Consider the following 139,051-nt stretch of genomic DNA (forward strand, 5'->3'; position numbering starts at 1 on the left):
GAGAGCGTCTTCTGAGAAAGAGAAGTGTGTCATTTTAGTGAAGACCACTTTGTCAGCCTTTCTCTTATGAAGAGCGTGTGTAGGGCTGTGGCAGGGTCTGCAGCCATCATTCTGAGTGTGAATCTGTGCTCTGTGGCTTTGGGGCCATGGAGGGGTCCCCTCAGCCCCAGGGGGATCCACTGCACTCGGGGTGAAATTCAGGGGACCTGGTCAGTCCCTGCCAGCTGGGCAGAAAGGCCCTTGAGTGACCCCAATGACAGGCAGTTGACCTATGGGGGTCCCAGCTGCCTGGGCCATGGTGACACCTGTGCGCCTTCAGCCAGCACAGACTGGATTTTTGGGGGGAGGCAGAAGCAGCCACAGGGAGCAGGTGGCCTGAGGGGAGGCCTGAGGCTACAGGGCCCAAAGCTGGGCACCGCCCCCAGCCCGCCCATCACAGGACAGCGCCGGTGGACCCCATTTGTCCATTGCCTGGAAGGAATCGGGCGTGTTCTTGTCTGCACCCTGACATGCAGCCCTCCAGAGCCACTGCGTGCCTGGGATGGGGCTGTGTGGGTGAGGAGCCTGGCACGGGGTGGCTGAAAGGGTGCTGGGGAGAGGAAGGTGGCTCAAAGTCCGTTGTTCCCGTGCTTCCTGAAACGTTGGCTGCCCGACGGTCAGGGCTGAACCTCACCGCCCAACCAGGACCACAGCACCATGGGCGGCGAGCCGGCCGCACACAGCTGGAGGGGGTCATGGTGCAGCCAAGGCAGCACCAGAGCTTTCCAAAGGGTGTGTGTAACCTCGGCGTCACCCGGGCAGGGATGTGTGCATGCCTGCGGCGTCCCCTGGGAGCTGGGGCCCTAGCGGGTGTCTGGGTGCTGCTGTGCGGGGTGGGGTCACGGGGTCCTCGCCTTTAACGAGTGCTGGCCCTGATGAGCAAGTCCGGAAAACTCACCCCAAAAGGGCTCTGGGAAAAAGCGGCGGTAACCGAGGCCGGGCTTTGCAGTCCAGGTTCCCAGCTGCATGTTTAGAAAACGCAGGGGAGGTTGTGCAGGTGCTTCTCTGATCCCACCAGAAAGCTGTAAAATGCAAAGCTGATGGCAGAACTCAGCCTTCCAGCTCTGCAAAAGCGACTCCGGCCCCTGCCTGTGTCGGCTCTCATCAGGAGGGCTTCGAGCTGCTGCAGACTGAGGGTGTGCACACCAGATGCGGGGCCACAAAACGAGGCAGGGCCCTCCTTTCGGGAGCAGTCGTCTGTGCCCCTCCCTCTCCCCCAGAACATTCCTCTGGGGAGGTCTGGCTCTGGGTGCTCAGTGTGGGTTGTGAGCCCCTCCCGCCGGGAGGCTGATGTCAGCGCCAGCTCTGCCTCTCCCCCCAGCCAGCCCAGAAGTTCAGCGAGACACCCCCACACCTCCCACAGCCTTGGAAGAAGCCACCAGAAACAACCTTGGTACCTGCAAGGCTGCGGGGCCAGCACATTTGATGTTATGAGCACAGCTGTTTACTGTTGTCTGGGTCCCCCACACTGTCTGATTTTTAATGGGTTCCATTAGAAATGGGTGAGACCAGGCTCTCTGAGGCCTATGTCAGGTCCAGGCTTTCTCCTTCCTCCTGGACTCATTCGAATTTCCTGGCAAGAGGCATCCCCCGGTCTAGAAAGGGGAAACTTCCCAAGACCTTTCACGCCCAAGGACGGCTTTGGCGGCCTTCGCATTTGGCCAACAGCTCATCTGTGTCTGGCGAGGGCGCGAGTCTGGGTCACACCTGTTTTTGGAGAATCCCTGGCGCTGCTGCCAGGAAGACTCTTCTGCCGGGTCTGGATGGCTGCCAGGCCTGCCCACGATGTTCTCAGATCGCACTGAAATGTTTCCCAGCGTGGGATCTTCTTATCTCTCTGTTCAAGGGGCTGAGGCCCACCGACTCCCCCTCATGTAACCGCCCAATGGGTTCACCTTGCCTGCTGCCCAGACAGAGCTGATGGATCAAGACAGGGGAATTACAGTGGAGAAAGAGTGACTCACGCAGAGCTGGCTGTGCAGGAGACCGGAGTTTTACTGTCACTCAAATCAGGGGAATCGCAATGGGGAAAGAGGGATTCACGCAGAGCTGGCTGTGCGGGAGACCGGAGTTTTACTGTCACTCAAATCAGGGGAATCACAATAGGGAAAGAGGGATTCACGCAGAGCTGGCTGTGCGGGAGACCGGAGTTTTATTATTACTGAAATCAGTCTCCCCACACATTTGGGATCAGTTCTTTTTTTCTTTTTTTGAGACAGAGTCTCACTCTATCCCCCAGGCTGGAGTGCAGTGGCGCGATCTCAGCTCACTGCAAGCTCCGCCTCCCGGGTTCACGCCGTTCTCCTGCCTCAGCCTCCCGAGTAGCTGGGACTTCAGGCACCTGCCACCATGCCCGGCTAATTTTTTTGTGTGTATTTTTAGTAGAGATGGGGTTTCACCGTGTTAGCCAGGATGGTCTCGATCTCCTGACCTCGTGATCCACCCGCCTCAGCCTTCCAAAGTGCTGGGATTATAGGCGTGAGCCACCCCGCCCGGCAGGGATCAGTTTTTAAGGACAGCTTAGTGGGTGAGGAAGCCAGTGAGCCAGGAGTGCTGATTGGTCAGGTCAGAGATGAACTCATAGGGAATTGAAGCTGTCCTTTTGTGCGGAGTCAGTTCCTGGTGGGGGTCCCAAGATCAGATGAGCCAGTCTATTGATCTGAGTGGTGCCAGCTGATCCATCTAGCGCAACAGAGGTCTGCAAAACATCTCAAGCATGGATTTTAGGAGCAGTTGAGGGAGGGTCAGAATCTTGTAGCCTCCAGCTGCATGACTCCTAAACCACAATTTCTTTAATCTTGTGGCTAATTTGTTAATCCTACAAAGGCAGTCTAGCCCTCAGGCAAGAAGGAGGTTTATTTTAACTATAAACTAAGTTCCTCCCAAAGTTAGTTCAGCCTACGCCCAGGAAGGAACAAGGACAGCTTGGAGGTCAGAACCAAGATGGAGTCAGGTCGGAACCCTTCCACCAACGGTGATAATTTTGCAAACTTGGCTTCACTAGTTGCTTCGTTGCTTCATCTCGGGCTGGTAGGAACCCCTTCCCTGGCTGCCTCCCCAGCGAAGGCTGCACCCCCACCCCCGCAGACCAGGCCCAGCTCACCCCAGCCTGCTCAGCAGCCCCTCGCAGTACGCCCCCCACCAGCCCCCCAGCCCATCCCCGCGGCTCTGGGGTTTAAGCAGGACCCTCCGCGGCTCTGAGACAGAGCCAGCAAATCCCTGATCTCATGATGTTGCCGGGGTCGGGGGCGGCATCCATGAGGGTTGGCCTCGTCTTCCAAACCCAGCTCTTTATGACGTCTGAGAGAGGATTGGCCACATCGTGTCCTGGGCTCTGCTTCCGTTTCTGAAGGGCTGCGTGTCTGCCAGGTTGGGAGGTTTTGAGCCCATCTGGACCCTGGCATGGCCTTTCCCCCTGAGCCGACAGCAAACATTTGCCCAAGGTTCACGGGAAAGAAGTCACCCGTGGAGCAGGAACGAGAGCAGGCTGGGGGTGGGTGGGCTTCTGGGCAGCTTGGACTTCAGAGGAGATATGAACCTTCCCTGTGTCCGCAACTCACGGGCGTCCGTGTGAGATTCTGAGTGACATTATGTGAGTTACACTTTGAGAGAAGGAAAGCCACACACGTGGTCTAAAAATCCTGGAGCCTCCTGAGTGAGGGGCAGAGTGTGTCGGCCTCATCCACGGAATCTTCCAGAGGGAACTTGAGCGAAGACTCAGTGTCCGTGAATTACAGGTCTGAGAGCTTTGTCGCTCAAGCTTGACCTTCTGTTGGCGTCACTTACAGTCTCAGACACAGACGGTCTCCGAGGAGTTCTGTGGGAGAGGAGGCCCCTTCTATTCCCAGATTCGGCTCCATGGGATGTACCCCTGCCCAGCAGGCACAGGACCCGGGGAAGGCTCAGAACCCCACATACCTGGCCACTGTGCAGACAGGCTCCCCAGCGCCAGGCCAGGCCCACCATCCACCAGGCCCAGGGGCCCCACCCTGGGCGAGCCAGGGATCAGTGGGGCAGGGGGGGAGTGCAGCTTGCGGTGCCTGCCTGGGAAGAGCCTGGCATTGTTTGCAGAACCCTTGGGACAGGGCTGCTTCTTCAGGGGAGATGCGGCCGTGGGCCTGGGGCTGTGGCTGGGGTCTTCTGTCATCCCTGCGTACCACAGCTCCCTTCGAGCCCCCACAGGTGGTGGTGGATGTGGGGCTTTAGGGCCACCCTGGCCATGGGCAGAATTCTCGGCCCTGGTGGGACTCCTGGGCAGGGAGAGTGCGGGTCCCACAGTGGCTGGAGCCTCTGTTTCCTCCACTGATGTCCACATACCCCACCCTGCCAGGAGAGGCTCACCACACTTAAAAAAAAAAGCTTGTTTTTTAAAAACAACTTTAGCCTTGGGTAACTGGGGCTTCCCTTCCCTCTCCTCCCTTCCCACCTCTTTTCTTTCCCTCCCCTCTCCTCCCTTCCCACCTCTTTTCTTTCCCTCCCCTCTTCCCCTGATTCTCCTTCCTCCCCTGTCTCTTCTGCTCTGCCCTACTCCCTCTCTCCCCCTACTCACCATGGGTGCCAGGCCAACAGGCAAGAACCTGGGTGGGTGCCCAGCCCTGCCAGGCAGAAGGCGGGTGGCTTTCTGGTGAGAAGGAGTATGGGGCCTCCAGGGCCGGCCTCCTCCAGGTGTCCCCTTCCCTGGACACGGAGCTCTCCACGGACACTCTGCCTGCCAGCCCCATCTGCATCCTTCAGCCCTGGAGGTGCGCCCTGCCTGATACCCGACAGCAGGTTCCCAGCCCAGAAGGATGCAGATGGCGCACCAGGAGATGAGCCCCCCACCCTAACAGGAAAGCAGAAGTGGACTGGGGGGACCCACGGACTTGGGGAGAAGCTCCGTGGGCAGAGGCACACAGACACCTGGAGGCAGCCTGCGTCTGGTGAGAGCCCTCCCAGGCCACAGCCCTGATTCCAAGCCGTGGGCACGAGCGTCCTCCTGGCTTGGAAGCTGGCATTGGGTGTCCGTCCTAATCAATTAGAAACTCCACCCCAGGGTGGCAGGCAGCAGGGACTGTTCCGAGAATCTACACACAGAATGTAACCACCATCGGCTACACTTTCGCACTAAATCCCAGGGTTCCCCTGGCTGTGCCCTGCACACGGCCGAGAGGCCATCGCAGATGACCAGGCTCACATCATAAGGATGCGAGATTGCATTTGAAGAGGCTCCCCTGGGCAAAGCTGGACACCGATGCTTGGAAAGGGCACTAATGGTGATCGACTGAGACCCACCAATGTGTTTCATCAGCGATGTACAAATATACTTGGGAGATTGTCGGGAACCAATTCACCGTTGTGAAAACCGACAAATGAGGGAGAGGCACCCTTGCCCTGCCTTTCCTGTGGGCACCATTATCCAGACTGCCAGATGGACAAGATGAGCCTCTCCCTCCAGTGAATTCATGACGAAGCCACCACGCACTGGAAAATCACCATTTTGCTCCATGAATCTGTCGATTCAGACATCAAGCACCAACGACTGCGGACGGAGGAGCTACCACCAGACAGTGCGTGGCTCCCTCTGCAAGCCCCCGGCCTTGCCAGGGGACTGGACCCGGATCCCAGCAGGCCCCTGGCTCCAGGTGCCCACTTCCAGGAGACGCAGAGGCCTGCACCGAAAGATGCAGCTCCAACCCAGGCCTCGGGTACCTCCACGTGTCCGAGGGCCACTTCCTACAACAGGTGCCGGGGACAGAAAAGGACAGAGGGATGGAGGTGGGTAGGAAGAGAGCACTGAAAGTCACACAACGCACATTTAACCCCAGGCTGCCGTGTGGGAGGATACACGTGGACATGGAAACCCACAGAGCGAAGGGAGGAGCCACCAGACCCCTAGGGATGGGCTACTGATGGGATGGGAGGGGCCTGCAGCAGCTTCTGGGCTCTGGCAAGGGTCTCTGTCTTGACCCGCAGGTGCTTACAGGGTGCTGATCCCTGTCGTGACTCACCTGATTAGAATGCAAAAGGCAGACCTCACTCCCCACCCGAGGTCTCCCATAAGTAAGATCTAAGATTTAAACAAGAGAAGCCACCTGCCTCCTGCCTGGCAGGGCTGGGCACCCACCCAGGTGCTTCAGCCATGGCCGCTGGTCCTAGTCAAGATTTTGTAATCACAGAGAAGACCACCCTGGGAGCTGCCACAGGACCCTAAACTCCTGGGCCTCAGTTTCCTCCTCTGTAAAATGAAGCTGATGAGTCCTGAGTCCAGGAGCTGGCCCTGGCCACAGACCCTCCAAACCAGCTCCTCTGAAGGTCCACAGCCAGCACGTGGCGGGCAGCCAGCCCTGGGGTCCTGGGGTGTGAAGCAGAGCTTGGATGTGCGACGGGAGCCCTGCACATCTGTTGCTCCTGCTGGCATCACTTGGGAAGGCCTCATGCCCACCCTGAGCTCTGTCCAACCCTCAGGAATAGTGCTGGGTGGCGACTAGGGTTGAATGTACAGAAGCCCCTGCTGGGGTGACTGAGGAGAGGGTTTACCCAGCACCCTAAGTGTGAACCCTATAATTGACCCCATTGGGCACTTCTGTGCCCACCCCCTGGATCTTTTCAGCAAAGCCAGCCCCCCTCATAAGGATGCCTGGGAACTATTTTATCTTCTGGGGAGGTGATGGTTTCCTACCTTCCAACCCACTGACCCAGGGAGGCAGCTGACCTAGCACCATCCACAGCCCTGAGCTCCCTTTGGTGGGAGGTGGGGTGAGAGTGTAGAGCAGGCACAGCTCCAGACACTCAGGCCAGAGGAATCCCCACCTCTGCAAGGGCTGGTGCTGGATGGGCGACGTTCCAGGAGGGTCCCAGGCCTACAGCTTCTGCCCAGAAGAGTTCATGGGGCAAAGGGGTAGAACCCTGGGCCACCCCAGGGCATGACTGGCTTTACTGGAAATGGCTGGAGAGGTTGGGCTTGCGTTCCTTGAACCCACAGAGCCCCGTGATCCCACAGCCCGGAGGCCATCACTCCCCTCCAGCTGCCTTTTAGGGTTAGACAGGCATGCTGCTAAAACATGGCCAGGCCATACCCATTTTCCACGTGACAAGAGGCTGTGGCCGTGTTTGCCCACACCACCTGTGTTTCTGCTTTGTTGTCGTACAGCAGTTGTGGGTGATTAGGAATAAAGGCTGACTCATTGCACCTGTGTGCCATAGCATTTTAGCCCAATTCCCCATTGACGGACATCTGATTGTTCCGTTTTTCATGAGTCATTTGTTGAGAAATGTGCCAGGTGCTGGCCGGTGGTATCCTGGTGTCTGCCTGGTGGGTTCTGGGACTCCACCTTCCCTGCATCACCCTGTGAGCTTCTGGAACATTTCCCAAGGAGGGAAGGGAGGGTTCCAGGGCAGGGGCCGCGGGGCACTCCTGGGGCAGGTGTGGAGGAGACTGGGGTCTTCGTGGGTGGTATTTGTCATGGGGGGGGACTCCCTCTACTGGGTTAGGTCCCTAAACTGGAGCTGGAGCAAGCTCCGGAGGACCCCACCCCCAGGCTATCCAAGGCTCCTTCCGCTGGAGTTGCCTTCGCAGCCAGGTTGGGCTAGCCAGGAGCCAGGCTAGGAGCCCAGGGTCTGAGCGGGTGTTGACAACCTGGGGTGGGTGGGCAAACTGTGTGGGAGGTGGGTGCTGGAGGATGGCAGGGGGGACAGGAGGGGGAAGCAGGAGGGGCAGGGGGCTGGAGCAGGAAAGCGGGGGTCAAACAGGAGGGGGTGCGGGAGGGGGCGCAGAAGGAGGAGGGGCCCAGCAGGAGGGGGTGCAGAAAGGGCAGGGGTTCCAGCAGGAGGGGGTTCATAGGGGCAGGGGGTGCAGGAGGGGTGGGGGGGTTCATAGGGGCAGGGGGTGCAGGAGGGGTGGGGGGGTTCAGGAGGGGTGAGGGGTTCCAGCAGAAGGGCGTGCAGGAGGGGCAGGGGGCTGGAGCAGGAGTGGGGGGTCGGGGAAGGGGACAAGAGGGGAGGCGGGGAGGGGGGCAAGCAGGAGGGGGGAGGGGAGGGCGGGGAGTTCCAGCAGGAGGGGCAGGGGGCTGGAGCAGGAGGGGGTGCAGGAGACTGAGCGGGGATTCGCGGGCTCTGCGATGGTCGGGGGCGCAGGCAGCGAAAGCCCCGCGTCCCGGGTCGGGGCGGTCAGACGGACGCAGCCTGGGTTGGGGTCCCTGCAGGAAGTCGCCTGGCCCAGCTCCGCCGCGGGCCAACTTTTCGTGGGGCCGCAGGGCAAGCAGGTGAAGTCACGTGGCCCGGGCGGGGCGGGGCGGTCGGGGCGGGTCGGTCGGACCCCGCCCCTGCCTCCAAGTCCCGTGGCGTCGGCGGGAGCGGCGCAGCGCGGGCCGGGCCGGGACAGGGACTGTGGGTTGCAGGCGGCCATGCCCACCAACTTCACCGTGGTGCCCGTGGAGGCTCACGCCGACGGCGGCGGGGACGAGACTGCCGAGCGGACGGAGGCTCCGGGCACCCCCGAGGGCCCCGAGCCCGAGCGCCCCAGCCCGGGTGAGCGCGGCCGCACCTGGCCGGACAAAGGCCGAGCGCCCCGAGCGCCGGTCTGGGCCCGGCATCCGGGAGCGGAGGCGGGCGGCGGGGCCGGGGGTACAGGAGGCGCCCCTTCCCGCGCCCCCACCGCCTGTTCTCGGTCCCCCACCCCACGTTAGTGGCAGCGCTAGGGGGCGAGGGGCCCTGCCCAGGCTCCCGGTACCGTCAGCTCGGGTGGGACCGGGGGCAGAGGTGTGGACGCCGCTGCTGGTAGCCATGGAAACGGGGACGGGCTGGAGCGCGCCTCCGGAGGGAGCCCGGGCCCCTGGGTGGTCCCTAGTGGGACAGGGGTGGCGGTGGAGACCCGGGCGGTTGGGGAGCCGGGGCGTCCTGCGTCCCCCGCGCTCTCTCCCTGCGCCGCGGCCGTCCGGTAACACTAGCCCGGGCCGGCCTGTCCTGCCCCCGCCTGACCCTGGAGGAGCCGCCCAGCCCCCAGCGGCGGAACAGGAAGGACTGCGCCCTGGCTGGGGAGGGGGCAGCCACCGGGGCCTTGCTCAGGCCGCGTCCTCCGTGTTCCCGTCCCCCGTTCCGGGAATCTGGAGGTTTCTAGCACTTTCACTTTCTCTAGGGGTGGGGATGGGGCTGGGGAGAGAATCCCCCAGCCCTGTTCCCTCCATCCTGGCTCCAAATCCCAGTTACTCCCCGGATTTCAGCCCCCTCTAGAAACCGGAGGCTCTTAGGCCCTTCCATCCGGAGTCTCTGAGAAGGTGTCCGGACTCAGTCCAGCCCCCACCCCGCGTGCTGGCAGTGCCCGCATGTGCCCGGGTCTTATGCAGTGGGTGGCAGCCTCCCTGCTCCCTGGCAGTGGAAGGAAGGTGAGGTCTGTCCAGGGACAAGTCCGGCGCCAGACCCCAGATCCTTCCTAACCCACCATCCCGGGCAGGAAAGGCCAGACATCCCCTCCAGGCAGTTTAGGAACCCGGGGACACGGGTGGGGACCCACCGTGAAGGCACTGGCCTGGTGGCCTGGGGTGTGTCATCAGGGTCCCCGTGGCGGGCGAAGAGTGGTCTCAGCTTCCTCTGCACAGAGGCCAGCCCAGATCTTGGAGGTGGTCAGGCGGGGCGCCAGGCTCAACACCAGGTGAAGTGCTAACTAAGCAGGGTCCATCAGTCCAAGCCCCTTCTCTCCGGTCACCACCGCGGAGGCAGGAAGCACCAAGGAGGGTGGGCCCTGGCGTGGTCTTTCTGTGTGAGCTTTGTAGCAACGCCCCCAGAACGCACTCAGAAGGAGCCTCTTTTTGCCTGGCCGGCCCCTTCTCAAGGCTGATCAGGTTCGCTTTTGTCTCTAGGCTGTAAGTGTCATTTGCTTTTAAGCCAGAGGGAATTTTGTGCTTGTTCGTTTTCTTGTCTCTTCTACTCTCAAGGCTGTTGAGCAGTGCCCTGGGCCTGTGTCTGCCCAGCAGGCAGTGGCCCTGGCCGAGCGCTGCCCATGTCGCTGCCCGCGCACTCAGGTCCTGCTACGGGCGTGTCAGGAGGCTTCCTGGGCTTCATGAAATTGAGAACGGGAGGGCATGGGCCAGGTGTGGGCTTCTGGACACTTTTGAGGGTGGCCCTGTGGTGTGAGCTGAACTTGGGAGATTTCTCCGAACTGGCAGAGAACTTGCACCTGGGGCTTTTGTGCTGGACCCGCTTCCTACTTCCACAGAAAGGGCCCAGTGCCCAGCCACTGCCAGGCTGTAACGGGCACGCAGCTGCCCTTCGGAATCCACTTGATCACATCCTGATCTTCAGCCCACAGAGGTGCGGCGAGGAGTCCCGTGATGGGCACGGAGCCTGGGGGAGGAGGCACAGGCTTTGCTTTTTGGTGGTGGTTGGGGGGCGGGGGTCCTGCAGAAGCCGGAGCCCCTCCCAAAGGCCTGCTGTGTGGGGTCCACACCACAAGGTCACAGGCCAGGTCCAAAACTGTCCGGCCACAGAGTTACCAGCACCCAAGCTCTTCCTGACTCCATTGCTGTTCCCCTGAACGGTCTGTGGAGGTACTGGAGCTTCTGGGCTGGCGCCTGGGTGACGGTGAAGCAAGTTTGGGGGGCCTGGTGGGCTGATCCTAGGCACTGCCAGGTGGGCGTGGAGAGGGCGTCCTGAGCCACCCCAACTTGAGGAGCAGGGGCCTTGGTGTCCCCAGCCTGGGTTGGGGGGTTCTGGGGAAAGAGGGGTAGATGCTGCTGCCCAGGCTGCCTGGCTCGACCCAGAGCCCAGCAAGGCCGCGTCTGCCCAGCCTGGCTCCAGGGGCCTTCTGTCCCCGACCCCTGCAGCTTCCCTGCTGCTTCTGGTAGAGCCTCTGCGGGAGGCGTCCTGTCCCGGGGATGGGCACTGTGCCCTCAGCACTTCTTGGGACCGAGCTTTTATTCTTGGTTTTATTTTTATGTGAAATACCTCGTCTTGAAATGAGAAGGACGTGTTAGCCCTCAGTTTCTCAGTGGGGTGGTTTTTTGAGAGTAGGAGGTGGGAGGACACTGCTGGGGGCCGGCTGCGTCTCGTCCGACTTCAGGGTAGAGTGGGTTTTGTAACTGACTTGGGGGAGCCCACCCTTCCTCCATGACCACGTCAGGGTAGACTCACTCCTTCCCAGGTTGTAGGGGTGCGTCCAGAGGCCTCGGAGACCTGGGAGGGGTGGGAAGGGAGGGCTGGCCAGTGCCCCGGCCTGTCTGGAAGGTGCAGCGTGCAGAGCCTCCATCAAGGTCCCACAGGCCCTGGCCACCCACTGTCTAGGAGGGACTTCCACTCGTCTGGGGCTCCCTGGGCTGGGAGAGGGTGGGTCCTGCCTTGTACCCCCAGGTCTCCCACCCTCAGCTGGGGCTCTCCCAGGTTTGCCGGGAGCTTCTTCCTGGCTTGGGCGCCACTTCCCTCTTTGGGTTCCATTTCTGAGATTTTCCACTGTGGCTGAGCTCGTGTCGGTTGTCCAGGGGCGGTCCTGCCTCCCTCTGCCCCTGGCCGCTGACAGAGGCCCGGTTGCGTGGTCAGCGGCCTGCCCGTCCCTCCTGCTCCAAATACCTCCCGTGTCCGTGTTGGGAGCCCCCTCCCAAAATCTGAGGACAGCTAGAGCTGCCGCTTTGTCCTGGGCCGTCCTCGCCTGTCGGGTGCTGGGTGCCATGCTCTGCACTGCCCTTGGGAATGGCGAGACGGTGCACACCGGTCGTGCTGATCTGGGGTCCCCTTTGGGGATGCAGGGACTTGGGGGATCACGCATTAGATAGGGGGACCACACACAGAGCGTCCAGGTTCTGTCCTGCCGAGTAGGGACAGAGAGCTCTCGTTGTGCCCAGATTTCAGGAGGGCGTTCCCGACACGGACATGGGAGGCAGTCGGAGCAGGAGGGACAGGCAGGCCGTCGACCCCGCGGCTGTGCCCGGGAGCCCCTGCAGCAGCTGGGCACCGCGTTGCGGGAACGGAAGGTCATGGGTATGTGGTGAGCAGGCAGGGAGGCTACAAGACATGCATTTTGTGTATCGAGTTCCCTTTTTAAAACCAAAGGAAACAAGATACACAGGAACGCCGTGGCTGCTGGGCATCCAGGCCGGGGCCTGTGCTTCCTCCTGCGCCAGACATACTCCTAGGCTGTCTCCCGGCAAGAGGCTCTCCTTAGCAGGCATGCGGTAAAGCATGGTGCTTTAGGTCAGCTGTCCAGGTCCATGTGTGCGGGCACCTATGTGCCTTGTGAGTGTGCAGGTGTATCCATGTGTGAGCCATGTGCTTGCACTGTCTATATGTGCACATATATGTACACGCGTGTGCATACATGTGTGTACTGTGCTCTTGCACGGCTGTGTGCTGTGGGCATGCTCACGTGTGTGTGTGTGTGTGTGTGTGTGTGTGTGTGTGTGTGTGTGTGTGTATATGCTGTGGCAGGTAGAGAGGGGCTGGGGCTTTCTCCGCAGCAGAGGGTCACGCAGTGTTGGGTGTTGGATATCCGTTCCCTCCCCCTGGTCTAGGCCCGTCAGTGAGTGGTCAGGGGCTCCCTCTCCTGGTGTGGCCTCGTGTTCAGGTCTGAACCTGCTCCTGGGCCTCTGATCATATGAGGAGACCTTTGCCTCGTGGACTCAGGTTCATGGTTTCCTCTTCTGCAAAGCTCCCCAGGCCTCTCTGAGTGGGCGAGGCCAAACGGATTCCACGGTGGTTTTCTGTCTAGCGTTGGACACCAGATCCCCTTCTTAAAGTACGTGGCTTTCTCAGTGCCTCTCCTGTGGTCTGGATGGCTGTCGGGAAGGTGGTGCCAAGGGGAGGGCCAGGTGCTCAGGCCTGGGTGCAGGGCGGCTGGTCGGGGCTGAAGCCACACAGGTTTGCTGGGGATCGGTGAATGTCGGAGACCTTGCCAGATGGTGGCTGAAGTCAAGCAGAGGCACCTGAGGGACCCTGAGGGTGAGTTGGGGGCTGTCCTTCCCTCATGCCTGGCAGTGAGTGGGCCGTGGAGTGAAGCCACCTCTGTCAGGGCCTCTGCCCTTTGGACGTGGGGCCACGTCCTACACAGCTCCCTGGACCTGACCCAGGGATTCCCAGATGGCCCAGGCTCCTGCATGGGGGATGGGTGGCCTTTGTAAATCACAGAAAGCGACCCAGGTGGGCCTCAATCACTTGAGAGGTTTATTTGCCGAGGTTAAGGATACGCCTAACACAGAACCACGGGAAACTCCTGTGGTCCGGCTTTTCTTCTCAAAGAAGGCTGAGAACTTGAATATTCAGAGAGTAAAGCGTGAGTATTAGGGGAAGAAAGAAAGAGAAAGAAGAGGGAGGGCAGATAAGAGGCAGGCAGCGTTTGACCAGCGTTCACTGAACTGGTGTGTTACACATGGGGGTAAAGGAAGAACCCCTCACGGCTCATGCTCAGTGACTCTGCACATTTACCTTCGACACAATCAATACGGGGTGGGCGAAGCAGCCAGGACACAGTCAATACGGGGTGGGCGAAGCAGTCAGGTGTGCGTTTGCCTCCGGCGAGCAGAGCAGCGACTCCTGGTTCTGTCCTTGGTCCCACACCCGTGAGGATGAGCTGTCGTTTCCACCGTCAGGGTGAGTTTCATCGCGACTGCTTTAGCGTAAGGATCCTGTAGGTCCTAAAATGTGAGGGAGGCCTGCAGCTTTCTACACAGGAAGACAACGGAAGGCAGCTTGCGTGACCCGGTTCCCAGCCTGACTCTTGCCTGTGGCTTAGTGTGTTTGGGTCCTGAGATCCTGTTTTCCTTTCATACCTTGGACCAGGGAGCCTTCCCAGGGCTGCCGTCCTTGGGCACTGCAGACACATCCCGACGTGGCACCGCTGGGCACAGCACTGGGAGTGGAGGTCAGCCCAGGGTGACGCCCCAGCTGTGAAGGGCACGAGTGGAGCCGACACCCCAGTGATGGATGTCCTCTGTGAGGCCAGCTGGCTGCCCGGAGGGCTCTCCTGTTACCATCCCTGTTGGAATATGAATTTTCTTTTTCTTTTTTTTTTTTTTGAGACAGAGTTCACTCTGTCACCCAGGCTGGAGTGCAGTGGCACAGACTCAGCTCACTGCAACCTCTGCCTCCCAGGTTCAAGCGATTCTCGTGCCTCAGCCTCCCGAGTAGCTGGGACCACAGGCACGCACCACCGCGCCTGGCTAAGTTTTATATTTTTAGTGCAGATGGGGTTTTGCCACGTTGGCCAAGCTGGTTTTGAACTCCTGGCCTCTAGTGGTCTGCCCACTTCGGCCTCCCGGAGTGCTGGGATTACAGGAGTGAGCCACCATATCTGGCCAGAATATGAATTTTCTAAGCTGTGCCTTAGACCAAGGTCTGGAGGGCAAAGTTTGATGTTTGATGTTAAGTATTAACCACAGTTCCTGGCTGGGTGCTTTTGATTTCAACCGGCTCCATCAGCTCAGTGTTTCTGAGGGTGGATCCCAGAGTCATTTTGTGACGGCCGTGTGGTGAGTGGGGCAGGAGTCCCTGGGTGCTGGGGAGTGTGAGGCCCACCAGGGGCCTTGAGGGGCAGACCTCCCCCTCCCCCTGTGGGGCATGGGAACCCCGTGGAGCCCAGTGGGGCTGGGCGTGGACGGCATTCAGGAGTGGACCAGCTGGTCTTCAGGGCAGTGGGCTGGGCTGGGGGCGTCTGGGGCCTGGTGAGCAGCTGGCTGGGGGCCCTCCTGGTAACTGACATGGGGGGCTGGTCTCCTTTGGCCTTCCTTCTCAGATGCTGGGGAAGTGCTGCCCAGGGACAAGGGCAGAACACAAAAGGTTAATACCTTTCCTTTATGAAGAAGGGGGAAACTCCCTTTTGGGGGCAGAGGCCTGTTCTGTGCAGATAAACCTCTGGCTTCAGCGCAGCAGCCTGAACGATGAGCTCCTGAACGATGAGCTGCCTGGCTGGCCATGCTGTCCAGGCCCTGCCTCTTCCCCTGTTTGTGGCCGCTGACTCCCCAAGGGTCCTGGAGCCTCTGGCCGGGAGTGCCGGGGGGCAGGCCCACGGCAGGGTCCCCTTTGGCTGGTGGGTGACTGCAGGACCTCATCCCTGCGGGGAGGGTCCTTTTGGCTGGTGGGCGACTGCAGGACCTCATCCCTGCGGGGAGGGTCCCCTTTGGCTGGTTGGGTGACTGCAGGACCTCACCCCTGCGGGGAGGGGCGTGTGCTGCCGTTGCAGGGGTCTCGGGGTCTGAGTGGTGCTTGGGGCCCTGGGCTGTGACGTGGGCCCCCATCCTGCCAGCCCGTGCCTGTTTCCGCTCTCCCCTTGGGCGGTGTCTTTTTGAGGAAACAGTTGTGGGGAGGAGAGTGCTGCTTCTGAATCACGTGTGGACCTGGGGTGGTTTGTTTCCTGCGTTCTGGGGTTTTCTTGGGCAGCACCCCACACGCACCGCCCTGGTGGGCCTCGGCTCTGTGGGGAGTGGTTCTGGGGTCTGGGATGAGAGTGGGCCCCGCCCAGGCCTGTGTTGACCCCTGGAGTCAGATTGCCATCCACTGTGCTGGTTACAGTGGCTCTGGGAAGTTAGGGGGCTGGGACCTGAGCCCAAGGCTGGCCATGGATAGCCGCACGCAGCATGCCCGTGTGCTTGGTTGGCGTGCCTGGTTTGTGTGTCTGCCATGGCCTGGAGCTGTCCTCATGGTGGGGTAGCCCCGCTGGCCCTCCCAGCGTTCGTGTCCATTTAAGTCCCGGGCACAGGGGATGTCCACCTTGCAGACGTGCAGCCGGGAGGAGGTTGTTAAAGTGATGCTTGAACATTCGCTCTGTGCCTCAGTTTCCCTTGGCAGGAGCCAGCCTGTCACGAGGGTGGCGGTGGCTGTGACCTCTCATCTCCTTGGCTCTGTCTGCAGACCTCTGGCGCCAGCGGGTCGGGCCTGGGCTTTCAGGGAGGCTCAGAGACGCCCTGGGCAGTCACTGGGGAGGGATTGAGTGGAGTGGAAATCGGAGGAGGGAAGTGCGCCAGGCCAGGCCCCTCCTGGGTCCCCTCCATGCCGCCAAGGGTCCCCGACCGCAGCCCAGAGGGAGCCTGTAACAGGAGCCGCCCTGGGAGGGCCTGGCAGGTGCGCTGGGGGCCCTGCCTCTCCCGCCTTCCTTCATCTCTGCTCCTGCAGGCTGCCTGGGCCCCGAGTCTCTGGAACTAGGGGACCCCACGGCCCCTCCATGGCTCAGACGTCACTCTGGCTGCTGAGGGAGGAGGCTGGACCAGGACCAGCAAACAGCCACGTGACAGAGGGTTTGGGAAGTGAGTTCACCCGAGGCCACCTTCCCGCGAGCAGGCGTGTCCTTTAGATGGAAGGGCTGTAGTCCCAGTGCATGCCTGTGTCCTGGGCACCCCGCCCCGTGGGTCGTGCAGTCTGGGGGCCGTAGCCCCTGGGACTTTGTGCAGATGTGTGTGCTGCAGGTATGTGTGTGTGTACACGTGTATGTGCGGGTGTTGGTGTGTGTATGTGACTGCGGGTATGGGTATGCACATGTGAGGACAGGTGGGTATGCAGGTTTGCGAGGTGAGTGTTGTGTGTATGAACGAGGGGGGAAGCGTGTGAGTATGGGTATGGAGAGTGTCTTCCGTGTGAGCAAGTTTGCGTGTGCACGTGGAAGTGCCTGTCTGTGCATGTGTACACATGCATGTCTCTGTGCATGTGAGTGTATGTTTTGTGTGGCGTGTGTTCATGTGTGTCTGGCCATAGCTTGCCAAGACCTTCCAGCCAGGCTTCCTTGCTTCCAGTGCCTCTGACGGTGAGCTGGGATCTCCCGGTGCTCTCCTGGTTTACAGGATACTGGCGGTGGTGTCTGCACAGACTGTTGGATGAGGTCCCTTCGGGAATGGGTGATGAAGGGCCTGTTTTTCCCTCAGAAGGCAGCGCTGCTTTAGCCAGAAACTTGTGCTGGAAGCCTGAGAGCTTGCCTGAAGCCCCCCGTGTCCCAGCCTGAACACTGGGCCATTCTCATCCTGTGCCCCTTGAGAGCCTCAGTTTCTAGATTTTAGGGGCCACACAGCACAAACTGTGAGGGGCAGAGGGAGGGCAAGGGCCAGGGGTCGTCAGCTGGCGTTCGGATCCTGGAACCTAAACACACTTTATTTCAGTGCCCGGCACCTTCACAGGGAGCCCAGCCTCCAGGCAGTGGGGTTGGGAGTGTTCCTGGGTCCGCGCCTTCACAGGGAACTCAGCCTCCAGGCAGTGGGGTTGGGTGGGGGGTGTTCCTGGGTCCATTCAGTCTCGGGCTGTCCCCAGAGGCCACGTGGGCTGATGCCACTGGGTCACCAGGTGGGACTCATTCTGCTGCAGGTGCCCCTGTGGCTCCAGGGGAGGGTGGCCCGCTGGACCCAGGGGACACACAGAGCCAGGCCTGAGAACCTCCTCAAGTGCAGGGAGCCGGGAAGCCTGGACTTGCTTGTCCCCTGCCCCAGGCCCAGCGCCTCTCTGTGTGCACAGGTCCGGTGCCACCCGCCACTGCTCTGCAGGGCTGGGTAGCTGGACGGACCACCCACGCTGGAGGGCAGGAAGGGGCGGAGGCTGTCGGACCTGGCTTCAGCTTCACGGCCCCTCCTGCCTGTCAGCTGCTTCCGGCTGAGGCTGAGTCTAAGAGGACGTTCCTAGAGCCCTTTGCGGAGAAGGCTGTAAAATCCCAAAACGCGGGAGGAAGAGGGGGAGGGATGAGCCACTGAGAAAGGGAGGAGGTTGTGCCTGGAGATAGGGAGGCTGATGGAGGCGTTGTGATCTCAGAGGGGATTAGGGCCGATTAGGGAGGTGAGCCAGCTTCTCCCTGCAGAAACTACCCATGAACGCACTTCCCAGGCCTGGATCGGGATGGGTCAGGGATCTGACACGCAGACTCTCATTGCCTCTCTGGCTGGAGGGGCTGCCCCTCCTCTGGCTGGGACACTCGTGTGTCTGGTCTTTGCCCTTCCACCTGCAGCCGCCTCCTTCCCTCTCGGGGTGGGGACACAGCCTGGTTGGACAAGCCCAGGAGGCTGCTCCCCAAGGGCCCAGCCCATCAGGATCTGCTTACTGACCACAGGGTCTGCATTCACTTTGTTGATAAGGTGTCGGGAAAACTAACCTGGAGTGAAAAACAGACCGGAGGTTGCCTCTGTGGCTGGGGGGCTTGGCAGGGAGGGAGCTGGGGAAGTGGTGGGAGGCTCTTGGTAGGTCCGGTGAGCAGGGGCAGGCCTTTGTTAATGCTCAGCAGATAGACGTTCTCTTGCCCAGGCGGCTGCAGCCAGAGAAAACTCAGCAAAGCGGCTCCGGAGGGCCACAAGGCTGCTCAGTGTCGGGGGTGGAGGGGGGTCGGGGCGGTGGTGGCCACTGTGTGCCATGACATGCATCAGACCAGGGCTGTGTGGGGCGGATCTGTGCATGGACAGCTGGCACCCGTAGGGCTGCACAGGGTGTCTGCCCACTTGCTTACCTGGGGTCGTTTTTATAATAAAATGAAGAGGTAGAAAAAATAAGACGAGAAAAAACTGACTTGTGGCCAGTTCTCCAGGCCAGGGCTTGACCTCGCCGCCTTCATGGCTGAGGAGGAGGGCAGCATTGGTCAGCCTGGTGTCGCTGGTTCTCCACCAGCGGCTGTCGGCCTTTGCTGGCTATTGGGAGGGCTCCTCCAAGGTCTCAGGGACCCACCAGAGGCTGTGGTTCTGGGGCCTGGACCCAGGTCGGGCCTGCTGGCCAGACGCTGTCAGTCCCGGGCACGTCTGCTTAGGGCAGGTCCTGTTGAGACCCTGGCCCCTGGGGATAGGTCAGCCTGGTGCATGGGGTTCATGAAGGCACCAGACAAGCTGTGAGCAGAGCTGCTGCTGGAACTGCTTTAAACCTGGAGGGATGGGCACCGGTGACAGTGACCGAGGCCCTGTCCCAGTGCAGGTGGGCAGGGCAGTCCACCCAGTGCCAGCTGCTTAGGGCCGCTCGGGGCAGGTGAGCGAGGAGGGGCCTCTGGGGAGAGGGCGCTGAAACAGGCTGTTCCCAGGTACGAGGCGGGCGGAGGCCGGGGCTGTTCCCAGAGCTGGGAAGATGTTGGGATGGACGGAGCAGGAGGGCAGCGCACACAGCTGTGGGGGAGCTGGCCACGGGTTGCGGGGCTCAGCTCGTCGAGGGCTCCTGGTGGGCGGTCACCATGCGGAGCCACATCCCTGCAGGCTCATGTTTCACCGCCTCTTCCCGGGTGTGCTTTTCTGTCCCAGGACACGTCCGGGATCCAACGTGACAGACACCAAGTTCCCACACCGCCTCGGGCTCCTCTTGGCTGTGACGGTTTCTCGGACTTTCTTTTTTTGACGACTGTGGCAGTTTTGGGGAGTCCTGGTCCGTTTTAGAGAACGCCCCTCAGTTGGGAGGTGTCTGGTGTTTTCTCTCGTGGTTAGCCTGCGGCTGAGTGTTTCAGGGAGGAAGACCCCAGAGGACAGGCGCCCTCCCTGCATGCGGCGTCTGGGCACACGCGTCAACAGCACTTGGTGCGGTCTCCCCGAGGGCGCCGTCTTCCTCCTCTGTTACCCACGAGCGCAGTTCACCTTCCTTTCCCGCCCCAGCCAGCTTCTGGACCCTCGTTTGGTTTTGGTTCCCACTGTCGGATCCGCAGATGGGCTTGCCTTTGGGGCCTGCTGTGCTGTGGAGTAACTTGGGGCACCTGGGGGCTGCTGTGAGACCATCGAGCGTTTGAAAGGCTGTGGAAAGATAGACGACAGGTGGCTGCAGGGTGGCCCAGGGGCCAGGCGGCCTTTACATGGGCTTCTTTCCCAGTGACTCTGGCCGGGTCCTGTGGATTTTTAATTCCGACGGCGTGTCTGCAGAATGAAGCACCGTACAAGCCTCGTCAGGCAGCGCAGAGGGTACCAGCCCCTGCTGTCCCGGTGCTGCCCGAGGGTGAGGGACATTCGTGGATGATTCATGGGCTTCGTGAGCTATTTGCAGACACCCGCCTGAGTCTCCTTTAAGGGGAAATTCCTGAGCGGCTGCCTCGCTCTTCTCTTCCGAGGCGTGTGGGAGCCCAGCCCGGCCAGGTAGGAGGAGAGGGTTGAAATGCCATGCCTTCTTCTTCTCGCCCTGGATGCTACCGGCTGAAGTAGCCTCCTTTTAAAGCCTTATTAGTCACTTTTTTTCAGTGATAACAGGAACTGGCATGTGCCGTCAGGTTGCGAAGTGGGGCGGGCCAGGCCTGGGGGACCCTGGAATTCCCCTCCGCACTCCTGCCCCCCACGCCCGCCAGAGGGGACCGTGGTGTTTGTGAAGGGGCCGTTCCTATCGCTGGTTTTAAGGTGTCCCGAGTTTTGCTGCACTTGGTTTTGGGGAGACCATGAGCTTGGCACAAACTGAGATTCCCGACTCAGCCTTTCTAAGCTGTGGTGGGCAGGCCACGGCTGTGATGTACAATGTGAAAGGAGTCGGCCTTTACAGGGCTTCTGTGAGGTGAGTTCAGCATTTCAGCCCTTAAATGTGGAGATAAGTCAGAAACGGGTTTGTCTTCGGGAGGAGGGAGGGGAGGCGAGTTTTGTGGAGGTCGGTACCATGGCTCATTCTGTGTCCTGGCCGGAACTGGGATCAATCCTCTGACCCACTGAGGATGCCTGCCTTCCCCCAGAGGAGGTGGACTGGGTCGGGCCCTGCCGTCCCCTGGAGGAGGTGGACTGGGTCGGGGCTGGGTTGATGTCCGTGCCCCAGAGGAGGTGGACTGGGTCGGGCCCTGTTGTCCCCTGGAGGAGGTGGACTGGGTCGGGGCTGGGTTGATGTCTGTGCCCCAGAGGAGGTGGACCGGGTCGGGCCCTGCTGTCCCCCGGAGGAGGTGGACTGGGTCGGGGCTGGGTTGATGTCTGTCCCCCAGAGGAGGTGGACCGGGTGGGGTTCTGCCTTCCCCCAGAGGAGGTGGACTGGGTCGGGCCCTGCTGTCCCCCGGAGGAGGTGGACTGGGTCGGGGCTGGGTTGATGTCTGTCCCCCAGAGGAGGTGGACCGGGTCGGGTTTTGCCGTCCCCCAGAGGAGGTGGACCGGGTCGGGGCTGGGTTGATGTCTGTGCCCCAGAGGAGGTGGACCGGGTCGGGTTCTGCCGTCCACCGGAGGAGGTGGACCGTGTCGGGGTTGGGTTGATGTCTGTACCCCGCTCCTGCCTCAGGGCATGTGGTATCTGGGTGCTGCTCTTTGGCCCATGGGGTGGGGTTTGGCTGGGGAGACCTGATCTGGGTTGTTGGGCCATCCCTTGTCCCCGCTTCACCCTGCTTGGCAGAGGCCACTGGTGCATGGCGCCTGGGCAGGGGCACCACCGGGACCTGCCCTGAGGGTTAGACACTGTGGGCCACCTGGCAAGGACCCTGCCCATCTCACCTTCCTGCACCGCACGCCCAGGCTTTCCCCTGTGTCCGTTTGTCCTCTCAGCCTTCCGGTCATCATGAATGTGCAGAATGACAAGGGAGGAGGTGCTATCCCAGGCGAGTGGCTCTATCCCCAAAACACAGGCAGGGCTCGGCCAGAGGAAAACTCACTGCCCTTCACAGCAGCCAGGACTGCCGACGTCCAAGTCCAGGCCAGGGAGCGCAAGGGACGCGGCTGGGTGTGCAGAGGGTTAGAAGGGGGCTGGGCGTGCAGAGGGTTAGAGGGGTGGCTGGGTGTGCAGAAGGTTAGAGAGGGCATTGGATTTTTAACGAAGGGTCTCTTGACTGGGATGGCATTGAGCCCATGACGTCCCCGGGACGCACTCTTGGTTCAGGTCTGACCTGGCTGTTTTAACCAGATAGAAACGTTTGTGCGTCTCCCAAGTGGGCACTTCCATCCTGCTGAGAGCACGCTTGCCGTGGCCTCCGTAGAGACCAAGCGACACTCTTCTCAAGAAAGTGAGGGGAGATGCATTCTCTTTAAAGGCTTGAGGGTTGTAATCATGCTCTGAGGCTGCTTTTGGTGACAACATGCTGGTGGCTGAGCACACGCTCACATGTTCAGTGCAGCCCCCACCTGGGAGGGCCAGCCACACCCCGCTGTTCTGTGTTCTGTCCCCCTTTTCTGTGCGTCCTCACGTTCTGGACTCATCGTCTCTGTTACTTTAATAAGCAGCAGAAGGACAGAGTCGTGCCTCGCTGGCCCCACGCGCAGGGCTTTGTCGTGAGGCCGCTGGCGCACAGCCCTGCACAGTCAGACGCAGGGATCTCGGGTGTGACCCTGTGGTGGTTACATCGTTATGTTTTCTAAGTTTAATGAATTTCTCGATATTAATCCAACTTGAGCAAGTTGTTTCTAGTGCTTTTTTCCAACTGCATAGGTTGCCTGTGGGGAGCTTGTGTGTGTGTTTTTCGGGGTGTCCTTGGGGCCTGATAGGTGCTGCCATCTTCCCAAGTGGGCTGCGCAGAGGAGACGCTGCGGTGAGCAGGGGTTGCTTCTGCTGGGAGTGTTGGAGGCGACGGGAAGGATGTTGGTCCCCTTGGTTTGAGCGAATGTGCTTGCTGTGTACACGTTTTTCCTACTTGCACAGTTCGTAGGAGTTCAGATAAACAGTGGTTGCTTGCTGAACGCAGACATAGTTACATGCTAAGACCCCAACCACCAGTAAACCTGTGCTTTCCAGAAGGGACGTAGGCCGGGCAGCGGAGCCCCAAGCTGCACTCCTGGTGGAGAAGGGCAGGCAGGGCTGAGCCTCCGGAGCCGCGCACCCTTCCTGTGGGGAAGAGAAACTTGAGCCCAAGCAGCTGTGACTTTGTCCAAGGTTGTCTGTGGGGTTGGCTGCGTGGGAGGGAGAACCTGAAACCCTCGTGTCTCTCCCTCCCTCCCTCCTTCCTTCCCTCCCTTCCTCCCTACCTCCTTTCTTCCTTCCCTTCCCCCCTCCCTCCTTTCCTCCCTTCCCCCCTCCCTCCTTTCTTCCTTCCCTCCTTCCCTCCCTCCCTCTAAGAATAGCTGCACCAGGCTCCTGGTCCTTCATCTTCCATTGACTCCAGAAAGAGTCGCCAGTCACCACTGATCTCTCTGTAAACAGTTGGCCGTTATGTCCAGAAAAAGGGCCTGAGCAGGAATCCACTGAAACCGTTGAAGAGGAGTGGGGAAGGGCCCTGGATGGGACTCATCTTGGAAAGACACCTATAATTGATGGGAAAGACATTTAGACATAATTTATTAGTTGAAAGTGTTTGTAATTTTTCTTTTAACCTGATTTCCATGTAACTTCAGATTTCAGAAAGGTTGCAAGACCAGTGTGGAGAACGCCCATCTGCCCTTGGCCTCCGTTGCCCAAATGCCCACCTCCTGCCGTGTTGGCTGTGTCCCTCCTGCCTCCTGCCCTGCCCCGGGTCTCCGTCTTTCACCCCCACGTTTGTTTCTGAACTGTTGGGAGTAAGCAGCTGATGTGGTGTCGCTCACAGGCGTATTTCCTAAAAGCAAGCACGTTTCTTTCAGAATCTCTGCAGTGCAGTCACCAGAATCAGGGAGTTAATGATCACACCCGAGAGATCTTTTTCAGATCTCACCAACCGGCCCAATCATGGTCTCTAGAAAAAGAAAGTCTGAGGTTGTGCGTACATTTGGCCGTCTCTGTCACCTGGAGCTTCCTCTGTGTTGTCTCCCTGACGTTTTTGAGGGGGTGGGGCCGCTGCTCCGTGGCACTGACCTCTCTGTGGTGTGCCCCATGATCTAGGCATCTGCAGTCACTCATGGTCGCACCGAGGACCTGCACACCCTGAGGGCTGTGCTTTCCGCCCCAGGCACCCTACTGGGAGCACGTGCTGCCCGCCTGCCCCCGGACGGCGATGCCCTCTTTGCTGGCATGGCTGGAACCCACCACTCCTGCGGCTGGTGCCTGTCAGCCAGCCAGGGTGGCTGCCAGTGGGCTCTGGCACATCTGAAATGTCCCATAGAGAATGCCCACCCTCCCAGCTGGGGTTGTTTGGCACAGTGATGAGGTCTTGGCTTGCCCTCCTCCGGCCACCTCGCATCCTGCCTTGACCGTTTCTTCTGCACCCTCAGGGTCCCGCACCATTCTGTGCAGGGCTAGGGTGGACTGGGAAGGATGGGCCGAGCACCCCTAGGAAGGGTCCTGGCTTGGTCGTTCCCAGTCTGGGGAGCTGGTGTGCAGCACATGGGGCAGAGGGCCCTGAGGGCCCTGGGGTGCACGGGTGGCTGTGGGTTTGATGCTTCAGCTCCTCACCGTGCCTGGCTGGGGCATGTGCATTTGCAGACCCTGTTCTCCTGGCCATGGGCTGCTCAGGGGTCCTGGGCAGGCTGTGGTCTCTGCAGTGGCCTGTGCCGAGTTCCTTGTGTTGCTGTGACAGTCCCCCAGGTCAGGCGATTCATGAAGACAGAAACTTCTCAGAGTTCTTGAGGCTGAAAGTCTTAGACCAAGGCCTGGGCAGGTTTGGGGTCTGGCGAGGGCCCTAGGTTCCCTGCTGTGTCCTCCCATGGAGGGTGGGAGGGCGAGAGCTCTGCTGCTGAGGCCTGGGTGTAGGGACTCTCATCCCCTTCCACACCTCACCACCTCCTACCGGCCCCACCTCCTACGGACCCCGCCTCCTACAGACCCCGCCTCCTACCGTCCCCGCCTCCTACCGTCCCCGCCTTCTACCGGCCCCGCCCCCTACGGACCCCACCCCCTACCGGCCCCACCTCCTACCGGCCCCACCTCCTACCGGCCCCACCTCCTACCGGCCCCACCTCCTACCGACCCCACCCCCTACGGGCCCCGCCTCCTACGGACCCCCGCCCCCTACGGACCCCCGCCTCCTACCGGCCCCACCCCCTACCGACTCCACCCCCTATGGACCCCACGTCCTACCGGCCCCACCCCCTACGGACCCCACCCCCTACGGACCCCACCCCCTACGGACCCCACCCCCTACGGACCCCCGCCTCCTACGGGCCCTATCTTCTAACACCGTCACATGGGCCATCGGGCCTCAACCCGCCAGGGAGCCTCAAGTCCTCCTCCCCACCAATTCCCTTGCTCATGCTCTCGGGCAGCTGCTAGGATTACCCCCTGGTTCCAAGCCCTGGGCTCAGCCCCATGGAGGGGTCGCCGGCCCAGCCTTCTTGAAAGACTCAGGAGGGGCTCATTTACCTAGAGAGCCTGTAGGCGGCGTCCTCAACAGGGAACAGTGGGAAGTCCTCTGTGTCCCTCCGAAATGGCGGATTAAGCAGCAAGGCTAGGAGGTGCCCCCCCCGACTTTTAAAAGTGAAAATTTTGCCCACATTTGGCTGAATGAGAGATTTTCAACACCAGAGGGAGGTACCCTTGCCCTGGGCTGAACAGCTCACTTGCCGAGGCTTTCGGGGGCTTTGTCTTCAATGATGATGTGTGTGGGGGTTATCGTGTGCCCTGGGGTTATCGTGTGCCCTGGGGCTAGCGTATGTCCTGGGGCTAGCGTGTGCCCTGGGGTTATCGTGTGCCCTGGGGCTAGCGTGTGCCCTGGGGCTAGCGTGTGCCCTGGGGCTAGCGTGTATCCTGGGGCTGGCGTGTGCCCTGGGGCTGGCGTGTGCCCTGGGGCTAGCGTGTGCCCTGGGGTTATCGTGTGCCCTGGGGCTAGCGTGTGCCCTGGGGCTAGCGTGTGCCCTGGGGCTAGCGTGTGCCCTGGGGCTAGCGTGTGTCCTGGGGCTAGCGTGTGTCCTGGGGCTAGCGTGTGCCCTGGGGTTATCGTGTGCCCTGGGGCTAGCGTGTGCCCTGGGGCTAGCGTGTGTTCTGGGGATAGCTTGTGTCCTGGGGATAGCTTGTGTTCTGGGGATAGCTTGCGCATCGGGGCTAGCATGTGTCCTGGGACTAGTGTGCACCCTGGGAAATGCCCCCTTTCTTTGGAACACAGATGTGTGGAAGGAAGGAGAGTGTGTGAGAAGTATCACCCTTAGCCATGGTTTAGAGGTGACAGCTGGTGGGGACCAGAGCTCTCCGTGCAAGATCTGTAGTTGGCCTTCTGTGCTTGCTTTTAGTTCCTTCTAAGCTGACTCTGAATTGTTTTCCCTCACTAGGAGATGGAAATCCAAGAGAAAACAGCCCATTCCTCAACAATGTCGAGGTGGAACAAGAGAGCTTCTTTGAAGGGAAGAACATGGCACTTTTCGAGGTAACTTTACTTTTTAGAAGAAGAAGGTGCCAGGGCCGTTGCTTTGATGTGGAAAAGTAAAGGAGCCCCTGGGGGCCCCCAGGCCGGGGCCTCCCACAGGACTGGACACCACGTGGAAGGAACTGGGGCCTCCCTGTCCTGAAGGCTGTGGCGGGGGCCCAGTCCCACACTTGAGCTGGGATGTGCTCCTCGGCTGGTGCCTTCTGGGCTCCTTCCTGGATCTAGGGTGCTCCGGCCCCACGGGAACCCCTCCGAGCTGCTGAGTGCTGGACATCCTGGGGTCCCTGCCATGGGTGGGTGGTCCCACTCAGTGAGGCCTGGAGCCCTGGCCTCGGACTCAGACCTGCCACACAGGTGTCCAGGCCTCTCTGGCTTGCTTCAGACCCAGGGGCTGAGGACCCGGTGAGGGCCTGAGCTCCACACCCTGAATACGGGGAGGGAGCTCGGGGGGCCCACGGCGAGGTGCGGGCCGCCTGTGACCATGTCCACACCGTGCAGGAGGAGATGGACAGCAACCCCATGGTGTCCTCGCTGCTTAATAAGCTGGCCAACTACACCAACCTGAGCCAGGGCGTGGTGGAGCACGAGGAGGACGAGGAGAGCCGGCGGCGCGAGGCCAAGGTACTGCCGCCCTGCCCCCGCCCTGCCCCCGCCCAGTCCCCGCCCGCCCAGTACCCGCCCCGTGTGTCCCGGCGGGGTTAGATCGCGCCGGCAAGGCAGTTGCTTGTCAGAAGAGCTGCCCTGAGCTCTGGTATCATGGCCACGTCCAGCCCTTTCTTCCTGGGAGGGCTCGATGGTGCCTGCCCTGCAGCTCCTGTCCAGCCCTCTTCCCTCTCCACCGTCCGGGGAAGCGTGACACCCCCATGCATCTGGGCGGCCGGGTTCCCTGTCGAGAAATGAACTTGGGGTGTTTTGTTCGTTGGGCGGGAGCGGCCCCATCCCCTGCTGTGGAGAGGAGTCTGAATGGTGCCGAGAGGCCAGGACGTGGCCCCTTCCAGAGGGTGCTGTGGCCTCGGTGCTCCCAGGGGCCGCCCTCCTTTTCATATCCTGTCCAGGACACTTAGCCTGGTAGCATTTTCCCTGCAGTTTTATTCCTTGAGGGTTTGTTTCCAGGAATCCGTCCTAGGAAACGAGGGGGGTGCAGTGGGGAAAGGTTTCCCTTGAGTGGTTTCTGTGGGTGATGAGGTGTGGAAACCCCTTGAGCATCCTCGGGAGGGTTCTGCCGTCCTGCACAGACGGGTTGCCTGAGAGCCACCCTGAGGCCTGAGGCCCTGAGGCGAGAAAGACCCTGGACCCGCGTTGGGGGAGATCTTACGTCCTCGCTGTGGGGGTGTGGCGGGTGGCTCAGTTTCTTCTTGACTCCCTCTGCTTTTTAAATCTTCTTTCAAATATGTGTGTGTTGCTTTAGAATAAGATACAAAAAACAACAAAAAAATAATCCACCGGAAGAAACCAAGCAGCGCAGGCCCTGCTCTGAAGCCGGGCGACGGCCTCCCCCAGTCTTGACACAAAATTGTCATTTCCCGAGTCAGCCCCGAGCCTGTGCCCCCCTCTTTCGGCAGACAGCTAAGGGCATACGTTGGCTTTTTAGGGTGATTTTTAAATTCCCCTTTCATTTTCCTTTCTAACTCTAAAAATACCATCAGGAGATCTCTATCTTCTCAGAAGGGAGGGTTTTGTAGTGCCAGGTAGAGGCCAGTGAGCAGGAAGGAAGGAGGTGCTGAGCCAGGCGCCCCCAGGTCCAGGGAGGGTGGGCCCCCCTGCTGCGTGTGACCTCCCCCAAGTGGGGCGTCCCTCGGCCGGCCCCTTGCCCTCCCCTGCATCCGCCCAGCCTGGGCTCTGCGCTTTGCGTCGACGCCACCTGAGTGCCTCCTGCCAGCGTCCAGTGTTCTGCTGACCTGGGTCCCACACAGCAGTCGGGAAGTCAGGCCGCTGAAGATGTCTCTTTCCTTCCTTTTACTGTAAACACAGCGGAATTAATACTGCATTTCCAGAATACTTGAAGACATTTGGTTTTGTTTTTGAGAAGCCTCAATCTGGGGTTGAAATAACCGGAGACGAGGGACGTGACCGTGCGGCCACCTTGGGGTGGGGCCTGGCCTGATGAGGGCCCTCAGCCCTGGCTGTTGTCCCAGGACAGGGTAGTGGCCTCTTCAGAAGCTGCATCTCTGGACCTCTTTCTGGTTCCCCTGCTGGGTCCTTCCCGGCTCGGGGAGCCTGTGGCCGCCCCGCCTGTCTGTAGCTCGGCCAGCCCTTGGGGTGGGACCATCACTGCTGCACGTGGACGCTGCGGAATTGGGTGTTGCCAGGCTCAGCACTCAGCACCTTTCTGCACGTGGATGGTGTGGAACTGGGCATTGCCGGGCTCAGCACTCAGCACCTTTCTGCACGTGGACGCTGCGGAACTGGGTATTGCCGTGCCGCACGTGGATGCCGCGGAATTGGGTGGTGGTGTGCCGGGCTCAGCACTCAGTACCTTTCCGCACGTGGACGCTGTGGAACTGGGTATTGCCGGGCTCAGCACTCAGCACCTTTCTGGGGTTTCACGCATGCTGGGCACTACCTTGAGGCCTCATGGGCTCAGGCTGGTACTCTGGCACCAAAACTCAGGAGCCACAGGCCTTCCCTGTCTGTCCGCCTGTGTGCTGGAGTTTGTGTCCTAGGGAGATGTTGGCTTTCTCCAGGGAGCAGGTGTCTTGCCACGGGCCTGGTCCGAGCGCTCCGGGAACAGGCTTCAGCTCCAGCTCGGCTGGGCTCAGGCACCACTGGCCTGGCCATCCAGCTCCAACCCCTCTGCCTGGTGGAGCCCAGCCTGCCATGAGGTGCCCATAGAGAGCACACCCCAGCTTCTCTCACCCTACTTGGTACTGGGACATGACTGAAACGTCCAGGCAGGTGCGTTTGTTCACGGCACACTGTGGACCAGGGCCCAGGAGGTTCCCACCTGGAAGGCTCTCCCTGGCCCTCCCTGGCAACCCTACCCACAGGCTGGTGGCTCTCAGGCCTCTGTCCCTCAGGGACAACATGCAGGTGCCCCAGGCTGATGCTGCCTGTGTTTCAGTCATGGAGGGACCAGGGCCCGTGACCCCAGCAGGCCTGTTGTTTGACGGTGGCGGGTTTCAGTTGGCAGTGACTCCTTCGGCTCCCTTAGGGGACCGTGGCTCGGCCCCTGGGGTGGAGGGGCAGGGGCTGCCCCTTGTCCTCTTTGCCAGGCTCAGAGGCTCATCCCCAGCAGACCTGCTCCCACTGAGGAGCCTTTTCAAGGGCCCAGGCATCTCCAGCCTCCCGCGCCTGAAATTGGGTCAGGTTGAGCCTTAAAAGTTGCCTTTTAGGCGCGAACCAAGAGGCCAAGGCCGGCCATGCCCTTCCGTGAGGAGTCAGGATCCCCCGCCTTTGGCCGAGAACCAGCTTCTGACTCGCCTGTCACGGGGCTGTGGGATCTGAGGCTGAGCCTGGAGGGCAGGGGCCCCTGTGTGGACCGTGTCTCTGCCTGGAGCTCTGCATGTCGGCTCCTGCATTAGCTGAAGCCTCACTGGGAAGTCACAGCAACAATTGTCCCTGGAGCCTTGCTGTCACCTCTGCCCTGGGCTCTCGGTTTTATCCAATGAGAATGTCCCAAAGCCGGTTCTCCACCATCCGCCACCGCTTCTCTCGTTTGCACCAAGAACAAAGCATACGCAGATTTGGAGGGCCCAGCAGCGGCCCCCAGCCCCGTCACCCTCTCCTCTCCAGGGCCCCCGACAGAAGCAAGTCGCTCCCCTGTTGCTTCCCACCTAGGGCTCAGGGAACCAAGTGAATCCCCCAGGCTCTCAGATCCAGGGCTTCCCACGCTCCGAGCTGCTCTCTTACATTATTTTTCCCAGGGTCCTGAAGTTGGTGGAGCCCTAGAGCCCTGCCCTGGCCCCAGCCTCGGCCTGTCTGTGGGAGGCGTCCTGGCACGGTGACCCCGGAAGCCACCCTGTTTGCTTTTGTGGTGTGGTGTTCAGCGTGTTCTCCCTGGGAGCTGCCCCTCACCTGGTCCCCTGTTCCCATCCTCCCCAGGCCTGGGCTGTGTGAACCCCAGGATCGAAGCCCCGCACGGGGCCTGTTCTGATCCACATTATGGCCGTTGTTCACAGGAAGTGTCTTCAAATAAAACCTTCCCCCTTTTCCGTATTGACCTTGAGACGTTTTCCTGTTAAAACGTCACCTTGTGCTGACACCAGCTGTCCTCCAGGTCTGAGCCACGTGCCTCTGCTCATGGCGGGAGTGGGGCTGAGCAGGCAGGGGGGATGGAGCTGAAACTTCTATCCCAGCCTGGCCCGTCCGAGCGGAGCTGGGGAGCTGCCTGGCAGGCGCTGGCCTGCTCCTGGCTGTGCTGCTGACCCTTGCCCATGCGGGTTTCCTCAGGGCGCAGGGTGTGTCCCCCTCTCTGGCACAGGTGTTTGAAGCAGGCTGCCTGCTCCGTGCTGGGGCAGGCGGGGTGGCCCCCAGGGTGGATATCTGAACCTTTGCTGTTATCTGATGGTGACCTCCGTGCCCGGTTAAGATGTGTCAGTTTCTGCCCAGGGCCGATGCTGAGCTGTGGATTTTTTTTTTTTTTTTTTTAGCTTTATGGGCAGCAGCCGTCTCATCCCTCCGCTGGCTCTGCTTCCATTCCTGAAGTCTCAGGCTCTCCCGGGGTGTCAGATCTGAGGCCCTGAGCCATCCAGGGAACAGAGCCGGGGGCCCTCTCGTTCTCCCTCTTGTTTTTTCCGTAACTTTTCCAGTGTAACAGGTTTCCCTCCGTCGGGGAGGCACAGCGGAGCAGCTGCATCTTGGTTCTCTGCCAACCATGTGGTTCTGCTCCCCTCTCCTAAGCCCTCGTTCCGGGATGGTCAGGGGTCCTGTCCTGGGCCTCTCTCTGAACCTCCATCTGTTCTGGGAAGGACTCCTGCCCCCTCCTGCCCCCACGGCCGCTTTGCCTGCCCAGGGCCTGAGTGCAGCCTGGGGAGGGGGCTCCCTCTGGGTGTGGGGTCCGAGCCCCCGGGACACGCTGTGCTCTGTCGCAGGCTCCGCGCATGGGCACCTTCATCGGCGTCTACCTGCCGTGCCTGCAGAACATCCTGGGCGTCATCCTCTTCCTGCGCCTGACGTGGATCGTGGGGGTGGCCGGTGTCCTGGAGTCCTTCCTCATCGTGGCCATGTGCTGCACCTGTGTGAGTCTCCCCCGGCCAGGTGTGGCTGTGCCTTCGGGCGGTGGCAGCCGGACAGTAGGGCTCTCCCCAGATGCCGTCTCCCCTGGCCGCTGTGGTTGTGCCTTTGGGCGGTGGCAGCCGGACAGTAGGGCCCTCCCCAGACGCCCGTGTAGACGTCGTTCAGCGCCGTCTCCTCCACGAGAGCCGGGGCAGCTGCGGGGATGAGACGCCACACTGTCCGGGGTTAGCGCTGGCGTGTTGACTGGCGTGCTGGCACCTCATTTACCCGTGTCTGCGGACTGGCATCTCAGCCAGTGCTGGGTGTCATGGGGCGGCACCCGGGGGCTGAGGCTTCCAAGGGAAGGGACACCCTGTGTTTTGATGACATCACCTCCAGTTTGGAAGGACCTTGGGCACTTTCAGGGGTCGCTGTCATAGGGAAAGGGGTGGGAACCAGGACACTGCATGCCAGGTGCCCGGGAGCCTCCAGGTCCTGTTTCCTAGCCACTCCATTGAGATGGAGAGCCCTGGAGTTGGGGGCTGGCATTCGGCGGGAGCCAGGTCATAGACCCTGACTTGGGAGTGTTGCGATGCCGGCAGGCTGTTGGAAAACTCCTCAGATGGCCGCCTGTCTTTTTGCAGACAATGCTGACCGCCATTTCCATGAGTGCGATCGCTACCAACGGTGTGGTCCCAGGTAAGGGGTGCCCGCCAGCCGCGGCCCTGAGTCCTGTTAGAGGAGTCTGTGTTTTGCCGCACGGCAACCGCGAGGAGGCCGCTCGGCGAGGCCGGACCGGGGGCTGCCTGGGGGGTCTCAGCCGGGCCTTCTGCGTGTTCTCCACTGGCTCCTCTGGCTTTTGAGCCGTGAGGTCACGGCTGTTTGGTTTTCTTCCCCATTTTGCTGCGTGGTGACCGTCTCTTGCCAGGGTAGGCAGTGCCCACCAGGCAGCGGGCTGGGGAGGGGGAGGCACGGGCGATTCCAGTGGCACCTGTAGCCCAGCGTGTGCCATAGGCTGAGTTCTTGGAACCTGTATCTCACGAGGGAAGGTGAAGACAAAACACTGCCCTGACCTTGTTAATTAGTAATAAGTTAATTACAATACATAATAACTAGTGAACAGAGATGATGTTAATTAGTAATAAATGAATTACAATACGTAATAACTAGTGAACTGAGATTATACTGTTAATTAGTAATAAATGAATTACGATACAAAATAACTAGTGAACGGAGATGATGCCACGTCTGCCTCTGAGTGCACATGTGCTGCGCGTGTTAACGGCCGGGCTTGCTCAGCACCAGGTCCTCACACAGCTGGTCCCCATCCCCACGGGGGCATCGCTTGGTGCTCAGCGGACTTCCCCGGCCTCAGGAGAGCACGAGGGCCTTCACCAGGGGTCTCCCTCCGCAGCCAAGGGACCAGTCTCTGCTTCATGATGGCCACGTCCATTAGGACCCCTTCCACGTGCCACACGCACTGCTCAGAGCAGGGAGAGCAGCGTTCTCCAGGCAGCCCTGGGGTTGCGCCCGGCTTTCCCGCCGGTGATAGCGTGCGTGGTTCACAGTACACGAGACAACTCCTGAACATCCTAGTTTCTCTTTTGCCTTTTTCATAAGCAAAACTTCGTGGAAGTGGGGGCTGGGGCTGCCACTGATGTACGCGGGACTTTTTCTGGGACCTGCTGGGGCCTCCTGCTCCCCAGGGAGCCTTATCCCTGACCTCACCTGATCCTCATGTCCATGAGAGCACGTGCTCTCGGTGTGGAACGTGTGCTGAGCCTCAGGAGGGGAGAGTTCACCGTGGAAGCGTCTCCATGTGCTGCTTTGTGGGTGGAGGAGGGTCTACACGCTGCCTTCGCAGAGACAGGCCCTCCTTTGCCTGTGAACGGCAGCGCAGACCGCACCTCGGCTCCGAGTCCAAGTGCGCCCCTGACCCGCGGCTGCCGCCTTTGTCTCCGCAGCTGGCGGGTCCTACTACATGATATCGCGCTCGCTGGGACCCGAGTTTGGAGGCGCTGTCGGCCTCTGCTTCTACCTGGGCACGACGTTTGCAGGGGCCATGTATATTTTGGGGACCATCGAGATTTTTCTGGTAAGTGTGCTGCTTTGGAAGGGTTCCCACCCCACAGTCTGTGGCAGGATGCCAAGGGGCCCTGCCCGACCCACTCTGTGGCACACACAGCACACTGAGCCATCCTGACCCCACTGCCCTGGCTGCCCCTGGGCTCTCCTGGGCTCTGGCCATGGCGGAAGCCACTGGGCAGCGTCCACTCAGCAGCGACCTGTGTCCCCCTTGAGCACCATTGCTGCCCTCCGTGAGGCGTGCCTGGCGTGAGCTGGGTAGACATCTGGACTGTAGATCTGAGCCCCGTGTAGGTGCAGCCCTGCAGTTGGAGCTGTTTTAGGAGCAGGGCTGGAACTCGGCTTAGAAGAACCTCTTGCCAGGATCCCAGCCTCTTCCCTGCCTGATCTGGGCACTTGGCCGAGGGTCCCAGAGCCCAGCAATGTACAACCAGGTGATGTCATCACCTTCTCAAAACAGGCATGCTCAAAGCATGCCCCACATCACCTGAGCACAGCCAAGAGCTGTGGCCTGAGTTCCTTGGTCCTCGTGGGGACGGGAACCGCCCTTCTCTGGCCGACGGGTGCTGTCCTTCCTGCTGAGGTTCTGAAACCCGCTGTCCCTGCAGGGCTTCAGAGACGCTCACCTGAGCCCCTGTCCCCAGTCTTTCTGCCCCTCCCTCTGCTGCCAGACCTGGTTCCTGGCCTCCTGGGCTCCTGAAGAGAGCCACATGTCCAAGAAGGTTCTGAAACCTTTCAGTGGGGTCGTACCCACACCCGTCCCAACCTGAGTCCCCTGGCCATGTCCCTCCGTCTTTCCACCTGCCCCGGGTGCCGTGGCTGCCACACTCCCAGGATCCCCTTTGGTGGGGGTGGGTGCCATGCCCTCCATGCCTGCTGCACCCCAGTCCTGTCCTGGTCTTGAGGGAGCTGAGCAGCACCGTCTCACGTCTCCGTCCCTTCCCTTGAATCTGGGCAGAACAGAGGTTGCCCCCCGCCGGCATGGTCAGACCCTGTGTGTGTCCAGGACGTCCAGCCGGGGTGGGCCGAGCTCTCTGGGCAGCAGTCACATTCCTCTTAGCAGAAGGTGTTTCTTTTGAGTGCGGACATGCGGATGCCCCGGGTCCTGAAGTTGCTTTACTTTAAGGCTCCTGGGTGGCTCCTGGGAAACGTTCAGGCCCCTGGCCGTCCCTTGCCCGTGTGCTGACCCCTGCAGGCTCCGTCCATCGCCCGTGCACTGACCCCCGCGGGCTCCGTCCCTTGCCCGTGCGCTGACCCCCGCGGGCTCCGACCCTTGCCTGTGCGCTGACCCCCGCGGGCTCCGACCGTTGCCTGTGCGCTGACCCCCGCGGGCTCCGTCCCTTGCCTGTGCGCTGACCCCTGCGGGCTCCGTCCCTTGCCTGTGCGCTGACCCCCGCGGGCTCTGACCGTTGCCTGTGTGCTGACACATGCGGGCTCCGACTGTTGCCTGTGCGCTGACCCCCGCGGGCTCCGTCCCTTGCCTGTGCGCTGACCCCCGCGGGCTCCATCCCTTGCCTGTGCGCTGACCCCCGCGGGCTCCGTCCCTTGCCTGTGCGCTGACCCCCGCGGGCTCTGTCCCTTGCCTGTGCGCTGACCCCCGCGGGCTCCGACCATTGCCTGTGCGCTGACACCCGCAGGCTCCGTCCAGCACGGATGCGTCCCGATGGCCCCAGCACCTGTTGGGAGGAGGCCCCTGTGTGGCGCTGGGGGCTTGCGGGAGGGACGGGCGCTGGGGAGTTGTGTCCGGGGACGGCCTCCCCACCCGCCTTGTTCCCGCAGACGTACATCTCCCCGGGTGCGGCCATCTTCCAGGCGGAGGCTGCGGGTGGCGAGGCAGCCGCCATGCTGCACAACATGCGTGTTTACGGCACGTGCACGCTCGTGCTCATGGCCCTGGTGGTCTTTGTGGGCGTCAAGTATGTCAACAAGCTGGCGCTGGTCTTCCTGGCCTGCGTCGTGCTGTCCATCCTGGCTATCTATGCCGGCGTCATCAAGTCTGCCTTCGACCCCCCGGACATCCCGTGAGTCTCGGGGCCTCTGAGCCGTGGGTGGTGTGTGGGGCCGGGGCCAGGTCCCATGGGCTCTGCCCGCCTCTCATCCATCGTCCTTGACGCTGAGCTCCCTGCAAGGGGTGGGCTGGGTGTGACCGCAGCGGGAACCCCCGTGGGCTCATTCTGGGGATTACGGGAAACCCAACGGTGAGGTGGGCCGAGGTACCCTCGTGGCCGGGTCTGAGCATGAAGACCCTCCTTAGTGGCAGGAGGGTTGGTGAGGGGTCCGGCAGGTTTCAGGGGTGGCCGGCGGCCCTGAGCACGGTCAGGTGCACTGAGCGTTGTGGGTGTGGCCCTGGCTGCTGCTGGGGCCTGGGTCTCTTGTCCCTCCCAGAGGTGCTTGGAGGGGCTCTTTTCTTGTCCTTTTGGAGGAGCAGCTGGGAGGCGGCCCAGGGTCCTGGAACATGGGACTGGCCACCAGAGCCCGCAGGGAGCAGGTCCAGAAAGGGCCAGCAGCCAAGCCCCTTGAGGCTCCCGCGGTTTTGCCGTCTCCGCGTGGAGGGAGCCCCTGAAGGAACAGCCTCATAGAGGCCTCAAAACAGAGGGAGGCAGAACAGCTGCAACCCCACAAGCCCGTTTTAGGGAAGCACAGCTGCCCTTCCCCTTGGGGACCCGTCCTGAGACCCCCCAGCCGATGCCTGATGCCACGGCCCTGTGTAGACTGTTTTCCATGCACAGGCCTGGCTTATACGTCGGGGGCGGCACTCCTGTGCTCTTGGCCGTTGGCACGTGGCACGAGGGTGGCTTGAACTCAGACACTGAGATTGTGACAGCTGACCCGGCCAGGACGCCGCCGAGGGCCTCGGGGAGGGAGCGGCTGCAGCGTGGCTGTGCTGGCGCGGGGGGAGGTTGCTGGGTTCCACCTCACTACTCGGCACCGCGCGGTGGAAAACGTGTGAATTGTTTATGTCTAGAACGCTTCGTTTAGCACGTTTGGACCATGGGTGGCCGAACCATGGACGAGGGGACGGTACAGCGTTCCTGCTGCAGCCTGGCCTGGGCCCCGGTCCCCGGTCCCCAGTCCCCGGTCCCCAGTCCCCAGTCCCCAGTCCCCAGTCCCCAGTGTGATCCCTGGCCCTTGCGTTCCTGCTGCAGCCTGGCCTGGTCCCCGGTCCCCAGTCCCCAGTCCCCAGTCCCCGGTCCCCAGTCCCCGGTCCCCAGTGTGATCCCTGGCCCTTGCATTCCTGCTGCAGCCTGGCCCGGGCCTGGTCCCTGGCATGATCTGTGGCCTTCCTGTCTTGGGAGGTGCAGGGTGCCAGGAGCCACTCGCGGGCGACACCATGAGTGCCCGTTGGGGGAGCTGGGTGGGGCAGTAAAAGCCACTTCGGTGGCAGCACACGTGCCGTGCCTCCCTTTCCCGCCCAGGGTCTGCCTCCTGGGGAACCGCACGCTATCACGGCGCAGCTTCGATGCCTGCGTCAAGGCCTATGGCATCCACAACAACTCAGCCACCTCTGCGCTCTGGGGCCTCTTCTGCAACGGCTCCCAGCCCAGCGCCGCCTGTGACGAGTACTTCATCCAGAACAACGTCACCGAAATCCAGGGCATCCCGGGCGCGGCCAGTGGTGTCTTCCTGGGTGAGGCTCGCAGGGCTGCAGCTGGAGCTGGAGGGTGGCGGGGGCAGCAGGGGCTGGGGGGTGGCGGGGGCAGCGGGCGCTGGGGGGTGGCGGGGGCAGCAGGCGCTGGCCCTGGTGGCTGCTCTCGCCTTAGAGTCACTCTCAGGGCCCCAGTTCCTCCTGCCTGGCCGAGCCCTTTCCCAGCTGCTGCTGATGAGCCTGGGGGTCCCTGTACACACCCCTGGCAGAGCCATAGAAGCCAAACACGGTGTGGCAGGGAGACAGCCTCCGTCATGGTCAGCAAGCTGGTCTTAATGCCATGGATTTATTTTCATGACCTCCTGGCAGCATGTGTGGGGAACTTGCTGTGTTAAGAAAGGAGTGGTGGCTGGGCGGTAACTTCCCCCTCTGTGCATCCTTCTCTGATGAGAGGCTGCCTCGGACCTGCCCCAGGGGGTTGAGGGAAAAGGACCCCTGGCAGGGTACATGAGACCTGCTCCAGAACCCGAGACAGGAAGCCCGGACTTTCCAGAACCCGAGACGGGAAGCCCAGGTTTTCCAGAACCCGAGACGGGAAGCCCAGGCTTTCCAGAACCCGAGACGGGAAGCCCAGGCTTTCCAGAACCCGAGACGGGAAGCCCAGGCTTTCCAGAGCCCTAGAGAGGAAGCCCAGGCTTTCCAGAACCTGAGATGGGAAGCCCGGACTTTCCAGAACCCAAGACAGGAAGCCCAGGCTTTCCAGAGTGCTAGAGAGGAAGCCCAGGCTTTCCAGAACCCGAGACAGGAAGCCCAGGCTTTCCAGAACCCGAGACAGGAAGCCCAGGCTTTCCAGAACCCTAGAGAGGAAGCCCAGGCTTTCTAGAACCCTAGAGAGGAAGCCCGGACTTTCCAGAACCCGAGACGGGAAGCCCGGACTTTCCAGAACCCAAGACGGGAAGCCCGGACTTTCCAGAACCCTAGAGAGGAAGCCCAGGCTTTCCAGAACCCGAGACTGGAAGCCCAGGCTTTCCAGAACCCGAGACGGGAAGCCCGGACTTTCCAGAACCCGAGACGGGAAGCCCAGGCTTTCCAGAACCCGAGATGGGAAGCCCAGGCTTTCCAGAGCCCTAGAGAGGAAGCCCAGGCTTTCCAGAACCTGAGACGGGAAGTCCGGACTTTCCAGAACCCTAGAGAGGAAGCCCAGGCTTTCCAGAACCCGAGACGGGAAGCCCGGACTTTCCAGAACCCTAGAGAGGAAGCCCAGGCTTTCCAGAACCCGAGACGGGAAGCCCGGACTTTCCAGAACCCGAGACGGGAAGCCCAGGCTTTCCAGGAATATGTTGTTCCCACGTGAGGCTTCTCTTTAGTGCTGACCTTCCCTCCGTAGACGCAGACAGGCAGCTTTCCCAGAGGTACCATCTCAAAAGCTTGTTTGAATTGGAGCCTGCTTGCAGCGCGCAAGCTGTGACCCTTCCCCTCCGGCCACCAGTGGCACCTGCCGGGGAGTGGGCGGCCCCATGGCGGGGGCACTGCACAGAAGGTGCCAGAAACCCATGGGATCTTCCTTGCCCGGCAGAGAACCTGTGGAGTACGTACGCGCACGCGGGGGCGTTTGTGGAGAAGAAAGGTGTGCCCTCGGTGCCCGTGGCAGAGGAGAGCCGCGCCAGCGCACTGCCCTACGTGCTCACCGACATCGCGGCCTCCTTCACCCTGCTGGTTGGCATCTACTTCCCCTCCGTGACCGGTGAGCCCGCTGCTCCAGCCCTCTCCTTCTCGTTCTTTCTCTCCCTCTCTTTTTTGAGGCAAGGTCTTGCTCTGTCACCCAGGCTGGAGGGCAGTGGTGTGATCACGGCTCACTGCAGCCTCAACTCCTAGACACAAATATTCCTCCCACCTGAGTCTCCCAAGCAGCTGGGACCCCAGGCACGCAGTACCACGCCCGGCTAATATCTGTATTTTTTGTAGAGGGGGGCAGCCGGGACCCCAGGCACACGGTACCACGCCTGGTTAATGTCTGTATTTTTTGTAGACGGGGGTCTCCCCATGTTGCTCAGGCTGGTCTCAAACTCCTGAGCTCAAGCCATCCTCAGCCTCCCAAAGTGCTGGGATTACAGACGTCTTGAGCCACCGCGCCTGGCTTCTATCTTTCTCTTCCTTTGTCTTTGTCCATCTCTCTGTCTCTGTCATTCTCTCCTGCACTCTCTCTTTCTCTCTCCCCCTACCCCTTTCCCTCTCTGTCTGTCTGTCTCTCTCTCTCTCTCTGTCTCCCTCTTCTTCCCTCCCTCTTTCTCTGTCTCTCTGTCTGTCTGTCTGTCTCTCTCTGTCTCTCTCTCTCTCTCTCTCTCTCTCTCTGTAGTGTGTTCCTTCCTGCCCCTGCTTATCTTGCCTGTTTGGCTCAGGGGAAGTGGCTGAGGTCTCTGCCCTGCGTCCTGATGGATTTGTGAGAAGCCTGTCTGCTGCTTTCCCAGGCAGGCCTGTGTCAAGAGAAGCTGTTGTAGGGTTGCTGGGAACACCTGGCAGGCTGTTAGGAGACACCCAGGAGTGGCCTCAGTGTGAGCTCAGAGGCCAGGGACCTCGGCCCTCTGTGTCCTCCTCAAACAGTGGGCCTTGTTCCGGCGGTGGGTGGGGCCCTTGGTTGTTACCCAGGGGGTGGGGCCAGGCCCCGTGCTCTTCGAGTCGCACGCACACGCCCCCGGCTGTCTCCACTCGGCCTTCCTGTCGGGACGCCCCTGACAGGCGCTGGCTGCTTGTGCAGCCTGCAGCTGCCCTTCTGGTCCCTTCCGGTCCCTCCCACGTCTGCTCCCGGACTTCATCTCAGCGCATCCGAAGGCCCTGGAGCCCAGGGTCAGTCGCAGGGCCTGGCCACAGCGCTGGCTTCTCGTGTTTTCCTCGCCTCCCCTAAAGGTGGGCCCATCTTGCTATGGAGGGGGCGATCTGCCCGGGGTCCTCTCCCTGTACCTCCGCTCCAGCCTCCCCCGTCCGTCTGCGTGCGCTCAGCGCCGTGGGTGGAGGGCGTGGGGGCAGAGCCTCTGCGTGGCTCCGGGTGTCTCCGCGTCGTGGGTGGAGGGCGTGGGGGCAGAGCCTCTGCGTGGCTCCGGGTGTCTCTGCACCGTGGGTGGAGGGCGTGGGGGCAGAGCTTCTGCGTGGCTCCGGGTGTCTCCACGCCATGGGTGGAGGGCGTGGGGGCAGAGCCTCTGCGTGGCTCTGGGTGTCTCCGCGGCACTGGATTGTGGGCTCTGCCGCCTCCCAGGCCACCCCGAGCAACGGGTGCTTCAGGCTGCGCCTTGGATGGGACCGAGCCGGGCGTCAAGTGGCCCCCACCAACCCGGGCGTCAAGTGGCCCCCACCGACCCGGCTTCCCAGAGCTTTGTGGGAGCCGATTGTGTGGAAACGTCCCCGGCCGTGGCTCCCTAGAGCAAGGTGGTGCCACAGCGGGAGGGATCGCAGCGTCTGCTGGCCTGGCTGGCTGGGCTGAGTCGTTCTAGGATCTCATTCCCAAAGTCCTTAGGTTCTGGGGGCCTGTGAGCCATTGCTCAGCACCGTCCCTGGGCTGACCCTTGGCCATGGGATTAACACAGGCTCCAGAGAAGCCCTGGGTGTGGGGGGCGTGGGGGTCAGTGTCGGGGTCGGTTCTCATCCTCGGATCCAGGGGAGCGGTAGACGTGGCTGCTCATCCGCGTGCCTGGGCCCGCATCCCCCCAGCCACAGTATTGCAGTGTGGGCTGGCAGAGCTTGGACTGCAGCCTCGGCCACAGCTCACCCTCGGGGTCTCCCCAGAGACCGCCTTTCCAGCTCTCTGGGCAGGGGCTGCCATCACATGGCACTGACTCCTCCGATGGGTCTTTGCAGCATTTTCCATGTTCACAGGTATCATGGCGGGTTCAAACCGGTCCGGGGACCTCAAGGATGCGCAGAAGTCCATCCCCACGGGGACCATCCTGGCCATAGTGACGACGTCCTTCATCTGTATCCTTGGAGGGGTGCAGGCGTGGGTTCCAGCCTCTGCCTGGGGGGAGGCCCCCATGCCCTCCCCGGCTCAGCATCGTGCCCTCGGCCACCAGCGCGTGACTTCCCAGGTTAGGCTGTGCTCTCACCACATCATCCTCCCTGGGAGACGGGGCAGGGGCTGCTGTCAGGACCCCGGCTTCTTCACCACTGTGTGATGCGATCGTAGATAAAACAGAAGGAGTCACCCTGCGGCGTGTGGACAGTGACGTGCAGTAGTGTGTGGGGTGTGCTGCCGGCAGGCTGGGCCCGCGGGTCCTCTGGCTTCTCAATCCCAAGGCTGCCTCTTTCCAGCCGAGCATTGTCCCCTCAGCGTGGTCCCCTGCCAATCCCTGGCGGTCAAGCACCAGGCCAGGTGTGTGTCCACCACCCCAGGGCCCCGTTCTGTGGCGCTGGACAGAGCCCCAGGAGGGTGCGCTGAGGACACGGGGGACAGGACGTGCCCGGGATGGGATGGGATGCAGAACGGTCCCCGCCCACCTGGATCCTGGGCCCGCTGGCCAGTGCATCTCCCCACCCACCCCACCCCCCATACCTGAGGATCCTGCACCCACGGACCCGCCTTTCCTTGACGAGGGCTGTGGATCTCTCCTGCATTGTGCTGTTTGGGGCCTGCATTGAAGGCGTGGTCTTACGAGATAAGTACGTTTCCACCTGCAGTTTTCGTGCAAAGCCTGTAGTCTTCACGGGTTTTCCTGAGGACGAATTCGGCTTTGAAATTACATCGCCCTAGGACTTCACGTCCGCGTGCAGAGCTGAAGGCGTCCTGGTCCCAGGGTTGGGATCCCTTGGTCTGATGTGTCGTCTCTTCCGCTGGAGCCTAGGGCCTGGGGAACCGTTCAGAGCCAACTCCAAGCCCTGATGTGGCTGGGGGCGCAGGCCCTTCCTGGGGAGGCCACAGGGGTGTGGACGGGTGAGGCTTGGCCCTGGGAGATCCCTCAGCCCTGCTGCCAAGTGGAGAAGTCGTGGGGTCCCAGGCAGGTCATCACTGACCCTGCATCCTCGTGGGGTGTGCCTGTCTGGCAGCCCCAAGGCCCCGGGGGTCCTGGGTGGTCCCTGACTGAAGCTGATGCCAGGCTGGGTCTTCCCTGCTCCCAAGAGCGACCCTGAGGTGAGCAGGACCCCCTTCCCCGCTGAAGACCTTCCAGAGCATTCTGGCCATGCTGGGCAGAGCCTGGTGGAGGTTTCAGCCAACGGGGACTGGAGGCCGGGCCTCAGCTTTCCAAGGAGTCGCCCCACTGCACTGAGTCCCTCGCTCTGGGTGGGAGAAGACATTTTGTCTGACTTAGGCTCACTTCTGAAAGCCGCTCGCCCGCCTGCCTGCAGGTTCGGGGAGGCCCTGCAGGGGAACCTGGTCATCGGCATGCTGGCCTGGCCTTCCCCCTGGGTCATCGTCATCGGCTCCTTCTTCTCCACCTGCGGTGCCGGCCTGCAGAGCCTCACGGGGGCACCGCGCCTGCTGCAGGCCATTGCCCGTGACGGCATCATCCCCTTCCTGCAGGTGAGTCCCGCGCCCTCGTCGGGGTGGGGGGGGACCCTGGAAGGTCAGGGTCGAGGGCTCTCCTCCCCTGCGGGATCCTCACAGTGCCATGTGTGGGACGCACGCCTGCAGCTTGGACCCCATGGTGGTCATTCTGCCCCTGGCCACTGCACAGAGCATGGGAGTGGTGGGTGGTGGGTGGTGGGCAGAGGCAATTCCAGCCCTCCTGCCTGCAGGTCCCTCCAAGCTCGGCCCCGGGTGTGTCAGGAGCGGCTGTGAGGGCCCACAGCCACGTGTCCAGAGGTGCCTGGTCTGTTGTCTGGTCAGAAGCCCTCTGCCTGCCTGCCACGTCTTTCTCTGTGTGGCTGAGCTCTTCAGCCCATGGGAGGTGGCGTCACCAGCCACCTGCAGCCAGTGTGTGTGGCTGCTCTGAGGATTGCATGGACGCTCGCATGGGTCCTGTCCGTGTGCTGTGCTCAGAGCTGCCGATTGTGGCTCCTCCTGCTACTTGGGCCCAGGGGCAGCTGTGGGAAGGTCCTGGATGGCAGAGCCATCCTCGCCCGTCGCTGGTCCCTCAGCAGGGTGCCGACCCGCAGGGCCTTTGTGTGGTTGCATCTTCAGTCCCAGCCGGGCCTAGGGCATGGTGTCCAGGAAGGGGACAGGCACACAGGCCCCATGGGCCTCAGCTTCTGGGAGGTGAGGGTGGCCTGATGAGAAAGGTCACCACAGGGTCTGGGGAACCGCGAGTGCCCTGGAGACGCTGGTCCTGTGTTGTGTGGTCAGGGAAACTGAGGCAGGTGGGGGACAGGCTGGGGCCACACAGGTTGCAGGCAAGCCCGGCGTAGGCACAGCTCTGAAGCCTCCTGGGCTGCAGCCCTTTGTCAGGGCTTCTTCCCAGGCCAGCTGCGTGATGTCCCGGGTACCTACTGTGAAAGGCGTTTCTGCTGGTCTGTGTCTTTAAGATTCATCTGGGCTAGACCTGACCAGCCTGCAGCCTCTCTCCTAAAAGGGTGGTGTCATCTGCCCCATCTTCCTGCCCTTCTCCCTGCAGGTGTTTGGCCATGGGAAGGCCAACGGGGAGCCCACGTGGGCTCTGCTGCTGACAGTCCTCATCTGCGAGACTGGCATCCTCATCGCCTCTCTGGACAGCGTGGCCCCGATCCTCTCCATGTGAGCCCCCACAGGACGGGGGCCTGGGGATGGGTGTATCAGCCTGGAGCGTGGGGCAGTGTGGATGGGAGGTCCTGCTCAGGACAAGCAGTAGACAGGCAGGGCCAGCTGTGGGCAGTCAGGATCCTGCCGGGAAGGCAGGGACACAGGCCTCCAGGCAGCCGCCCGCTGGGGTCAGCCGGGGACAGTGTGGCTGGACAGACGGCGGCTGGGGAAGGACGATGGCCCATCTCTTGATGGACCAGGTGGTCACAGGATGGCTGGAACCTGAGGGGGCCTGATTCGGAATCAGTCTGAGTCAGCTCACGTGCAGAGACAGACATGGGGAGACAAGGCGCAGATGGGAGGGACAGTGACAAGGGTGGTCTCCCAGGTGGCAGTGACTGGGGGCTCAGGGGGGCCCAGTGGGCCCGTGTCAGTGGCCGGCCATCCCTGCAGGTTCTTCCTCATGTGCTACCTGTTCGTGAACCTGGCCTGCGCCGTGCAGACCCTGCTACGTACCCCCAACTGGCGTCCACGCTTCAAGTTCTACCACTGGTGAGGCCACTCAGCACGGGCGTCAGGAGCCCCGCAGGCTGGGAAACTAGGTGCCTCTGCCACTGGTGAGGCCGCTCAGCACAGGCGTCAGGAGCCCCGCAGGCTGGGACACTGGGTGGCTCTGCAAGGCCAGCTGCTCTGGGCCTGAAGACCCCAGCGCGTCCTTGACTGTTCCTTTGCGGAGTAAGCCCCTGTGCAGCTGATGAGACTGCACCTGAGGAAGGCCTCTGGTTACGAGGATGCCCAGGTGTCTGCATGCGCCTTGTACCTCCCGTGGTCAGCCCAGCCTTCCCAGGCTTGGGGCGTAGCCCATCAGGGCTGTGGGTCTGCTTAACTCCCCTCCCCAGGAATCAGGCGCTGGGTGGATGCTTCAGCCCCTTGTTGCATGCACGGCCGAGGTGCTGTGTGCACGCTGGGAGCTGGAGCTGTGTACTGGGTTTTGGAGTGACAGCTCCCACAGGGGCCCAGGGAGCCACGTCACCCCTCAGAGGTGGTTGAGTACAGCCATGGTCGTCAGGCATCAGTGACTGTTTTCCTAGTGTTAACAGAGAGTTTTACTGAGGGAGGGGCAGTGTCCATGTGGTGGTGGCTGAGGTGTGGGGGCTGCATGGCGTTGGGCCGCCCCTGAGCCACTTGCCCCGCCCCCAGGACCCTGTCCTTCCTGGGTATGAGCCTGTGCCTGGCGCTGATGTTCATCTGCTCCTGGTACTACGCGCTGTCCGCCATGCTCATCGCTGGCTGCATCTACAAGTACATCGAGTACCGCGGGTAAGCGCTGTCAGCCCCCCTTACAGACCCGGCACACGGGAGGGCAGGCCCCTCTCATGCTATGCCTGGGGCAGCTCCCTGGAGGGGCCTCCCTGGGGCTCGAGCGTCGTGTGCCCTCACAGGGGCAGCTGGGAGCACGTCCAGGTGGGCTGTGTTGTGAAAGCTGGGGTTTCCCTCCCGCTTCCAGCCAGGCTGAGGTGCCTGCACTTGTGGACAGGGTCTCCAGCCTGGAGCTCTGTCTCGTGCCGTCCTCAGCAGGCGGTGAGCCCACGGCTGACTATTCCTGCTACGTGTCTCGCGAGGTGTCCCCAGGTTGTTTCTGTACTCACTCGGCAGCCACAGGCGTCCTTCCCCGTGCCCCAGCGCCCACCCTCCCTCCCTCCCTCCACCTGCACCCGCCTCGTGCCCGGGGTCCAGCCACTTCCCTGTCACGGGCCTCCTGCCCCCCGTCCTGTGAGGAAGGCACCTCATGTGTGCTGGACGTAGACCTCGTTCCCTCCACAGCCACGGCACCCTCTGACCCGGTGGCTCCTAGGACGGGCTCCCTTGAGGGCAAGGGTGGGCATGGAGGCCTCCCTCCTCATCCAGGGACTTTTCCCGGGGGTCCTGTTTGCCCCAACTCACCTGCCCCCAGAAGTCCCCTCTTTCCCAGGTGGGAGAGAAGCCTCCAGGCACGTGGCTGGACAAACCCCGACTTCCTTTCCCACAGGGCTGAGAAGGAGTGGGGCGATGGCATCCGTGGCCTGTCCCTGAACGCCGCCCGCTACGCCCTGCTGCGCGTGGAGCACGGTCCCCCCCACACCAAGAACTGGAGGTGAGCACCGCCCATGCCCCGTGGTCCTCAGGCGCACAGAAGAGCCGTTTCTGAGGTTGGCCTTTGAGTGGGGACCTTCGAGTCTCAGAGGCCTCTCACCTTCAGCCGCTCAGGCAAGGTCTGGGGTGTGCACACTGCCTGGTGCAGAGAGGATGGCACAGCTGGGGGCCGGGGGTGTCCCTGCTGCAGCATGGGGGTGTGGGGAGCCGGCCCCTCTGTCAGCACAGCCCTGGGCTTGGGGTGGGAGAGGGTGGCTCCTGCTGAAGCAAAGGCCATCTTTGGGAAGCCTCTGCCCCTCAGGGCCTCGGCGGGGGCCTCAGGCGTGTGCCCTGGGCCATTGTCCCCTCAGGGCCTTGGCGGGGGCCTCAGGCGTGTGCCCCGGGCCATTGTCCCCTCAGGGGCCTTGGCGGGGGCCTCAGGAGTGTGCCCCTGGCCATTGTCCCCTCAGGGCCTTGGCGGGGGCCTCAGGCGTGTGCCCCAGGCCATTGTCCCTTCAAGGGCCTTGGTGGGGGCCTCAGGTGTGTGTCCTGGGCCATTGTCTCACCTGTCTAGCATGTCACCTGTCCCACCTGTCTAACCTACCTATTCACCTGTCCTACCTGGCTAGTGCCCACCTGTCCATCGGCCCTGCCTGTCCCACCTGGCTTGTGTGGCCTGTCTCACCTGTCACCTGTTCAACTTACCCCACCTGTGTCACGTTTCCCCATCCCATCTGTCACCTGCCCCTTTTGTCCCCTGTCCCGCCTGTCATGTATCCCCTGTCCCACCTGTGTCATGTGCCCCACCCGTCCCATCTGCCCTGCCTGTTGATGGGCCATGCCCGGGTGAGCGTTGCCGTGGTAACAGCCGCCCCACCCTGGCTGCAGGCCCCAGGTGCTGGTGATGCTGAACCTGGACGCGGAGCAGGCCGTGAAGCACCCCCGCCTGCTGTCCTTCACGTCGCAGCTGAAGGCCGGCAAGGGCCTGACCATCGTGGGCTCAGTGCTGGAGGGGACGTACCTGGACAAGCACATGGAGGCTCAGCGGGCCGAGGAGGTGGGCCGGGCGGGGTCTGGGGGCCAGGCCTCTTTCCCACCCCAGCTGCACAGGAAACGTGCCCTGGCATGTCCTCATCGCAGCGTGTCAACACGGTGCTGTGCGTGGTGCTGCTGTGTTTTAGCCGTGGCGGTGGCTTTGAGCTCAGAGCAGCGCGCTAAGGCCTGGGAGCACCAGCCGCACCCTGGGAAGCTTGGGAGGTGTGAGGGCCATTAGCTTTCCAAGGACGAACCCTGGGACCACCTGCTCCTGCCATGGGTGAGCCCCGTCCAGAGGGTGAGCCCTGTCCAGAGCCGTAGTCATGGTTCTGCCGCAAGCTCAGTCTCCCGCTGTTCAGGCTCACTGGGGGCTGCGTAAGTGTGATGCCCGTGTGCTGGGGGCTCACCGGGGGCTGCGTAAGTGTGATGCCCGTGTGCTGGGGGCTCACCGGGGGCTGCGTAAGTGTGATGCCCGTGTGCTGGGGGCTCACCGGGGGCTGCGTAAGTGTGATGCCCGTGTGCTGGGGGCTCACGGGGGGCTGCGTAAGTGTGATGCCCGTGTGCTGGGGGCTCACGGGGGGCTGCGTAAGTGTGATGCCCGTGTGCTGGTGGCTCACTGGGGGCTGCATAAGTGTGATGCCCGTGTGCTGCTGAATTTCTGCCCACTCAGAGCTTTGTGGGGAGGGACGGGTGAGTGCCCCGGGCGTGTAGTATGCTGGTGCCAGCTCTGAGCCCTGCTGCTGCAGTCAGCTGCCCCAGGACATCGGGGTCTGAGACTTTGTGTCTTCATTTTTCTGATTTTCAAACTTCTTATGGGACGCTTCACACTATTCACAAACGGAATGATGACACGATGACAGCCTGTGGGGTCCCGTCACGTCATGTCACCTGGAGTAACTTCTGTATTTCTTGCTAAAGCAGGGAGCTTCTGAGTGCCCACCTACGTGATTTTCATGCCAAGGGCGCCTCATTCCCAGGCAGGGCTGGCTGCCATGGGCGCCTCGAGCCTCCTCCTTCCCGCTCGTGTGTGGGAGTCTGTGGGGCCTATACCAAGTGCCTGTTGCAGTGGTGTGTGTCCGAGGTCCCTCCCGTGCGGGTGCCCCCTCTGTCCTTGCTGTGGGTTGGGAGCCAGTTCCCTGCTGCCAGGCCCCCACTGGGACCTTGTGGGTGTGTCAAGGCATCTGCAGCCGCCCAGCCCCCGCCCCGTCCGTTTCTCTGCACAACCACAGCCGCACTGAGGCCCATCCAGGTCCGGGCCGGTCAGCCTAGGGGTGGGAACCCTGCTCAAGAGGGCTGTGGGCACGTGGACGGTAGCAGCCTCAGGTGGCGTGGCCTAGGGCCAGGATCCCATGGAGGTAAAAAATGGCCCCCGCCGCTCCCGCCACCTTGGCCACGTGGATGGCCACCCTCTCAGGCTGTTGCACAGGTTCGCTTTTCCAGGAAAGACAGGAGATGCTCTGGGCCTTCCCTTTCCCTGACAGCGGCGTCATGGCTCACCACGGGTTCAGGCGTTAGCTGCTATTGACTGTGAACCCGTGGATTTAGGTGTCGTGGTTTTCGGGGGGATGTTCACAGTCCTGGTCCCCATATGTCTCTTTCCGTGTTTCTTATCCCATGCTGGAATGCTCTTAGGAGGAATCCCAGAGTTGGAACTGCCCTGCTGGCGTGGATTCTAAGAATCCTGGCACTGCCTGGCCTCCCTGGAGGTGCGTGAGGGCGCGTCTGTGCGCATGAGGGACAGGGCAGGGATTGCAGTGACTGGGGGATGACGGGACCCCCTGCCACGCTCTGCCACAGTCTTCACGGCCGTGGGAAGAGCTGTGCTCACTTATACTCTCACGTTAACGCAGCTCACAGGCAGATCCTCTCTGTCTGACAGCCCTTCGGCTGGGGGGTCTGGGGCAGCCTCAGACAGGAGTCCGCTCTCGCAGACGGGAGGACAAGCGCACCCGGCCCCCGCTGCTCTCAGCGAACCTTTGGCTGTGACTTAGCTGCATTGGTCGCAAGGGCTGGATCCAGCCGCAGGCCCCGCCTTCCCTTGGCTGCCTTTGGGGCTGCACTGCCCTGGGGAGCTGTATTCTCTTCCATCGTGGCTATGTTAGTGTGAAATTAGAGAAATCTGGGCAAATCTTTTCTTATTTGTTTTTTAGTTTTTATTTATTTTTTGAGACAGAGTCTCCCTCTGTTGCCCAGGCTGCAGTGCAGTGGCGCCGTCTCAGCCCACTGCAACCTCCACCTCCCGAGTTGAAGCAATTCTCCTGCCTCAGCCTCCCAGTAGCTGGGATTACAGGTGCCCACCACCACGCCCGGCTCATTTTTGTATTTTTAGTAGAGACGGGGTTTCGCCACGTTGGCCAGGCTGGTCTCGAACTCCTGAGCTCAAGTGATTAGTCTGCTTCGGCCTCCCAAAGTGCTGGGATTACAGGTGTGAGCCACGGCACCCGGTCTGGGCAGGTCTGTAAAGCATGGAAATTTCTCTAAGAAGCGTGCAGCTTCGTGACTCATGCAGTCGCTAGGGAGGCTCATGCGCGCCCTTGTGCTCTGTTCTGTGTGGCACTGATTGGCATAAAAGGGGTCCTAAGGCCCTGGTGTTCTTGCTCCCCACTGGTAAAGTTGTCCTTCGGGTTGAGGTCTGTCTGCACGGAGGCCTCTGTGACTGCTGCGCCGGGCAGGTGCGGGGACTTGTGATAACAGAGTCCCCCGACACAGTGCTGACTTGTGATAACAGGGTCTCCCGACACAGTGTTGAGTTCCTGCCAGGCCAGGGCAGTGCCGCGTCCTCCTGAAACCCTGCAGTCCTGCAAGGTGGTTTTCCCAACAGTGAGGCCAGAAGAGAGTTGAGATCCCCAGCTCCGACTCCTCGGAGCCAGCATGTGGGGGTGAGCACAGCAGCCAGTCACGTAGGAAGTGGCCCTGTGACGTGGCTCCAGCACTTGGAGGCCCTCAGGGCCCCTCCAGTGGCTGCATCCAAACTTGGCTGATCCTGAACAGCCGTTTCCCTGGGCTCCGTTCTCCGGCCAGATGGGGGCACAAGAACAGAGAACCTGAATTGCCCTGCAGAGGGGTCTGGTGGGGATGAGAAGCAGCCGCATAAAGGGGCTGCTGTGTGGCCTTTGCTGAAATAGCCGCGCCTCCTGCCTTCTTCCCACATGACCCCCGATGCGGGTGCTTCCCTGCGCCTTCCTGCCCAGAGACCGCTGTGTCCACCCCGCAGTGTCTGCTTCCAGCCGGTCTCTGCCTCTCTGGGGCCCCTGCCTCCGCTTGCTGGCTGGTGCCCCTTGGGGATAACGTGTTCAGGCCTTTCCTGACCTAAACAAAAGTCTCAAAGAGGAGCATATCTGCTGGCCCTGCACCCTGTCCCATCTTGCGTCCAGGCAGCTGGGCAGAAGGTGGAGGTGTCTGGAGAGCAGGGTAAGGACGAGGGGTGCCTGAGGAGGAGTGGGGCCATGGGAGAACATTGGATGTTGTTTTGTGTGTGAAGGGCTGGTGGAGCTCTAGGTGTGAGCCAGGGTAGGGGGTGAGGATACCAGTCAGGCTGACGTAGGGGCCGCTGGAGTCTCGGCAAAGGAGGCAGGTGGTGGCTCTGATCCCTGAGTGGCCCGGGGCTGCTGTGATGGGACACAGACCACACGGCTCACAGCAAAGGGGTGTCTGTTCTCTCCTAGTTCTGGAGCCCAGGAGTCTGAGATGAAGGAGACCGCAGGCCACGCTGCCTCCAGAGTCTCCCGGGAGGATCCTCCTGCCTCCTCCTGCCTCCTCCAGCTCCTGGGCCCCCAGGCGACCCTGGGCGCCGGTCCCTCTGCCTCCGTCTGTGCCTCCACGCAGTCTCTTCCTCCCAGTCTGAGAGCTCTTCCTGCCTTCATCCTGTAAGGTCACTTGTCAGTGGCTTCAGGGCCCACCTCTGACCCAGGATGCTCTCTCAACATCATAACCTAATTACAGGGTTCTTCAATACATCCATAAAGACAGGTTTTCCAAATAAGGTTGTATTCTCAGGTTCCTGGAGCTGGGATGTGGGTATCCTCTTTTTTGGGGCCACCATTCAACCCACTGCAATTGAGCTCTCGGCCCTAAAATTCATATCTGCCACACATGTACAGTATGTTCACGCCATCTCAGTGTCTCCTGAAGTCTCAGCCCTGCACAGACCAGCTCTGAGTCCCAACTCTCATGTAAATCTCATTGCTCAGAGCTCCCAAATCTCATCCTCTAAGCATCCAAACCAGAAGCCAGTGAAATGTGGGGTCTGGTCCATCCTGGAAAAAACTGCTGTGTCTGTAGATGTGCAAGTGAGGAGGTGGTTATCCCAGAACGCAGCAGGGGACAAGCCAGGAGAGGCATGTTTGCTCCAAAAGGGAGAATCAGGTGGGAAGGGGCCACTGGTACCACACAAGGCTGAGACCCAGCAGGGCAGGCCCTGGGGTTCCAGGGCCTGAGGGTCAGAGGGTGGGAGGCCTGCGTCCACACATGCATGGCTTTAGTGCGTGGCAGGTCCTCGGCCACGCACGTGCAAACCCCATGGAGTCAAGCCGTTCTGTGGTGCAGCCTCATCAGACATCCCTGGGAAGAGACTGCACACAGCAGTGACCCCCCCCCAAACCCGGGAGGAGACCACGGGAAGTCCCCTCCCCCACCCCCCCGCCATTGCTCTTAGGGTGCTTCATCCTGGACCCCACGGCCTCCCTTTGAAGAGCTGCTAATTTGGCCCATTTTCGGGTGTTTCTGATGCACCAGGTGGATGAACCTGGCCCAGAGCATCCGAGTGAACTGGGGGTGGGTCTGGGATGTTGTGGATCGCCTCGGAGAACTGCCTGGCATTGTGTCCCCAGAGCCGCCCTCCACATCACCTGCACGTGGCATCAGTCACACCTGCTCTGTGTCTCTCTCCCCAGTGTGTGAGCACACACACACACACACACATACACACATACACACACAGCGGCCTGGAGCACCGCAGCACACCGTTGAGCCTTCGGGCCTTCCCTCCTGCTGGGTCCACAGAGGAGGTGCGGGTGCCCTGGCCACCGTGGGTGGTGGGTGTGGGTCTGTGCACCCCATTCCTGCTTCTTGGGGGCCGTAGCACCAACCTGTCCTGTCTCCCGCAGAACATACGGTCCCTAATGAGCACAGAGAAGACCAAGGGCTTCTGCCAGCTGGTGGTCTCGTCCAGCCTGCGGGATGGCATGTCCCACCTGATCCAGTCGGCCGGCCTGGGCGGCCTGAAGCACAACACGGTGCTCATGGCCTGGCCTGCATCCTGGAAGCAGGAGGACAACCCCTTCTCCTGGAAGAACTTTGTGGGTAGGTATGGCTGGCGGCCCTTCGGCATCCCCTCACTGTCCCCTCTGTGTCCCGTCAGTGTCCCCTCTGTCCCCTCACTGTCCCCTTTTCGTCCCCTCACTGTCCCCTCGGTGTCCCCTCAGTGTCCCCTCGCTGTCCCCTCAGTGTCCCCTTGCCGTCCCCTCGGTGTCCCCTCTGTGTCCCCTGTCCCCTCGCTGTCCTCTCACTGTCCCCCTCTGCCTCCCCTCACTGTCCCTTCTGCATCCCCTCGCCATCCCCTCGCTGTCCCCTAACCGTCCCCTCACTGTCCCCTCACCATCTCCTCGCTGTCCCTTCGCTGTCCCCTCACCATCTCCTCGCCGTCCCCTCACCATCTCCTCGCCGTCCCCTGACCGTCTCCTCGCTGTCCCCTCACCATGTCCTCACTGTCCCCTCACCATCTCCTCGCCGTCCCCTCACCGTTCCCTCACTGTCCCCTCGCTGTCCCCTCACCGTCTCCTTGCTGTCCCCTCACCGTCTCCTTGCTGTCCCCTCACCGTCCCTTCACCGTCTCCTCGCTGTCCCCTCACGTCCCCTCGCTGTCCCTTCGCCGTCTCCTCGCTGTCACCTCGCTGTCCCTTCACTGTCTCCTCGCTGTCCCCTCGCCGTCCCCTCTGTCTCCTCTCTGTCCCCTCTCTGTCCCCTCACCGTCTCCTCGCTGTCCCCTTGACATCCCCTCACCATCTCCTCGCTGTCCCCTCGAAGTCCCCAGGCCCGTGCGCTGTCAGGTCCTGATGGGCCTCGAGGCCACCGACCTGAGGGTGTGTGCTCTGAGGTTGTCGAAGGCCCTGGCCCTGGCCCTGGGAGCGGCCATCTGAAAGTGTCCAGGCACTCCCTCCCCTTCTCCCAGAGCCCCGCAGGGGCTGGGGGATTCCCTGGACACATGACCAGCAGCTGAACTCTGCTGTGAGTCTCTGGCTGGTGCTTGGAGGAGCTGACGGAGTGAGGGTGGGGGCTTTGTGGGGACCCCCCTCGCCTCGCCGTGCCCGCCCCTGCACTGGCTGTGAGTCCCCGGGGAGGCCCCTTCCGCACCCTGGCCTCAGATGACCTGCAGACGGCCGCCTCTCTCCGCAGACACCGTCCGCGACACCACTGCCGCACACCAGGCTCTGCTGGTGGCCAAGAACGTCGACTCGTTTCCGCAAAACCAGGAGCGCTTCGGCGGGGGCCACGTTGACGTGTGGTGGATCGTGCACGACGGCGGCATGCTCATGCTGCTGCCCTTCCTGCTGCGCCAGCACAAGGTGGGGCGTGCGACGGGGACATGCCGGCTGGAGCACGGCCACCCCACGTGCTGCGGGCTGGGACGGGCTCCTCCAAGGCCCCGCAGCCATGCCCTCCCTGTCTGCAGGTGTGGAGGAAGTGCCGGATGCGCATCTTCACGGTGGCCCAGGTGGACGACAACAGCATCCAGATGAAGAAGGACCTGCAGATGTTCCTGTACCACTTGCGCATCAGCGCCGAGGTGGAGGTGGTGGAGATGGTGAGTCCCGCGGGCTTGAGGGGAGGAGGTCGGGGGGAGGTGGGGAGGAGGTGGGGAGCGGCCAGGGAGGGCTGTGGACCTTGTGAGGTGGAGGAGGGGGTGGGGAAGGCTCTGGACCTTGTGAGGCGGAGGTGGAGCGGAAAGTGGAGATCGGGAGGGCTGTAGGCCTCGTGAGGTGGGGGTGGAGGGGGAGATCAGGAGGTGGCGGGGGAGGTGGGGAGGAGAAGGCGGTGGCGATTGTGGCGGGGGCTGCCAGGCCTTGCGGGGTGGTCAAGGAGGCTTGGTTTTGGAATCGCCAGGACATCACAGAAAGCACAGAGCCCCGTGTGTCCCTTGTGGACACCTCGTGTCACGCGGCTGTGGGTGTTGCCCTAGAGCCGGCATCAGCATCTCCGTGTCCCCCATGGTCCCGTGTCCCCCATGGTCCCATGTCCCCCATGGTCCCGTGTCCCCCATGGTCCCGTGTCCCCCATGGTCCCGTGTCCTCCTCGGCCCGGGACCCCGTCCAGGACCTCACACCTCAGTGGTGTTGCCATGGTGGGTGCACCTCTGAGCACCTCCCGTTTCGGGGGCTCTCCCCAGATGGGCTCACCTTCCCACGGCTGGAAACCACACATCAGCAGTCGGGACCCGGGGAGAGGGGCACTGGTCAGTGAGGCCAGGCTGCAGCTGTCACATGGGACAGACAGGCCCTCGGTCAGCTACAGGCAGGGCCTGGACAGAGACTCGTCCCGTCCTTCACGCCTGGAGAGGACGGGGTTGATAGGCGGAGGCCTGACATTGGAGCGCTTGCTCCCGGCCCCCGAGCATGGAGCTCTGGATCCTGGGGATCTGGTGGGCCCCTTGTGCTGGATGGAACCATGCCTGCTCACTACCAGCCCACCCAGATCCACGGCTGTGCCTTCCCCTCCGGTCCTGCTGGCGGTCCCGGGACTTTGTGGGTTCTGACCCCACGTGGATGACACCGACAACACTGGTCTTGAAGTCAGAACCCGCAAAGTCCTGGTTTCTTCCGGCTCCCGTGACCCCAGCGCATGGTTTTGCAGGCCCTCAGGGGCCTGGACTCCTGGAGGTGGGTGCTGGGAAGACATAAAGCTGGATAGAGACTGTCACGCTGTCCCCCAGGAAGCCACCTGTGCCCCTGCAGCAGCCTGGGAGGTGCGGTCTCCCCAGCCCCCCAGTCCCCCAGCCCCCCAGCCCCCCAGCCCTGGGTATGGCAGAGGCCCCGAGCGCCTGCTCCTGGTTTGTGTTGGGCTGTGAGTGAGGCCAGGCACGGCTTCGTGCCTCACCGACAACCTTCTGTGTTTCTGTGTCAGTTCCCGTGGAACTCAGTTGTCCTGTGGGGTTGCTCTTCCTCTTGCCCTGCAGGACCTTTCCTAGGCCGAGGGCTGCAGGCCTGCGTGACGCTGGGTGGTTTTCTGCCCAGTTTTGTACACTGGGCTTAGTTTCCATGTGGCTGTGTCTTCGGGGACGATGGCTGGAGTTTGTCTTGTTTGGACGAGGCTTTGCGGGTTCAAGGTTGTAGGGGTTATTATTGGTGCTAATAGTCGTATGAATAACGTTATTTCCAAGTCACAAAACCACTTAGTAAAATAGTAACAAAATGCTGCCTGGGAGAACCAGCCCTGCCAGGGGGCCAGGTGGGGCAGCCACTGGGGCCCAGAGGAAACAGGCAAAGTGAGCCCATGGCCCCAGCCGTACCCCCAGCCCCTCCGTGGTGCCAGAAGCAGCTCACCAGCTCCTGAGCAGGGGTTGTTAGCTCTGAAGTCCGGGAACCTGGAGCTCCCAGCACCCCCCATGCTCCCAGCCATGTCTCTGGCAGGGCTGGGGCTGCCCACCCCTCCGTAGCCCTGGCTGCAGGGACAAGTGTCACCTGGCTGGAGAGGGGCATCTGGGTCGCTGCCATTCAGTCTGGCATGCTGTTTATTTTTTTAAAAAAAGTTTTGAGACAGAGTCTTGCTCTGTCCCCAAGGCTGGAACCTCCACCTCCTGGGTTCAGGCAATTCTCTGCCTCAGCCTCCTGAGTAGCTGGGACTACAGGTACACGTCACCACACCTGGCTAATTTTTTTTTTTTTTTTTTTTTTTGTATTTTTAGTAGAGATGGGGTTTCACCATGATGGCCAGGCTGGTCTCGAACTTCTGACCTCAGGTGATCCACCCGCCTTGGCCTCCCAAAGTGTTGGGATGACAGGTGTGAGCCACCACGCCTGATCTGGTGTGCTGTTTTAAATACTGGTGCTTAACAGGCACAGCTGCTCCCAACTCCCATGAGCCGGGTGCAGTGGGTGAGACGCAGGGTCCTGCATGGCGGGCGCTGAGGTTGTGCTGTGGCTTCTCCATGTGTCCTGGGTGGGTTTCCCATGGTGCCAAGCCCCCCTGAGCATAGACAATGACACCTGTGAGCGTGGATCGTGCAGCCCCATGGGGCAGTGCCTCGCCCTGAACCGTGTGTGCCGGGTTGGTTTGTGGCTGTGGCCTTGTGCCCGGTCGGAGGGTCCCGGGGAGGGACATGAGCAGAGCGTGTGTGCGGCGTGACTGCCCATCATGTGCTCACTCCTTCCTGGCCACTGGGCGGGGGGCCTGAGAGCCAGAGGGGGCCTGTGGGGCCCGGGACGCATGGCCTTTCCCACCGCTCAGGGCGGCTCGGTCTCTGGGTACCGGGCTGGTGTTGGAGCCATCCGTGGTTCTGTGCACACCGGGCTTACTACGTGCTTGGGAACTTTCTAGGTTGAAAACGACATATCTGCTTTCACCTACGAGAGGACACTAATGATGGAGCAGAGGTCACAGATGCTGAAGCAGATGCAGCTGTCCAAGAACGAGCGGGAGCGAGAGGTACGTGGGGGTCGTGGCCACAGACACCAGGCTTTCTGAGAAGTATAGCCGGCTTCGCTGAGTCTTTCCTGGGACCCTCCTGCAGCCCACGAGGGTCCTCCAGAGAGCATGCCTCAGGTACTGCGTCACAGTCTCAGCCCCCAGCCTGCGTGGAGGTGGCAGAGGCCCTGCAGGAGCACAGGAGGGGCGTCAGCGCCAGAGCTCATCGGAGCCTGGGCGTGCGGGTGCCTGGTTAGAGGAACGGCAGCCTGCCAGATGCACGCTCATGTGCAGGAAGGGACGAGGGCCGAGACCTTTGAACTTAGCTTTTCTAACCGAGCAGCGTGCAGGCAGGAGACATGGGGACCCTCCCCAAGGGCAGTGCCCTCTCACAGGGTCAGCGGCTTCTGAGCCGGATGAGTGCCCACAGCTGCTTACGATGGCTGCTTTGTCTCACAGCCTGAAACCCTGGAGCCCGTCAGTGCCCTTCCCCGCAGTGTGCACAGATTTCTGTCCTGTCTAAGACCAAGTGGGAGGGGAGAGTGAGTGTGCAGGGAGGGAGGGAAGCGAGCTGGAGGGGAGGTGCCACCACCCCCACCCCCCGACGCAGACCTGTGCAGCCTCCGTGCGTGGAAGCTGGCCGCCCGGCTGCAGTGGCTTTGGCTCCGTGGGTAACTGTAGGCTGCTGAGGACGTCTGGGTGTATCCACCTGAGTTATACTGGCCTGGGCCCCATGGCCACTGTGAGACCCCGAGGGCAGGTGTCTTTGCGGTCACTTCGCACTGGAGGACGGCACGGGGGTCACCTGGTAGCGGGACGCTCAGCTCCGTGAGGTCACGGCCTCATGGGGTCTTCGTGGGTCCCACCAGGCTGGTATCACACACGTGCGTCTGCAGACCAGGTGCAGGTGTTGGTTTTCTGAGACTGCAGTGACGGCGGAGGCAGGGACCGAGGATTTGCCTGCCCTGGGGCCTTGGCCTCAGCAGGAACCTGCGGTACACGGGTCTGCCTGTGGGGCCATATGCGCTGACAGCCGGAATCACTAAGCAGCAACCGCTGCTCTCCCCCAACAGAGAAAGGCGCGTGGAGGTGCGGTCCTGCCCACTCCCAGACCCCGGGCAGGTCAGGGTGGGCACAGATGCAGGACACGGGGGGCCGCCCAGCTTGTCTGTGGACAGAGACCCCTTCCACGGGGGTCCGGGCAGCCGGGAGTGTCTGGGAGGACCCACATCCTCTGTTTTCTGTCCAGGCCAGGTCCCTGAGATCCGGCAGGGTCGCCCTGGCGTCACAAGGGTTCAGCCTGGGTCCAGCTAGGAACAAGAATCCACCCACGGCTTGATGGGAGGTTCAGTGTGGAGAGTCAGCAAATGCTGACCGAGGAGGGACCGGGAGCGGGAATGGCAAGCTCGAGCTCGAGGGCCCCTCCTGGGCCAGGTGGGGGGTGGAGGTGTCACTGCTCTGCAGAAGCCGGGGTTTGGATGAGCTGCTGTGCAGATGCTGGGTGGGCACCCTCTAGTGACTTACACGGTGGCCCTCGGGCCAGGTGGGCGGCGCTGGCTCTGCCGAGAGCGGGCAGCCCTTAGGCTCTGGTTTCATGTTCAAGGCCATGGGAAATTTAGGCTGGGCCGGGCTGTGAGATGGCTGCAGCGCCAGCCACAATGAGTAGAGGCCTGGGGCCCACTGTCCGTGTCCAGAGAGGGAGGCAGCCCCAGGCCCTCGCCCATCTGTGCCAATCTCTTCCCTTTCAGGAAGGACCGACATCCAAGTTAAACAGTTTTATCTGGGGAAGAAGAACCTGGTCCAGTGAAATCACTCTGGGCCTTTGGCTTTTTAAAATCACCCCGGGGCTCACAAACTCCTGATGCCCCTGGGACGAGTGGCTCCCCGGGCTGCGTCACAAACTCAGGCGGGGCTCCAGCCACAGTGGGAGAGGTGGCCATTCCGGTGTGTGCATAAATACCACTTCCAAGGTGGCACCCGTGTCTGGGAGCTCCCATTGGCCTGTCAGGCTGGCCACGACAGCACGGAGGGCGTGAAGGGTGCAGAGAGGAATGAGAACCCAGTGGAGGGTGTTTAACCACCAGGGGCTGCGCCATTGGTGCGATCTCGCGGTGAGGGCGCCACTTCCCCTTCGGCGCCTACAGCTAGGGGCGTGGACGGTGTTTTCATTTTCCTCGGGTTGTCAGAAGTGACGCACAGGGGGCCGGCCCTGTCATTGGCCCCAGCGGTGCCCCACAAGGCCCCTGTCAGCCTGGCCGGCCCCCAAACGTCCCCTGGCTGGTCAGACACAGCCTGCTTCCCCGGGGACAGGGCCTGGATGCTGGCACGGCCCCACCTGCCCCAAGCCTCCCTGAGACAGGGATGCCTGCGTGCTGGTCGTGTGGGCGAGCAGGTGGTCTGGGGTGAACACCACGTGTGTGGAGCCCCGTCAGGTGAGGGGGAGACTCTGCCAGCACGTGTCACCTCCTGTCAGTACGGGGTCATGGGGCCTTTCCAGTTCAGGGCCAGGGCGGGAAGGTGAGGGGGTGAGCGTTTGGTCGGGAAGCCTGGGAGGAGGGAGGCAGTCACGGGGGCGGCGCAGGGCCGGTGTGGGACGCCAGGCTGGGTCCCGGGTCAGGCACACAGGGCCCTTTAGGTTCTGTGAGCTGGCCTCACCTCCGGCCTGGCATCCCGGGTCGTTCTTGCCTAGAGGAGTTTTGAGACCGTCTGGTCTCACCGAGTCCTGGGCCCGCCAGGCCCAGCTGATCCACGACAGGAACACCGCGTCTCACACCGCAGCGGCGGCCAGGACCCAAGCGCTGCCTACGCCAGACAAGGTGCAGATGACCTGGACCAGGGAGAAGCTGATCGCTGAGAAGTACAGGAACAGAGACACCAGCCTGTCTGGTTTCAAAGACCTCTTCAGCATGAAGCCGTGAGTGTCCGTGCGTGTGGCCTGGGGGGAACAGATCCTGGCAGTGCTGGCCCGGCAGTGAGGACAGAGTCCCTTCCCTGACCACTGAAGAGCTTCGGGGCAACCCTGCAGGCCAGTGGGCCCGTTAGAGAACAGGGAGCCGCCTGAGTGGGCACTGAGGGGTCCTTCTGGTGCCAAGGCCGGGCCCTGAGGGATCCTTCTAGTGCCAAGGCCGGGAGTCCTTGTAAGACCTGGGTGCCAAGCGCTGAGGGGTCCTTGTAGGACCTAGGGTGGGCCCTGATGTTAACCCCACAGCTGGGTGACGAGCAGTCCTCCTGGTACCTGGGCCAGCCCTGAAGTCAGCCCTGCGGCCAGGCCTGCTTTGCTTAGGCAAGCCTCACTGCGGCAGGCAGATGAGTCTGTTCCATGGAGGCGAGGAGGCTTGTGCCGCTGGGCACGGAATTCCTGGCCTTCACCATGTGGGTAGTTCAGGCTGCTGTCGGGCCCTAGGGCCTGCCCTACGCCAAGGCTCCCACCTGTGGCCTTGGGCTGCGAACACCACGGCTGTACAGCGTCCTTGCGGGTGTGGGTTTGGTTCTGCAGACGCAGCCTCTGAGTTCCAGATGAGAGCGCCAGAGACACCTCTCACCCGGGGTCAGAGCCAGACCCTAAAGCCGGGTTCTCAGGAAGGGCTGGGGGCTCCTGGGCCCTGTGGGGTGGGACGAGGCGGCGTTCTCCCAGGCAGCCATGCTATCTGGAACAGCTTGGTGCTCTCTCCTGAAGTCAGTAACGCACTCTTGTTTTTTTCTCCTGCATAGAGAATGGGGAAACCTGTAAGTCCACTCGCTACAACCAGGTCGCCTTCCGGGCCCGGTTGCCCTGCATGCCTGTGTGTGCGTGTGGCCTGCGTGTGTCTGTGCGCGTGTTCTAGGCCTGTGCCTGCCCCGTGCACGGTGGCTTATGTGCGTCCGCGTACAGCCAGAGCTTACCCATAGCTGCCGCGGCTCCCACGTCAGTTTTCTGTTGCCTTCGCTCCCCTCTGTTCACCGTGACTCCAGCACACGCCTGAAGCCTCTTCCTAAGTGAGGCCCAGGAACTGAGACCTGGGAGGTGGCCGAGCCGCTCCGGAGTGGAGGGGAGGCGTGCGCCTCGCAGGGCCCATCAGTGAGTCCATCCACGTCCTTCTGGGTCAGGCGCTAGCTGAGTCGTGTCCCCACCTGGAATGCCTTCCATGTTAAAGCTGTCCAGCCTCCAGGCGGAGAGGGGTGCAAATCAGTTCTCTGTGTGGTCGGACCCTCGGGCGGGAGCTACCTGTGTCTGAGCTCCGGGGCAGGTGGGAGGGAGTACCCTGGACGGACCCCCAAGCTGCTCCCTGGGAGTCCTTGATGCTGTCTCTGTCCCCTGCCTGCCCCTGCCAGTAACCGCCCGGGCCATGTTTTCCTTGTGGGCAGGCAGTGCCTGGTGCCTGAGTGAGGAACGCCTTGACTGAGTGGCCACACTTCCCTTTTTATCTTTAACCCCGAAACCTGAATTAATCAGACTCGAAACTGTGCAGCTATGTGTGAGGCGTGCAGGGAATCCCTGTACTTCCTGCTCCATTCTGTAAATCTGAAAGTGCCTTCAGAATAGCGTGTTAATTAAAGCCGCAGAACGACGTAGACCCAGGAGTAGGGTTTGACACACACGTGCACAGGCACACACACTCGGGGACCCGCAGTGGCACCTGTGCCTCCTCCCAGCACCGAGGCTTGCCTCCCCTTGGTCGGGGCGGGGGCAGGTCCCCACAGGCCTGTAGGGTCAGGAGAAGGTGGGCCGGAATGGACAGCGCGTGGGCTTTGTATTCACGTGGGGCGTGCGTCTGGGATGGCACTGACTCTCCTGGCCCAGCAGTTCCTCGGGGTTGGGCTGGGAGAAGCCCTCCGAAGATCTGGAGGTCGGCCGTGACCTCTTCTGGGCAGTGCGGGCGTGAGATGTGCGTGGCTTATTGTGACGTCCCCGGGAGCACACTTACGGATGTCTGTGTGTGTGTGTGCGTGCTCGTGTGTACCTGTCAGCGCACCTGCCGGTGGACGTGTACCTGCCTGTGTGCACGTCCACGTACATGTTAGTGTGCATGTCTGTGTGCACATACTATGCATGTCTTACATGTTAGTGTGTCTGCACGCATTTGCACATTGTGACTGCATGCCCGTACATGGTAGTGTGTGCAAGTGTTTGCACATTAATGTGACTGCATGCTTGTTTGCATGTACATGATAGTGTGCACACGTGTTTGTGTATTAGTGTGACTGCCTGTGTGTGTACACGTCAGTGTGTCTGCATGTATGTGTGTGTGCGTGTACACATTAGTGTGCGTATCTGTGCCTGTGTCTGCACTGGGCCTCCTTGCTGTGGTGGCCGGCATACTCCACCAGTAGCCAAGGGCCAGGTCCCCGCCTCACCCCAGCACTCACTGGCTGTGGACACACTGCCCAGTCCGACCCTCCTGTGCTCCTGGCCTGCTCTCACTTCCTGGAGCTGCTCTTTGTCCCCAACCACACTGGTAATTGTAATCTATCCAGAAGTCGAATTTAAAGTTCCAAGTTCCTGGCACGAAAGCCCCTTGACTGTGCTGTGGACAGAGACCCCATCTGTAATTAGACCAGGCTGGAGAGAAGAGAGACAGTCTCTCCCTGTGTTCCTCCTGGAAATTGGTGGTTATGATCAGGTTTATGTGGCTTAAGCGTCAAGCGGATCAAAGGGTGTGAGCCTGGATGGCGTCCGTGGGGCCTCTCCGTGACCCTGCGTGGGCGGCCTCTGTCTGTCCGCCGCTGCCCCTCCTCTGCGTCCAGGGTGCTGGTGACCTCCCCAGGGGGCCACGGTCACGACCGCACTGACTGCAGCTGGCCTGAGACCCGCTCCGACTTGCAAGTCCACACACGGGCTGGGTTTTTCCAACACAGAAACACAAGTGCTCCCCTAGGGCTGCCCTCCGCCCGGCGTTTCCCGAGGTGGCCTCCTGGAGCGCCAGTTCTGCTGCAGTTTAGGGGCCTGCCTAGGAGGGGACCGTGGGGTAGAGGAGGGAGATAAGCTGTGTCCCGCCAGGGCCTGAGCACCTCACAGCATGATTCTGCAGTGTCCCCAAACCTACTTGGCTGGGGAGCCTCCTGCGGGGCTGTGGCCGGGCCCAGGCCGCCAGGGACGCTTTGAGACATGGACTGGCCACAGCAGCTTCAGAGAGCAGACAGGGAGGGTCGTGGAGCAGAGCTGCGTTGTGAGGACGGAAGGCAGGGGCTGGACGGCCACAGGGTGGAAGTGCTTGTCCTTTAGCCCTTGGCCAGACAGGGGCAGGGTGGGCCGTAGGAGGGGGCCCCAGTAGTGGCCACTGAGGGCCTGTGCCTCCAGCTGAGTCCTCGGCATACCCTCTCAGGCCTGGGAGCTTCAGCAGCAATGGCTGCACAGGCCCGTGTGGGGGACTCTGGGCCTTTCCTTCCTGAGCTTCCGGCCCCTTGGACCCAGTTGTATCAGGACCCTCGGAGGGGAGGCCATGTGTGCCCAGCCTGACGGGTCTGTGTTTGGCAGCGTCTGACGTGGGGTTTAGGGGTGATGATGTAGATGTCAAGAGAAATGTGTCAGCCTTGAAGGCGTCAGGCACACGGGCCACCCAGATGGCTTCCACTCTGTTCTGCCTGCTTTGCAGATGTAGATGTAGTTAAGAAAGCGCTTGCGGTTTGTGTCGTGTGACTGTAGCCCTTAGAAGCTTGGCAGCCTTAGTGGGCTGAGTTCTAGGTTCCTGGAAGCCAAAGCATCCCGCTGCTGAACGCCCACCTTGGCTGCAGTCAGCGCCTTTTGCTCGGAGCCGCCACCTCTCCATCCTTCAGGGTCAGAGAATCCGCCTGATCCTGACTCACACAGCCCTTTCCAACACGTGTGAATGCAGCTCATCAGGGCTCGGCTCAGCCTCGTGTCCGGAGCGTGGGGTGCACCCGCCGCCCGCTGACCGTGCCCACCTCCCCCTGCAGGGACCAGTCCAACGTCAGGCGGATGCACACGGCTGTGAAGCTCAATGGCGTCGTCCTCAACAAGTCCCAGGATGCGCAGCTGGTCCTGCTCAACATGCCAGGTCCTCCCAAAAACCGGCAGGGAGACGAGAACTGTATCCTTTCCTGCAGTGTGCCTGCCGAGCGTGCGGGCACCCCGTGGTGGCTTCTCGCTAAGACCTGGGTTTGTGGGTGCTGGGAGTGAGGCTGGCTTCCCGCCTCTCCTTCAGCCCCAGGCCCTGGGAGCTACGACCGGGATGCAGTGGGGCTCTGAGCCCAGTGGTGACGGGGCCAGAGTTGGGGCCAGCCCTGGCATTGGTGTGGGGGAGGGAGGGCCCGCCTACAGTACCAGCCCCACTGTCCCCGGGTGCTCAGGGCTGCCCTGCGGCTGGGAGGCTCCCCGTCATGCATCCCCACAGCAGCTGTGCATTCTGGGACCTCCGCTGGGGCTCGGCCCCACCCTGTGCCGACAACGGTGGGAGGTGAGGAGCCCAGCTCTCGGCTTTAAGGCCACAGTTGGTCGCAGCTTTGGGACTTTGTGCTTTGTTTGGAAGGAGAGCTCCACAGTGCATCTGGGCGTATTGGCACAGACAGGGTGACGCCTGGCACATCCCTGCCAGGTTGGCTCCAAGAACTGGGGCCAGTGAGGGCATGTCCTCCATGTGTCCTGGTCAGAATCCGTGGCCCAGGTCCCTTGTAGGCTGGCGAGGACCCAGTCCCGTGGCTGGGGTTCCCTGTCGGGTGGGGTCAGCACTGCGGGCTGTGTCGCTGTCTCTGCTCGTCCTCCCTGTGGCCACGGTGCTCCCTTTCTTTCCTGAGCACTGGCCCCTCTCTCCCCTGCCCTGCTCCTCCCCGCCTGGGGGTCTCTGTAATCCCCACCTCTCTTTTCACCTTGGCTCTGGGTTTCTCAAACCAAATCTTAGCTAACCAGGAAGAGGATGAACCCTCACTCCTATCACGATTTCAGCTGCACATGCTCAGGCGAGGTCAGCTGTGGCCTTAACTCTGTTGACCACAGACATGGAGTTTCTTGAAGTCCTGACCGAGGGGCTGAACAGAGTCCTCCTGGTCAGGGGTGGCGGCCGGGAGGTGATCACCATCTACTCCTAATGCCCAACAGCATCACGGCACTCTGGGACAGGCACGGAGGACGGCGTGGGCAGCCTGCGCCTGGGCTTGGCCCAGGGAAACAGACGGCAGACACACCTGTCCCCCAGTGATGCCGCCTAAGCTGCCCATGGGGCTTCCTACGGAAGTTTCTAGGCCCGTCACCTAGGGCTCTCCTGTTCAGCCTTAACAGGCTCAGCAAATCAGGGCGTGGCTGGACGATTTCCTTGCATCTGAGGGCAGACGCTGCTACAGGAGTGACCTGGACGTGGCCAGATCTTCTCGCAGGTCACAAGAAGCCAGTGAGCCCTTGCCTTGGTTTCTGGAAGTTCTTTTCCTTGGCTGGATTTACCCAGTGGTTAGGTTGCATTTCTAACCCCATCCAGAACATTCTTGGAAGAGCACCCGGAGCTGAAGCTGTCCCTGATGATGAAGGTGAAACGTCAGCCCTGGCCATGGCTCCGCTCAGGGCCCCGGTCACCTCCGAGTCACTCTGTTCCTTGACTGTCTTTGTGTTTCTGTACCTCAAGGCAGTGAAGCTGGAGGACTCCGTCCATGCCCGTGTCACCCTCGTGTGGGAGCCTCTGGGCTCGGCAGGTCCACATTTCACGAGCTGAGGCGTGGGCCAGGGCCATCTGGAAAGGGAACTTGGCTTTTCCAGAACGTGGTGGATCATCTGTCGGGTGTGTGGTGAACATGTGTTCATCAGGGCCTATGCTCCGGGAAGGGGCCCCCAGCTGTGGCTCTGCCATGCCGGGCTGTGTTTGCAGCCGTCCGAGTCTCCATCTGCCTTCAGAAAACCAGCCACTTCTTTTCATAAGCACTGACAGGGCCCAGCCCACAGCCACCGGTGCGATCAGTGCCTCACGCAGGCAAATGCACTGAAACCCAGGGGCATACGCACGCAGAGTGAACAGTGAGTTCCCCCTACAGCCCACGACAGCCAGGACTGCCCACCCCAGGAGCACGGCACACAGTTCAGCCTCTGAGCTGGCTCACACGTGCCATCCCCACCCCGGTGCTCCAGGGGAGGAGGACACGGCCCCCGCGTGGGAGGTCCTCGGGCAGCAGTGGCACCTGGTGTCAGGTCTGTCTGGCTGAGTCCCGGGCGTCCCCTGCCATGGCCTGTGCCTTGCATGGAGGCGGCGGTGGCACTGAAGAGATAGCTTTCAAGGGCCCAACACTTTGCACTTCGGCTGGCCGTGAGTTTCTGCTTTGTAGGTTGTGGTCACATTTGCAGGCTGCGGGCTGTGGCACCGACTTGGGCCTCCCTTTCTATGTGGCGTATTTATTTATTTAAACACCCCAGGGAGTTACGTGGTAACGAGGTTGTCCATAAAGAGGTTGCTTCTATATACTAGAGGCCCCAGATGGCCAGGCCTTGGGCTACGTCCGGCTTGCATGGTCTCCCAAGGGAATCAGCCCCATCAACAAAGTTCAAATCGGGGCAGAGGCTGCACTTGTGCCCCCAGATGTTTCTGAGGAGCCGGACTAGGGCTGGCATTGCTGTAGAGTGACGGCTGCTGCCCAGAGCGTGTCCCAGACATCACAGCGGGGCTCAGCAGTTCCCACAGCCTCTGTCTGCCTTGGCTAAGCATGAGTTAAGCAGTAAAACGCTCCTCCATGTCTGGATGGGGCCGGCAGGTCCTGTGTCCCCTGCACCTGGAGGAGAGCAGGCTAGAGGCACAGCAGCCACATGGTGCTGGCTCTGAACGTTGGTTGGTGGCTGGAAAACAGCCCTGCTTCTGGATGCTTCTGAGGGCCGCTCAGTTCTGCACACGAAACCGCCTGGTGAGGGCTCAGCTCTGCCTCCGCCTGGGCTGCAGCCTCTGCACGCAAGCACCAGGCATCCTTTGTGTTGTCAGCTCCGTGTAACCAGTAACTACAGCCATTTACAATTGACTCCATTTCCTTTTGTAGGTTCCCTGTCTTTGTTCTTTGTATGATTGATTTTGTTAGTAGAAAAATAAAATCCTATGAAATCTGAGTATGTTGAAGAATCTCTTGAATGAGTCTCATTCAGCATGAAAGACAGCTGGAGAAAATGTACTGGCCACCCCTTTTCTAGCAGGAGCACCAGGGCTGACCAGCCACAGCCAACTCAGGTGGCTGAAGAGTGACCATAAGAATTGGACGAGGGCTTCCAAATCATGTCATCGGCTTGGAAATGACCCAACCCCAAACTTCCTAGTGCTGTGTGTTGAAGTGACCCAATCTATGTATTTCTGAGACAGTCTCTGTTGCCTAGGCTGGAATGCACTAACCCACTCGTTCACACACCCGCTCATTCACAAAGTCACCCACTGATTCACACACTAACTCGCACATTCATTCACACACTAACTCACCCATTCACACACGAGCTCACTCATTCACACACTAACCCACCAACTCATTCACACACTAACCAACTCACACACTAACTCACCCATTCACACACTAACCCACCCATTCACACCCTAACTCATTCATTCACACAGTAACTCACCCACTCGTTCACACACCCACTCATTCACACACTAACGCCCACTCGTTCACAAACTCACCTACTCATTCACACACTAACCCACCCACTCATTCACACACTAATTCATACACTAACCCACCGGCTCATTCACAAACCCATTCACTCACTAACTCACCCACTCATTCACACACTAACTTGCCCACTTATTCACAAACTCGCCCACTCGTTCACATACTAACCCATTCACACACCCACTCATTCCACACTAACCCACTCGTTCACAACCCACTCATTCACACACTCACCCACCCATTCATGCACTAACCCACTCATTCACGCACCAACTCACCCACTCAGTCACACACCCATTCACATACTAACCCACTCGTTCACACACCCACTCACACACTAACTCCCTCATTCACACACTAACCCACTCATTCACCCATTCACACACTCATTCACACAATAACCCACCCATTTACACACTAACCCACTCATTCACACACCAACTCACTCCCTCATTCACACACTAACCCACTCGTTCACACACCCACTCACACACTAACTCCCTCATTCACACAATAACCCACCCACTCATTCACGCACTAACCCACTCATTCACACACCAACTCACCCACTCATTCACTAACTCACCCATTCACACACTAACCCACTCGTTCACACACCCACTCACACACTAACTCCCTCATTCACACTAACTCACCCACTCGTTCACACCCCCACTCACACACTAACTCACCCACTCTTTCACCCACTCATTCAAACACTGACCCACTCATTCACACACTAACTCGCCCACTCGTTCACAAACTCGCCCACTCGTTCACACACTAACTCATTCACACATTGACCCACCCACTCATTCACACACTCATTCACACACTAACCTGACTCATTCACACACCCACTCATTCACACATGAACTCACCCATTCATTCACACACTAACCCACTCGTTCACACACCCACTCATTCACACACACACTCGTTCAACCACTCATTCACACACTAACCCATTCACTGACTCGCCCACTCGTTCACATACTAACTCACCCATTCCCACACTAACTCATACACTAACCCACCGACTCATTCCCACACTAACCCACTCATTCACACACTAACTCATCCATTCACACACTAACCCATTCATTCACACACTAACCCACTCGTTCACACACCCACTCATTCACAAACTCACCTACTCATTCACTAACTCGCCCACTCATTCACACACTAACTTGCCCAGTCGTTCACACTAACTCACCCACTCATTCACACTCACTCATTCACACACTAACTCATTCACATACTAACCCAACTCATTCACACACTAACCCACTCATTCACAAACTCACCCATTCATTCACACACTAACTCACCCACTCATTCACACACTAACCCACTCGTTCACACACCCACGCATTTACACACTAACCCACTCGTTCACACACCCTCATTCACACACTAACTCACCCACTCATTCACACACTAACCCATTCACACATGAACTCACTCATTCACACACGAACCCACCCACTCATGCACACACTAACCCACTGACTCATTCACACACTAACCCACCCATTCACACACTAACTCACCCATTTATTCACACAGTAACTCACCCACTCGTTCACACACCCACTCATTCACACACTAACCACTCATTCACACACTAACTCGCCCACACATTCACACAGTAACTCACCCACTCATTCACATTAACTCATTCACACACTAACCCACCCACTCATTCACACACTAACCCACCGACTCATTGACACACCCACTCACACACTAACTCACCCACTTGTTCACATTCACAAACTCGCCCACTCATTGACACACTAACTTGACCACTCGTTCACACTAACTCATTCACACACTAACCCACCCACTCATTCACACATTCATACACTAACCCACTGACTCATTCACACACTAACCCATTCACACACTAACTCACCCACTCGTTCACACACCCACTCATTCACACACTAACCCACCCACTCATTCACACACTCATACACTAACCCACTGACTCATTCACACACTAACCCATTCACACACTAACCCATTCACACACTAACTCGCCCACTCGTTCACACACCCACTCATTCACACACTAACCCACTCATTCACACACCCATTCATTCACACACTACCTCACCCACTCATTCATACACTAACTCCCCCACTCATTCACAAACTCGCCCACTCGTTCACACACTAACTCACCCACTCACACACCCATTCACTCACCCAATCGTTCACAAACTCACCCACTCGTTCACAACCCACTCATTCACACACTAACCCACCCATTCATGCACTAACCCACTCTTTCACACACCAACTCACCCATTCACACACTAACTCACCCACTCGTTCACACACCCACTCATAAAATGCCCCATTCACACACTAACCCACTCATTCACACACTAACTCAGCCACTCGTTCACACACCCATTCACACACTAACTCATCGACTCACATGCCCACTCACACAGTAACTCACCCACTCATTCACACACTAATGCGCCCACTCGTTCACACACTAACTCACCCACTCATTCACACACTAACTTGCCCACTCCTTCACACACTAACTCGCCCACTCCACACACTAACTCGCCCACTCGTTCACAAATTCACCCATTCACACACTAACTCATTCATACACTAACCCACCCACTTATTCACAAACTAACCCATTCATTCACAAACTCACCCACTCGTTCACACACCCAGTCACACTCACCTACTCATTCACACAATAACTCGCCCACTCATTCACACACTAACTTGCTCACTCATTCACACACTAACTCACCCACTCATTCACACTCACTCATTCACACTCACCCATTCATTCACACACTAACCCACCCACTCATTCACACACTAACCCACTCATTCACACAGTAACTCACCCACTCGTTCACACACCCACTCATTCACACACCCACTCATTCACACACTAACTCACCCATTCACATACTAACTCGCCCACTCATTCACAAACTCGCCCATTCACACACTAACTCGCCCATTCACACACTAACTCGCCCACTCGTTCACACACTAACCCACTCATTCACACACTAACTCATTCACACACTAACCCGCCCACTCATTCACACACTAACCCACTCAAACTCACCCATTCATTCACACAGTAACTCACCCACTCGTTCACACACCCACTCATTCACACACTAACTCATCCACTCATTCCCACACTCACTCATTCACACAGTAACGCACCCACTCATTCACACACTCACACACTAACCCACCGACTCACACACTAACCCATTTGCACACTAACTCACCCATTCATTCACAAACCCACTCGTTCACACGCTAACTCACCACTCGTTCACACACCCACTCATCCAAACACTAACTCACCCATTCACACACTAACTCGCCCACTCATTGACACACTAATTCACCCACACGTTCACACACTAACTCACCCACTCATTCACACACTCATTCACAAACCCACCCATTCACACACTCATTCATATACTAACCCACCAACTCATTCACACACTAACCCACCCATTCATTCACACACTAACTCACCCACTCGTTCACATACCCACTCATTCACACACTAACCCACTCTGACACACCCACTCATTCACACACTAACCCACTCATTCACACACCCACTCATTCACACACTAACTCACCCACTCAGACACCCACTCATTCACACACTAACTCACCCACTCATTCACACACCCACACACTCCCTTTCACAAACTCACCCATTCACACACTAACCCACTCGTTCACACACCCATTCACACACTAACCCACTTGTTCACACACCCATTCACACACTGACCCACTCGTTCACACACTAACCCACTCATTCACACACTAACCCACTCATTCACACACTAACCCACTCACTCACTGGTTCCCTCATTCACTCACCGACTCGTTCACCCAGTCATCTGCATACTAATTCACTTACCTGCTCATCCACCCGTTCCCTGACTCACCCATTCATTCACCCATCATTCACTCACTCCTTAAGCACCCATTCATTCACAGCTCACCCACTGTCACCCACCCATTCATTCGCTTACTCATGTACTCATTTACCCCTCAGCCCTCACTCATCACTGTCATTCACTCACTCGTTCATTTATTCACCCGTTCACTCATTCACACACTCATTTACACACTAACCCACTCGCTGTCACACATTCATTCGCCTACTCATGTACTCATTTACCCCTCAGCCCTCATTCGTCACTGTCATTCACTCAGTCACCGTTCCATTCATTTATTCAGCCGTTCATTCACACACTCATTTACACACTAACCCACTCGCTGTCACACATTCATTCGCCTACTCATGTACTCATTTACCCCTCAGCCCTCATTCATCACTGTCATTCACTCAGTCACCGTTCCATTCATTTATTCAGCCGTTCACTCATTCATTCCCTAATTCACCCACTCATCCTTCACCCACTCACTAATTTACACCAAGTCACTCCCACTCATTCAGATACAGGCTGGTCCAGCGACAAGATCATCTGGTAGTCAAAGTCTACACTCACACAAGAAAGAACAAGGCTATTGGTTTCTGTGACACAGGCCTCTGTCCTTGTCACCTTTGTCACCTGGTCTCCTGCAGTGAAGCCTTTCTGGTGCCAGCATGGTGGGAAGACCGGGCCAAACGGCAGGTAGAGCTGCCCCAGGAGCAGGCTGTGTGCCAGGAGTCCTCCGAGGAGCCTCTGCCTCCGTCTCATCTGCAGCACAGCACGGCCTTCCTTCTGGTGGCACCCATGTCCCCCGACAGGTGTGGCCCGGGAGCCAGAGAGGGATCTGATGCCATCCTGTGCTGTGTCCCTTCCCATCCGCCATGTGCCAGGCCTGCTGGACATGGTACCCAACAGCTTCACACACACAATTCGCCCTTGGCCCCAGGCCAAGCTGCTGCGGCATAACTGACAAGACACACTGATCTTTACATGTGGGTGTTTAATGAACGAGACCATTCAGCACTGGCTCACTTTTTGTGCATATGTGTTTTTTGTAGGGTTTTTTTTTGGCGGGGGGGAGGTTCTTGTGTTAGTCTGTTTTGCGTTGCTATAAAGGAATACCTGGCACTGGGGTATTTATAAGGAAAAGAGGTTTATGTGGCTCCCCATTCTGCAGGCTGTACAAGCATGGTGCCTGCATCTGCTCAGCTTCTGGGGAAACCTCAGGAAGCTGCCACTCAACGCAGGAGGCAAAGGAGGGGCAGGCATGTCACATGGTCAGAGCAAGAAAGAGAGGGGGAGGTGCCAGTTCCTTTAAACCAGCAGTCCCCAACCTTTTTGCCACCAGGGACTGGTTTTGTGGAAGACAAGTTTTCCACGGACCGGGTGTGGGGATGGTTTCAGAATGAAACTTCCACTTCTGATCATCAGGCGTTAGATTCTCATAAGGAGCACACAACCTAGATCCCTCGTATGCGCAGTTCACAACAGGGTTCGAGCACCCATCAGGATCTAATCCCGCCTCTGATCTAACAGGAGGCGGGGCTCAGGCACTCATGCTCGCTCACCACCGCCCACCCATGCTGTGCGGCCCATTCCTAACAGGCAACAAACCAGTAGCAGTCCGCAGCCTGGGGGTTGTGGCCCTTGCTCTAAAGAACCAGATCTCCCACAAACACAGAATGAGAGCTCACTCATCACCACGGCAAGGGCGCCAAGCCATATTCACCAGGGATCTGTCCCCATGGCTCAAACCCCTCCCACAACCCCACCCAGCACCATGGATCACGTCTCAGCATGAGACTTGGAGGCGACAAACATCGAAGCCATTCACCAGGGATCTTCCGCCATGGCTCAAACCCCTCCCACAACCCCACCCAGCACCGTGGATCACGTCTCAGCATGAGACTTGGAGGCGACAAACATCGAAGCCATTCACCAGGGATCTTCCGCCATGGCTCAAACCCCTCCCACAACCCCACCCAGCACCGTGGATCACGTCTCAGCATGAGACTTGGAGGCAACAAACATCGAAGCCATTCACCAGGGATCTTCCGCCATGGCTCAAACCCCTCCCACAGACCCCACCCAGCACTGCGGATCACATCTCAGCATGAGACTTGGAGGCGACAAACATCGAAGCCATTCACCAGGGATCTTCCGCCATGGCTCAAACCCCTCCCACAGACCCCACCCAGCACTGCGGATCATGTCTCAGCATGAGACTTGGAGGCAACAAACATCGAAGCCATTCACCAGGGATCTTCCACCATGGCTCAAACCCCTCCCACAGACCCCACCCAGCACCTCAGATCACGTCTCAGCATGAGACTTGGAGAGAACAAACATCCAAGCCATTCACCAGGGATCTTCCACCATGGCTCAAACCCCTCCCACAACCCCACCCAGCACTGCGGATCATGTCTCAGCATGAGACTTGGAGGCGACAAACATCGAAGCCATTCACCAGGGATCTTCCCCCATGGCTCAAACCCCTCCCACAACCCCACCTAGCACTGCGGATCATGTCTCAGCATGAGACTTGGAGAGAACAAACATCCAAGCCATTCACCAGAGATCTTCCGCCATGGCTCAAACCCCTCCCACAACCCCACCCAGCCCTGCGGATCATGTCTCAGCATGAGACTTGGAGAGAACAAACATCCAAGCCATTCACCAGGGATCTTCCGCCATGGCTCAAACCCCTCCCACAGACCCCACCCAGCACTGCTTTATCCTTAAAAACAAAACAAGGAATGTAAATGCAAAACTGCCACGCGGCCTCGCCAGATTCTGGAAAACACCCGCACGTTCCTGTTCAGGGTAAACACGTGGACCCCTGCAGGCTCCAAGACTCAGAAACATTGGCACAGGCCCCCTAGGTCCCGGAAAGCACCCCCACGGTTCCTGTTCCGGGTAACCACATGGACCCCTGCAGGCTGCAAGACTCCGAAATGTCACTGGGACGTCCTTCTGGCCTGCAACCGTCTCCTGACCCTTGCAGGACACACCTTTCTCCAAAGCTCACGTCACAGAAGCCGCCCTGTGAGTGTTGGGACCATGAATGTGCAAGTCCCCGTGTTCTGAGCCGCACCCAGCACGAGCCTCTGCCTCTCCCCAGCATCTGTCGCCCTGCCCCTCCCCGCCTTGACTGTGTCCTGCATGCACCTGAGCTGCTGTGGCTCCGGGACTAGGGGCTACCTCCACCACCGCATGCTGCCCTGTGGCCCCTCCTCGCTGGTGTGGGCTCCCCTGTGCCCTGTGGCCCCTCCTCGCTGGTGTGGGCTCCCCTGTGCCCTGTGGCCCCTCCTCGCTGGTGTGGGCTTCCCCTGTGCCCTGTGGCCCCTCCTCGCTGGTGTGGGCTCCCCTGTGCCCTGTGGCCCCTCCTCGCTGGTGTGGGCTCCCCTGTACCCTGTGGCCCCTCCTCGCTGGTGTGGACTCCCTGTGCCCTGTGGCCCCTCCTCGCTGGTGTGGGCTCCCCTGTGCCCTGTGGCCCCTCCTCGCTGGTGTGGGCTCCCCTGTGCCCTGTGGCCCCTCCTCGCTGGTCTGCACTTCCTACTCTGGCACTTCTCTTTCTAGCACTGCTGCCTTCTGCTGCTTGGCCTCCTGCGGGGAGCCACGGATGCTCCCTGCTAAGCACAAGCTGCTTCCCCCCCGGCCCTGTCCCCTCTCATTTCATGATGACAAGCCAGGCAAAGCCTCAGCTCTTCCATTCGCTCCTGGCCTCGCACTGGGACAGCCTACAGCAGTCACCCCTTGAAGCCCCGGGAGGAACACCCACCCCAAGCATCCGGGCACTCCTTGCGCACTCCAGGGCCTCATTTTGGAATCAAAGCAGGTTTTATGGGTTACACAGACGAGCCTTAGAGCCGGGAAACGTAGTGGCTTCAGATGTGTTCACCGCCATGTGGCATCAAGGGCAGAAGAGCAGAGGGTGCCTGGGCCTTGTCCACGTGTCCAAGGTGCACCGCCTCCATCATGCCAGCACCTGCAGTCAGTTGCTGTTTGCTGTCGGAGGTTGGGGGGGGCTGGGCTCCCCATGGGCACACAGCCGGCAGCTGCTCTGCTCCCTGCCCTGAGGGCGCGGGCCGTGGTGTGCTGGGAGCGAGGTGTGCTTGGCAGTGGCGCTAGGACGGGTGGAAGTGGTGGTGGTGGTGGTGGTGGTGGTGCTCGTGGTGGTGGTGATGCTCGTGCCGCTGGATCACTGACACCGCGTGGCCCTCTCCTGCTGGCGTGGGCGGCAGGTCCCGCACCACCTCGTGCTCCACTGTGGCAGGCTGGGCGTGTGGGGCCTTGAGTGGCGAGTGGCCCTCCCTGCCCTTTTGGCGGTACCGCTTGTGGCCGTAGGGTGGTGGTGGGGGCTGCGGGAGGTGGTGGCCGTCCTGAGGGGCCTGGGGCGGCAGGACGGCCGGCAGGTAGTAGCTGAAGGCTTTCCCGGACTTGCTGCTGGCTGGCACCCCAGGCGGCTTCCCGGAGCCCTTGGGGGACTTGAGGAACTGCTTCTCCGGCCCCTTCGGCCGGGGCTGTGGGTCCAGGGCCCGGGCAGCAGGCTCCGAGGCTGGCACGACGTGTTCCACCAGCACCTGCGACCTGCGGTGGTGTACGGCATGTGTGTCTGGCTCCTGGGAGCGGGACCGGGCCTGGAGGTGCGAGGCCCTGCCCTGTGGCTCCTGCTTGGCTTGCACAGGAGGGGACCCTGCGGACACAGGTCAGAGTGTGAGGCCCTGGGAGTGCAGGCTCAGGTTCCCATCTCCTCAGAAACGGCCCAGGGCCCACTGGAAGAGCTGCGCCAGGGGTCCCACCTGAGGCCAGTCTGTTAGCCAAGTCTGCAGTCAGACGGCCACCAGCCCTGAAGGGAAGGGGCCTGGCCACTGTGGGTGACCTGCCTGGCTCCACAGCTCCCTGCAAAGGCCGACTCCTCTAGCCTTGTCCCCACTGTGTGTCCTGGGAGCGGAGCTTCTCTTCTCGCACAGCTGAGACCCTGCCTGGGGCGCCGTGGCAGAAAGCCAGGTTATATCAGGGAGGGCGCCCCCAGGATTCGCATCCCCTAAACCCTCATTACAAAATAGATTCGAGAAGTACTCAGGACTGCCACCTTCACAACGTGCAGTGCGAGCCCTGTAGGGTGCAGCTCCTGTGCAGAGCGCGGCCAAGGAGGGCAGGGTCAGCACACAGCGCACTGAGCCCCCATGACCCTGATCCAGCTCCACCCCTCCTGCCCCTGGGGACTCCTGAAGCCGGGGTTATGAGAGGGACTTGGCCCCAGCCCTCGGGGAGTGGCCTGGGCTTTGGTACAAGAATCTCCATGCAGGCCGCATGGGGGTGCTGCTAGTCGGAAATAAACGTGTGCTGGGCAGGCTGCCAGCTATCTATGCTGCCTGCCATCCACCTGCTTGCCTGCCATCCACACTGCCTGCTGTCCACACTGCCTGCCTGCCATCCACACTGCCCGCCGTCCACACTGCCTGCCGTCCACACTGCCTGCCTGCCATCCACACTGCCTGCTGTCTACACTGTCTGTTGTCCACACTGCCTGCCCTGCCGTCCACACTGCCTGTTGTCCACACTGCCCGCCATCCACACTACTGGACGACCCCCTGTGCTGACTGAGCCGGTGATTCCACCCTAAAATACTGACTTCTCACCCCAAGGCAGCGTTTCCCTGAATGCAAACCCAATGTCTTCCATCTCACTTTGAACCAGGCACCCCCCACCCGCCACATACACACACCTGGACGGGACGCCCGCCTTGCTTTCAGGCGGCACCAACAGGTAGCCAGGAGGCAGCCACGACCAACAGGTAGCTGTGGAAGGACCTGGGTGCCGTCCTGGGTGGGGTGGGGTGGGGTGGGGCGGGGCAGGGAGGGGCCCCCTGCCCTCAGGGCTGTGGGAATCAAGACCTTCGATGGGCACCCACAGCCAGAGCCTCGCGCCCAGGGTGGCCTCCAGGACCTACCAGGGCCGAATCTGGACGTGTAGTTCTCAATCCCGGCGAGGTCCAGGTAGTGGTTTCTGCGCTCCGTGTTCTCGTCCACGCAGTAGGGTCCCCGCTCCGAGCAGGGCTGGGGGTCAGTGCTGGGCCTCCTGCTTGGAGCACAGAGAAGGGCCTGACCCCTGCACAGACTGGGTGGCGCACCCCTGATGACGGGGTGCCTACAGCAGGCGGCAGGGGTCCCGGGTGCATCCTGACCAGCACCCACCTCCTCGCAGAGCAGGAAGGAGAGTGGACGCCTGGGCACAGACAGTCAAGTGCCATCCAGAGAAACAAGGTCACGGCCGACCCCCAGAACCCTGTGAACTCCGTCCCAGGCACCAGAGCCGCAGGTGCTCTAGGGAGTGGCTCATGCTGTAGTGGCCCCTGATCACCACTCTGGGACCACTGTAGCCACTGCGCCAGCCACACCCCAGCCACCCAGCCACCCCCAGCCACTGCCTCAGCCACTGCCTGAGCCATCCCCAGCCACTGCCCCAGCCACCCCCAACCACTGCCCCAGCCACCCTCAGCCACTGCCCCAGCCACCCCCAGCCCTGTTGCCCCCAAAGCTGCTGAGTGGAGCCACAGGGAGCCACAGCAAGTCCAGACTGAGGCTGTCAAGGCCGCTGTGGCTGCTGCCCCTCAAAGCCCTCTGCTCAGACAGACTTGGGGGCCCAGCTCAGCCAGGGTGCCAGATACTAGAAGGGCCCATGCCCCACAGAGCTGCTGGACCAGGTGCCCCCAGCAGGTCTGACCTAGAGGATGGTGTGTGGCCTGTGGCCTGTGGCCTGCGGGAAGCAGGGGTGTGGCCAGGGTGCCCCCGCCTAAGGCACAGCCCCACCCTGGCGCCCCAGCCCTCACCTGACGTGTGCAGACAACCTCCTGTCAGCCACCCTTGGCTCCTCTGCCAGTTCACCCTCCATCCTGCAACGGGTGGGCTCCCGGTCTGAAAGGGGGGGTCCTGCCATCACTCACTCCCTCCCTCCTTCATTCAGCATTCACTCATTCATTCACTCATTCATTAACTCACTCACTCATTCATTCATTCATTAACTCACTCACTGGTTCACTCACTCACTTGTTTGCTCATTCATTAACTCACTTGTTCACTCATTCATTAACTCACTCGTTCACTCATTAACTCACTCATTCACTCATTCATTAACTCACTCATTCATTAACTCACTGGTTCACTCATTAACTCACTCACTGGTTCACTCATTCATTAACTCAATCATTCACTCATTCATTAACTCACTCGTTCACTCATTCATTAACTCACTCGTTCACTCATTCATTAACTCACTCACTCGTTCACTCATTCATTAATCTGCTTACTCACCCACTTACTCTCTCACTCACTCACCCACTTACTCATTCACTCACTCACCCATCCATTCACCCACTCACCCATCCATTCACCCACTCACTCCTCCATCCACTCACTTGTCCCTCCCTGTCCTGTGCACACAGCTTAGGCCCCTGCCAATGTTGGGTAGGGTCCTCTGTGTGTGCCCAGGCCTCACTCACCCTGGCCAGCAGGAGGACCCTCCTTCCTCTTGCTGGAGGGCTCAGGGCTGACGGTTAGCTTCACACGGAGGGTCTTGCTGCTGCCCGAGGAGTGGTTGACCGAGGCATCCACAACCTCATAGATGGTGTGCATGAGGCTGGACATGTCCTGGGGCCCGGCATCAGTTTCACTGACAGAGCAGACCCCAGGGGACGCCACCCGCCCTCCCTGCCAGAAAACACATCCAGCCCCCGCCCCTTCCTGTGCCATCCTTGCATCCACCAACAGACCTCAGGAACCAACACAGGCATCTTCTCGGAGCAGCCTGGGTCTGCCCAGGTGGCCCTGTGAGCATCTCCAGTGCCCTGAGGGCAGCCTTGCAGTGTGGGAAGCACAGCCGCAGAAATGGGCGGTGCAGGCTCGGCCCAGAAACACGTGAACTGGGCCCTGGGGAGACGCAAGCCCAGCTGGCATGAGGACCTCGCAGCAGGCAGGTCTCCTCCTGCCCCCTGAAGTATCGCGAGGCCAGCACAGTCTGTCTGCCCTGTCTGTCTACTACTGTGGACCTGACACAAACACAAGCTCACCTACCTCCCTGGTGACCTTCCCGCAGTTGTCAAAGTCATAGAGCGTGAACGTCCACTCCTGGCGGTCGTCCTCCTCCACTGAGACATCGCACTGGAGTGCCTGTGGGGGACGTGGGGGCCGGGACCTCGCCTCCTACCCACGCCAACACGCCCAACTCCACAGGGGGAAGGATCTTCTGGGGCCTTTCCCAGGGGTCCCTCATGCCAGCTGGGAAAGGCGGAGCCTAGAGGGCAGCATGGCTGGAGCTCAAGCCCTGAACCAGCAGACCCTTTCTTGCCCAGCTCCAGCCCTTCTTGGAGGGACCCAGCTTTGTGCCCTGTGATTTGGTTCCCCCACAGTGACACCTATCTCAGCTCATGCAAGCACTCCACGTCACCCAGAAGGAGAAGAGGACACACTGGCCGTCAAGTGTTGTCAATTCCAGAAATCTTGACTGGACACGGAGACCCCACTCCTCCCTGAGCCCTCCCAGGAAACGGAAGCCCTGTGCCCTGCCTCCAGCGGGCAGAGAGTCGGGCTGTCCATCAAGTCAGCTTTGGCATTACTCCTATAGTGCCAAGGGCACCAAGGCTGGGAACGCGGCTCAAGTTATTTAATGCCAGACCAGTCAGTTTTGGCCAAATTCACAGCAACATCCTGCACTCTCTGGCTCCTGCTGACTTTGGCTTGCACATTCAAGTTCTGCTTCAATGCCTTAAACCGGGTGAACTGTGGGGAAGACTGAGTGAACTACGCCATGTCCACAGATGCCCAGTTTAGGGCAACACATGCCTGTCCCTGAGCCCCCGGCCCCAGGGACGTGTTTCCGCAAGTGAGGCCGGAGAGAGACCCACGTCAATGTTGAGGCGCTGCCCGCCCGGTCCTCGCGGGCCCTCGCGGTTTGCTGCCCTCTCTCCGTCATCTGCGCTGAGGAGTTGTCCTGGGTGCTCGTGGCCCTCAGCTTTCTCAGGGGGGAGTGCCACTAGGGGGACAAGAGGAGGCGAAGGGGCTGGCAGAGGGCACACGGAGGATGTGGCCCGCCATTGGGGGCCCTCGCTGCTCTCCCCTCACCACACCATGATCCTGTCCAGACGGGCCTGAGCTGAGAGCCCGATCTTGGGACCCCTGCAGAGGGGAGGGAGGCCCTATCCCGGCCAGCCACAGCCGGGTGTGCCCTCCTCTCACCAGCCCATGGTGGCCCCCGACTGCAACCACCACCTCAGAGCTGCGGGTGCAGCAGACTCCGAGGAGCACAGATAGGGGAACATAGCCTGGGCCTCCAGGAGATGCTCCCTGTGTCATCATCGGGCCCCCTCCCCATAGACACAGTCCCTACGGCCCTCCACTCCAGAATCCTAGCACTGAGCCCGCAGGCCACGCAGACCACCTGTGCACTGAGTGTGTTAACAGGCGGCCCCCTCCCCCCAGCCTCTGGGCAGGATGGATGAACAGCCCTCTGGTTTCTGGGGCACAATTATTCCGTTATTCTCCAGCACTTGCAAGCTGCGTCCCCAGGATAGGAGTGTGGGGCTGTCCGGGCTCAGCATCTGCAGACAGGTGCACGTCGAGCCTGAGCTGGGATGATGCTCTGGGCCTGCCTTCCCACTGAGGGGGTCTGGGTGCCTCTCTTGGCTTCAGCAGCCATCCGAAGGTGGCCCTGCTGGCTGGCCTCCCAGCACCCTCCCACAGACCCACAGGTAAGCCAAGTGCTGACCTGCCACACGCCACAGGTAGGACTGGTGCCACTGAGGCACACATGCGTGGCAGTGACTTAGGCTGGGCCGGCATCTCACACATCCTCCAGCCCAGGGCTAACTTGAAAATTCACAGGTCCCCTTTATACAGAGCCACCCCCATCCACAAACACAGGCTCACAGAGACTCCAAACACATAAAGGTAATGCTTGGGGCTCTGCCCATGGGACGGGCCTTTTTGGTCTCTGCTGCCAGATCGCAGCTGCCAGTCCAGCGAGGACCCCATGCGTTGTGCTGCCAAGGCTTTCTAAGAACAAAGTGCGTCTGAGCCTGGGAAGTGCCCTCGCTCCGCACACGGGGTTGTTTTAAGGGTGGTTTTCGGCGTTGCCTTGGTACGGGATGAAGTCTGCGAGTTTGGGGAGGGAGGGCTGCGGGAGCTGCACTCACCCTGTAGGGGACACTGGTCCTCCCGGAAAGGCCCCTCCTTGGGGTCCCCGTTGGGCAGCTCCTGCAGGAAGAACAGGGCAGTCAGTGGCCACATAGCTCAGTGGGCAGGCGGGGGAGACGGGCAGGAGCTCTGGGCGGCTGGACTGGAGCCTGACACTTGGCCTCAGGCCTCCTGGGGCGTCTCAATCTCTGGGTCCAGAAACACCAACCCTTCGTGCCCCACTCAGCCTCAGATTTTAGGAAGCAAAACACACAGACATTCCCGTGTTGTCAGGTTCCCCAAAGCATTTCCAGGTGGAAGACGCAGCTGCCTGGAACGACCCCTTCAGTCAGTGCTGCCCTGGGGATCCCCTTGGCCAGGGCCCCCATGCTGGATTACCCTAAATGCAAGAGAAGACACACTGCCCCTTTGCTCTGGGGCCTGCTCCCAGCACTGCCCACTGGAGCCTGACACGAGGACTCCAGCCGCTGCCCGCATGGCTGCCCAGGACCCCAACACGCCTCTTCTAGGGCTGCCGGCCGAGACCAGTTACGGAAAATGGGGAAAAACTTCAAAGACACCCCAGTGGTGTTTCAGCTGAGCCGAAGCTCACATGGTTCTCATGAATAATCTGCAGCCTTGAGGACACAGAGAAGGAGACAGACTGTGGTCAGGGCAGGGGCCTTGCGCAGTGGTGGAGGTGCGGAGCCCCTCGGCCCAGCACACACCGCCCTGGAGCATTTCCTGAGAGCAGGCAGCTCTCGGGCAGGCGGGCTGGAGGGATGGGCAGCTGTGTTTCTGCTTCTGATTCCAGGTCCCTGGAAAGCCGTGGAGAGCCCACAAGGAGATACAGCACAGAGCTCAGTCCCATCCACCTGGACAGCCAGAGCCTGACCCTAGAGATGACTTTGGTGCCGAGTTGGTGTCTCCGTGGGTGGACACAGGACCCCAGGGCTGCCCAGCTGGGACTGCCCTCACAGTCCCCACGGCTTCATCCTTTCCTCCTGACCAGGGGTCATGTGCCCTTCATCTCTGCTGACCTCCTATGGGGCTGTCTGCCCTGCCGGGGTCCCTGGGGTTCCTGGAGTCTGGCCCAGGCAGGAGGCTGAGCAGGGTCACCCTCGAGGGCACCTGGACCCCCCCCAAGCGCCTCCTGCCACCGTGGTCACTGGCCAGGGTCCAAACAGGGTATGGTGGAAGGTTCCAGGCTGGCCAGCTGCCACCCCAGACCTTGGGTGGGGAGAGAGGGACCAGACCCCCATCCACACATGGGCACTAAGGTGACGCTGCCGAAGCTGAATATTGTTGAGTCAGACCCAGGCCCCCAGCCCTCTTTGTGGCTGAGCCAAGGGCCCCCTGGAGCTGAGGTCTCCTGCCGGCCGCCCAGGGCGGTGCCAAGGCAGGGTGGGCAGCTCCCAGCGGGAGGCAGGAGAGCTTGCCCTCATTTTAATAGGAAACAAAACAGCTGATTATTAAAAAGTAGGCCTCCCTCCTGGGGGCTGCAGTCCCGACATTCCGGGACTGGCTGCTGCAGCCTGAGGGGCCCTATGAGCCCAGCCCGGCGAGGCCCTTGTACATCCACACAGCAGGGAGGCACCGCTGTGAGGGAAAAGCTCTGTCAAGGTGGACGCTGGCATAAAACCAAATCATCTCTAAAACCCAGGCTGTGGTTATTTATTTATTTTTTTCAAAATCAGAATAATGGGTGAGGCTGCAGTCGTGGGCTTCCGTGGAGTGCAGAGCGGTGCCCAGAGCCCCAGAGTTGCAGCCCCCATGGGCACAGCATCCTCGTGGGATGGACCAGGTACCAGGAGCTCTACAGCCCCTCAGGTGGACTCGTGCAGGTGCTTGGAGGTGGCTGCCGACAGAAATGGTGTCATAAGGGCAGCCAAGGCCACCAATGCCCAGGCTGAGGGATGCAGGCACTGTCACTGCGGAGGGGGGCCAAAGCCACCAATGCCCAGGCTGAGGGGTACAGGCACTGCCACTGCAGAGGGGGGCCAAGGTCACCAACGCCCAGGCTGAGGGACGCAGGCACTGTCACTGTGGAGGGGGGCAGCCAAGACCACTAACGCCCAGGCTGAGGGACGCAGGCACTGCCACTGCGGAGGGCTGGTAGGGAGGGGAAGGTGACCCTAAATGCTGAGGTGGGTGCCCCGAGGCATCCCTGTCTACCCTTGGGAGCTCCAGCCCAGACCTTCTCCTCTGGGATGTGGGGAGGGTGCAGGGGACCTGTGTGGTGAAGCCCCCAGCGTTCTCAGTCCCCCCCCACCACAATCCCCCCTCAGGCACCCAGTTTACCTCCCATCAGACCAGCAGGCAGAGCTCAGGCCTCCTGCATGGTGCTGGGTGCCCTGAGCCTCCTTACAGATAGCAGTGAGGTGCCCTGGGGCCTGAGGGCTGGCGCGCACAGCACTCCTTGCTAAAGAGCCTTAACTGAGGTCACTCATGGAGGCCACATCGCTGCCCAGATGAGGGGCAGCAGCAGTGCTTCCTGGAAAGTGCCAGAACTCAGAGGAGCCGGAGGTACGTGGCTCCTGAGGATGGGCAGCGGGCGGCGGGTTGGACGGGGTGGAGTATTTTTTAAGGATTTTTAAGTGTTTCCCACGATTTGCTGAACATGTCAAGTGAGAAACAGCGCATCACGCACTCCACGCATGAAGTTAATACAGTGAAAATGCAAACGCAGCCCGTGCCGTGTTTCTAAAAATTCCGAGCGCACTTGTGGGGGATTTCACTGGTTACAGACAGGAGTCTAAATGCACGGGGCAGCAGAAGGAGGGGCAGCAGAAGAAGGGGCGCAGCTGTTCAAGACAGAATCTGCACAGACCCGTGGTTTGATGTCTGGAAACGCTCCGCGCGCTACACCAACCAGCCAAGCTACAATAACCAATAAAAACTGTAATAACCAACCAAAACTATACCACTTAGCCAACGCTGCACCAACCAGCCAACGCTGTATCAACCAGCCAATACTACACCAACCAGCCCGTGACTGAGTTCCTAACACAGAGGAAAACCACATTAAAAAAAATCCCCTTATACCTCAGCCCTAGAATTCTCAGCGCTCGAACGCACAGTGTTTTTTCTAAGACCCAAGTCAACAGCTACCTCTGAGATGCAGGGAGGATCAAACGGGAAAAAATGAGCAACTGCAGTCAAAGCCACTCCAATCTCTGTGGCTGGTGATTTCATCAAATCCGTCCTGGTTGCATAAAACTGCCCTTTAATCTACGCTGCCTCGGTTAACTAGAAGGCCAAGAGCTTTAATTGCAACTTATAAAACCTGCCCCTGGGCCGCTGGCCAGATGTGCGGCCCCTCCCCACTGGGGAGACTTTCTGAGAGGCCAAGTCCGCACACGGGATCCCAGCAGGCCTGGCCCAATGTGCCCCGGCACCCACCAAAGCCTCAGCTTCCCAGGGCGGGCACCCCTCCCTGAGATGCAGCCCCCACCTGGCCTCACCCTCCTGAGGACCCACCCTACCCTCACTTCCTCCCGAGGGCCCAACCCTCCCCCTCAATCCCTCTGGCCCTGTCCCCAGCGAGACCCTCCTGTGATCCCCCAACCTGTTCTGCCCCCCTTCCTGTCCCAGCTGCACTTCCGGTTTGGGGTGCCTGGGCGCCTCCTCTAGCCTGTCCCACTGCCCTGCATACCTGAGAACCCTCCATGTCAGCAGGGACCCCACGGCTGGCCTGCAGACCTCCCCATGACCGGTGTCCCCTCCCGCCCATGGCATGCTCCTGCGATGCCGGGGGCTCTCCTGGCCCCTGGGAGGACAGGGAACCCGACCGTGGGCCTGCCCCGTGGGGCCTCATCCCATAAGGAAAGCAGCCGCATCTGCCTGAGCAGCTCAACCCCACTCCCTCACTCAGCATCACCTCAGATTTGGGAGGAGGGTCTGACCCCAACCCACGGAGGCCTCCGGGACCAGAACCCATAGCCTCGAAGCTGCATGAGCAGCAGGCGTCTGTCACACGGCGTCAACAACAGGTGGCCTTTGCTTCAGGTCCCATGGCTCTATGGGATGCTCAGGAAGGCCAGTCTGGTCTGTGAGCCAACTGCCCCAAGGCCACTGTCCACGTCCCCGCCACGACAGTGAGGACATCTGATCCCCGCCACAGGCACCGGGCTGAGCACTGCGTCCTCCCAGCACCCAGCCCCCGTCCTGGTCCCAGCCCAGACGGTAAGATGCAAACCACAGCCTCCACAGGCGGCCAGGCACAGAGAGACTCTCACAAAACCTCAACTCCCAGCTTCCTTGGAAAAGTCAAAAGGAGTGTGTTCCCCACGTGCCAGCGCTCGGCAGCGCCCAGCAGCTGGAGCACCACTGCCCCCCAGAGCCACCCCGTCTGTCGGAACCCCCGCAGAGGCGCCAGGCAGCTGCACCACAGGTATCATCCTGGTGGCCTTCAACCTGGAAGTGCCGGTGCAGGCACCTCTGGGAGCCACCTGGAGCGGGGGATGTCCTCTTCCCAGTGGACAGGGCAGGCACAGGCAGGCACCTTTCCCAGGTCTCGCAAATGCAAGGAGGCGCTGTCCCTTCCTGGGCCTCGTGAGGGCAGCTGTTGGCCACAGCTCTGGTGGAACGCCCGGTGGGAAACACATAGGTGGTCCACAGTGAAGTCACGGCCCTCTGGGACACGACCTAAACCCTGGTCTAGGGTTCTAGAAATACCAACCCCGATAAACAGGCAAAGGCCATGGCGTGTCCAGGAGGCCAGGCTGGGAGCATCCCCTGGAGCCCAACGTCTCCCCACGAGTTGGGAGGGTGGAGGTGATGGGAGCCGAGGCAGAGGAGAGGGAGCGGGGAGGGAGGAGACAGACAGAGAGGAAGGCTTCAGAGAACTGGCTAGGCGTGTCGGGCAGCATTTTCCAGACCTCGGGGCTCCCGGGTCCCTCCAGAAGGCGCAGCTCCTGCACCGCCCGACACAGGACGGGCCTCTCCTACAGCTTTCATCGCCACCAGCAGCACCTGGCACCCCTGGATCCATAGGCACCTCCCAGGCTGCACCCCGGCTCCCCAGCGCCTCGGCCACCTTGCACTGTGGTGGGGACGGCCCTGTCGGGTGGAGCCCCTGGCTCGAAGTTTCTGCCACTGGGGAAATGGCCTCGGTGCACCTCCCTGTCCTTGGCAGGTCAAGCAGTGGCTCTGGAGCTGTGCCCAGGGGGACCCCAGGAGCTGGAAAGAAGGGCCGGGGCGACAGCCTGGCCCATGTCCTGTGGTCATTGCCGCCACCCCTGGGGCCACCCTGTTCTGCAGGGCTAATCCTACAAACTCGGCTGCCAGAATTACGGGGCTGTCGTGGCATCGAGGGCCGGTTTGTGGGGCTCAGGCAGGATGCCAGGTGGTGAGGAGCAAGGTGGGCGCCTGCCAAGCTTAGGCTGCAACCACCGCCATCTCAGGGCACTCGGGAGGCACCTGGACTACGGCTGGGCAGGACCAAGGCCACGTCCAGGCCAGCAGTGACCTCCTGCCTCAGAGGCTGGGAGGATGCTGGACGTGGTGGGATGAAGTGAGTGCCTGGCAGGTGGCTCAGGGAGGGGAGCTTTGGGACACGGCACACGGGCTGGAGCTGGGCCTCTCAGGAAAAGGCTGAGGGTGATGTCTGGATCCCAAGGAACCCAAAGGGCTGGGACACCCAAAGCAGATGGGAAGAGCAGGGACAATGGGATGGGACACCCACAGCAGGTGGGAAGAGCAGGGACAACAGGATGGGACACCCACAGCGGATGGGAAGAGCAGGGACAATGGGCTGAGACACCCACAGCGGATGGGAAGAGCAGGGACAACGGGCTGAGACACCCACAGCAGGTGGGAAGAGCGGGGACAACGGGCTGAGACACCCACAGCAGGTGGGAAGAGCGGGGACAACAGGCTGAGACGCCCACAGCGGATGGGAAGAGCAGGGACAACGGGCTGAGACACCCACAGCGGGTGGGAAGAGCGGGGACAACGGGCTGGGACACCCGCAGAGGGTGGGAAGAGGGGGGACAACGGGCTGGGACACCCGCAGAGGGTGGGAAGAGCGGGGACAACGGGCTGGGACACCCGCAGCGGGTGGGAAGAGCGGGGACAACGGGCTGGGACACCCGCAGAGGGTGGGAAGAGCGGGGACAACGGGCTGGGACACCCGCAGCGGGTGGGAAGAGCGGGGACAACGGGCTGGGACACCCGCAGCGGGTGGGAAGAGCGGGGACAACGGGCTGGGACACCCACAGCGGGTGGGAAGAGCGGGGACAACGGGCTGGGACACCCAAAGCGGGTGGGAAGAGCGGGGACAACGGGCTGGGACACCCAAAGCGGGTGGGAAGAGCGGGGACAACGGGCTGGGACACCCAAAGCGGGTGGGAAGAGCGGGGACAACGGGCTGGGACACCCAAAGCGGGTGGGAAGAGCGGGGACAACGGGCTGGGACACCCACAGCGGGTGGGAAGAGCGGGGACAACGGGCTGGGACACCCACAGCGGGTGGGAAGAGCGGGGACAACGGGCTGGGACACCCACAGCGGGTGGGAAGAGCGGGGACAACGGGCTGGGACACCCACAGCGGGTGGGAAGAGCGGGGACAACGGGCTGGGACACCCACAGCGGGTGGGAAGAGCGGGGACAATGGGCTGGGACACCCACAGCGGGTGGGAAGAGCGGGGACAAAGGGCTGGGACACCCACAGCGGGTGGGAAGAGCGGGGACAACGGGCTGGGACACCCACAGCGGGTGGGAAGAGCAGGGCCACCAGTTGCCACTGGCAACTGGTGGACAGGGGCCAGCAAGGTCAAGGGTGCAGGCTCTGGGGCAGAAGGAAAGCAAGGACCCTGTTTTGACTGGCGGTAGGGCGAGGGTGGGAGGGCACCTTATGAGACAAGGTGGAAGATGAGGCCAGCAGGAAACAGGGAAGGAGGCCGGGGGTTGGTCACAGCAGGCTGCAGGCGGCCCTGGGGGAGGGGCCCGGAGCAGCAGGCAGAGGGCCTGGGGCCTGGTGGGCGGCAGTGGTTTCCAAGGCTCTTTAAATGCAAAGACCACCACCCCATCCGCCTCCTCCCTGCTGGGAGCTCAGATGCAATTAGAAGCCTCTCCAAAATGTCACCGTGGGAGGGGGGAACCTGCCACCGGCATCTGCGGAAGAGAGTGTTTTCTTACAAGGAGGTGCCGGGGGCCCACTTCTGCCGGCCGCCATAGGATGGAATTTGACTTCAAGGTGATCCGCCAGCGCGCCTGTCTGGAAACCCCGCAGCCGGCTTTGAAGTCAAAGTCTCGGTTTCAATGGCTAAACAGTTTCAGATGTGACAATGTAGTTTTATGGGCTTAATAATTCCGACACATGTGCAGCTGGGGCCCAGAAAGGCTACAGCAACACTGTGCGCCAGTTCCTTCCAGGCTGTGCTTGCTATTCTGAACTTCTGGTTCTAAAGTGAAAGATTTAAGGACTATGAGACTGAGGCCATGGGGAGGGGCTGCGGGGGGGCTGGGTCGGGGGCAGGGGTTGGGATGGGTGGGTGGGTGGAGGGGCGGGGGGCCGGGTCGGCGGGAGGAGCAGAGGGGCTGGGAGGTGGGGGGCCGGGGGGGACCAGGCAGGGGAGCCGGGCTTCCCATGTAAGCCCTAGATACATTCAGACAGAGCCTCCATATCTGAGAGGCATTTGCAGATTTTGCCCATCGGTTCTTCTGGGTTTGAGAGATCTTTTAATAACCACATGTGAAATTTATACCTAGAAAAGCAGTAACTTTGGGGTCAAAAGGTCTCCTAAAATACTCAGATGTCCTCACAAGCCAGAGTTCTGCTGCGACTTAACTTCCTATAAGACCAGAAAATAGAAATGTTTCTGTCTCCCTCTTCATCCTGCCTCACAGCAGCTTTTCATCATCTGGATTGTTTAAATGAGAAAACGTGGAGGTGCCACACTACCCACGCCCCTCACTCCCTCACTACAGGGCTTTTGTGTTGGCATCTACCCCCTCACCCAGTAAACGCCCTAAGCCCAGGGAGGGTCTCTGCAGGGCCCACCCCTGCCACGAGGGTGGACGCTCAGCCTAAGGGGACGACTGACCACACCAAGGGGTCAAGAGGCACCCAGCCCAACCCACGGGGCATCCTTACAAGTGGAAGGGAAGAGATGAGTTACAGGGACAGGCCCAGGGCTGCCCTGCCCATGAAATTAACCCCAACGTAAAACACATGCAGAAAAAAAAAAAAAGACAAGCAACATGTGGTCAGCAAGACCTGGCTTTATGACCAGGCAGCCGAGTTTCCCTCTCCCCACGCTTGGAGAGAGGGACTCAGGGAGCACTTTACCCACATTAACCGACGCGGATGGGAGGGGGAAGCCGTGAGCGCCACTGGGCCCACACCTTGGCTCAGGAATAGGAACCCACAGCCCTCCCAGAGTCTCCATCGTCAGCCAGGTGTGGCTGAGGCTGAGCAGGGTGACCAGGCAGTGGGGGTGGAGAGCAGGTGCCTTGAAATGAAATGTTTTCAGCTCAGGTATTAAATACAGACCTACGTACAAGTGTGTGTAACCTGTATACATGTATGTATACACGTGTGTACTCACATATGTGAACACATCATACATACACCTACATATACGTGTGTGCCTCTGCCCAGATAATAGAGGCGTGATCATAAACTCTGCCGAAACTTTATTCCCTGCCTTCAACTCTCAGCATCCTGAAGTGCTGACACTGAATGTTAGACAACCATTTCACAACTCACCTGCAGGTCTAATTTTCTTCTCCCCGTCACGCCTGCTACTGTCTTTGTCTTCAGAGCTAACGATCCCCAATGTCACAGAAAAAGGAAAACCTTCCAAATTCAGCTGCCACCCTCAGCTTACCATCCAGATCGCAGAACACACAAAATAAAACCACGACTCGGGCCCTGAACTTCCGAACTGCTGCACCCTCAACCGCCCCACTCAGAGGAGGCTGAATTCCACTGGGATTGAAAGCAGGCCCGAATGCACTTCTCTTCTATCTGAATTCTTCCCCGGGAAAAACCCACCGGATGTTTTTGTTTTCTTTCATTCATATTAAAGCCTCATGTTTCCTATTTCAAAGGAAGATCAATTCCAAAGCTGGAAAGAACCCTGCTGCGTTTCAGGGTTTTCTTTTTTCTAATTTGGAAGACACCATATGTGAACATGCAACGTCGATGTCCTTACCAGAGAGAAACAGCGGAAAATGCTGGTTGAGGGGCTAATATTTGATTACAGCTCCAGACCCTGGGGACTGAGCTACTCAAACAAGTAATCAAGGCCTTTTCTTTCCCTAAAGCACCCCCGTCGCATGCCCTGCACGCAACAATCTCAGAACCTCCACGAGGGCCCTGCTGTGGCTGGCGAGGGGCTCCACGAGATGAAAGGAGGGCCCGGCGGCCACCTGCGGCTTTGCTATTGGCCGAGGCTGCAGAGGGCTCTAGGGGGCAGGGGCTATGCCTGGCGGCTGCCGTCCACACAAACCACAGCCCACTCTCAGGGTAGAGCGGTGAGAACCCACGCGTGAGAGGTAAAAATTTTTCAGAGAAGACCACGCGCATCTTTGTTACGGGACACACAATCTCGTTTCAGGAAGGGCGCCGGATCCAAGGCCCGGAGGCTGCAGGGTTCTCGGGATGAGCTCTGAGCCGCACACAAAGACACCCTTACAGCACATCTTGGGGTCACTCCAACCGCAAAAGAGGAGGAGCTGGCACGGGGGGCGCCTATAGGGGGTATAATTGGCAGGGGAGGTGCAGGCAGCCCCGGTGACCACTGCCCCGGTCACTAGAGCTAGAGGCAATCACAGCCCCGCCACGGGGACAGCGGGAAGGCGACGCTCTGGCCTGGTCGCTATGCCCTTTGACCCAGGACTCACCAACAGGGCTCTGAGTCTCCCAGACTGCGCTGTGGACAGAGGCATGACGTCCCCACCTGCTGCTCCCCTAGATGCCCCAAAGCAGGGATGGTGCTCTCTGCCCTTTCGGACGCCAAGGATGTTCCTCCCCGTGGGCCCAGCTTGCGCCACTCTCTCCCCACGACAGGCAAACAGACCCCGAGAATGGGCGTCTGGGGCGGCTTCCCCTGGGCACAGCTAGGTGGTTGGCAGGGGCAGGGCTCCCCTCACACACAAGATGCCTCCAAGCAAGGCCTGACAGGGTCCTGACCACCGGCCAGAAGCATCCAGGCCACCTCTGTGCTCCGGCCTTGGGCCTTTCTGCTGGGCTCGGCTCAGCCTGTGGGCAGCTGCCAGTTCTTGCCACCTCTCCCTGTCACCCTGGGGACAAGCGGGCTGGGCGTCACCGTCTGAGCGCAAGCCCCTGAGTCGCCCTGTGACCAGTCTCTCCCAACACACGTGAGCCCGCTGCCACCTAAAACATGTCTCAGGCCTGGAAAAGCTCATGAAATACCCACAAGCACCTTCCCCAGGCCCATGTCCGCTTTGTTTTACAGAAAACCTAAAGCGCTTTCAACAAATCAGTGGGAGGAGAGGAAGGGCCAGAAGCCCCTGCTAGTGGCCCCACCTGCTCCACAGATGTGAGGACGGGGCTCGGAGCCGAGGAACCTGGCTCGCAGGGTGGGGGGTGGTCTTCCACCCCAAAGTGTCACCCGAGGGTCATCCGGCAGGTCTGCAGCTGGGTGCTCCTCACAGACACCAGGTCTGGCCTCCCACAGCACAGAGACCAGTGCACACCTGTAGGCTGTGCCCGTGGCTCCTTCTGGCAGAGGGAGATGGGTGGGGGCCGCCATTCTTCTTCCTCCGCTGTGTCTCCCGCAGCCCCTGCCTGCTACCGTCCCGTCCTCCAGGCCTACTCCTGCCTCAGGGCCTTTGCAGTGGCTGCCCAGCCTGGAAGCCTCTGGGGGGCCACGCTTCCTCCATGCCTCCTCACCACACACTGTCCTGACGCCCACATCAAGTGGCAGCCCCCACCCCTGCCTGGCCTGTCCCACACCCCAGCACCACAGGCCCTGCACCCCAGCTCGGCCTCTCTCACACCCCAGCACCACGGGCCCTGTACCCCTGCCTGGCCTCTCCCACACTCCAGCCCAGCATCTCTCACACCCCAGCACTACAGGCCTGCACCCATGCCCGGCCTCACCCGCACCTCAGCACCCAGAGCCCTCCAGGCCTGCCTTCCAGCAGCCACTGTCCGGTTCTCCCAGCATCCAGAAAGCAGCTCAGGCCCTGGGGCAGCAGGGCGGCTCCATGGCAGCAGGGCGGCCCCGTGGTGGGGCTGCGGGCTCTGGGAGAGACTTCTGGTTTGGGGTCCTGGCTCCGGGACTCAGCCCTTCTGTTTTTGTTTCCTCCTTTAGAGGCGGTGCCCAGGACAAGCCTGTGACAAACAGAGGTGCAGGTCCTGCTCTGTCCAGCAGCGCAAGGCAAAGACAGCCCCGGAATCCCACGGCCGGAAGCCTACAGCAACGTTCTTTCGTGTTACACCACAGCCCTCAGGAGCAAAATCAGGGCCACTGAAATGGCCCCTGCTCCAGCTCTGTCTGGGGCTGGCTGGTCTCAGGCATGAGTGGCTGCCCTGAAGGGTGCAGGGCACACAGACCTGGCCATTGGCCTGGCAGGGCCCTCGGGACAGCTGAGCTGGGTGCACCTGGGCAGCCAAGAGAGCAGGCAGTGATGGTGGGCAGAGGGACATGGGGTCCCTCTGAGGACTCCAGGACGCTAAGGCCCAGACGCCAGCCACAGAGAGCCAGGCTACCCACATCCCCGGGGCAGCAGGGAGGCCACCAGGGGCGGCAGCTTTGCACCATGTCCAGGCACGTCCTGGTGAGAAGTAGGACAGGGTCGGCTCTGCTATCCTTTGTGGGAACGAGGATGAGGTCGGCTCTGTTATCCTTTGTGGGAAGGAGGATGGGGTCGGCTCTGTTATCCTTTGTGGGAAGGAGGATGGGGTCGGCTCTGTTATCCTTTGTGGGAAGGAGGATGGGGTCGGCTCTGTTATCCTTTGTGGGAAGGAGGATCGGGTCGGCTCTGTTATCCTTTGTGGGAAGGAGGATGGGGTCGGCTCTGTTATCCTTTGTGGGAAGGAGGATCGGGTCGGCTCTGTTATCCTTTGTGGGAAGGAGGATCGGGTCGGCTCTGTTATCCTTTGTGGGAACGAGGATGAGTTCGGCTGTTATCCTTTGTGGGAACGAGGATGAGGTCGGCTCTGTTATCCTTTGTGGAAAGGAGGATGGGGTCGGCTCTGTTATCCTTTGTGGAAAGGAGGATGGGGTAGGCTCTGTTATCCAAAAACAGCTGTAGCTCTTGTCACGTCCCCCTTAGCGGATGTGAAAGGCTTCGTCCTAGAAGTACATCCACGCAGGACCACGGCCTTAAGGGCAGGTGGGAGCCCTGGAGGGTCCTGCCAGCTACTGACGTGAGTGCCTCACGGAGAACCTCACCGGAGACAGCAAGGAGGGACCCCCGTTTCCATCGGCCTCTGGCAAGGCTGTCAGTCCAAATCCGCCAAGACACTTACCATTAAAATAATCTCCAATTTGAATGTTTGTATTACAATATTTTGTGTTTTTTAGCTTCTCTGATTTTGGTGTGCAAAACTATTTACGATTTCCTTGGAAAATTCTGCAGAACAAAAGGAAAACAAACCCTCCCCCTCCAGCTGCCAAGGGCTGGCCATCACCACCAGTGAATTCCAGCTCTGCGCAGGACAGGATCGAACAGACCCAATTTGTTTCACGCCAGCGTGAAAGGCTGCCAAAGGGTGCCCTGCCAAGTATTTGCCAACATGAAAGCAGATTAAAGGTCCCATCAGCCAGCATGGGTGCAGCTCGCCGTGAGAGCGGATCGGGGTCTCTGCAAGGCTCCTGTCCCAGCAGGTCCAGGCTTCGCAGCCCAGAGGCGGCAGCCAGGCCAGCACCACGAGCTCCACCCCACGCTGGGGAGTGTCCGGTGTGGGGGGCGGATCCTGCTACCTGGGCAGACCCCTCTCACACACCGCGCCTTCTGCTCCCCATGGTTCCGGCGTTAACCCAGCAGCCCCACAGGAAGGGCTCCTTCCGCACCTCCAGGGACAGCTGACGGTCATGATCTGTGACAGACGACGGCTCAGAAGGTGGCAGGGACTGAAAGCTCTGGAGCCCTTGGAACTGATTAGGGGTCCTGGGCTCGGGACCCCTCCCCATGTTCAGGAAGGCAAGTCCAACAGGAGAGGGGCCACGGCTGGTAAGACCTGTGAGAGGACGGAGCCACAGGAACCCTGCAGCATGAATGCCCCAGGACGCAGCACAGGCCCCCTCGGGTTCCGCACATGGACAGGCCGATCTGCAGTCCTGCTGGGAGCAGCCCACCCTGAAATGCCGGCAGCAGCATGTGCGGGCAGGACCGCCCCTAAATGCTGACCTCACCCCAGCAGTGGCTCCTGCTTCCTCCTGCTCCTGATGCTCCTGAGGCTTCCCCAACTCCCTGGGGGTGTCATAGGCCTTTCATCATAACCCAGGGAGTTTCTGACGCAGGCATCTGTCTGAGAGCCCTGCAGGAAGGATATAGGGCTCAGCCTTCAGAGCTCCAGGGACCCAGTGATTTGGCAGGTAGCTGTCTACAAATTCTGGGGTAGGCTGGGCAACTTCAAATTCAGGTGTGTCTGGCTTCAAGAACTACTGCTTCCGTAAAGTGTGGCTTTGCCAACTCAAGAACAGCAGCCAGGAGGCTAGAGGCTTCCTCTCTACAGGAAGGACGGTGGACCCCACTCCCACCCACTGGCCTCTGCTCCCACCACACCTGGCCACGCCAGGGAGGCTGTGGGCACTGCCAACCAGTGAGAGCTTGCTGACAGCTCAGATGACTGTGCAGTACGGATCAGGCCTGCAGCATCTTGGCACAAGCTCACGGACTCACGCACCCCTCTGGCTTGCAGCACCCCGGCACTTGGGGCAAAAGGCCAGGAAGGGGCCCGGCCACACCTGGCTGCTCTCCAGGTGGCCCTCGCTGCCTGGCCTTATGGAGCGTGGAGCTGTCCCTTTTGTCTTTCCTCACAGGACAAGGGGAAGCAGGTGGCCCAGGCATGAGGGATGTGGCCAGGCTGTGAGTGGCAGCACCGGGTCCGAAGCCGGGTCCAGAGGCTGTCAAGCCACCCTGCAAGCCACCTCTGCTAACGATGGGATGACAGAAACCTGGTGCTGGCGAGGGGGCCACACGTAAAACGGCCATATGGTGGCTCCCAACTATGGTCTTTGACCAGGACTTCGTTCACAGTCTCTGTCGGGGCTGACCAGGTGGGTATCCCTTGGCCGCAAAGCGGGGGTGGAGGACAGGAGCCGTTGGCCCAGACTCCTGGCTTCCTGAGAAATAGAAAGAGCCGAACCCCCAACCCTAGCCTAGACAGGACAGTGGCAAGGTGCGTGTTTCCCCCAGTCGGGGCCTGGACCTGGGGCGGCCATGGACTTACTGCCAGCTCTGAACAAGCGGTGGCCACCCAGGGGCAAAGGAGAGCCAGCCACTCCTACAAGGCAGATAAAACTGCACTTCCAATCTCACCATCACCTTGCTGCTCACACGGGAGGCATGCACAGCAGGGGCCCAGTGCACCGAAGGGCACTCGTGGATGGGTACTCGAGACGGCCCTGCCCTTTCTGGCACAACTGCCTCGGCCGGCACCAGCCACAGTTCCCGCGGCTCCCAGGAGTCGCGTGTACGTCTGATGGACCCCCAACCCCCTAATGCAGGCATACGGCGGCCCAAAGCTGCAGGGCTGATGATTGGTTTCCGAGGATTGCAAACCAGCCTGGGTTTTTTAAGAAAAGGAAAGATGTAAGCTCTTTAGCCAAAACAAGATGAAAACCTCAAAGGAATTCAAATTACTCAGCCACAAGTAGGAAGGAAGGAGGACGGAGCAGCACCAGGCTTCCCATGGTGGTTCAGCCCACTGAGGAGAACAGGGTGCAGCCACCTGTCTTCTTTCACCTGCAGAAATCTAAAACTTCAGCTCATTCAGCAGCAAAATAGGCAGTTTTAGCTTCAGGAAGCTGTTTTGGAAGTCCGGGGTGACAGCTGCCCCAGATGGCCTCGTCTGTGAAACCCCCAGCTCCAGCCCAAGGCCCTGTGGCAGGGACGCTCTGTGCTCCAGGGCCTCCATCCAGACACCTGCCTGGTCCACGTGCAGGGCTTCTCAGGATGCACTTCAAAGACGCAGGGGCCGACACTGAGAATGCACACCTGCACTGTCCAGGTGCAGTGACCCGAGCGGGCAGGACCACGCCACTGGCCAGCCTCCGGCCTCCACCATGGGCAACACAGATCCACTGGTCCAACCTCATGGCCAGGCACCGGCAGCAGCCTCTCCCAGTCAGCACCCTCTCCCAGTCAGCACCCCAGAGCCCCTGCTGCAGGACAGGGGATGCCTGCGGCTTGCTGGAGAGCTTGGGCGCACACACAGCCCTCAGTGGGCCCAAGGCCCAGGCTGGCACAGAAACTACATATATGGTGTCCAACCCGTCCCATGGCTCTCAGGTGCTGGGCATCAGGTGTCATGCCCAGAGGTGACCTCGACGCCTCCCACAAGGGGGGATGACCAGGTGGCCTGGCAACTCCCTTCGGTTCCCTCTGTGCCTGAGCCTCTGTGCATGTCTGTGCTGGCCTCGCCACATGGCCGGGCCACATCCCAGGGTAGGAACACGGCTGCCTGTATCCAAGGGCCAGGCACACAGAGGGCACCAAAAAGAAAGCAAAGGGCAGCCATGACACACTGCAGCTGCCACCGGCTCTGACACAAAGCCCCACATGGGCCTCAGCTCCATGAGGACACAGGGTCCTGGAACATGAGTCACAGAAGACAGAAGGTTGGCCCTCAGAGTCTGTGCTGGAGGCATCCCCAGGTGCCCCTGCTCCCTTTGGAAGCTGCCATTCTCCTGGACATCTTGGAGTGGCTTGCACCCCCAAATGCAGAGCTGGGTGGACTGGGCACCCACAACCTCTCCTTCTGTGTGGCACGTGGCCGAGCACCAAGCAGAGTATGGTCCACACTGCCTTGTCTCTGGGCGCACGTGCACTGGCCCGAGTCTCTCCTGCAAATGTGTATCTTGCCCCCACCCTGCATCTCTGTGTTGATGCGGTAGCGTCCAGACTGTGCTTGAAGCCATGAAGAATTTTCCAGGATCTTCTACGAGAAACTGCTCCCACTGACCGAGAACTGGGCATCCCACTGCCACATCCAGCTCTCTGGACCCACAGAGGACAGGTGAGCACTGGCTCCTGGGTGGCCAGGAGGGGCAGGGAAGGGGCAGCCCCACCCCTGCCTCTGGGGGAAGGCCAGCTGCAGGCATATGAGCCTCTAGGGCACTGTGGCTGGCTCCAGTCGGAAGGCATCAAGCCATGTAGTGGGGCTGAGCCCAGTTCCCATGAGCAAGGCCATGCTGAGGGCAGATGGAGTTTGCTGCTGGAAGCCAGAGGCCAGTGCAGGTGAAGGCCTGGGCCCTGGCCTGGAGCTTAGCCCTGGACAGAGCCAGCAGGTCTTGCGACTGTGGTCCTCCTGGCTCCCTTCCAGGAAACATATACCATGTTGGCACACTCAGAAGGGCCGTGGCATGGGGGTGGGACTGGCGAGTGCCTCCTGTAAGCTGGGACCTGCCCTAGACGGCCCAGTCAGAGCCGTGCCTGCTGCCTCCTGCAGATGTGGGCAAGAGCCCCCCGTGCAGGCCAGGGCCACGGCCTCCTCGACGCACTGGCTGGTCTGTCACGAGTGTTCGCTACAATGCTGCCTCTGGAGTTAGCTCCAGCACACCTTCCTCAGCACTACTTCATGGAAGCCTGTGCTCCATTCACAACAACATTCCAGTTAACAGTGACTCTTGTCTTCAGAACCATTTTCCGCCAGCCTCAGGGAGCGCTGTAGAAATTAAAGCTAGTCTCGCAGACCAGATGGTGAGGGTGAGTGTGCAGGGGCAGCCCGTTCCCAGGCCTGAAGCCATCCTCCCTGCAGTCACTACCACTTTGAAAAACAGCCACACAAGTGCACTGCCACCATGGCACCACTCCTCACCCACGCACATCCCCAGGGACTCCGGATCCCTCACAATCCACTCTCCAGACCTTCACGGCACCGTCACCAGCGATCCCATGGCCCTGGCCCTTCAGGGACACTCGGTGATGAAGCCGTGCGGGTCCCGCCAAAAGCAAAGTGTGGCGCTCCGCAGAGTCGCCAGGGAGAGCCACGTCGGGGGTGCAGAGACACACCTGTCTGGGAAAGTGCTGCTGTTGTTTTCAGACACGTACAGAGGCAGGAGCCAGCACTGCTCACAGGGAATTAATAATAGCCAATCTCATTTGTTCTATTTTGGGGGCTGGGGAGAGAGGGTAGGGTGGAGGTCTTGGCTCTTAGTGCGCCCAGTCTCCACAGGGTTCTCTGCCACCACTCTGTGGCACCCAGGATGCCTCGCACGGAACCAGGAGGTGGACTTTGGAGAAGGGAAGGAGTGAGTCCCCTCGCTGGCCCCAGCCAGGCATCACGAGGGGTGCCCTGGGTGACCCAGGACTGGCCCTCCTCAGTGGATACCACCTGGGAGGACAAGAACGATGGGCGAGGCTCTGGACAACACAAAAGAAGAAGGTGAGAGCCAGAGGGACACTTTGCTGTGGTGGCCGCGACTCTCCTGGACCTCAGTAGGATCTGTCGCGGGGGAACAGCTGCCAGGTGAGAGGAAGAGCAATGTGGCAGGGAGGGCACTTGGCCAGGTGAGGGCGCACCTGGGCCCTGGGGTCTCCATGCCAGGTGGGAGGAATCATGGCCAGAGGCGGAAAATACAGAAAGGCAGCACTTTTGTCTGAAAGCTGAAATGTATTTAATTCACAGGACAGCCTTTGATTCTGAGTTTGTTCATTTTAACTTAGAAAGGAGTTTTCTTTCATGAAATGATGGCAAAATTAGAAGGTAACAATCCAAGCAAGCCCCAACTCCCAAGCTATTCTCTAAAGAAAATGTCCCAGTGTAGAGTGGCAGGTCTACACGCCCACGAGCAGCCCTCACGCTGACGTCGTAGTCACATGGGGAGCACCTGCATTTTCCAGAGCGCACGGGCCTCGCCCCATGGCCCTGGGAGCTGCACTTCACGGTGAGGGCGCTGGCTCAGGGATTTTAAGGTTCATGGTGCTGCGCCTCCCAGGGAGAAGGCTCCAGGCCAGTGGGCCAATGGACAGGGGCCGGCCAAAGCCCTGACCACGAGAGAGGTGAACGCCCGCCCAACCCAGGTGCTCACATCACTGACTAATCATACCAGGAGCACCTGGCTGCTAAGTGGCACCATCCACTCACCAGCAAGCCCCTGTGCAAATGTAACTGGCAGAGAGCGCCAGATTGGGGCGGGGACAGCTCGCTGGATGACCTCACCCTGGTCTCCCTGTCCCGGATAGAGGTTCACAGGACCACCCAAGTTACTGTACCTTACAGCGTGCTTCCCACCATCACAGGCGTTAGATGGTCACTCTCAGGAAGCACCAATCCTAACTCTATTGCATGTTAATTTCCAAGCAGACCTAAGCCCCTTCTCAAGACAGAGCTGCAGAAAATGTCTCCAAACACACCCAGAACTTTTTTTTAATCAACTGCCAGAAGAATGTCTTTCCAAAAAGGAAACTGATTGCATGACCTGGCATGTTCTGTGTCTGGGGACCTCTGGGGACAGTGGGGGAGGAAGCAAGGGGCAAGTGTGGGCCCGGCCACCTGGTGGGGCTGTCTGCACCGATCCAGTTCACACTGACACTGATAACCATCAAATGTTAGCTTTCTCAAGCTCAGCAAACATGCAGGTCTAATTTACCCCAGACCGTTCCAGGGCCCCAGACCTGGACAGTTCTCTGCTCCTGGACATAGCACCTTCCTCACCCACCCTCAGGGCCGCCTGGGTCTTGAGCCAGCCCTGCAGTCTCTGCAGCCTTGCCACAGCTGTGCAGATGTCCCTCTGTCTCCTGAGCCTCTAGCAGGCCTGTGGTCACCCCTCCCAGAGATGGGAGGCACCGAGGCCTCTGACTCTGGCCATGTTTGCTGAGTGAGCACTGAGGCTATGGCCAGTGATGCCCCAGGCCTATAGCTCCCACCCCTCCTCCAGCTCCTCCAGCCGGGGTACTGCATTCCCGCTCCCCGGGACCCCCAGCCCGGGACGTCTAGGTCCAGCCCCTCCCACTCACCCAGCTCCTCCAGCCCGAAACATGGAGCCCCCACACGGCTCCCAGCCTAGGACAAGGAATTCCGATTCCCCTACCCGCCACTCAGCATGGGACACTAGCAAGGGCTCGCTCCACGGGAGCCCCAGACGTCCTGGAGGCTGGGGAGGGACTAGTTCTCCTGGCCCCCCCGGTCACTCGTGCGGCCATGGCGGCCCACGTCTCGCCTGTCCGCGGGCGGGCACCAGGAACAGCTCTGACACCGCTCCCTGCCCCCGGGCGGGTGCGCAGCGCGACCCCAGCTGTCGCCCCGCCGCCTACCTGCTTGTCCCGCGCGCGCCGCTCCGCTTCCTCCGCGCCTTTGCGGCCGCTCGCGTACGCGGACGCCACGAAGCTGTCCCCTGCGGTCCGGGGGCGGACGCGCGGGAAACCCGCACCGAGGAGGAAAAGAGACGCGCCGTGAGCCCCGCGGGCGCTGCGCCTTCGCTGTGTCCCCATCGCCTGGAGACCGCGCAGGGGCAGGTGTGGGGGTCCCGCGCGCTCCTGGAGACCCGCGGCCCCGTCCCCCCACCGCTGGCTCCAGGGCAGGACGCGCGCGGGCTCCTGGCTCTGAGGGTCCCGGCCCGGGTCGCCGCCCCCCGCCCCGCCCGTCGGCTCGCCCGCTCACCTTCCGGGCTCTCTCTCCGCTTGCGGGCGGCGGCTGCGGCACGGCGGGACGCGGGGAGAGGAAAACGACAGTGAGAGGCGGCCCCACGCCCACCCGCCCTCCCGCCCTACCGGCCCGCGGCTCACCGTGCTTCGACTGCAGTTTCCCCATCGCCGCCGCCACGCCCCGCCGGGCCCCGCGCTCAGGTGCAGGGCTGAGTTCTGGAGCCGGGGCCGGGAGCCCGCGGGGGCCGCATGGGCCGGGAGCAAGCTAGGGTTCCGGTAGGAGGTGAGGGAAGATGGCTCCACGCCGCGCGGGGGCCGGGGGAGCCAGGGAGCGCCAGGTGCGGCCGCGGGGCGGAGGTGGGGGGCCACCGGGCGCAAGGCGCGGGGACAGCGGCGGCAGCGACGGCGGCCCGGCTCTCTCTGAGCGCGTGCGCCCGCGCCGGGGCTTTAACCGCGGCCCCCGCAGCGCCCCCGGCGGCCGCTGCCCGCAGCGCATCGGCCTCGACCCCCGTTCCCAGCCTGGAGCCCCACCAGCGACGAGGACCTGGCCCGGCCACCCGTGAGGGCGGTCAGGTGCTGCAGCGGAGCCTGGCGGGAGTCACCTCCGACCCCTCACCAGGCCGTCCTGGTCAAGGGATCCCCAATTCCAGAGGAGCCTGAGGGCACCTCCCTTTGAAGGGGAGGACCCGCCTCCCTTGGCTGCTGGAGAGGGGGTGGGGGTGTGGGCAGCCCAAAGAGGGGTGGTATCCGTGCAGGACTAGATCCCCGCCCTCTCCTGGCGCTCCAAATTGATGAAGAACCAGCGTTGGCCCCCGCCCCCCCGGCTGGAAGGGCCCTGCACCCCCTCACTTTGTCCTTGGTTTCAGCAGGGTCTCCTCCGACCTGTGCCTTGAGGGTGTCGGAGCCTCCCAGGAGCCCCAAGCCTGGCCACCTGCGCTGTCTCCTCCACGTGTCCAACTCAGTGGCTTCAGCTGCTACCTCCCTGACCTCATCTCAAGCTCCTCCAGCTGGCTCTGGAGACCCGTCCCTCAGTACCCTGCACTGGACCCCCTCTCTGCCTCCTACCCTGCTGGGTACCTCAGGGCTCTCTTCCTTATTTACCTTCAGAAGAACCTTCTTCCCTCACTTCCTCCTGGAACCCTAACTTGCTCCTGTTTCTGGGACATTTCTCCCTTCCCTACCCATGAATCTCCTCCCTGCCACGCCCTGTTGCATTGATACATTGTATCTCCCCAGCCTTTCAAGAGCTAGCTCAGCATTTTCCCCACGGGCTGTTGCCACGCCCACGTCTCCAACCTCAGTGGGTGACCCCACCTTCTGCCAGGGCAGCTCCCGTCCCTGGAGTTGGAGCTCCGAGGCTGGCGGTGCGGGACCCCTCACCTGCCCAGCTCTGGCCCTGCCAGGCCTCCGCTAAGCTGGTCCAGGTCCCACCCGGTCTCTCTGTTCCCGCTCCCCTGGCTGGAGCCCTGTCTCATAGCTGAGCAGCGCAGCTCCGCGGCTGCCCAGTGCTGACTTGCACCTCTGGAGCTGACGTCCAGCCAAGCCCGTTCACTCCAATTACTGCCTCCCATTCTCAGACCATCCTCGGGGCAGATGCCGCCATCACACGATTTTACAGAGGCCTAGGCTGCTCAGTGGCAAAACTGAAAGTTAAACCAGAGGCCGGCCCCCCACCCCAGCAGCCCCCCCTGCTGGCTGTCCGCAGATACGTGAGCTGTGGGCGACCACACGAACAAGCGCGCACGGTGGGAGTAGTCTTGCCTGCGAGCCATTCCCACCATCCTCTGAAGAACCCTAGTGGAGGGGCCACTTCCTGCAGGCAGACAGCTCTGGCACCTGGTAGCAGGGTTGCACCCGGCCAGGCCGTGCCTGCGATGGGCTCAGAGCGCCCTTGTGTATAGCGTCCAGGCGTCCAGATTCAGGGCCAGGCCCACCCTCCCAGGCTCTTTTGGCCCCTCCTCTCTCCCTTGCACTACCCCACGTGGACTTTAACTCCCAATTTGGAAGGTAACAATGCCATCTTCTATGATCTCAGGGTCCTAGTGAGTGTGTGAGGATAATAGTGTTACATGTTATGCAAAGTAGCACAGCCTGAGGATTGCAGCCCTTTCCGTGCCTCTAAATCCTGCCCTTACGTGAGGACCGATGAGCCACCCTGGGTGAAGATCTGCTGGTGGGCTCGTGACCCCTGTGTGGCTGGGAGCCTTGTCTCACACATGCATGGGCCCTCCTCCCAAGACCCTGAGAAGGTCCCACTGGAGGAGGTTGGCTGAGGTGCCCCAGCCAGGTGGGGAAGGGCCATTGTGTTTCACTCCTCTGCTGACTGAGCTCTGGTCCTTGCTAAATGCAGATATCAGGAGGTCTGGGGGAGGAAGTGTCCTGGGAGGACAGGTGTAGGTGGGGGGTGGAGGTGGGGGGTGGGGGTGGGCCATGGCACCAACCCCACACCCTACAGGGTGCCCAAGCTGGAGGAGCCCATGAGGCTGGGCCTGCACTGGCTGCTGTGCCTTTGCACCCACCTTGTCACTTGGAACTAGGCACATGCAGAGTCCAAACAGCAGAAACTCCCCGTGCACTCCAGTGAACCTGAGTTACTAGGCAAAGGTTTTACATTTATTCTTTAGCAGCTTTATTGAGATACATACAATTCAGGGGCCCTACAATTCACCCATGAAAGTACAGACCATCTCCATCCATCCCACCCGGGACGCCGCCAGCACACAAGGCGCACAGCTTGACCCTCAGCCCCGCTGACTGGCAGATCAGGGCTGTGTGCCCTCCTCCCACTGGGCTCAGACCGTGTCCTGGGAGTCCTCTGAGGTAGAGGGATGGGATCCCCCAGGGCTCCTCTGAGTGGGAGCTGGAGAGTGAGAGCAGCCGATTCACCCATTCCTTCCCAGAGGGTCCGGAGTTCCCACCCAGCAGGACACGCCTGACCCTCACCTCCCACGTGTCCTCAGGGCATCTCCCCCGGTGGATCTGCAGTGGGGGTTAGGGGCACTGCAGAGCTGAATCTGTACCCCACTGTCAGCTCAAAGGGCAACCCTAAGTGGCCCCTACGCCCCCAATGCCCACTGGACTCTTTCCCCTATGACCATCTCTCCTAGGTAGGGCAGAGCCCGCCTGGGGTTGTTCTAGAGCTGGAGTCACCAGCTCCAGGCCCTGCAAACCTGACCCCCATGCCAGTTCACAATCCCTTTGCATAACATGTAACACTATTATCCTCACACACTCACTAGGACCCTGAGACCACAGAAGATGACATCGTTACTTTCCAAATTGGGAGTTAAAGTCCACATGGGGTAGTGCAAGGGAGAGCCCCTTGAGATGTCTGCATCACAGAGCGGCCTGGTCCCCTCAGCCATTCCAGGAGGAAGGGGTTCTCTTTGCTCCCCTTGATGTTCCCTTCTGGCGTGTGCATGCCTTTGCCCTCTGCGGGGCCAGTGGGCACCCACCATGCTTTCCTGGTGCTGCCTCAGTGGTGGCTGCCGTGAGATGCCCATCTACTTTTCGTGGAGGCCTCGGGACCAGTGTGGTTTGCTGGACGCTCTCCTCACGTGATGCCAGCCCGGCGTGTCCTCTCCTGGGCCTGTCTGTGGGGCAGCCCCCTGCCTGCCTCTTCCAGGGGCCCTGCAGGGACTTCCAGGTTCCTCAGGCCCGTCCCGCCTCGCCTTTCGCTCTGCGTCTGCCCGGGGCAGCCCGAGCTGGGACCTTCTGGCGGGAGCCGCAGCTTTTCAGGGCAAGTGTCCTTGTCCCTGGGGGACGGCCAGTGTACGCGGGGACACTTGCGGCCCCAGCCCACTGCCGGCCTGGAGGAAAGGACGCGGGGGACCCCCCCATACGTGACCAGCGGCTGCAGCGCAGCTCGGGCTCACAGCGGGGCGGCCGGAGCAGCCTGGATCCCCGATGCCCGCGCCGTCCAGTCCGGGGGACTCGGAGGCTGAGCCTGTAGGGGGCCGGCCCGGGGGCCATGGTCGTCCTCGCCCTGCCTTTTTCTGGGCCACGGAGCTTTGAGGACAGTTTCGCCTGCTGATAAAAATCCGTTCCCAGCACTTTCAAAAGGCAGGGCGGGGCTAAAGCCGTCCCTGGAGGTTGAAATGCGCGTCCTCGCAGCTTTTCAAAACAGCTTCTCCTTATCTCCTCAGCCGCGGGCGGGGCAGGGGCCTCGTCTCCGGATGGAGGAGGTGCGGCCGCGGGACGCCCAGCGGGGAGACCCGGGGAGACCCGGCCGGAGTCCGCCTCCGCTCCCGGCACGGCCGCCCGCGCCCGCCCTTCTCTGCACCAGCCCGGGACCGGCAGGGTCAGAAGCGGGCGGCGGCAGGCGCGGGGCTCTGTCCTCCCGGCCCCTCCACCTCAGCGGGCGCAGCCGTGGGGTCCCCACCAACAGCGTTCACGGGGGCACCGCGGGCCCCGTCTCCCTCCGTGGCTGTTCTCCCCGCAAGGCCTTGGCGCTCATGCGGCCTTGGGAACAAGAGCGCCCCCGCGCGCTCCTCACTCGGGTTGGGACACACTCGTGACCTCTCAGCGGCGTCCCCCGGTTCCACCGCGACTCCACCGTTCTGGGAGGCGGGGCTCCTCCTGTTCTGTGGTTGTCACGGTGGCCGTGGCTCCTCCTCTCCCGTTTAGAAAGCAGCGAGGTCGGGGTCCGCTGTGTGAGGGGCGTCCGCGGAGTGAGAGACGTCGGCGGAGTGAGGGGCCTCCCTGTGTGAGGGGCGTCCGCGGAGTGAGGGGCGCCCCTGTGTGAGGGGGTGTCCGCGGCGTGACCTCACGGTGTGGCGTGCCTGGAAGGCGTGGTGTAGCCAACTCAGACCCCGGGGTCAGGGGCCTCTTTTGAAGACACTGTCTTGGCCCCAGGCTGTGGCTGGAGTTGAAATAGGCGCATGCGCGGAGCCGGCACACACACACACACACACACACACACACACACACACACACCCCACGCCGGCACACACACACACACACACACACACCCCACGCCCCCTTCAGTGCCCGGCTTTTTCCCCATAGTGCGAGCAAAGCCGTGAGCCTCGCGACCCGAAGCAGCCGGCAAGACTGAAATTCACACGCGGGTTGGTCTGCACCGGAGCCCTGGGGACGTGTAAGAAAAGCACTGCCTGACATCGGACAAAACGCTACTGTGACGCGTCACACGGAGCCTGCCGGGACATTTCCCCTCCCTGCCATGCTGCGTTGGCCCTGGCGGATTGGCCCCACGAGGGAGGATGGCGACTCCGGGTCTGCATGTGTGCTCCCCTTGCGTGCTCTTCACTTCGCAAATAGATCGCTACGTTTTTAAGTGCACAAGATCCCCTGGGTGTCGCCTGCACACCGCCCCCGAGGCCGCCCTTGTTTGAGTCCACCTCTCCTTGGCTGTGCAGCGTCCGCCCGCCATGCTGACCCCTGAAGCCTTGGCTGTGCCTCCCAGGTGCACCGGGTTTCCCTGCAGACACACGCTTTGGCATGAACATGCCTTCTTAGTCATGAACAAGAAGTTCACGTGGCTGCCACACCCAAGTGCCTCGCATTTCGCCTGCTCCCCGCACCCCCCCCCCCCCCCCCCCCGCCATGTTGCCACACGAGGCTTATTCTGAATTACAGGTTGGTTGTGATATCACCTCTGGTACATGGACTGTTAAAACTATTGAAAGGGAGGTGGATCTGAAGCACGCCTACCTGTTTCCTGGCATACTTGGAACGTTGCCAGACCACTGGATACTTAGAAGGCTAATTCTACATTTATCCTCAGCCATCATTCTGAGCGCCTTCAAAAGATGAATCATCTGCACCGACTATTAAATTTAATAACCATGCACTTCTCAAGGGAAATTGCCTCAAAGGGACCCACACTGGCCACGATTCATGGTTGAGGAAACACCTCTTCCAGTTTCAGGTAGATATTTGTGCAAATCTTTCAGGCAATTTGTGATTAGAGACCTAGAAGGAAAAAACCCACCCAAGTCAGAAAATGATTTTCCAAAGGTGTTCTGGGCATACTTTTGTATGCACTTGTTTTTTGGGTTTTACTGGTTTTTATTGCAATCAAAGTAAGTTCAGTAAAAGGGCCTTGCAAGCTGGGCAGCGATGGCAAGTAGAAGGCATGATTCGTGGGCAGCAGAGAAGCCCTGGGCTCCTGGCTTCTCAGTTCGAAGCACACCCGGGCGTACACACCGGTGAACATGTGAAACACAGCCATCACGTGTAGCAGGGCAGACGGCAGTGACGGTGAGAAGCCGCCTTCCAGGAGTCCCGTATGCGTGATTTTTTTTTTTTTTTTTTTTTGGAGACGGAGTCTCACTGTGTTGCTCAGGCTGGAGTGCAGTGGTGTGATCTCAGCTCACTGCAACCTCCACCTCCCAGGTTCAAGTGATTCTCCTGCCTCAGCCTCCCGAGTAGCTGGGATTAGAGATGCATACCACCACGCCTGGTTAATTTTTGTTTTTAGTAGAGATGGGGTTTTGCCATGTTGCCCAGGCTGGTCTCGAACTCCTGACCTCCAGTGATTCCTCCCCCCACCCCCGTCTCAGCCTGCCAAAGTGCTTAGCCTCCCAAAGTGCTGGGATTACGGGCGTGAGCCACCACGCCTGGCCGTGATTTTTAAAACAACCCAGGAATCTGAGTGAGCAGTGAAGGAAGCCCAGATGCCAAGAAACATGTGTGGGCATCAATTATGATCACTGAGGTCCTCTCCACCTAAACACTTGCTGTAATTTGGTGATATTTATCTTATCCCAACCTGGGGAGTTTTAGTCTTATTAGTCTTTGTGTCTTATCAGCTCTGGCTTGGAGGAAAGTCTCTCCTGGCTGGAAATGAAAGTGTGAATCAGCAGTGAGTTGCTGCTCTCACTTCCAGGTGAAGGGGCGCAGGTTCATCCGCCGCTCAACTCAACGTGCGGTCGGCCCTGGGTGCCCAGGCCGGAACTGGCCTGAGACACGGAAACTCCGACAGCTTCTGCACCCGACCACTGAGGCCTGCTTCTGCCTGAGCTGCAGCAGCCATGTTCCAAATGTGTGGTTTGTGGTGAAATTTCACTGGGAAATCAGAAAAGATGACAAAGCGACCTCGGCTCAGGGATTTCTGTGGACATCTGTTTCCCATGCAGGCCTTGTCTGGGGACAGGGGATGCGATCGTTGGGCATGGTGACTGATGCTTCTGCAGAGGCTCAGGGGCCATTAGGTGTCCCGCTGTCCACAGCCCAGGGGGCTCACACACCTCTTTGCCTGCCCCTGAGAAACCCAGAGAACTGCTTCTCCACTGCACTGCAGTCTTCCATGTGTGGCTTTCAGCTGCTTCTGGAAGAATCTGCATGCCTTCGTGGGTGTTGTCAGTGAGTGTGCAGGGAATACTCCCTGAGGGAAGTCTCCGCCATCTGGTAGGCCACAGGATGCCCCTCTGTGGCCTGGTCCCGTGGGCTTCCCCTTCTCCAGCCTGGTCATGCAATGCCAGACTCTCTCCTGATGGCTCTCACCAGGGATGCGTCCTCCCTCCTGCCAGGACACCTGCCACTGCCCCTGACTGCCCTGCCTCCTGCCCTGTCCATGGGGCTGCGTGCATATGGAAGGTGCTTTGTGTGTGCCAATCAGCCCCGAGAAGGAAGGAAGGTTCCCCTGTCCACTCCTCTACCCAGGATCCCCAGCTCCTGGGGCAGTGCTGAGACATGCTGCTATTACCTGCCCAAGTCCCAAGTTCCCAGGGACAGCAGGCCAGCTGGGTCTACCACCTCATAGCTGCCCAGGACAGTCCCCAGCCCTGGGCTCACAAAGCTAAATAAATACATCTTTTATTTGTTTATTTATTTATTTATTTTTGAGAGAGTCTCAGTCTGTCACCCAGGCTGGAGTGCAGTGACATGATCTCAGCTCACTGCAACCTCTGCCTCCTGGGTTTGAGCAATTCTCCTGCCTCAGCCTCCCGAGTAGCTTGGATTACAGGCACCCACCACCACGCCCGTCTAATTTTTTTTTCTATTTTTAGTAGAGACAGGGTTTCACCATGTTGGCCAGGCTGGTCTTGAACTCCTGACCTCAAGTGATCCGCCCACCTCGGCCTCCCAAAGTGCTGGGATTACAGGCATCAGCCACTGAGCCCAGCCTAAAGCCGCTTATCTTTAAGATGGAGGCCTCGGCCCCTTCAACAGGTTGTGCAGCTCTTGTGGTGGGGGGAGTCCCTTTCCATGGCCCACCTCATCCACTGCTGGGGACTCTCTGGGGTCCCAGCAACAAGGGCCCACTCCTTCCCCTGCCCGGTGCACAGGTGTAGATGCCAGGCAGATTGGGTTGGGGGTGTACTGCACATTTTCCTTGCGGCAGCGGACGTGGACTCAGGGAACGAACCCAGTCCTCAGTCTTCAATTCTCAGCCCACAAAAGGGGCTTTCTACCTTGAGGAAGGAACCCCTCATTTAACATCTTTTTCTTCAAGTCTTCACCACATCATGGATGTCTGTACGATGAGATTGCAGCAGGCACAGAAGCCTGAGGGTACTTGGTGGGAGGAGGCCTGGGGATATTGAGGGACCACATGGCAGGCAGTGGTGGGCAGATTGTGAGTTCTACCCTGATGGGCGCCCACAGGCAGCAGGACCCCTGGAGGTGGCTATGCCTCCATCTCCTAAAGAAAGGCAGCGCTCACTCATGCTGGGAACGTGTGGGGCAGCATTTACAGCCCAGGCTGTGACAAGGATGTGTAAGTCACTGTGCCTGAGTCACGGAAACCCAATGGTGTTTATCACCTCTTCCCTGAGAGAGATGAGGGGACCAGGCACGGCGCTTACCATGAGGGTCAGGGAACTGTACTCAAGGCCTGGACTGGGATCCATCTTCCCATAGCTGTCAGGGAAGGAAGCTGGCCCTCCCATTCCTCCTGGAGGGACCAGGCCACCAGGTCTTTGATCCTGAGAGGCATCTTTGCCAAGGAGCAGAAAGGGTGGTGTCTGCTCAGGGCATGGCCCAGGAGACTTCCACCCATTGCCCCTTAGGAGCCCCTTAGGAGGCAGCAGATGGGCTCAGCACAGGTGGCTGGAAGGGTCCAGTCCCTCCATCCCCAGGTCTCTGAGAGGAAGCGCATAGTTCTCCCTCTAACCCAGGACCTAAAAACCTCCAGCTTGCCTCCAAGAAGAATCCTGCTGGCCATTTCCCAAAGCAGACCCAGACCACAAGAGGCTGGAGGATCTGCCCACATCCTTGCCTGGGTGCACCTACCCCATTAATGTTCCCTGCAGCCCAGGGCTCCTCGGCAAAAGCCTTGTGAAGTCACACGTCCAGTTTTTGGGGAGTTAGTTTAGTTAAAATTGGACATCACGATCTGACGTCCTCATGTCCATCTTGGGTGAGCTGTGGAGTGGAGCTGGTATAGCTGGGTGCTGGAGGGTCCCAGAGGGTCTCTGGGATTCTCCTGGCAACAGGGAAGCCTGCTGGGCTGCCTAAACAGTGCCTGCTGGGCCAAGCCTATTGCTTAGAGAGCAACCGCAGCAGTCCTTGTGTTATAGTTTCTTTTCTCACCTCAGAGGGTCAGGGTGGATATGTCCAGGATCCCCTCTTCAATGGCAGTTTTGGGAGTTACTAAAAGAGGCTCTTCCCACCCCACTGCCAGAACAGTGAATTGCAGTGAGGCATCCCTGACCCCACCGCCCCACACAGGGCCCCAGGTGGACACAAATAGTCTTTTCTGCAGAATGTGAGAGCCAGTCCTCCCTGCCTTGGACATCCGGCTCTCCACCCTGGGTAGTGAGGCCAGGCATTCCTGCAACTCTCTCCTGTGGGTGATGTCGAGTCTCTGCAGCCATGGACACAGGTGGCAGCAATGTACTTGGATTCCGACGAAGGGGGTGCCCATGGCTGAGGCAGGACTGGGTTCGCAGCCATCCAAGTTAGCATGTGGGAGAGTGGGCTTATGCTCCAGAGAGCCTCCTCCCTTCAAGTCTTGGTGACTTGTCAGGGGATTTGTAGCACGCAGTGGTTGCCTCAGCAAGGGAGCAGCATTCTTGGGCCTTGTAAACTGTCTGGACACCGCAAAGCATTGATGCCTCCCTGGACAGCATGGTCCTGGCTCTGTCGACACATCCGTCATCATACTACACACTTCCAGCAAATAGGGATGATGCTTTTCATCCAAGGTCAAGGTTGGTGGGGAAGGGCTCTGTCTTGGCCCATGGGCCTGCAGGTCTGTCTCTGAGTTGGGACAGCTGCTGGAAGGCCCCACTAAACTAATGTAAGATACTCAGAAAGTTTGTCACCAGGGGAAGAAAGCATTCTGGACTGCATCATTGGTGTCAGATTCCACTGTGTGTTTAGAAGGCACAGTTTGTTTCTGAGAGTCTCAAAACGTAAGCAGCAAACACCCTGCCAAGCTGCAGACATAGGGCAGATACAGAGAGGGGTGAATAACTGGAGCAACTGAAGGCACTTCCCATGGATGCCGCGGGGAGAGGAGTTCTTCCTGGGAGCTGAGGGCCAGGATCCCCCTGAGGCCCTCTCTGGTCAAATGAAAATGGTTCCTGTCTTATATATTAGGTGAAAGTTTGGATCTCTGTTCTGTAAACTGGCCAGGACTGCACAGCAACCTCCCAGTGGCCCATGGAGTGGCACCCTCACGGGGTGAAGCCGCCCCCAGCACCAGTGCAGCCAAAGCTCCGGCTCCTTGGGCGAGCTGGAGAGGAGGAGGCACTTCAGCAGGGGCTGGGGGTGCTGTGAGATGTGCCTGAGAAGCTGCTTCTGTTAACGAAGTCCTGTGCCTGGTGGGAACTCGGGTCGGCCGTGAGGAGAATGCACCCATGTCCTCACGCCTGTGGCTGGGCCTCCTCCTCATCTTGTGGCAGCGCCAGACATTCCAGAACATGGGTTCAGGAAACTTGGACTGGGTCTGAACCAGCAGGAAGCATGCCAAGAAACCTCCTCCCACCGTCCCGCTCTCCTCTCCCTCCCTCCCTCTTCCCTCCCTCCCCCCCACACTCTTCCCCTTCTCCCCCATCCCCCTTTTCCTCTTTCTCTCTGATCACCAGCCTTCTGAGTTATCACAACCAAGTGAGACTGACTCAAGCTATTATTGAAAATATGGCCACATCGAATGTTTTTCTGATAAAAAGAAGAACATAAGTAATTGGGGCAGGGGGTGAGGTGAGGACCTGGAGGATGCCTTGGAGGCAACACGAGGTTGGATTTGCTTGGGCAGAGCTAAGCCAGTGAGGCCATCTCCACTCAGGCCCGGTGGAGTGGAGGGCACTGCCTTGATCCAGTGGAGCCCGTGGACTGTGCCTTTTCCCGGACCTGATGCCTCTCCCACCCCTGCCCCTGTTGCCCCAGAGCCAGCTGAGGGCAGATGGCCCAGGGCCACCTCAGACCCCCACTGGGAGAGCAGCCAAAGCCATGCCCAGTACCAGTAGCAGTGCCTCATGTTCTGAAGATCTGCCTTGTGGATAAAAATGCCTCATCCATTCTTACTGCTGTGGAATATTCACTTATAGACATTTATCACTTTTTCCAGGTTATAGTTTTGTGAAATAAAATGTGTATTATTTTTTGTTATGAAAGTGCTGTATGATCATTGTAAAAAAATTAGAAAAATGTAGAAAAATGTGAAGAGAAAAATAAAAATTCCCTCCCCCCACCCACAGATTCCCATCTCCCAAGATAATCATCTAATTATCTGCAGTTTTGTTTCCTACTTATTTTACTGAAAATCATTTCATGCTCATTTCTTTATATGTTGTCAACTGAAGATTCATGAGATTCATAAACATGGAAGGGAGAGCTTTATTTCTCTAAAGAGTTGCAGCCTGCAAGTAACCATCCACAGGCTGGGAGGTGTGGCCTCCACCCTAAACCGGAAGCAGGCACTTTGAGGGTGGGGAGGATGAGACAGGAATGTGCTGACCATGGTGGCTGAGAGGCTACAGGAGGCACTGTGAGTACTCTACAAGGGTGAGGGGCACGCATGCACAGTGAGCTCACATGTGTGTTACATGTGTCCTGTGTTCACTTTGGGGTGGAGACTTCACATTTAAGTGCATTGAAATGAGGCTCTGTAGGTCGAAAGGTGAAATGAAGGACACAGAGGCATCCTGTGTGCAGCCTCTACACCAGCTAGAGCCAGTCCACAGTCAGGATCTGTTATCAGGAAGGAACGCTGGCTGGCTGTTGTGTCAAAACTACACAAGGGTGGGGAGTCTGGCAAATCTTTCAAAAGGGCTTTCTGTTTACCCTTAGGAAAGAAACTCAATGGCAGCGGTTAGTGAGGGAGGGGGCATAATGAGGTCTGTCTGGCATTTCATCCCTTCATGGCTTGGAACCCAGTGTTTAAGGTTTCTCTGGAGTCCCCTTGGCCAAGAAGGTGTTCATTTAGTCAGTTGGAGGTCTTGGGATTGTATTTTTATTTCTCAATGTTCAAATATTCTTTAAAAGTGCACTTTACCCTTCTGCCTGGTCCTTGAAGGTACAAATGTAGGGACATGGGTTTCACCATTTCTTCCCATCAAGCAGCTACATTGCTTTTAGTTTGCCATTGCAGGTGACATTGTATTGGGCGGCCTCCTTCACAAATTCCTGTTTATGTTTCTAAGCGATTCCTGAGCTTCCCTGGAAGAGGATGGAACTGCTTTTGTTCTTAGTGGAGCAGCTGCTCAGAAAGCTGTTGCCAGCCCACACGCCCACCAGCCACACAGGGGCAAGCTCGTTTCCTTTCCAAACTGTAGCAAACTGAAAAACGAAGTCTCATGATGGTTTCAGTGTTTGTTTCCTTGGTCATGGGCAAGGTTGACATCTACGTTGAATGTCTACAGTTATATTTCTCTTTCCGTTATGGTGTTGTTTTCTTGATTAGTAAGAGCTTTTCCTCTGTGAAGGATATGTTTTCTCTGTAATTTTGCTGCAAACATTCACTCAGTTTGCTATTACATTTATCTGGTTTTTGATTTTTTTTTGAGATGGAGTCTCGCTCTGTTGCGCAGGCTGGAGTGCAGTGGCGCAGTCTCGGCTCACTGCAACCTCTGCCTCCTGAGTTCAAGCCATTCTCCTCTCTCAGCCTCCCAAGCAGCTGGGACTACAGGTGCATGCCACCATGCCCGGCTAATTTTTTGTATTTTGAGTAGAGATAGGGTTTCACCCTGTTGGCCAGCCTGGTCTTGAACTCTCGACCTCAGGTGATCCACCCACCTTGGCCTCCCAACATGCTGGGATTACAGGCATGAGCCACCACGCCTGGCCCTATTTTTTGATTTATAGAAGCTTAACATCTCTATGTAGTAAAAGAAAAAAAGTACATTCTTTTCTTATTTAATAGTGTAATCGGGAATCTTTGCCATTGGAATGGGCTGCTCCACGGTGTAGGTGTGAGTGATACCTGCCCAGTGGTGTTTCAAGCACTCTGCTCACTGCTGGGTCACCAGGTGGTGCTACAAGGTTGCCAGGGACCAGCTATGGCCCGTGTCCTCAGCTGCCTCTGCTCCCCTGGAGCTCACAACCTCAGCAGGATGGGGGTGGAGTGGGGTCTAGACTTTGGGTCCATTCCCTTCTGACTCATTTGCTGCTAGAAACGATTTGTGGCATCCAGGGGGCATTGTGTGAATGTGCTGTGGGGTAAGCGCAGGGCTGGGCATCTGTGGGTGATGAACAGGTATGCCTGAGGGTGCTCACTGCCCCAGCAAGCAGGTGGCAGCAGGTCCTGGCTGTCTAGAGCACAGGACATTCACATGTGGAAGCTGGGCTGGGGCAGGTGGCCCCTTTGCACCTGCAGCAGAGCTGGCTTGGTGTCCGGCTGGAGGTAAGGACAGCCAGGTGGAGAGGGGGCGATGAGGGTGGATGGATTTGCCCCTGAATGGAGATGTAGGCTCTGAGAGTCTTCCGTAGCCTTCCTAACAATGCCCTCCTGCAGGCAGGCCCAGGCCCACTGAGGTTTCCTCCTGCAGACAGCCCACCTGCCACTCACCCAGGCACTGGCTGTCTCCTTAGAAACCAGCCTCCGACTCTTGGGCTGCAAAAGGAGATTGTGGCCACACTAGCTTCCAGGTTTGAAGTCCCCCAGGCCAGTGGGACATGGTGTAGGAAGCGGCCTTCTTCCTAATGTTTCCTTCCAGAAGGCTGTGGGGAGGTGGAAGGGGCAGGCCTGCAGCCCCACCAGGCGGCCACAGTGAGGCTGGCTGGCCCAACTCACCCCTCCCAGGAAAAGGGATGGAGCACCCCTGGCCTCTGGTACCCACGGAGCCACTGGCAGGAGGCAGCCTGAAGTCCAGGCTGTTTCTCAGTTGGGCCAGACCAGTTGTCCCAGATGAAAGAGGTTGCCAGGCAGCTTTCTCTTGAGGCCTCCTCATGGCTGTTGACCAGAAGGCCACCTGCCCATGGGCTGTCATGTCTGTTTCCTGGAGCCTCAGGCCCACCCAATGGGCAGCACTCTGCATGGACTCTGAGCACTGCATGGGGCCTGGGCATGGACACTGTGGGCTCCCAGCTGGCTGAGATGTGGCTGGGCCCTGAAGGGCCCTATGTGGGGGGCCCTCACCATGTTTATCCAAGGGTCTGGGTGAGCCCGGGGTCCACTGAAGTAGAGGAGAGTTGTACCTGATGACACTTCTCCACATACCTGCCCTCCAAACATGCACACACACGTTCACATGCATGCACACAGCACATGTACCCATATGCAAGTTCACACAAGCACACACAGAGCCTGTGCACAGGGGTAGATGCCTTTTGCATTTTCAAGGGCTCCATTGCCCTCTGCATGTAACACGCCCCGCTTCCTGGGCCCCGAGCTTGGTTTAATGCTCTGCTGTTGCTGTCTTGAAATTCTTAACTTTTGAACAAGGGGTCCTACATGGACATCTTGCCCTGGGTCCTGGAAATTCTGTGGCAGGTCCTGCTTCCATGGCCTCTTATGGAGCAGGATCTATCCTAACAGAAAGCCAGCCTGGGAGCTGGTCCTTCCTCGCTCCTGGATGAGAATGGGCATTAGCCCTCCCAGGTGCTCCCTGCTCCCCTCCCCTCCTCTCTCCCCTTCGTTCTCCCTTCCCCTCCCTCCTTTCTCCCCTGGTCTCTCTGTCCTCTCTCCCCTACTCTCCTATCTCTCTTCCCTCCTTTCCTCTCCTCTCTCTCCTCCTCACCTGGAGCCTGCAGGTACCTCCCATTTATAAAAGTTTCTTGCCGTGTAAGGGTCTCTGTGCAATTTGCAGACAGAGTTCAGCCTTTGTGAAAAAGCCCTGTGAGGGGGCAGTGCATGCTGGGTCCTGGCTGTCATTCCCGTCCCACCGCTGACCCATTGGCCCTGCAGAACCTGTGTCACTCGTTCCTCCAGACCCCATATCTCTTCCACATTGGGCAACTTGAGAGCGATAGACTGAGAGGTGGGGCTAGCTCGACTCCGATACTCTCTATCAACCAAGTCTGAAAAAATGGGTTTAAAGAGGTTGCTGCTGCTATCCGGCTGCTTCCTGCTTGCACAGGCTCTCCTGGAAATGACCACAGATTCCATCATCCTGGCTGACAGTCAGGGAGTGGGGGTGGAGGTTGAACTCCAGCCTTCTCCTCCCTGCTGTTTCTCTAAGAGCAGAGGGTGGGCTGTCCTCTCTGCACTCACCCCAGAAATGGTTTCCTCGGGAACAGCCTGGGTGAGGACCAGGAGGTGGCTCTGTGCCCATCCAGCTGCTCACGGCTGCTCAGCCGGGCCTCACAATCTGGGGTCATTTTCTTTCTTTTTTTTTTTTTTGAGACGGAGTCTCACTCTGTCACCAGGCTGGAGTGCAGTGGTGCAATCTCAGCTCACTGCAAGCTCCACCTCCCGGGTTCACGCCATTCTCCTGCCTCAGTCTCCCGAGTAGCTGGGACTACAGGCGCCCACCACCACGCCCGGCTAATTTTTTGTATTTTTAGTAGAGACGGGGTTTCACCATGTTAGCCAGGATGGTCTCGATCTCCTGACCTCGTGATCCCCCCGCCTTGGCCTCCCAAAGTGCTGGGATTACAGGTGTGAGCCACCGTGCCTGGCCGACCTGGGATCATTTTCTTCTGAACAACAGACCCCAAATCCAGGATTCTCCTTCATGGTATCCCGGGACTAGACAAGGGTCCTCAGGGCAAACACCTGATGTGGCCCAGGCTTTCCATCAACAGTCGGTCCTCAGAGCCTGGGAACTTCAGAACCCCTCTCGCTCCATGGTAACTCAGAGTTGCCGAGCATGTCACACCGTTCCCGAGAGCAGGGACCCCGTCTTACTCAGGGCACACAGTAAGTGCTTAATAACCATGCTGCACTGTGGAATGGAAGTGACCTGTTCTCTTTCCTGGGTTTTCCAAGTGTCCATAGATATGTCCCAAGAGAGAATGCACTTAAAAAAAAATCAACTCCCCTTCTACACAAGCCCTCCCTCCCTTGCCTGTTGCCCTGGCCACCTGCTTTTTCTCCCCAGTGAGAACAGGGGGCTCCCAGCTGCTCGGCAGTGATGGACAAAAGAGCCTTGCTCTGCTGCCCTGGGGGTTTCTGTCCTGGGCTTCTCTCCCGCAAGCCCGTGGATACTTGGTGTTAAACAGTTTTCACCCAGCAGAAATTGCCGCTTTAATTTTAATGCTTATAACTTCCAGGAACTTCATTAAAGATAAGCCCCTCTCCTGGGATTCTAGTTGCCAGTTATTCCTCATTATTTCCCAACCCTGCCGGACATCCCAGGCCTCACGGCCTCTCAGCTGCACACAGGGTTCAGCCCGCAGAGCTGCCTTTCTGCTCCTTGGCAGCCGTTCCTTCAGTCTCACTGAGGAGTAGGAGACAGAGAATGTTCTGTGGGACCACAACCGAGACAGAAGAGCTCTGGATCGAAGGGGTTAAAAACCACCACTTTTATTTAAAAAAAAAAAAAAAAAAGCACACCAGGACAGACCCGTGGTTCTCTTCCTGTGCCACTGAGGGATGCCTGACCTTGCACAACTTAGGGTCATCTCGATTTCTTTATTGCAGAGGCTGGGGGTGGAGCCATGCCACTTCTGATGGGACCTGTGCAGGAGGGGTCGCCTGGGTGGGCACAGTGCCGCTCTCTTTGCTCTGCCTGGAAGATGGGCTTGGTCTGCAGTCCACACATCTCAGTCCTTACTTGCCCATGTACCAAGGTCCTGGGCACTCCACCTCCCCTTGGGCCAGACAGACCCTGATGCTGCCTGGGAGCCTGCAGAGAGAGGCGGTGCAGATGAAGGCCACCAGGTTCCAGAAGCACCCTGCCAGGGCATCCTCTTGGCTCAGTCCCATAAGATCACTGTGGGGAGCAGGAAGTATCTGGGCCAGGCCCCCTGATCTTCAGGGCTAACCCTGGGCCAGGATGGAGATGAGGTGTACGGTGGAATCCTGCACTGGTGAGAAGTCCTGGAACGGCTGAGAGCCAGGGAAGGGATTGCATTGGTTTCTTTCTGATCATCAGAGGGTGTGATGGGCATGCAGGTCCTCATCGCCAGTCTCCTCTGCTCCAGCACCCACGGGCTTGGCATCTGCCCACTGGTCCCTACCCCTCCTGGGGTTGGGGGTGGCACTGAGGGAGGAAACAGAGGCCTCCCAGGGCCGAGCCACACAGGCCAGCTCCATCTGTCTCACCCACCTCCCTGAGCTCACCATGGGCTGTGGGCCATGGCTGGTGGGCCGGGTATGCTAAGTCCCCAGGCCTGCCCCCACAGCTTGTGGGCAGTGGTGGGGACAGGACGTGACAGCCGACCTCCTCTGGTACAAGCCTGTCTGCACCTGCCCCATGTGACTGGGAGGCTCAGCTTCCCAAGCATAGCTGAGCTCCAGGGACAGCCACTCCTTATAAACCTAAAAATTGGCCGGGCGTGCTGGCTCATGCCTGTAATCCCAGCACTTTGGGAGGCTGAGGCGGACGGATCATGAGGTCAGGAGATCGAGACCGTCCTGGCTAAAACTGTGAAATCCCATCTCTACCAAAAAATACAAAAAAATTAGTTGGATGTGGTGGCAGGCGCCTGTAGTCCCAGCTACTGGGGAGGCTGAGGCAGGAGAATCACTTGAACCCAGGAGGCAGAGCTTGCAGTGAGCCGAGATGGTGCCACTGCACTCCAGCCTGGGTGACAGAGCGAGACTCCATCTCAAAAAAAGAAGAAGAACATGAGTTCCTCTGTGGTTGGGGGGAGGGTTCTGTAGGCATCAGTCAGATCATGCTGATCGATGTTGTCCAATGTTCTTTATTTTTTTGAGACGGAGTCTCGCTCTGTTGCCCGGGCTGGAGTGCAGTGGCGCGATCTCGGCTCACTGCAAGCTCCGCTTCCTGGGTTCACGCCATTCTCTTGCCTCAGCCTCCCGAGTAGCTGGGACTACACAGTGTTCTTTCTTGCTGCTTTGTCTGCTTGCTCTTTTTTCAATTATTGAGAGAGTGATGTTGAAATCTCTTACTGTAATTGTGATTTTAAAAATTTCTCCTTGCAATTCTATCAATTTTGTTTCATGTATTTTGAAGCTTTGTAATTACGGGCACAAATAATTAGGACTGCTATGTCATCTTGATAAATTGCCTCTTTATGAAATGTCGCTTTTTAACCCTTGGTAATATTCTTTGCTTTGACAGGAGGGGTGCTGGGGGCTTGATGCCGCCAAGGACCCCAGACCAAGTCATCTTTTTTTTCTTGCTCAGCTTTGAAGGGAAGTTAAAGACAAAGAGGAAGGGGCTGTATTTCATTCTCCCAGATGGCTCTTGCCAGCCTCCAGAGAAAAGGCAGCTTTCTTCTTTAGAAAATTGGCAGGACAAAAGAAGGAAGTCGACTTGGAAAGTCCAGCGACAGACCTCGTGCCCCTGCTCTGGGAGGCCGCAGGTCAATGGCTCCCCCTGGCTTCAGGGGACACAGCTCAAGCCTGGACGGAGCCCATGGCCAGCCTGAAAGCCTTTCTCACACCCAGCATCCGCAGCTGGGGCAAGAGTGGCTACTCCCAAGACAGGAAAAGACACACAGCCTAACTTTGCCACCGTGAAGGGAGACTTCTCTCTAATGCCTAACTAGACACTTATCTTCCAACCTCCTCAAAATGCCTTCAATAGAAGTCCCAGGAAGACACGGAGCCCCAGCCGCCCACTGACTCCTACAGGATGCAGCTGCACCAGGCAGCCCATCCCAGGGGGCCCAGGCCGAAGAGGGGCCAGGGTGCTTCCCCTGAGAATGAAAAGGGATGTCGGGTAGAGGGGGTGGGTGACGTGGGACTCGCTGGTGGCTGTTAAAGGAGCTAGCGTCTCGGTTCCTGCAGGAAAAGTGCTTTGAGCACTCGCCTGGCCTGGTGAAGAAGGAAGGCAGTTGGCGGGCATTTTTGGAAGCTCTTACCCCCCATGCTGGCCCTGGTACCCTTTCTCCAGGGACGCGGGGCCCACATTCATCACAGTGGGGTTCCATAGATGATGGTCCTGTCATATCAGGGTTCCCATTGAAGGGGGCCCTTTTTGGCACTTTCTTTTATTCCATTAGTCTGTTTGCCTGGTCACACATTTTATTGCTTTTTCCCGCAAAAGAATCAATGTGGGAATTTATTTATTTATTTATTGAGACGGAGTCTCACTCTGTCACCCAGGCTGGAGTGCAGTGATGCAATCTCGGCTCACTGCAACCTCCGCCTCCCTGGTTCAAGCAATTCTCCTGCCTCAGCTTCCCAAGTAGCTGGAATTACAGGCATCTGCCACCATGCCCGGCTAATTTTTTGTATTTTTTGTATTTTTTTTTTTTTTCTGAGATGGAGTCTCTCTGTGTTGCCTAAGCTGGAGTACAGTGGCGTGATCTCAGCTCATTGCAACTTCCGCCTCCCAGGTTCAAGCAATTCTTCCTGCCTCAGCCTCCCAAGTAGGTGGAATTACAGGTGCCCACTACCATGCCTGGCTAATTTTTGTATTTTTTAGTAGAGACGGGATTTCACCACATTGGCCAGATTGGTCTTGAACTCCTGACCTCATGATCCACCTACCTTGGCCTCCCAAAGTGCTGGGATTACAGGTGTGAGCCACTGCGCCCAGCCAGGAATTTATTTTTAAACTAAATTTGATTTATTTAGTTTCCTAACTCTTTTATTGTTTTTAGGCAATTTTTTGAAGTATAATATGAATAAGAAAATTATGGTGAATTGTTACAGCATCGAGACCTCCAAGACCAGGACATAGAACAATCCCAGCCCCCAGAAACCTCCACCCTGTAAGGCTCCACAACCCCTCTTCTAACGCACAGATTACCTTCAGCTCTTCTTGAACTTCATATAAGTGTGAAACTCACCCATGCTGTTGAACACAGCACTGTTTCATTCATGTAAGTGGCCTTATAGTATTCCATTATGTGAACACAGTTTATTATCCGTTCTGTTAATCACAGTAGTTTTTACCTGTTGTGAGTAAGGGTGTCACAAACAGCCTCATGTGTACTTTGTGGCAGATGGAATTCTTGTACAGATGTGGAACATACACTGGATTTGAAGTGCTGGGTTATAGAGTACGCACGTGCTCAGCTTTATCAAACACTGCTTAACAGCTTTTCAGAGTGGCTGTGCCAACTCACACTCTCCAAAAGTCTGTGGGAGTTCCAGTTGCCCCACACCCTTGCTACCACTTGCAATTGTCAGCTGTAAATTTTAGCCATTTTGTCGGGTGTATATTGGTATTTTATTGTGTTTTTGATACTCATTGCTCCCGCAATCGTTGAAGTTGAGCACGGTTGTATATGCTTATTGGCAATTTGGATACTGTCTTTGCCTTTTCAAAAATTGGGTTTTTGTCTTTTATTGATTTGTAGAATTTCTTTATTCTGAATTTGAGTTCTTAGTTGTGCTTGTGTGTGTGCACATAGTAAACACACACACAGGTTAAAATAATTGGGAGATCATTAGAATGAGATGACCCCAGCGCCTTGGGTTTCAACTCAAGCAAACCAAAGTCCATCTCAGTGTGCATGGTTATAGTTCAGGTAAGCAGAAACCACTGGCTGATCTCTAACATGGGGCTTTTGACTGGAATGATTTCTTTCCCTTTCTTTCTCTTTCTTTCTTTCTCTCTTCCTTTCTTTTTTTCTTTCTTCTTTTCTTTCCTATCTTTCTGCCTTTCTTTTCTTCCTTCCTTCCTTCCATCCTTCCATCTCTTTCTTTCTTTTTCTTTTCTCTTTCTTTTCTTTCTTTCCCTCTCTCTTTCTTTCCTCCCTCCCTCCCTTTCTTCCTTCCTTCCTTCTTTCCCTTCCTCCTTCCCTCCCTCCCTCCTTCCCCTCCCTCCCTAAAATTCATAGAATAAAAAAATGCCTGAATAGCCAAAGTAATCCTAAGCAAAAAGAACAAAGCTGGAGGAATCACATTACCTGACTTCAAATTATCTTACAAGGCTATGGTAACCAAAACAGCATGGTATTTAGGATTGTTTTCCCAATTCTTTGAAAAGCGATGTTGGTATCTTCATAGGAATTGCATTGAATCTGTAGATTGCTTTGGGTAGTGTGGTCACTTTCACAATATTGATTCTTCCAATCCATGATCATGGGATGTATTTCCATTGGTTTGTGTCATATACAATTTCTTTCAGCAGTGTTTGCTAGGTCTCCTTGTAGAGATATTTCACCTCTTGGTCAAGTTATTTCTAGTTATTTTATTTTACTTTTTGCAGCTATTGTAAAAGAGCTCGAGTTCTTGATTTGATTCTCAGCTTGGTCATCGTTGGTGTATAGCAGTGCTACTGATTTGTGTACATTGATTTTGTAACCTGAGACTTCACTGAATTCATTTATCAGCAATTCACTCATTTTTAGAGGATACTTGGTCCATGCACATGTCAGAGATTGTTGTAATGTTTCTTTCTTGCAATGATATCATCACATTTTAATCACAAAGTCAGGCTAGTCTTTTAAATAAAGTTGCAAAGCATTAATCATTTTTTCTCTTCTCTGGAAGAGTTTGTGTAAGATTGGTGTTTTTTCTCCCACAAATGTTTGGAAGAATGGTTTGCTGGTGGAGCCAACTGGACCTGAAGTTTTCTTTGTGGGAACATTTTAAATAAGATTGTTCAGGACTCATAAATTTTTCTTGCATCAGTTTTGGCAAGTTGTGTTTTTCAGAGTTTGTTCAATTTTTCTAAATTGCCAAATTTATTGGCATAAATTGTTCAGCATATTCTTTTATTATTAACTTAGTATCTGTGGGATCTTTCGTGATGTCTCCATTTTCATTTTTGATATAGTTAATGTTGGGAGAAAAGCTGAGTGTTGGGAGAAGCTGAGGTAGGGCTTGCATGTCTGACATAATGTAAAAGAGTCTTGGAACATGTCTGGCGTCCAGGATCTAAAACTCCTCGTGGCCTTTGGAACACCAAGCTCTGTGCTAAAGAGTGGAAGCCTACCCTGATGCACCATAATCTCAGCCCAGGGCATAAAACCCCTCGTGGCTTGGAGAGAATCCAGGTCAGAAACTATGTTCTGTATGTTTTCAACACCACCAATTTTGGGGGGACTCTTTAATGATCCAATGGGCCATTAGTTTTGGTAATGTTCCTTGTTTACTTGGAGAAATTCATAGGCTGAAGTCAGTCCTCACGCACGGGGCTCTGTCCATGCTGACCAAGTCAAATTTGTTGATCATTTTTCCCAAACATTCTGCTGGTTTTCTGTTTGCATGAGACACCTTTCCTATCTGTTGGGAGCAGGCCCCCCAAAATCTGGTCATAAACTGGCCCCAAAACTGGCCATAAACAAAATCTCTGCAGCACTGTGACATGTTCATAATGGCCATAACGCCCACACTAGAAGGTTGTGGGTTTACGGGAATGAGCGCAAGGAACACCTGGCCCGCCCAGGGTGGAAAACCGCTTAAAGGCATTCTTAAGCCACAAACAATAGCATGAGCGATCTGTGCCTTAAGGACATGCTCCTGCTGCAGTTAACTAGCCCAACCTATTCTTTTAATTTGTCCCATCCCTTCGTTTCCCATAAGGGATACTTTTAGTTAATTTAATATCTATAGAAACAATCCTAATGACTGATTTGCTGTTAATAAATATGTGGGTAAATCTCTGTTTCGGGGCTCTCAGCTCTGAAGGCTGTGAGACCCCTGATTTCCCACTTCACACCTCTGTATTTCTGTGTGTGTGTCTTTAATTCCTCCAGCGCCGCTGGGTTAGGGTCTCCCCGACCAAGCTGGTCTCGGCACTATCCTTCTGCCTTTAGGCACTTGCACCACCGAGTACCATCTAAAGGAACATATCACTTGTTTTGTTTTATTTTTATAATCCAGCATGACAATCTTTGTCTTTTAGTTGGAGTATTTGTGTAATTTATATGACTACATTAATTAACGATACTTCTGTGCTTAGATTTACCACATTACAGTTCCTTCATTGTGACCTCATTAGCTGGTTTTCATCTTTGCCTGTTAGTTTTTGATGAATTAATACTTTTTCTTATTTTTCTCCACCAAGCTTTTAGTCATGTGCATTTTAAATCATTCTCTTAATGACTCCTCACCTGCATTGGTGATGTATCAGAGTTAGCACACTTGCTCCTGGATGCAAGCACGTTATAATTCTTTAACCTCATTTTCCTATCCTGGCTTTTGCATCATTTTTCTGTATCCTAATTGTATGCATATTTAATTCTACAATATATCATTATTTTTATTGTTTTCAGTGGGTTTGCCCACACATTTACCTTTTCTATTGTTTTTCAAATTTTCTCCTATTTTCTTGTTTTTGAAAACAAGATATTTTTGGATAATTTGCCTTTGGCCTGAAAAAGTTCCTTTACATTTATTTTAGTGAAGATTAGTGATGATAAATTCCCTCAAACTTTTCATCTGAATACATCTTCAGTTCATGTTTATTTTCATAAAAATATTTTAACTGGATATAAGATTCTAGGTGAGCTGTTATTTTTAACCCCAGAATTTAAAAATACATCATTCAGTTGTCTTTCAGCTTCCATTATTTTCTGTTGAGAAGTAAAACATCAGCCTATTTACTGTCACAATTTTTCTCTTCCTTTTTATTTTTGACTGTAAGATGCCCAGGCATGGTTTTCTTTACATTCATTTTGCTTCATGTTTGCAGAGCTTCATAGATATGTGGTCTGATGTCTTTCATTGGTTTTGGGAATGTCTTAACCAGTGTTTCTTTAAATACTCTTCTCCCTCATTCTCTCTCTTCTTCTTCTGGGACTCCAGTCCATACATGTCATGCATTTGCATCATGTCTCATATGTTGTCATGCCCTTTTTTCTACTTTTTTCCTTTTAGTTTTGATTGCATTATTCTTTAGGTGTTCTACCTACCTAACTTCTGGTTCACTGATCTTTATTCTGATGTTCAATCAGTTGCTAACCCCATCTTTTAAGTACTTTCAGTTAATACAGTTCTTAGTTCTAGTATTTCCATTTGATTTTCAAAAAACAAAATACTTCAGTTATCCTGTAGTATTGTTCATATTGTCATGTGATTTTAACTAAAGTTAATTTAAAATCATATTTGGCAAGTCCAACATCTGCTCCTATTCAGTTCTGTTTATATTTCCTTTTTGTCTCTTGGTGATTGGCCTTGTAGTCTTTGGCATAGCCAGAAGTTTGTATTTTGGATGCTATGCATGAAAATAGAAGTTGTGGAGGATGTATCTTCCTCCAGAGGTGATTAAACCCACTTGTAGAGGAAGGTGAGCTCTTGGGTGAAGGGAACTAAACTCCCAAGCAATTTAAATATCACAAAAGAAAAAGCCACAAACTGGAAGGTGTATAACATCTGAAGCAGGTGTGTTAGAATAGACACATGACTTAAAATGAGTAGGATGCTCATATTTAACATGATAAGAAAAGATGTTAGCGGTGTGAAAAAGAAAAATGTCCTGAAAAAAGAACAAAGTGGAAATAATGGCTGTAAAAAAATACAATAGTTGAAAGAAAGAAGTATTTTGAGGGTATAATAAAAATAGTCTCATAAGCCTTCAGAAGATTTGCCAACAAAACCCACAATGAAAACATTTATGGAGAAAACCTCAAAATGAAAAGAAAAACAAATCCAGGAAAAGCTGCAAGAGATATGAGAAGAAAGAAAGAAAGATGAAAACTAAACTCTCGTAAAGTTTGTTGCCATCATTAAAAAAGGCCAGGACCAAAGAAATGTGCATAGACAAACACACAGACACATACACACCACACACTACACACACATAGACACACAAACACACACCACACACACACTACACACACACCACACACACACACCACACATACACATGCCACACACACAGACACATACACACACCACACAGACACAAACACACCACACACACATCACACTCACACAGACACACAAACACACACCACACAGACACACCACACACACACCACACACACACACACGCCACACACACACCACACACACACTACACACAGACACACAAACACACACCACACACACCACACAGACACACCACACACACCAAAACCTAAAAACCACACATTGCCCCTGTGATGCAGATAGGCTGCTGGACCCAGCGATCTGGTCAGAGGCAAGGGGACTGCTGGACCCCTGGGATCCGGTGGGGGGTGGGGCAGGGCAAGGCTGCTGGACCCCCCTCTGTCCCCACTTGGGCTGCTGTCCCCCCCAGCACGTTCCACCTCCCACGTGGAATGGGGTCCGAGCCTCTGCTGTGGACGAGCGGCGTGGGTCAGTGGTGAGGGGTCCTTCTGCTTGCTGCCATGCCCCCGCCCTCACCCTGGACCACTTCACCAGCCAGCTCCCCTCCCAGAGGCCCCAGACTCCAATTCTGAACCTCCTCTGTCTCTGCCCTGGCGCCCATGAGCATGTCCCCTCAAGCTCACAGCCAATGCCTCACGTCCCTGTCAGGGCTCTGTCCTCCAAACCCGCGGCCAACTCCCTGGGCTAGGAGGAAAACCCTGGACCCCACCTTCCCCTCCCACTCCACCCCCAGCCATCCAGGTCCCCCTGCTGCCCCCAGACCTTCCTCCGGGGCGCCAGGGGCTCTGAACAGGCAGAGGCACAGGGAAATCATGGGCCAAAACAGCAAAACCCAGCCCCGCGCAGCCCACATGGCGCCCCCCTTCCTTGCGGGCAGGGGTCCCACAGTGCCCCGGCCTTGGCCTCTTTGTGGCCCTGCTGCCCATTCAACTCGAGCTGCAGGTCCTGCCTCTGGGTCTCTGCCTGCCAGCCCCTCCCTGGAGATTCCCTGATGGCCTGCTCCAGGACTGCTGAGTGGCCACAGCTTCTCATCCTGGCCAGCACAACACTTGCAGGGCGGGCGCCCAGTGCGAGGGGCCTTTCCCCTCCCCGTTTCCAGCTCCCTCTACCCTCCCTCTACCTCTGCGACCACCTACCCCAACATCTCTGCATCAGAGACACCATCCCAGTCCGCTGGGGGCATCCCCGGCCCCTCCCCACAACACAGCCCCAGCCCAGGTCCCTCCTCCACACCCGGGCATCCTCGCCAGGTTACTGCCTCTCTCCATGGCACGGGCTGAGGGAGGCCTGGACCTCACTTGCAGCTGGGCCTGGAGCTGGGGAAAGGCCCTGGTACAGGAGTGCTGGGAAGCTGTGGAGAAAGGAATGGAGACCAACGCAGTGAAGGGGACGGGTGGGCTGAAGCAGGCCGGGGGCTCTGGACTGGTAGGGCTGATGCAGGCAGGGATCTTGGGATCTGTGCTTGGGGTGGGGCTGAGGCAGGCTGGGGTCTCTGGACAGGTGGGGCTGAGGCAGGCTGGGGTCTCTGGACAGGTGGACTGAGGCAGGCCGAGGTCTTGGGGTCTCTGCTCGGGGTGGGGCTGAGGCAGGCAGGAGTCTCTGGACAGGTGGACTGAGGCAGGCCGGGGTCTTGGGGTCTCTGCTCGGGGTGGGGCTGAGGCAGGCTGGGGTCTCTGCTGGGGGGAATGCGATCTGGCGGTGGTAAGTGGTTTTGTTGTTGCCCTTGCCCATAAGCTTTCTCTGACCCCAGGCAAAAGGCTGCGCTGCGCCCCTGGCTGGCCCTGGGAGAAGGAGCTCCGATAATGAGGGAGATCAAGAGGGCCCCAGATCCTGGCTGGGCCCTGGCGTCTGTTCCAGCTGCCTTCTTCCCACTCTGCCCCCTCATATGGAAATAATATTGGACCTCATAAAAGATCCAGGTTCTTGTTTCAAATTATGAAACAAACATTCTCCTTGATTAATACCATGTCAAGCCACCAGTGAGGTTTTGAATTCCAACTTCAAGGGGAAGTTAAAATTAGTTCTAAACCATTGCGTGTAAGTTTGTAATAAATTGGGGGCCATATTCTGCTGCCAATTAAAAGTAACTGTTGGATCCAATTCTTGGAATTTTTTGAATTTATGCTTATTTTACGCACTTCACAAAGTCTTAAGAGTTGTGAACAAAAGTATAAACAAAAATAATTAATGCAATTTAATGACAATAAATAAACTTCAAAGTCCCGCCAAAACCAGCAGAACCTCATCAAAGCAAAAGAAACAAGCTTCTTTCCAGCTCAGAGGTGAAGCGCTGCGGATGGCCAGCGTTTCATCTCGAGGGGAGGGTTGGGAAAGGCTGTGGAATGAGGGGTGTGGCTGGCGCTTTGTCCTCTCCCCACAGTAACAAAACTCTGTCATATGGAGACGCTTTGTGTCCGGATGGAGTACTTAATGTTTTTAATTTTCTGAAAAGAGAAATGCCTCTTGGAGTAAGCGGACCTCAGACAATAATTTAGGAGTCCACATGGAGACACCTCCCAAAATGTAACAACCTAGTGTTTAGGTTTTTGTTTTAGTTCTGCTGCTTTTAAAAGCAATCAGCTTCTGAATTTTTAGACGTTTCTGATAACTGCAGCTCCAGGCTTTGCCGTGACAAATGTGCCTAAACAGAAACGGAAACCAGAACACTAAAAATATGTTGAAAAGATGAGTCTGATTTTGAGATATTTGTTAAAAAGCATAGAGATTGATTGTAAATGTTTAGAATCTGGAACGTTATGAGACAATGTCCTGTGTTTTGTGACTGGCTACTATTCTAGAAAACACGCAGAAATCATGGTAGTGATTTAGCGCACACATAAATTGGGCAGTGGGCCGCTGCTTTAGTGGTCTCTGGCACCCCAAATCGCCCAGCCTCAGAGGCCCCCGGGACGCCTCCCAGCCTCTTTCTCTGGCCACGGAGGGGACTGCCCAAGGCTCCCCCAGTGTCCTCCTTTCTCCGGCGGGAAGAACAATGCCCCTTTCTCTCGGCGCCCGCCAGGAAGTGTCTCCATGACATCCACACACAAAGTCAATTCCGCGAAAACCGCATCACCCGCCCACATATTGTGTCTGTGTGGGACTGAGCAGTTGTGGAGTTGCGCTGCCAGGGACGTGAGGCTTTGATTATCACTGTCCTCCCAGACCACGTGTCTCAACGGGTGCTCCTTGGATGGAACCTGGACTGGTTTTTCTTCCCCCAAGTTCAGAAGGTGAATACTGAGCCCTGGGGCCCTCACAGAGTTGGCTTCTCTGTGCCAGCTGAGGAAATGGGAACCTGAGAAGTCTCAGGATGCCCAGGCCTCGTCCACACTCACACCACAATCCCTTGCCCAGGCTGGGTGGGAGGACCTGTGCGGTGAGCCAGGAGGCCCCACGGTGGCCAGGAGCTCTTGGCTGAGGCCCGAAATCTCTCCTCTTTATGGCCTCTGCCCTTGCCAGTGACCATTCACTCCACCAACATTTATTGAGCGCCCACTGTATACCAGGCACTGGGGTGGGAGTGAGGTCATCAGGAAGACAGTTCCTGCTATAAACGATCAGGAAGCTCAGAAGGAGAAAAGCAAAGAAAGGAAGGAGAAAAGGGTGGGGCCCTGCCCGCCTTTGCCCGCCTCTGCCCGCCTCTGCCCACCTCCCTGTGCGGTGGCCCTGCACTGCACCCAGCATCTCCTGGACCGCTTCCACGGCAAGAGGACCAGCACCATCCAGGGTCCCAGCCACAGCTGCTGCCCTTGACAGCCCGGAGTCGACTCGCTCACCCCTTCCTGGAAGCAAACTGAAGTGGTTTCGCTTTGAATCCTCCCTGCAATGTGGGGGCACCTGCTGGCTGTGCACCCCAATCCCCTGTCATTACGAAGTCAGGCCAGAGGAGTGTTTGGCTTTGCCAGGGTGGGGCGAGCTGGGCGCCCCCAGCCCCAGTCAACCCGGAAGGGCTGCTCCTACCTCGGGCACATCCTGACGGCCGGTCACGTGCACGGCTTCCCAGTCAGCATCCTTCAACTGGTTCCTTGTCAGGAAGATCACACAACCCATCACACAATTGTGTGGCTGCAGACTTATGGAGACAGAACTCAAACCTCCCAGGCTTCTCATCCAGCTCGCTTTTGACAAAATGGGAAGGGGAGGTTGGAGTTCCTGCGTGTGCGTGTGTGCGTTTGCATGTGTGTGTGTCTGTGTGTGCACGTGTACATGTGTGCACATGTGCATGTGTGTGTTTGCGGGTGTATATGTGTGCATGTGTGTGCGTGTGTCTCCGTGTGTGTGTGTGTGTGTGTGCATGGGTGTGGGAATACAGTTCTTCTGACGCTTGCTATCCATTTGCTGTTATTTCACAGCCAGCCCACTTTCCTTTGTCACAAAGGCCACCAGATGAGGGTTCGTGGACACCTGGCTGTCGGGGGACAGTGAAGGCCGCCGTGTCACTGGGCTTCCTGGAGGTCTGGGGTTCCTGTAGGGAGTCACAGCAGAACCCAAAAAGATGTCGTTGTCTGGGGTTCTGGCCTTCCTCAGTGCAGGCGTCATCCCGCCCACGTGCCCGCAGCTCCTCTCTGTCTTCCCTTCCCCTCTCCTCACCTCCTCTCAGCTCACAACGGCCTGGAGCCCACATTGCGGATTGTAGCCAATCTGTCTGTTTCCTGTCTTCTTCCAGACTGTGTCCCTTGGGGGTGGGAACGGGGACATTCCCCATTTCCCTAAGGAGACCCACAGGAACCTTCCATAAGCTGTGTCTTCAAATCCCGCCTCCCCAGAGCATGAGCCAGCCCCACCTACTTCCACCCAAAACAGCGACCCACGCCTTCAGCTTACAGGGAAACAGTCACAGCATTCAGAGGTTTTCTTCAAGAACTGCTTCAAAACCCAGTTTCACAAACTTTAATAAAGGGATTTTAAAAAACCAGAAAATGTGCTGGCCGGGGTGTGGAGAAAGGGGAACCCATGAGCACCTTTGGCAGGGAGGTGACGGTGGGGAGGCTCCTCAGAAAACTAAAGACCGAGCTCCCGCAGGGCCCAGAAATCTCCTGCCGGGCACCCATCCAAAGGAAAGAAATTTGTGGAGGGATGTCTGTGCTGCTGGGTTTACCGCAGCCTAATCTCAATAGCCAAGATGCGGAATTAACCTGGGCGTCTGTCCATGAGCAGATGTGTGGACAGACAAAACGAGGTGCGTGGACGCCGTGGGGTACTCTTCAGCTGAAAAGAGCGAAATCCTGCCGTTCGCGGCAGCGTGGATGGAACTGGAACGAAGCCAGGCGCAGAAAGATGAACGCCCCATGCCTCCCTCCTGCGGGAGCTGAGAGTGGGTCTCATGGAGGAGATTGGTGGCCACGGAGGCTGGGAAGGGAAGGGGGAGATGAAGGGCTGCAGGCATGCTGCCAGGCTGAAGAACTAGGACCTGCTGTTTGGTGGTACAGTAGGGTGACTATAGTTAATACTTTATTGTTTATTTCAAAATAGCAAGAAGAGAGGATTTGGGATGTTCCTGACAGAAAGGAATGATCAACGCTCGAGGTGATGGGTAGCCCAGTTTTCCTGGTCTGATCGTTAGGTGTTACGTGCACACGTCACAATAGCACACATACCTCATAAATATGTACAACTGTTATGTATCCAAAAAATTAAAAATAATTTAAAAAGGCATGGTCCTCCCTTGGGTCCTCTGGGAAGGATGGGAAGGGGAAAGTCTGGAGTGGGGGCATGGGGACAGGGCGGCTGCCAGCCCGCCCGTGTGCCCCTCTCTGACCACCACTTCCCTGCGTGCAGAGGGCCAGAAAGAGGGGCTGCAGGTGAGGTGGCCTGTGGGGGCCTGGCAGCCCCTGCTTCACTTCCTGGGACCTGGCCCTCCCGCTGAGAGCTGTGCCCAGGCAGCCGATGCCACCCCACGTGCCACAGGGTCCACCAGGTCCAAGAGGGAAGGGCCGGTCCCCGTGCTGACCCCCACAGAAGAGGGTGGCCTCAGCCCAGGGCCTGTGTCCACAGAGCCACCACCCTGGCCCATGGCGGCTCCTTCACGCATGGTATGTTCTGGAGCTGGCCTTTCCCGGTCAATGACGTCGGTGTCATCGAGATGTGCTTCAGGTTTCACTGCAGGGAGTGGCTCCGTGGGCTTCACTGGGGTCACAAGAGCCCCAGCTGGAGGGTGGGCTCAGCATCTGGTCCTGGACAAGGGACCAGCGCCCACGCTGAGGATGTGTGTGGACGGAGTGAGTCCCCGGTGGAACCAGGAGTGTGGGGTGGGCAGTGGGGCCTCTGTGGAGAGCAGGCAACGGTGGGGCCATGGAACCCCTGAGCCACATCCAAGGCCGCTTCACGCCCTGGGCCCTAGTCCTCTTTCTCCAGCCACACAGCCCACATGTCCTTGCAGGGCGAAAGCCTTCCGAGGACCCAGCAGTCCAGGCCCGCGCGGCACAGCTGCCCAGAACCCCAGCCTACCATCTCCCAGTGCCTCCAGCTTCCCATGCTGAAAGACGCTGCCCGATGTAAGGAGGTCCCAGAACCTGGGAACCACCCACCAGGCCCCAGAGGAGGGGCCACTGCCTCAGCTCCATCCTGCTCTGTGGGAATGCACTCCAGCCCTGCTGAGGGACCTCTGGGGCAGCTCTCTCCTGGCCCTCCTTTCAAAGGAGAATTCAAACGGACCCAGCTCCTGGGCCCCTGGCTTGCTGCCCCCAGAAACCCTGTTCCCTGAATAGCCTATGGCCGTCAATCAGACCTTGTCATTTTCCGTGTAGAGGAAAGTTTAGCTAGATTTACCATAGCATTTTATGCAGCTGAAAATGTGATATTTTCCCATTTTTTAAATTTTGGTAAAATATACATAAACATAAAATTTACCATCTGAATCATTTTTAAGTACACAGTTCAGTGGCATTATTATTCCATGCAACCATCACCAACAACCATCTCTAGAACATTTTCATTTTGCAAAACTGGAGCTCTGTCACCATAAATGCTAACTCCCCACCCACCTCCCCCAGACCCTGGCACCCACTATTCTACCTTGTGTCTCTGTGGATTTGACAACCCTAGGGACCGTCTGTAAGTGAAATCATGCAGAATTTGTAGTTTTGTGACTGACCCATTTTACTCAGTATCATGTCCTCAGGGTTTGTTCATGTGGTAGCCTGTGTCAGAATCTCCTTCCTGTTAAGGGCTGAGCGACGGTCCATTGTGTGGATAGACCACAATGCATGTACCCATTCTTCCATTGATGGAGAAGGGCTGAGTGATGGTCCATTGTGTGAATAGAACATGATGCGTGTACCCATTCTTCCACTGATGGAGAAGGGCTGAGCAACAGTCCATTGTGTGAATAGACCACGATGCATGTATCCATTCTTCCATTGATGGAGAAGGGCTGAGTGACATTCCATTGTGTGAATAGACCACGTTATGCATACTCATTCTTCCATGGATAGAGAAGGGCTGAGTGATGGTCCATTGTGTTAATAGAACATGATGCACGTACCCATTCTTCCACTGATGGAGAAGGGCTGAGTTACGGTCCATTGTGTGAACAGACCACGTTATGCATACTCATTCTTCCATTGATGGAGAAGGGCTGAGCGATGGTCCATTGTGTGAATAGACCAAGATGCACATACCCATTCTTCCATTGATGGAGAAGGGCTGAGCGATGGTCCATTGTGTGAATAGAACATGATGCACGTACCCATTCTTCCATTGATGGAGAAGGGCTGAGTGACATTCCATTGTGTGAATAGACCACGTTATGCATACTCATTCTTCCGTGGATGGAGAAGGGCTGAGTGATGGTCCATTGTGTTAATAGAACATGATGCATGTACCCATTCTTCCACTGATGGAGAAGGGCTGAGCGACGTTCCATTGTGTGAATAGACCACGATGCACATACCCATTCTTCCATTGATGGAGAAGGGCTGAGCGATGGTCCATTGTGTGAATAGAACATGATGCACGTACCCATTCTTCCATTGATGGAGAAGGGCTGAGCAATGGTCCATTGTGTGAATAGAACATGATGCACGTACCCATTCTTCCATTGATGGAGAAGGGCTGAGCGATGGTCCATTGTGTGAATAGAACATGATGCACGTACCCATTCTTCCATTGATGGAGAAGGGCTGAGTGATGGTCCATTGTGTGAATAGAACATGATGCACGTACCCATTCTTCCATTGATGGAGAAGGGCTGAGCGACGTTCCATTGTGTGAATAGAACACGATGCATGTACCCATTCTTCCATTGATGGAGAAGGGCTGAGTTATGGTCCATTGTGTGACTAGACCACGATGCACATACCCATTCTTCCATTGATGGAGAAGGGCCGAGTGATGGTCCATTGTGTGAATAGATCATGTTGCATGTACCCATTCTTCCATTGGTGGACACTGGGGTTGCATCCACCTTTTGGCTATTGCAAGTACTGTTGCTATTAACATAGGTGTGGAAGTTCTGTTCTAGACCCTTCCTTCAATTAGTTTGGGTACAGACCCAAAGCAAACTTGCTGCATCATATGGCAATTCTATTCGTAATTTTTTGAGGAGCTGCCTTACTGCTTTTCACAGAAGCTGCACCATTTGACATTCCCAGGAAATGTACACGAGGTTCCAGTTTCTCTACTTCCTCCCCAACAGGTATTATTATTATTATTATTATTATTATTATTATTTCTTGCCTTCTAATGGGCATGAGGTTGCATCTCATTGTGGTTTTGATTGAGTTTCCCTCTTGATGAGTGAGGCTCAGAGTATTTTCATGGGTTCACTGCCATTTATAAAACCTTACATTTTAAAACACTTTCTGTTTGCTTCTGCTCATCTGTAAAAATACAGCTTGTATGTTGACCTTGTACTCAATAACCTTGCTAAATGTATTAATTCTGAGGATCCATAGATTCATTTGGATTTTCTACTGGCACGGTTGTGTTTTCAACAAGTGCTAGTTTTATTTTGTGCTACTTCTTTTTCTCTTTTTCTTACCTGTCAGCACTGGCCATGACCCCAGCACCCTGCTGGGTGGACTAGGTGAGAGCCGACCCATCTCAGGGAAAGCGCTCTGTGTCTTCCCATCGCACCTGCTGCAGGGCTTTGTAGGTGCTTTTTATCAAATTAAGGCAGTAACGTTCTATTTCTAGTTTGCTTAACATATTTTTCATGAGTGGTGTTGCCTTGTATTAAGTGCTTTTTAAAAATCATCAGTTGAAATGACTATATGATTTTTCCCCTCTAGTCTATTAATATATTAAATTGCCAACCTTGAATTTCTAGAAAAATATGTCTTGGTTATTATATATTATGCCTTTTATGTAAATCTGACTTCGGTTTGCTAATATTTTGTTGAGGATTTTTGCATTCATGTCCACAAGAGTGATTGAGCTATAATATTTTTTCTTGTAATTTGTCTAGTTGTTGGACATGGAGGTATGCGGGCCTCATAGAATTATTTGTGAAATATTTCCTGCTTCTGTTCTGTGGAAGCACTCTACAAGTTTGGTGTTACTTCCTAAATGTTTAGAAGAATTCACTAGTAAAACCACTTTGGTCTAGAGTTTTCTTTGTGGTAAAATTTTAAATTACAGATTCCATTTCTTTTCTTTTCTTTTCTTTTTTTTTAGATGGAGTCTTGCTGTGTCCCCAGGCTGGAGTGCAGTGGCACGATCTTGGCTCACTGTAACCTCTGCCTCCCAGGTTCAAGCAACTCTCCAGCCTCAGCCTCCTGAGTAGCTGGGACTACAGATATGCACCACCACACTCAGCTAATTTTTTTGTATTTTTAATAGAGACAGGGTTTCACCATGTTGGCTAGGATGGTGTTGATCTCCTGACCTCATGATCCACCCACCTCGGCCTCTCAAAGTGCTGGGATTATGGGCGTGAGCCACCACGCCCAGCCCAGATTCCATTTCTTAAAGGAATCTATTCAGATTTATTCTTTTATTCTTTTTTTTCAAGGTGCTAGAACACCATGAAATAATATTTATATTTTATTTTTTAACTTTGATTTTAGCTTTGGGGGTACATGTGCAGGTTTGTTACATAGATAAACACGTGTCACAGGGGGCTGTTGTACAGAGTATTTCATCACTCAGGCATCAAGTCCAAAAGATGACTGATAGTTATCTTTTCTGCTCCTCTCCCTCCTCCCACCTCCCCCCTCAGGTAGATCCCAGTGTCTGTTGTTCCATTCTCTGTGTCCATGTGTTCTCATCACTTAGTTCCCACTTATAAGTGAATATATGCAGTATTTGGCTTTCTGTTCTTGCATTAGTTTGCTAAGGATAATGGCCTCCAGCTCCATCCATGTTCTCTTGAAAGACATGATCTTATTCTTCTTTATGGCTGCATAGTATTCCATGGTGTATATGTACCACATTTTCTTTATCCAATCTGTCACTGATGGGCACTTAGGTGAATTCCATGTCTTTGCTATTGCGAATGGTGCTGCAGTGCACATGCGTGTGCATGTGTCTTTACAGTAGAATGATTTATATGCCTCTGGGCATATACCCAGTAATGGGATTGCTGGGTCAAATGGTATTTCTGCTTTTAGCTCTTTGAAGAATTGCCGTACTGCTTTCCACAATGGTTGAACTCATTTTTACTCTCACCGACAATGTATAAGCATTCCCTTTTCTCCACAACCTCACCAGAATCTGTTATTTTTTAACTTTTTAATCATAGCCATTCTGACTGGTGTGAGATGGTTTCTCACTGTGGTTTTGATTTGCATTTCTCTAGTGATCAGTGACATTGAGCTTTTTTTCCTATGCTTGTGGCTGCATGTATGTCTTCTTCTTTTTTTTTTATTTTACTCTAAGTTCTGGGATACATGTGCAGAACATGCAGGTTTGTTATATAGTTATACATGTGCCATGGTGGTTTGCTGCACCGATCAACACATCATCTAGGTTTTAAACCCTGCATGCATTAGGTATTTGTCCTAATGCTCTCCCTCCCCTTGACCCCCACCCCCAGACAGGCCCCACTGTATGATGTTCCCCTCCCTGTGTCCATGTGTTCTCATTGTTCAACTCCCTCTTATGAGAGAGAACATGTGGTGTTTGGCTTTCTGTTCCTGTGTTAGTTTGCTGAGAATGATGGCTTCCAGCTTCATCCATGTCCCTGCAAAGGACATTAACTCATTCTTTTTTATGGCTGTATGTCTTCTTTTGAAAAGTATCTGTTCATGTCCTTTGCTCACTTTTTAATGTGATTGTTTGTTTTTCTCTTGTAAATTTGTTAAAGTTTCTTATAGATGCTGGATCTTAGATCTTTGTCGGGTGCAAAGTTTGCAAATATTTTCTCCCATTCTGTTGGTTGTTTATTCTGTTGTATTTCCTTTTGCTATGCAGAATTACCAAGTTTAATTAGATCCCACTTGCAAATTTTTGCTTTTGTTGTGATTGCCTTTGGTGCCTTTGTCATGAAATCTTTGCCCTTTCCTATGTCCAGGATGGTATTGCCTAGGTTGTCTTCCGGGTTTTTATAGTTTTGGGTTTTACATTTAAGTCTTTAATCCATCTTGAGTTGATTTTTGTGTATGGTGTAAGGAAGGGGTCCAGCTTCAATCTTCTGCACATGGCTAGCTAGTTATCCCACATTCATTCATTGAATAGCGAATCTTTTCCCCGATGCTTGTTTTTGTCAGCTTTGTTGAAGATCAGATGGTCTTAGATGTGTGGTCTTATTTCTGGGCTCTCCCTTCTGTTCCATTGGTCTATGTGCCTGTTTTTGGATCAGTACCATGCTGTTTTGGTTACTGTAGCCTTGTAGCATAGTTTGAAGTCAGGTAACGTGTTGCCTCCAGCTGTGTTCTTTTTGCTTAGGATTGCCTTGACTACTCGGGCTCTTTTTTTGGTTCCATATAAATTTTAAAATAATTTTTTTCTAGTTCTGTGAAGAATGTTGTTGGTAGTTTGACGGGAATAGCACTGAATCTGTAAATTGCTTTGAGCGGTATGGCCATTTTAATGATATTGATTCTTCCTATCCATGAGCATGGGATGTTTTTCCACTTGTTTGTGTCTTCTCTAATTTCTTCAAGTCTTCTTTCATTCTTGCATCAGTTTTGAAAAACTGTGTTTATTTGGAATTCATTCATTTCCTCTATATTGTCAAATATAATGGCACATTATTTCAAAATAAGCTCATTATTTTTAAGTATCCTCAGAATATACAGTAACATCTCTCTTTTTATTTTTAATATTAATACTTCATGCCTTTTCTCTTTTTCTTTTATTACTTTTGGCAAGATTTTATTAGTGTTTTTGTTCTTTTCAAAGAATCATCTTTTATTTTTAAGATGTTCTATTGTGTCTCCTTGATTTTATTAGCTTCTGTTCTTATCTTTATTATTTCCTTTCTACTGCTTTCTTTGCCTTTTTAATCTAATTTCTTTTTTTTTTTTTGAGATGGAGTCTCATTCTGTCGCCCAGGCTGGAGTGCAGTGACGCGATCTCTGCTCACTGCAAGCTCTGCCTCCCGGGTTCATGCCATTCTCCTGCCTCAGCCTCCCGAGTAGCTGGGACTACAGGCGCCCGCCACCACGCCTGGCTAATTTTTTGTGTGTTTAGTACAGATGGGGTTTCACCATGTTAGCCAGGATGGTCTCGATCTCCTGACCTCGTGATCTGCCCGTCTCGGTCTCCCAAAGTGCTGGGATTACAGGCATGAGCCACTGTGCCTGGCCAATCTAATTTCTTGAGATGGATAATAGGTCACTATTTTTAAGTCCTTTTTTTTCCCCTAAATATTTATTTAAGGCTATAAAATCACTACATCTCTCAAGTTTTAATTTGTCATATTCTTATTGTTTCATTCAAATATGCTTTAATTTCTCTTGTGATTTATTTTTTAACCCTTGAACTATTTAGAAGGTCACTGTTTAATTTTCAAACACTGATTTTTTTATGGTTTTTAAAAATTAGGTTTTCATTATTGCATTGGGATCAGAGAAAATATCCTAAATGGTTTTAATCCTACAATGTCGTCTGGCTTCGTGACCAGTTTGTTGTCATTTAGTTTAAATGTTCTGTGTGCACATGAGCATTTTGTTTAATGCATTCAGTACAGGGCCTTATATTTGTTGATTATGTAAACGATGTTTTACAAATCAGTCTCTTTTGGCAATTTCTTAGCAGGTTTAACAGTTACTGAGAATCCCGTGCTTAAAACTCCCACAATGACTGTGGATTCTGTTGAATTTTACACCCTATAATAAGGCTATGTGA

The 139,051-nt window shown here is 58.0% G+C and overlaps 2 protein-coding genes, 2 long non-coding RNA genes and 1 pseudogene across 6 annotated transcripts in view; 2 read left to right on the forward strand and 3 right to left on the reverse strand.

The window, feature by feature from the left end:
- Nucleotides 1-8,332: 8,332 nt before the first annotated feature.
- On the forward strand, nt 8,333-66,244 carry LOC101128467 (solute carrier family 12 member 7). 2 transcript variants are annotated; one of them, XM_055367744.2, is made up of 24 exons: nt 8,334-8,544; nt 25,914-26,008; nt 26,507-26,629; nt 31,039-31,185; nt 31,807-31,861; nt 33,127-33,257; nt 35,027-35,268; nt 36,664-36,875; nt 38,410-38,577; nt 40,701-40,799; nt 41,423-41,480; nt 42,165-42,339; nt 43,370-43,488; nt 43,927-44,025; nt 44,674-44,793; nt 45,503-45,607; nt 46,474-46,642; nt 51,726-51,921; nt 53,014-53,183; nt 53,291-53,422; nt 56,152-56,259; nt 58,974-59,152; nt 63,133-63,266; nt 64,169-66,244. In XM_055367744.2, exons 1-24 carry the CDS (start codon nt 8,421-8,423, stop codon nt 64,258-64,260), a joined length of 3,252 nt encoding a protein of 1,083 aa, XP_055223719.2. In that variant the 5' UTR covers nt 8,334-8,420; the 3' UTR covers nt 64,261-66,244. The 2 variants fall into 2 exon arrangements, with proteins under 2 accessions (XP_055223720.2, XP_055223719.2); XM_055367745.2 differs by lacking the exons at nt 58,974-59,152; nt 63,133-63,266; nt 64,169-66,244 and adding an exon at nt 57,108-58,965 and having other exon boundaries at nt 8,333-8,544.
- Nucleotides 22,851-24,437, reverse strand: LOC129528095 (uncharacterized). The gene is made up of 3 exons (XR_008673291.2): nt 24,106-24,437; nt 23,205-23,332; nt 22,851-23,042 (listed from the first exon to the last, which is right to left on the reverse strand). It is a non-coding gene; the product is annotated as an uncharacterized lncRNA (long non-coding RNA).
- Nucleotides 66,245-71,751: 5,507 nt separating the features above from the next.
- On the reverse strand, nt 71,752-101,104 carry NKD2 (NKD inhibitor of WNT signaling pathway 2). 2 transcript variants are annotated; one of them, XM_055367747.2, is made up of 11 exons: nt 100,810-101,104; nt 100,685-100,717; nt 100,339-100,418; nt 80,959-81,019; nt 79,672-79,799; nt 78,842-78,937; nt 78,271-78,418; nt 77,602-77,686; nt 76,967-77,095; nt 76,723-76,850; nt 71,752-75,462 (listed from the first exon to the last, which is right to left on the reverse strand). In XM_055367747.2, the coding sequence occupies exons 1-11, from the start codon at nt 100,832-100,834 to the stop codon at nt 74,894-74,896; spliced, it is 1,482 nt and encodes a 493-aa protein (XP_055223722.2). In that variant the 5' UTR covers nt 100,835-101,104; the 3' UTR covers nt 71,752-74,893. The 2 variants fall into 2 exon arrangements, with proteins under 2 accessions (XP_055223722.2, XP_018868981.3); XM_019013436.4 differs by lacking the exon at nt 76,967-77,095 and having other exon boundaries at nt 74,588-75,462; nt 100,810-101,103.
- An 18,723-nt stretch (nt 101,105-119,827) lies between these two features.
- LOC129528096 (uncharacterized) lies at nt 119,828-124,182 on the forward strand (annotated as a pseudogene).
- Nucleotides 124,183-130,701: 6,519 nt separating this feature from the next.
- LOC129528097 (uncharacterized) overlaps nt 130,702-139,051 on the reverse strand; it is a 20,568-nt gene continuing 12,218 nt past the window's right edge. Inside the window, exon 4 of the long non-coding RNA XR_008673292.2 lies at nt 130,702-131,170. This is a non-coding gene — a long non-coding RNA (uncharacterized lncRNA). The remainder of the gene's footprint in view (nt 131,171-139,051) is intronic.

Source organism: Gorilla gorilla, chromosome 19 (assembly GCF_029281585.2).
Source record: "Gorilla gorilla gorilla isolate KB3781 chromosome 19, NHGRI_mGorGor1-v2.1_pri, whole genome shotgun sequence".
In the NCBI taxonomy this organism is placed as follows: domain Eukaryota; kingdom Metazoa; phylum Chordata; class Mammalia; order Primates; family Hominidae; genus Gorilla; species Gorilla gorilla.

What these genes read in the sequence shown, in the direction of transcription:
- NKD2 (XM_055367747.2), bottom strand. Translation starts at nt 100,834, where the DNA reads ATGGGGAAACTGCAGTCGAAGCACG. An exon ending in GAAACTGCAGTCGAAGCACG is followed by an intron (nt 100,718 to 100,809) that starts GTGAGCCGCGGG and finishes GCCGTGCCGCAG; the next exon opens with CCGCCGCCCGCAAGCGGAGA. An exon ending in CACGTCCAGATTCGGCCCTG is followed by an intron (nt 75,463 to 76,722) that starts GTAGGTCCTGGA and finishes CTGTGTCCGCAG; the next exon opens with GGTCCCCTCCTGTGCAAGCC.
- LOC101128467 (XM_055367744.2), top strand. Translation starts at nt 8,421, where the DNA reads ATGCCCACCAACTTCACCGTGGTGCCCGTGGAGGCTCACGCCGACGGC. An exon ending in GGCGTGGTCTTACGAGATAA is followed by an intron (nt 41,481 to 42,164) that starts GTACGTTTCCAC and finishes GCCTGCCTGCAG; the next exon opens with GTTCGGGGAGGCCCTGCAGG. An exon ending in CCGGCAGGGAGACGAGAACT is followed by an intron (nt 63,267 to 64,168) that starts GTATCCTTTCCT and finishes TGTTGACCACAG; the next exon opens with ACATGGAGTTTCTTGAAGTC.